This window comes from Macaca thibetana, chromosome 5 (assembly GCF_024542745.1).
Source record: "Macaca thibetana thibetana isolate TM-01 chromosome 5, ASM2454274v1, whole genome shotgun sequence".
NCBI classification, from domain to species: domain Eukaryota; kingdom Metazoa; phylum Chordata; class Mammalia; order Primates; family Cercopithecidae; genus Macaca; species Macaca thibetana.
In genome coordinates, this window is record NC_065582.1 from 130642455 (window position 1) to 130751981 (window position 109527).

Sequence of the window (109527 nt, forward strand, 5' to 3'; positions counted from 1 at the left end):
TTACCCATAGAAACACTTTATACTGTATTTTCTTTTTTTTTTTTTTTTTGAAACGGAGTCTCGCTCTGTCACCCAGGTTGGAGTGCAGTGGCGCAATCTCCACTCACTGCAAGCTCCGCCCCCCGGGTTCACGCCATTCTCCTGCATCAGCCTCCCGTGTAGCTGGGACTACAGGCGCCCGCCACCGCGCCCGGCTAATTTTTTGTATTTTTAGTAGAGACGGGGTTTCACCGTGTTAGCCAGGATGGTCTCGATCTCCTGACCTCGTGATCCGCCCGTGTCGGCCTCCCAAAGTGCTGGGATTACAGGCGTGAGCCACCGCGCCCGGCTATACTGTATTTTCAAACAAAAGAAAAATATAAGTCCCATAGTATATTGTAGTAATTAGCCAATGATAAAATAAAATTGTTTTAAACTAAGTTTTTTTGTTATAAATATATATATTTATGGAAGAAAGTATAAAAATATTTTTAAAATGTGTAAACCAACTCCCTACTCACACACACATATACAGCTATCTTCACTATAAAAGCTTCTGCTACCATTCTGTTACCTTTCCATCCAGTTTTGTTCATTACGTAGTAAAATAAAAATGATCGGGCCAAATTAAAAGCAGGGAAACAATCTCCTTAGAAGGAATGTTCTCTTGGAAGTGTGATGTGCTGCCTTTTCAAAACTCTTTCCAAAGCACTGCATGGGACAGGAAATTACTGAAGTACATGCAGCTCTGAGCTGTCCATTGGTGAGCTTCCTAGATATGATTTCAATGCTCGGGCCCTTTGTTCCTGGAGCAGGAGATTAGAGCACTCACTAAAACATCCTGAATTAGGCACAGGTTCCTCCCAGGCGTCCGGATGTGGGCATCTTCCTGATGATGGTTGACTTGGGCTCTCCTACGGGTCACTGGCAAATCAACACAGGGAGTTTGTACTGAATGGTAGATCCCACATCCACTGGGTTGATCCTTGGGAATAAATATGATATTCTAAAATTTCAGCCAAATCTTCTGGCAACTGAACAGAGCTCATTCTCCCACTTCAAAAGTATTTTTGTTCAAATGTCACCTCCTTAGAGAAGCCTCTGCACATGACCCTGTCTAAAGAAGCATTCTGGCCACTTTCTATTCCATTACTTCTTTTATTTTTTTAAATTAGTAATTGCAATCATGGGCACTTGCTTAATAATTATTGAATAAGTGTGACTACATGGGTGAATGAAAGTGGAACCAAGATGTGGTGATAGTGTGCCTTTTCATACCAGGGGAGAAATAACTCTGTGTGCTTACCGCTTCCTCGGCAGGTGAGGGACTCTGCTCAGTCCTTCTTGACAGTGCATGTGCCTCTGTATGTGTCCTACATCTATGTGACAGCCCCCAGGGGCTGGGCCTCCTTGGAGCACCACACCGAGATGGAGTTTTCTTTCTTCTATGACACTGTTCTCTGGAGAACAGGTATGCCCATTGACGCCTTAGCTATCCCTTTAGTTAGGACTTCACTCAAGCAAGATTAAAAGAAGAGTAGTGACTTTTAACAGTAGCTGCTTTTCTCATCCTGTTATCCCATAGACAAAGTGGGGCCACCTCAAGTCTGGAAAGTGAAGATCTGGGGTTCCTGAAAAGAATGATGTCCTTCTGTCCTGATGCTGGAAGGTCTCAGCCTAGATAGCTAAGGTCCCAGAGTAGAGGATAGCAAGTGACAGATGAGTCCTCTACTGCCCATGAGGGATTCAGAGGGGTGTGTGTTCTTTTGGAGTATAACCCAAATAATCTTCATTTTCTCCTAGTGAAAAATGGTGTGGTTCATGTTTTTTACAAAGCAAAAGGATCTTCAAATCAGATGCATGGAAATGGAAAAATGTGTCAAGAGCACTTGAAATATTTATGTCAAGTAGCCCAATTTATTCATTTGGCAAAGCATCAGCTCTTTAATTGCATCCTCCAAAGAAGGAATTTTAACCTTCTGAAGTCAAGGGCTGTGATGCTGAATGTTCAAAATGACCTTTCCCTCAGCCTCATCCCCCTTCCTGTCCTTTCTGGAAGGAGCCCCCAAGAACTAAGTGGGAGGCAGCCCTTCAGCTGGGAGCCCACACCTCACCCCCACCCAGTTTCCCCACCCATCTCCTCCTACTGCTTCCACATAGATGCTCCTTAAAACTCCCCAATTTTCTCCTCCACTATCTCCAGTGGTTCTTGGTTATTTTTGGTTTTCTTGTTTTGTTTTTTTTTCTCATTTTTAGTGTCCTGTACTTCACACACTACCCCAAACCTATTTCCCCAAACCCATTTCCCCTAAATTCTACTGCTCCCGTCCTCCAGGGGTGGTGTGCTTTTCCTCTCCAGGGGTGATGTGCTTTATCTGAGGCAAACATACTAAAAAAAAAAAAAATACAAGAGTTTTCTTTTGAGAAAGCTTCATCTCTACTAATTGAAAGTACAGTCATCATTCATATCTATTAGGGTTTGGTTCCAGGACCTCCCGCAGACACCAAGATCTGAGGACGCTCAAATCCCTCATATAAAATGGTGTAGTATTTACATATAACCTATACATATATTCCCTTATGCTCTAAATCATCTCTAGATTACTTATAACACCTAATACAATGTATATGCTATATAAATAGTTACACTATATTGTTTAGGTATAACAACTATATACTATATTGTTTTATATATGTATACTATATATATAAAACAACTATATACTATATTGTTTAGGAAATAATGACAAGAAAAACAAATCTGTATATGTTTAGTGCAGATGCATTTTTATTCTAATATTTTTAATTTGAGGTTGGGTGAATCCACAGATGCAGAATCCATGATGTAGAACAGATCAGATACAGAGGGCTGGCAGTGTAGTCCTTTCTTCTATGAAATGGCTTAGGCTCAAATCAGTTTTTGCTTTGTATTTCTCATGGGAAAATAACTTCAGGCAGCTTTCCCACTCTGGGTCAGATAATCTCTTGAGCTCTTGTTTTTGTTTTGTCTTGTTCAACTTCATGTTTCTCCTCCTTACGTTACCCTTTGGTTTTGGTCATTGTGAACTCACTGGGGACCATGACTGCAGTTTCCTTTATTAAAGCCACAGCTTTCTTGTGTCATGCTGGCTTTCTACAAGCTTGCCTTTAATTCTCCTTTGGTTTGAGTACTAAATGTAGCCAACAGGACTTTGTTTATACCTCTGTTAAGTCCAGAAAGGTATCTTGGTGAGGAAAAGAAAATATAGTAGGAAGCAGATGTGCTGTAACCATACCCTGGTATAAAGTTTGATAGCAAGAAGTTTTAAGATTCGTTTTTTTGCTGAACCCTGCATCTGGGCTAAGTGGAATTTACAGGTTTGAAGAGTCTATTTCGAGAACTGTGGAACCGTTACAAGAAAAAAAAAAAAGAACCAAGTGAAATGAACTGTCATACAATTTTAATTGGCATATGTTTCTATAGACATATAAATGTTATCTTGTTACATTCAAATAAATATGCAGCTCTACCTGGAGGTGTCCTTGGGATAACTTATACGTGGTTGCTGTCAGGGAGGAATTTTCCATGCCCTAACATTTTCTCTCTGCTTTCCTGCCCAGGAATCCAGACAGACAGTGTGCTCTCTGCAAGGCTTCAGATAATAAGAATCTACATTCGAGAGGATGGCCGTCTTGTCATTGAATTCAAGACCCATGCCAAATTCAGAGGTAATATCAATGCCATTTTTTTCCCAACTTTTTATTAAGAAACATTTCACACATACAGAAAGTCGAAAGAATAGAACAATAAAAAACAGTCAACAATGATTAACATTTTGCTATACATCCATGTGCACATACACGCATACATACCTTTTTTTGTCACACCATTCAGAAACACGTTGCAGACTTCGTGTCAAGTTACCCAAAATACTTCAGTTGACATCTCCTAAGAACAAGGACATTCTCTTATACAGTCACAACATCATGATCACTTCTAAGATACTTAGCATTGATTCAGTAATATCCAGTCTCTATTCATATTTCCTTTATTGTTCCACAAACATCTTTTCCACTTATTTTTATATTTGTTATTTTATAACTGCTTACATGAAAAGAAAGAAGTTCCAGTTATGATTCATATGTTACATTGTGACTGTTATATTGCTTTAGTTTCTTTCAATCTAAAATATTCCCCCTACTTTTATTTATTCGCGACACTATTTCAGTGCAGTTTTGAAGAGTGGAGGTATCTTGCTGATAGCATTTACCCTTTTAATGATGTTTATAATTATCCTCTTCTACCAAGGACTTGAATGGCCCTAAATGTGACTTTTATCTGATGCTGAAATTTCTATTTATAAACTACGAGACTTTTCTACCTCCAAGAAACATGTTGGTTAGAATTTAAAGCTATGTATATTGAGTGTTCATTGTCACATAAAGACCCCTATTACTGTGAATATACTCATTAGCACATTTCTACAAGGATTATTCCTATTGTTTATAAATAAATACATATGACTATGATGACCATCACAAGTAGAACAATGGGCTGGGGTGAGATGCCATGCTATCCCCACCAGTGTGGAATGTATTCTAAGGGGTAAAATGGGCTAACCTTAGTTGTTTGAGAGAAGAACATTAATTCAGTTCTCAGGCTTTTGTGGGGCTCTACCACAAGTACAATCAAACTCAAGCTCTACAACAAGTACGATAAGTGCATGTGTTTCCCCTTCAAATAGGACAGTTTGTGATGGAGCACCACACTCTCCCGGATGTGAAATCTTTCATATTGACTCCAGACCACCTAGGAGGAATTGAATTTGACTTGCAGCTGTTATGGAGTGCTCAGACTTTTGATTCTCCACATCAACTCTGGAGAGCCACAAGCTCTTATAACAGGTAAATACGGTGATGGAGTCCTCCATGGGTAGAGCTGAGTGGTTTTCCATTTCTTTCAGGAGCTTGAGAAATAGTGCTTTTATCTGAAGGCTATACTTTTATTTTAAAAGGGGAATTGATAGGAATAAACCTCAGCTGGGAGTAGTGGTGCTAGCTGGTAGCCCAGCTACTCAGGAGGATCGCTGGAGCTCAGGAGTGCGAAGTTGCGGTGAGCCATGATCGCACCTGCAAATAGCCACTGCACTCCAGCCTGGGCAACAGAAAGCGATCCTATCTCTTAAAAAAAAAAATTAATGAATTAATTAAAAGAAATGACACTCTAGCAAATAAAGAAAGAAACAAATCTTGCTCAGATCAACTTCTGATATATAAATAAGAAGTGCTCACACTTATTCCAAGAGTGAGACCAGAAGGGGCACACATCACTTCCACCCACATCCTATGGTGGGGAACTTAGTCACATGGAACACCTGCCTAGAAGGGAAGTCAGGAAATGTGTCTAACTAAAATCTTTATTGAATAAATAAATTTCATTTCAATTACAACAACCTGTAAAAAATATAGTATCTCTGATTAAGTCCATGTGTCCTTTACAAGATTTATTCCTCTCACACACCTAGTATAGAGGTAGAATAGGAATTTGACAAATAGTAAAATATCCCCCATTTAGAAAAGAGAAGAATGGAAAAAAAACAAAATTAAAACCACTATAAAAAGGATAAGTGGGCAACCAGGAATCTATCATAAATATATTATCCCCATTTTGTAGATAATGAGAGTAAGAGCCATATTTAGCATTAAAATCTTACTTCAAATTGTCTTGAGAATCATTTTCAAAAAAATTTTTTCTTAACTTAAAATTTTTGATCTTATATCAGATTTTTTGTTGTATAGTGATTCTTTTGAAATCGATGTATAATAACCTTCAAGGACTGTGCTTCATGTACTTTGTCCCAGTTTACAGACAGGGAAACTGTCTTGCTTTAAGTACTCTGCTGACATCTTCATTGCCACTTGAATGAAGCCCACTCTCCTTCTGCAGCATCCAAGGCCCAGCCTCCCCTCTAGTTTTATCTCAAACCCAGGCTTTTAGCCACATTAAATATCTCACCAATCCCTGAACCCACCAGCCCATCCATACCTCCATGCTTTTGCAATTCCCTTAGGCCTTCTTCCTCTTTTCCCCTTGTATAACTAACTCCTCTGAGACCGAGCCCAGCTCAAATACTGACCCCTTTGTGACAGGTTCCCTGACTTCCCATACAGTACTAGCAGCTCCCTCCTCCTGGTTCCTACTCTGTTGCAGCTTCTGCTATAACACATCTCATTATCTTATGATGGTCTATCTGCTGGTCCCAGATTTTCACTGGATTATGAGCTTCTCCAGAGTAGAAGGCACATATGATTCATCTTAAATCCCCAGAACCACAGGTTTTAGCATGTGGTAGGTTCTGAGCAAGCACCTTTTAGCAGCTTACCTTTGAGGTGAAGAGATAAAATGCATAGATAAATGACGAAATGAAGAACCCCACCAAGCACTCCATGCTAAGCACACTGTGCGAGATACAGGGTAATATGAAGACCATAGTTCAGGGAAGAGAGAGCCAAAGGCTGGGGAGTTGTATAAGGATTCCTGAAAGAGGTGAGACAACTTATGGTCCATGTTGTGATATGGGAAATGCTTAGATTCTAGTAAGGAGATGAAAAGAGCTGCAGGATTAAAGATATGTACCTAAGACTGTGTTTGGCATGTTTGAAGGGATAGTGAGGAAATGGACCTAAGTAGTATTTAGGAATGGGGAAAAGTAGGACCGAAGGCTTGGGAGGCTATGCTATTTGTCTTGCATTCGCTTGTTCAACAAGTATTTATGGAATGTTTACTGTGTGTCAGAGAAGGTTCTAGGTACCTTGAATATATTGGTAAACAAAATAAAGATCCCTAAGTATAGGACTTAAAGTAAGGAGACACAAAGCAGTACACACAATAAGCAAAGTATAACATATGTCAGAAGGTGATATGCACTATGGGAAAATGAAAGGTATGGAACAGGGTAAGGGGAAGCGGGAATGGAGAGACATTATAATTTTAATTAGAATGTTCCCAGTAGACCTTATTTGAGCAAAGACTTGAAGGAGGTGAGGGAGTTGGCTATGCAGAAACATGGAGAACAGGGTTCCTGGTAAAGTTCCTAAAATGGCAACATTTGGGCATGCTTGGAGAACAAGGATGCCCATATGGTTGGCATGAAGTGAGCAGGGAAGAGAGTAATAGGCAATAATGCTAAAGAAGTAAGAAGTCAGGGTAGGGTCACGGGGTGGGGCCCTGTAAACCAGGGTTCGGCCTCTGGCTTCTACTCTCTAGTGCAAGGAGAGCCACTACAGGGTTTGAGTAGAGCTAGACACGATCTGGCCAGGCATGGATTGTTCTGCCTATTTGAATATTTGTATTAATGAAGCATTACTATCCACATTATAGATGTCAGTTTCCATGTAATTTAAATATGGTATACAAAGTCTCATTTCCTGCTGATCCAAGATTTGATAGAAAACTGCAGACATACAGACTTTTAGATTAGGAAGGAGCTTAGAAAATAGGAGAGTAAACAGCAGAGAAAGAAAGAAGAGTAGAAGGAGCTTACTCCCTGAAAGTCTGCATGGTTTGTTAAAAGCATACAGCCATGGCAGAGGCAAGCTGAAGTTCTACTGGTTCCCAGTTTCCAGCCTGTGCCAGTCCACTACACTGACCCCAGAATGTGACATAAAAGTTTTATTATTGTTTTTAACCAAATCTTTGCTGTCACTTTACTAATAAATAGATAAGTATCCCAAAATGGTCAAAACAAGCACAGTATTTATGAGAACTGTTCACAGATCCCTCACAAACAGTTATAATGAAGATTCACAGCCCTGCTCTCTCCATTCAATGGATGACAGACTCCCAAGGCCCTTGAAGAAGGTTCCTGAAGCTTCTGAATGCTTGGCTGCCTTCCAGGCCACCTGACAGGGCTGGAGCTGCCACCCAGTGAGAAGTGTGGGAGAAGAAGTAGGAGAGAGGTCCAAAGGCTTCCTGCTCACAGAGTCATGAACTGGAGAATCCTGGGCCCCGCATAAACAGGGAAGTCCCCAAGTCCCCATGAGTGGTCTCTAATGAGAAGTGATCTTGTTCTTCGACTTTATAAAGGGATGAGGCTATAGAGTTTGAAAGGGGAACCTCCAAATTGAGTGCGAGTGAAACGGGTGCAGGGGCGTTCTGCAGGGTGCTGCTTCCATATGCTCTGGAGTGGTGTCCTGGAATCCTGAGGCATTTGCTTCCTCCTGTGTCACAGTAGCACCTGACACTGTCACGTCTTCAGAAATGAAAGCTTTTCCATTTGGGAATGCATTGAATAGGGTATCTGTCAACAAGAAACACTAAACAGAAATTGTCAAACAAGTCTCATGAAATCCAGAGGAAATGACCAATTCTGTTCTGTCATCACCTGAGCCTTCTACGTTTTCATATGTAGTGTGCCTTTCTTAGCTTTCCTCATGAGAAGGACCTGAATACTTGAAAGTAGCTCTATTTAACACCTCTGAAGGTTAGGATAATTGGAGACAAGTTCCCAAAAATGGTGTTTGCAGACTTGTAAGGTTCTTAGATGCTGGACACAAATACCACCTGAAAACTGTTTAGTGAAGGCCATATCTTTCTGGGTAAGCCAGCAACCTATCAGTTGTTCCCTATGATCACAGTCTGCTCTGCATGTTTCCAGGAAGGACTACTCGGGAGAGTACACCATCTACCTGATCCCTTGCACAGTGCAGCCCACACAGCCATGGGTTGACCCAAGAGAGAAGCCTTTGGCCTGCACTGCACATGCCCCGGAAAGGTAGGAAAATATAGTCAATCCTCGTTATGTGTTGATTCCTTATTTGTGAATTCTCCTACTCACTAAAATTTATTTGTAACCCCCAAATCAATATGGCGCTTTCATAGTCATTCATGGACATGCACAGCAGAGTGGCCAAACATTTGAGTCACTTAACACACACATCCCCAGCTGGTGATACTCTGCCTTCTTGTTGTGGCTCTCATGCTACAAACAAGCGTCCTGTGTACTGTCTATTTAGTGCCATGGTTTTTGCATTTTTGTGCCTTTTGTTGATGATTTCTACATTTAGAATGGCTCCCAAGTATAATGCTGAAGTACTTTCTAGTATTTCTAAGCATCAGAAGGTTGTAATGTGCCTTATGATAACCATGAGTTTGATATAAATGAATCAACAATATATATTAAATAAGGGGTCTTTACACAGAAACAGACATAAAACAAGGTTATATGTTAATTGGTTGATATAAATGTTGTGAACAGAGGCTCATAGGAACCTAACCCTATATTTCTTCTAGTAGCTATGGCTCAATATCCACTAATTCATTGTTTGTGGAGACTGTATAGAGCATAACAATCATGAATAATGATACTCAACCGTACATCAGCCCATATTCACCTCAGACCTGAGACTGTGTTGTGCTGTATATTCATTCATTCATTCATTCATATTTATTCAGTTCTCATGTGTTTTGCTCTGGTTGAGGTGTTGAAGTGATAGCACTACACCAGAGCAGAGGATTGAAAGTAATCTGTGCTCTCAGGCAGTTTATAGTCTAGAGTCACCTTTCTAGGAGCTGTGCAAAGTATAGAGAAAATATTGCTGAGATAAAATGCCCAAGACAGAATCTGACATTAACATTAAGAGAAGACTATATGTGGCTTTTAAATAAAAGACTGAGAATTGGCTATTGGATTTGGCAGTACTGAGGTCATTGGTGGACTCCGCCAAGAGCAGGTTTGGTGGACCAAAGGGGATACAAGCCTAATTGGGGTGAGCTTGAGAGAGAGGTGAGAAAGTAGAGACAGCAGGGATAAACAGTGCTTGCGGAGTTTCTATAGAGGATGCCAGAGCAAAGGGGCAATAACTCGAAACAGATGAGGAGTCAAATAAACAGCAGGTTTTATTTGCTTTATTTTGGGATACTTGTATGCTGGTGGGAATAATCCAGTTGAGGGGAAATGTGATGATGCAGGGGATAGAGGGAAAGCTTGCAGAGCCAGGTCCTTGAGTAGAGCAGGGGAGTAGATCCAGGGCATGAGGGAAGGGCTGGCCATAGCTGGAAGCACAGAGTTCATCCACTGAAGAGGCAGGCAGAGAATCAATGGAAGCAGGTGAGAGGAGAATTGGGAGACTGGGAGGGTAAGGATGACAACGTGGACATCTGATTGAAACTATTCTCCCTGTGAAATGAAAAGCCCTACATCTGCTGAAAGTGAAGAATGTCGAGGTTTGAGAAGAGAGGAGCAAAGAAACAGGGCCATCTCAGACAGTGGAAAAGAGTAAATATACTAGAGGGTTACAGCTAGCCGCAGATCAGGCAGTGTGGAACTGCCTTTAAATTGTCATATTATCGACATAAAACTGTACATATTTAAACTATACAATTCAATAAATTCTTACCTGTGTATACACTTGTATCACCACAGTCAACATAGTGACAAGATAGGGAACATATCCATTTCCAAAAAGATTCCTCGTGCGCCTTTGTAGTTCCTCCCTCGCATCATCCCTTCCCTTTCTGCAGATAACCACGATCTGTTTTCTGCCACTATAGATGAGTTTGCATTTTCTAGAGTTTTTTTATAAATGACATCATACAGTGTGGATTCTCTCTCTCTGGCTCATCTCACTCACCATGATTATTTTGACTCATCTGTGTTGGGTGTATCAGTAATTGTTCCTGTCATTGCTGGGTTGTACTTCCTGGTATGGATGTACTACAGTTTGTTTATCAGTGATCAACTGATGAACATTTCAGTTGTGTCCAGTTTGGGGCTATGATAAATAAAGCTTCTATGAACCTGTATGTATGAACTTTATATAAACATGTGCTTTCTGTTTTCTTATGTAAATACCTAAAAATGGAGTGACTGGATCATATGACAGATGTATGTTTAACTTTTAAGAAACTGCCGAATTGTCTTCCAGCGTGTTTGTGAACATGTAACTATGTATGTCCATTCCCACCATGAGAGTGCACATGCTCCCTTTCCCGTGCATTCTGCTAATGTGGTTGGGAGGTCCTGGTGTGGTTGAACAATTAAGGAGTAGGAGGAAAAGAAGAGAGGAGCTGGAAAGACATAAGGTGGTAGAGAGCAAGGTGTTGGAAATGAGATTTTTGGCGCTGGTGCATAATGGGACTATGAAGAGTAGGTAGCTGTAGCAGGGTAGTGAACAAGCTGTTTGGAGGTGAGGGAGTCAAGGAACTGGGAGTCTTGGGTAGTCGGTAGTTCATCTGAGTGGATGTTCAAGTCCCAAAGATTCATGGCAGTAACAATGCCAGGTAGCACCATAGTTAGCCAAATGAAGGAAGGAAGGTGACCAGAAAAATGGTAGTTGGCTGCAGTAAGAGAGAACAATGGGAAAATAATCTGATGGGATATGCTGGAGAATTTTAATTCATTTAAATTTTTAAAAATTATGCAATATTTCAGATACTCAGAAGACTATATATATATCATATAGCAGATCCACCACCCACCTTAAGAAACTCAAGGAACAGAACATTACAGTACTCCTTCAATACCCTCAATGCCCCTACCCAATCATACTCCCTCTCTCTTCCCTACTAGGGTCACCATTAACCTGATATTTGTATTTATTATTCATTGGTTTGGTTTATGTTTATACCTCATGTATACTTCTACATGGTTTTGCAAGTTTTTGAACTCTAGACAATAGTCCCCCCTTATCATTGGAGTATATATTCCAAGAGCCCCAGTGGGTGCCTGAAACCACACATAATAGCAAACACTGTATGTGCAATGTTTTTTCAGTCTGCTAACCAAGACAGCTACTAAGTGACTAACAGGTGGGTAGCATATACAATGTGGAGATGCTGAACAAAGGGACGATTCATGTTCCAGGCAGGATGGAGCAGAAAGGCACAAGATTCCATCATGCTAGTAAAAATGGTGCATAATTTAAAACTTATGAATTGTTTATTTCTGGAATTTTTTTGTTTAATGTTTTTGGACTATGGTAGGCCTTGGGTAACTGAAACTGAGGAAAGCAAACCCATGGATGAGAAGGGAACTACTGTATGTAAGTTTCATACTGCGTGAATTCTCTCTGCTACTCTTTTTTTTAACTCAGTGAATCATTTGTTGATTCATTTGTATTGATTCATGTAACTGTAGTTTGTTGCTCACTGCATTAAGGTGTTCATTGTAGGAAAATTCCACGATGTATTTAACCACTCCCTTTGACTTTCTATTATAAAGAAAATTCTTTTTTTTTTTTTTTTGAGACGGAGTCTCGCTCTGTCACCCAGGCTGGAGTGCAGTGGCCAGATCTCAGCTCACTGCAAGCTCTGCCTTTCGGGTTCACGCCATTCTCCTGCCTCAGCCTCCCGAGCAGCTGGGACTATAGGTGCCCGCCACCACGCCCGGCTAGTTTTTTGGATTTTTTAGTAGAGACGGGGTTTCACCAGGTTAGCCAGGATGGTCTTGTTCTCCTGACCTTGTTATCCGCCCGTCTCGGCCTCCCAGAGAAGAAATTCTTATATATATCTCTTGGTACACATGTGTAAGAAGAGTTTCTCCAGGGTAGGTTCTGGATTTTTTAAAGGGAGAGAGGAACAATGACTTGAAACTGGCTAAAGGGATCAAGGAGGACACCAATGCTGTCCTCAGGCCCTGTGTGGCATAAATGTGGGAGGTGGCAGAGGAAGAATGTTGTTGAGGATACTGAGGCTTCGGAGTTGGGGGTCCTTGCCTTACATCAGGGAGATTATTACTTGCAGATGCCCCAGTATTCCCAGGGTGACTTTCCCCCAGGCCTAACCTTGGATCCCCTATATGGCTCCATATGGATGCAATAGAATTACAACACACATACAAAATCAAGACTGATACAGGGAAATTGGACTTAATACAAAATAATTGTGTCTCATATTGTGACTATTTTGGGGAGGCCTGTCATATATTTTAACCTTATAAATAATAAAATAATCTCATGTTCATTATTTATTCCTATAATGTTTTCTCATGTGCCTGGCACTATGATGGATTCTAGTAATATCAGCATCAACAAGAAAAATCTGTTTCCCTGAGTCAGGAAAATGAGCATGTGATACAGCTCATGGTTATCTCAAAGCTGTTGAAACAGGGTTATGAGGGCTCCAAGTTCTTCCAACAGCCCAACCCTCTCAAATCTACCACTGGGGTACCTTCAACAGAAAGTAGGGAATGGGAAGATGGACTCTGTTGGAAGGGTAAAAAATCAAAATGTCACTCATTCACCACTCTTTGACATATATATGTGTCAGGAGCTTGGCTAGCACTGAGTAGGCAATGGTGAGATGGACCGTGGAACCTGCAGTGGGTAAAGCGGACTTCAATCAGTCAGTCAGTCAGTCACACATTTAAATAAAATTTCAGACCGTGCTAAACACTGTGAGAGAAAAGCACAAAGTGTAACAGGAAGAGATGACAAGGGACCAAACTATCCTTGGAGGTAAGAGAAAGAGGGAAAGCTTTCTAGAGAAAGCGGTGATTCAGTTGAAACCTAAGGAGGAGAGGAAAAAGGAGAGGTTGTTCTGGCAGTGTGTCTAGGAATGCCAAGGCCAGAAAGCTGTAGAATTCATTATCACTCATCTCAAATTGGTCCTTAGGACTTCCAAGAAAAGTGTAATACAATGGTTCCCTCATTCATACATTATCTCATTCCTCTCACCTATTTTTGTATGCTTTTTTTTTTTTTTAAAAAAAAAAAGATAATTATTATACTTTAAGTTCTGGGATATATGTGCAGAACATTCAGGTTTCTTACATAGGTATACATGTGCCATGGTGGTTTGCTGCACCCCTCAACCCGTCACCTATATTAGGTATTTCTCCTAATGCTACCCCTCCCCTAACACCCCACCTCCTGACAGGCCCCAGTGTGTGATGTCTCCCTCCCTGTGTCCATGTGTTCTCATTGTTCAACTCCCACTTATGAGAGAGAAGATGCGGTGTTTAGTTTTCTGTTCCTGTGTTAGTTTGCTGAGAATGATGGTTTCCAGCTTCATCCATGTCCCTGCAAAGGGCATGAACTCATCCGTTTTTATGGATGCATAGTATTCCATGGTGTATATGTGCCACAGTTTCTTTATCCAGTCTATCATTGATGGGCATTTGGGTTGCTTCCAAGTCTTTGCTGTTGTGATTAGTGCTGCAATAAACATACGTGTGCATGTGTCTTTCTAGTAGAATGATTTATAATCCTTTGAGTATATACCCCGTAATGGGATTGCTGGGTCAAATGGTATTTCTGGTTCTAGATTCTTGGGAATCACCACACTGTCTTCCACAATGGTTGAACTAATTTACACTCCCACCATCAGCGTAAAAGCATTCCTATTTCTCTACATCCTCTCCAGCATCTGTTATTTCCTGACTTTTTAATGATCACCATTCTAACTGGCGCAAAATGGTATAAATGTTTTCTTTTGAGAAGTGTCTGTTCATATCCTTTGCCCACTTTTTGATGGAGTTGTTTTTTTCTTGTAAATTTCTTTAAGTTCCTTGTAGATTCTGGATATTAGCCCTTTGTCAGATGGATAGATTGCAAACATTTTCTCCCATTCTACAGATTGCTTGTTCACTCTCATGATAGTTTATTTTGCTGTGCAGAAGGTCTTTAGTTTAGTTAGATCCCACTTGTCAATTTTGACTTTTGTTGTCATTACTTCTGGTGTTTTAGTCATGAAGTCCTTGCCCATGCCTGTGTCCTGAATGGTATTGGCTAGGTTTTCTTCTAGGGTTTTTATGGTTTTAGGTCTTACGTTTAAGTGTTTAATCCATCTTAAGTTAATTTTTGTATAAGGTGTAAGTAAGGAAGTAGTCCAGTTTCAGTTTTCTGCATATGGCTAGCCAGTTTTCCCAACACTATTTATTAAATAAAGAATCCATTGCTTGTTTTTGTCAAGTTTGTCAAAGATCAGATGGTTGTAGATGTGTGGTTTTATTTCTGAGGCCTTTGCTCTGTTCCATTGGTCTATATATCTGTTTTGGTACCAGTACTATGCTGTTTCAGTTACTGTAGCCTTGTAGTATAGTTTCAAGTCAGGTAGCGTGATGCCTCCAACTTTGTTCTTTTTGCATAGGATTTTCTTGACTATACGGGCTCTTTTATGGTTCCATATGAAATTTAAAGTAGTTTTTTTCTAATTCTGTGAAGAAAGTCAGTTGTAGCTTGATGGGAAGAGTATTGAATCTGTAAATTACTTTGGGCACTATGGCCATTTTCACAATATTGATTCTTCCTATCCATGAGCATGGAATATTTTTCCATTTGTTGGTGTTCCTTGAGCAGTGGTTTGTAGTTCTCCTTAAAGAGGTCCTTCACATCCCTTGTAAGTTGGATTCCTAGGTATTTTATTCTCTTTGTAGCAGTTGTGAATGGGAGTTCACTGATGATTTGGCTCTCTGTTTGTCTATTATTTGTGTCTAGGAATGCTTGTGACTTTTGCACACTGATTTTGTATCCTGAGACTTTGCAGAAGTTGCTTATCAGCTTAAGGAGATTTTGTGCTGAGATTGTGAGGTTTTCTAAATATACAATCATGTCATCTGCAAACAGAGACAATTTGATTTCCCCTCTTCCTATTTGAATACCCTTTATTTCTTTCCCTTGCCTGATTGCCCTGGCCAGAACTTCCAATACTCTGTTGAATAGGAGTGGTGAGAGGTGGCATCTTTGTCTTGTGCTGGTTTTCAAAGGGAATGCTTCCAGCTTTTGCCCATTCAGTATCATATTGGCTATGGGTTTGTCACAAGTAGCTCTTATTATTTTGACATATGTTTCACCAATACCTAGTTTATTGAGAGTTGTTAGCATGAAGGGCTGTTGTATTTTATCGTACGCCTTTTCTTCCTCTTGCCTATTTCATTTCTTCCCACAAACTTGATGCTTCTCCCCTGTTGTCACCTTCACCTGGTGACCTTTCTGTCCTGTTGGAGTGAAGAAACAGAGGAAATCAGAAGAGAACTTATGCAAGCGTCTATCATCATACTTATATCTGTGCATCAGACCTACCAGCATGTATCTGTGCATGTACTCCATGTGGCCGACAAAGTCTAAAATATTTACTATCTGGCTGTTTACAGAAAAACTTTGTTAGCCTCTCTGTTCTAGGCACTTACACCAAAATGTTAACAACATCCTTGAAACTTCTCTTATTCTGGCACTGTCATCTAGGATTTTAGGCCTCCCCTTTAAAATATATTAAAAATCCAAGTATTTTCACTGCCCACCTGACAAAAGCCCTGGTCAGAACCATTATCATCACTTGTCTAAATTAGTGAAATAGCCTCTTAACAAAGTCCCCTGCAGCCACCCTGCAGTCTCTTCTTAATACAGCAAACCCCACTCACTTTTTCAAAACACTCCACAGTTTAAATAAACCCTAAAGTCCTGACAGTACCGGTAAGGCTTTATGGGATCTGGTCCCAAGTTACCTCTCTGATCTTATCTCCCTCACTGTTCTCCAGCCACCCTGGCCAACTGGCCGTTCCTCTAATGTATTGTGCACACTCTTACCCCAGACCTTTTGTCTTTGCCATTTCCTCTTCCTGGAGGGCTTCCTCTCCACATAGCCACATGTCTTACTCCATTGCCTGCTTCAAGCCTTTGGGTGTTTTCCTCTCACTGAGGCCTTCCATGACTGAGTTTCTTCCTTTCTCTCTCTTTATGGTATATATTTAAGGTATAAAACATTGCGTTTTGATACACATAGTGAAATGATTACTACGGTCAAAAAACTTAACATACCCATCTCCTCACATAGTTACCTGCATGCACATGTGTGTGTGTGTGTAAGAGTATCTGAAATCTACTCTCTTAGGAAATGTCCAGTACATAATATTATTGCAACTTTGTACCTTTTGACTTACATTTCCCCATATCCCCATCCTTGTCACCCCTGGTAGCCACTGTTCTCTTTGTTTCTATGTATCTGGCTTTTGGAATTTTATGCTCCTGCCTGAATCCAGCTTTTTTGATTCCATATATAAGTGAAATTGTGCAGTATTTTTCTGTGTCTGGCTTATTTCACATAGTATAATGTTCTCTAGGTTCATCCATGTTGTCACAAATGGCAAGATGTCCTTATTTTTTTTAAGACTGACTATTTCACACCACAATAAAGAAAATACACCACATTTTCTTTATTGATTAATCCATTGATGTACACTGGTTGTTTCCAAATCTTAACTATTGTGAATAATATTACGATGAACATAGGAGTGCAGATATCTCTACAAGATGCTGATTTCCCCTTGTTTGGGTGTATACCAGGAATAACGATTGCTGGGTCATGTCCTAGTTCTATTTTTAATTTTTTGAGGATGCTCCATACTGTTTTACATAATGACTGCACCAATTTATACCCATGACCATATTATTTAGAATTTCCAGCTGAACCTCTTTCTAGCATTACCCTTTCTCTGCCTAATTTTTCTCCTTATCACCTGTTACCTTTTAGCATGCTATATTATTTTTTATTTTTTTTGCTTACTATCTTCCTTAGAATCCTGAGATCATATTTTTCTGTTTTGTCCACAGATGAATTCCTATTACTAGAACAATGTCTATTATATAATATATACTCAGTGAATATTTGCTGAATAAATCAGCCCTGAGGCACTAGAGATCATGGAGTAGAGAGCTGGTCAGGAGATTGAAAGAAGGCCAGTCTGGCTAGATCCCAGAAAGGGAGGGAAGGGGAAGAGTAGCAGGAGATGAGGCTGGAGAAATAGGTAGAGGCCAGAGCTTTATAGGTCATACTTCCCTCTAAGGAATGTGGGAAACCACTGAAGGATATTAAGCAAATTTGAGTTTTTGAAAATGACACTGGCTCATCCACCGAGGCATGTAGAATAGTCTAGAAGGAACTAATAGTGACTCCAGGGAGACCAGTTAAGGGGCTGGCACCTCTTTTGTTGCCTTTTGCTGAGATACTAACACTAGAAGGAAGAGCATACTGAGTTTGGGTTATCTGACAGCCATGTAGAGCTACCATTCGACAGCCAGCTATGTGTTTCTGGAGCTTAGAGGAGAAATCTGGATTAGATAGTTAAATTTGGCATTACTACCTTTGAGATGGCAAATGCACTCGATGACAAGGCTGAGATCATCTTGGGTGAAGTTATTGAGGGAGAACAATAAGGATCCCAGAACTGAGCCTTGGGGAGCCCTTACCTGACACAGAAGGAAAAGGCTCAGGAAGAAGGCTGGGGAGGTAGGCACACAGAGCAAGGCAAGAAAGTCCCAGAACTGAGCCTTGGGGAGCCCTTATCTGCCAGAAGGAGACACGGAAGGAAGGGGCTCAGGAAGAAGGCTGGGGAGGTAGGCACACAGAACAAGGCAAGAGAGTATCGCTTAGCAAGTCCCGAAAATGAGACATGGATAAATAAAATTTTGATCAGGTCGAAAGAGTCAAAACCTCAGAGCATGCAGCTCTGGGAAGAAATCTAGCTGCGCTCCAAAGCAGGGAGTACTTTAGAAGTCAAAGAGCAATTCTGGGAGCCCCCAGAGTGAAAGGGCCAAAAAAAGCAAAGGATACCAGAGTCTAAAGACTAATTAATTATTTTTTAAGATTAATTATTTCTGTTCAAAAGAAATAACAACCAAATAAAGTCCTTTTACCATACACATCCCTTTATTCTGTGAATATTTAGTGCCCACAACAAATCTCTGTGTACAATCCTGAGGAAGGTGGGGAAGGGAGGGTGACTCAAATGACATATGCAACGCTGACCCTGCTCTCAAAGAGCTCTTGTTTCTCCTTGTGTTTAGATTCCTGATACCCATTGCATTCCAGCAGACCAACCGCCCTGTGCCAGTTGTGTATTCACTTAACACTGAATTTCAGCTCTGCAATAATGAGAAGGTGTTCCTAATGGATCCCAATACATCTGATATGTCACTGGCAGAAATGGATTACAAAGGAGCCTTTTCAAAAGGTAAGTTGCTTCCTCCACCTGCAGAAGGAGGCTCTGCCTGGATATGAGAAGCTTTTGGTAAGTTGCTGGACGGGCATCTCTGCTCATAAGCTCTCAGTCAGCTCCCCAGTAAAGATCCCCCAGGGTTGGTTCCAGGACAGCCAGGATAGAATCAAGGAACAGGCCCATTTCATGCTGTTTCAAAATCAAATCACAACTTGGCACTATAATGATTGGCAGTGTGATGTCATGGAAAAGCAATGGTCTGAGTAGCAAGAAGACTGGAATTTCCGATCAGATTCTAGCACATCGTCTAACTCTGGGTCAGTTATTTTCTCAACTCTCCAACCCCATTGCCTCCCAGTCTCAAAGGAATGCCAAACATGTATGTTCTCCATCATGCTTTCTCTGCTGGAAATGGCTCACTTCATGGTCACTTCTCCATCCATTTGCCACAGGCTGGATTCTATCCTATCTTTCTCTTGTCAATGACACCAAATCGATGCATTCTAGCACTTTTTTCCTGTTGGGTTTCCTTTCCATCAGCTTCATCTGACACCATCTTGCCTCTCAGATGACTCCTTCTCACTGTCCTGTCCCTGGCCTCCATCCTCTGCCCCTTCCGTGTTAGTGTCCCCAGGTTCCGTGCTTGGCTCATTCTATTCTTACTCTGAGTGCTGCCTCTGGTCATCCCCATGGCTTGGGCCATCCCTTTACCCTGAACTTCTTATACTCCTACTGTTCTGCGGCCACTTGATTTGACCTCATCCTGGATCTCTCCGAGCTTCATTTCTATGTTTCCATATGCAGATATGAAACTACCGAAGCTCTCCAAGCAGCATGTCTTTCAGACATCTAGAGATGCCTGAGACTGCACTTGTCTCCTTCCAAGCATGGTCCTCCCACATCTGCTACCCTACTGACTGCATCACCATCCTCCTGTGTGCCCCAACCAAAAATCTCAGGGTTATCCTCAACTTCCCCTTCCTACATCCCACATCCCATCTATCATTAAGATGAGTGGAATCTGATTCCTAGACATTTCTTGAGTTCATCCTCTTGCCTCACAGCTATATTTTAGATGCCTATCTCTAACTAGAGGATTAAAATAGCCCCTACCAGGTCTCTGTGACTGAAATCTCTTTGTCCTTGACCCATTCGCCATGTTTCTAAGGCCCAAGTGTGTTATTATGTTTTTGCTTAAAACCCTTCAGTGTTTCTTGTTACTTATATATTTGAGTCCAGCCTCCTCAGCACGGTTTGTCTATCTCCCCAGGAGCCTCTCCTGCCAGAGCTTCTATACATCCTCCACTCTTGTCACACTGACTTACTTAGCACCACATAGTAAATGTTTGGGATAAGCATTTGGAATTAGCTGGATTTGTGCTAATTCCAAAATCCTCCTACCGCCAAATCATTGCTGTGAAATCTTGAATAAGTTACTAAAATGGGAATAATAATTGAAGCTATATTTTGGGCTCTTGGTAGGATTAAGTAAGTTAGTTGCATGTAAAGAGCTTGGTGCCATAACCAACACATAGGAAATAATGCCTACACCAGGACTTATACCCTTGAAGCATTCAGTAATTTGTACATGGACTTTTTTTTTTTTTTTTTTTTTTTGCCTAGAATGTTCTCTCCTGCTTCTCACTCCCACCCCAAATGCACTGTCTGACAAATGCCTACGTGTGTTTCAGGATACTGCTCAAATATCAACTGTCTTGAAATCCTTCCATACCATTCCCTAGGCAGATTTCTGTACTTGGTTTCATGCTCTCTTAATATGACATACCTTCCTCTATTATAAAATGTAACAGTATAGCATTTGGGTGATTAATAGGGTATTGTGGTGGTTTGGTTTGAGAGCATAGTACCTTGACTTGGAATCCCACCCTCACCATTTGCTTGCTTTGTGACTTTCAGCAAATCACTTAGCCCCACTCAGTGCCAAGTTTCTCATCTGCAAAATTGTGAGCACTACATGAGTTATTGCATGAGAGGACTTGGTATAGTACCTGGCAAATAGTATAAGTTTGATAAATGTGAGTTATTTCAATCAATTACTTTGTGTTTGTTTCCACCCTCTCAACTGCATCTCACACACCTTGGTATACCCTATGCATAACAGAATACTTTGTTTCCCTTAAATGCTTAATTAATGCTCATTGGAAAAAAAAAAAAAAAAGAAGCAACAAATGTTCCCTAGCAAGAAAACTCAGAGAGAAAAAGAAAAGAATAAAAAAGAAGCAATAAATGAATAAATGAGTATTTTAGGGGCACATGGAATCATGGAGCTCTTCATAGAAAGGTGCTTTTCACTCTAAGGGAGCATGTTTAACCATTTCAACCCTTGACATTTGTTTTTCTTTCATCTTAAAGTCTGACCTAATTAATGCCTTTCAATCTTTTCAGGTCAAATCCTTTATGGCCGAGTACTTTGGAATCCAGAACAAAACCTTAATTCTGCTTACAAACTCCAGCTGGAGAAAGTCTATCTTTGTACGGGCAAGGATGGCTATGTCCCTTTCTTTGATCCCACAGGGACAATCTACAATGAGGGGCCCCAGTATGGATGCATTCAGCCAAACAAACACCTAAAACACAGATTCCTACTGTTGGTATGCTAAGTATTCTCACTATTAGTGTGAAAAAGCAGACACTTGAGCAGATTTCCTCAGCTATGACTTCTCCCTAAAGTAGATAGAGCCCACTCTTGATAGTTTCCTCTCTATATATGTTTGTGTTGTTGTTTCTTTCAGATCAGCTAAATACTAGTATATATGTGGTGGTTATGGTGGGTAACAAGACAAGCTTCTATTGATGTTCTAGGAAGAGGAAACTCCAGGCCAGTGTTTCTCAGAGTATGGTTCAGAGACCTGGAGTGTCCCCATATTCTTTCAGGGAGTCTACAGAGTCAAAATTACTTTCAAAATAATATGATGATGCTTTTTTTTTTTCATACTTATTCCCTCACGAGTTTAGAGAGTTTAAAAAGTTTATCAATACAACTTCAGATTCCACATTGTAATGAATCTTTAAAAAATAACCACTCACCAAGTTTTGATTTAGTATCAAAAAAGAGGCAGGGTGTGGGTGGCTCATGCCTGTAATCTCAACACTTTGGGAGGCTGAGGTGGGAGAATCACTTAAGCTTAGGAGTTTAAGACAAGCCTGAGAAACATAAGGAGACCCCATATCTACAAAAAAAGATTTGAAAATTAACTGGGCTTGGTGGCATGCACTTGTAGTCACAGCTACTTGGGAGGCTGAGGTGAGAAATCACTTGAGCCTGGGAGGTCAAGGATGCAGTGAGCCAAGACTGCACCACTGCACTCCAGCCTGGGCAACAAAACGAGACCCTGTCTCAAAAAAAAAAAAGCCATAATTATTTGAAAAAGCTATTAACTGCATAGCTTTATGAGGCCAGATTTTCTTCATACACTTTAGACAAAACTGCATATCACAACTGATTGAATTCAGAAGCAGTTATGAGAATCCAGTTTTTTCCCTGAGATTACAAAAATGTGAAACATTGCCAGCTCTCTTTATTGGGGGAGGGAATGAATTTAGGTATTTTCACTAAAAAATATCTTACTTAACATGTAACGAGTTTCTTGTCAGTTTAAAATGAATTAATAAGTAAACACTTAGAATTTTTTCAGGTTTAATTTTTAACACAGTAAATGTTGATAGATGTAAGACACATAAAAACTCTCTGGGGTCCTTGATTTTTAAGTGTGTAAAGGGTCCTGAGACCAAATAACTTGAGAATTATTGGGCTAGAATAGCCCACTTTTTGCATTTGGAGATCACAAAAGCCACTGCATGTCCTTTTTGAAAAGGACAGTGGGTTCCCGGAGGTAGTGTATTAGTCTGTTCTCGCGCTGCTAACAACGACATGCCTGAAACTGGGTAATTTATAAAGGAAAGAGGTTTCATTGACTCACAGTTCAGCATGGCTGGGGAGGCCTCAGGAGACTTACAATCATAGCAGAAGGAGAAGCAAATATGTCCTTCTTCACATGGCGGCAGCAAGGAGAAGTGCGAGCAAAGGGGAAAAAGCCTCTTAAAAAACCATCAGATCTCATGAAAACTCACTCACTATCACAAGAACACCATGGAGGTAACTGCCCCCATGATTCAATTACTTGCCACCGGGTCCCTCCCATGACACATGCAGATTATAGGAACTATAATTCAAGATGAGATTTGGTGGGGACACAGCCAAAGCATATCAGGCAGCCACTGACTTAAGGAGAGGGCTTCGCAACACACACTCTCCCAACCCAACCTAAAGCCAGGAGTGATGAGTACTTTTCTCTTCCCAGTCACTGCCACCTACCAATATAGTGGAACCATCTTTCTAAATCTTGCTTTTCTTTTTTCTGAAATCCTAGGACCGCAATCAGCCAGAGGTAACTGATAAGTACTTCCATGATGTGCCTTTTGAGGCTCACTTTGCCTCTGAGTTGCCTGATTTCCATGTGGTCAGTAGCATGCCAGGTGTGGATGGATTTACTCTAAAAGTAGATGCACTCTATAAGGTGAGTTTGGTGAGAAGAACAGAAGCTTAAGATCAAGTCTACTTTAAAGTTTGAAAAAAAAAAAGGAGGAGAACTGCAACATCTCTGGATTCTTCATCATTCTGCCATTCTTGCTGGCAGATCTTTTCTTATTATTGTTAAGCTTATCACCCACCCAAAATTTTCACATGTATCCCCAGTAGACCAAAACAATGATACAATTATTTAATTTGCATATAGTCATTTGTCACTGTGCACATCATGGCTGCATGTGACACTCCAGTTTTTCCTAAGTTCTTTTATATTGCATCCCTTTTTGGTTCTATGCTAGACCAGCTGATTTTCACAGACATATGAAAAACATTTAACAAAATCATAATACAATACAGCAATTTAGAATGACAAGAATTACTACTATTTGATAAACAAAAATACTTTAAGTCTCAGCAATGAACATGAACTTTCAAGATCAAATTTCACTTTTTTTCTGTCTCCAAATATTAATCTATGACCCTTCAGAACTATTATCACACTTCAGAAGTTATTTCAAAACCATGAAGGGTTTAATGGAGAAAGATGAGGGGGAGATAAAATACTTGATGATATAGCCTGATCCAGAAAGTGTTTAGAAAATGTTTGTCACGTATCTGTGTACTATGCACACAGTATATGTTTAGTGAATATTTTGTTCAGTGACTCCATTTTCGCTGAAGTTCACCAATAAATAGTAAATTGACATAACATAATTGAAGGTCACTATAAATAAATGTAGTTTTTAATGCTATTATTTCACTGCTATCAATAAAGACAGACAAATATAAACCTTCACTTAGTGAAAGAGACCATGAAAGATAATTCCTTAGGCTATTCCGTGTACACATAGGGAAACAAAAAAAAAGAATGTGAATAGCTGACTCAAGATCATCTTAATTTGGAAATAAAATATAACCCATATTTGGTTCAGTTCTCTATGTATTAGTAAACACCAACCATTGCTAATGCTTTTCTGGAAATCAGTTATCTATCAAGGCATATAGTGGCAATTATCCTTCCATTTCCTTTCTTCAGAGGTGTTCTGTGGGCAAGAACGACATGTTCGGTTTGTCCCCCTGCAGGTGGAAGCAGGACACCAGTGGTATCTCCAGGTCATCTACATCATTGGCCCCGACACCATCTCAGGGCCCCGGGTCCAGCGCTCTCTCACAGCTCCACTCAGACGCAACCGAAGGGACCTGGTGGAGCCCAGTGGCCGGCTGACCCTTGATGATTCCCTCATTTATGACAATGAAGGAGACCAAGTCAAGAATGGCACCAATATGAAGTCCCTGAATCTGGAGATGCAAGAGCCAGCGGTAGCTGCGTCCCTATCACAGACTGGGGCGTCCATTGGCAGCGCTCTGGCTGCGATCATGCTTCTACTTCTGGTGTTTTTGGTGGCTTGTTTCATCAACAGGAAATGCCAGAAACAGAGGAAGAAGAAGCCCACAGAGGACATTTTGGAGGAATATCCTCTGAATACTAAGGTAGAAGTGCCCAAGAGGCACCCGGACCGGGTGGAGAAGAACGTGAATAGACAGTACTGCACTGTGCGGAACGTCAACATCCTGAGCGAGCCTGAGGCGGCTTACATGTTCAAAGGTGCTAAAGTAAAAAGACTGAATCTAGAGGTCAGAGTTCACAACAATTTACAAGATGGAACAGAAGTTTAATGGAGGAGACCTGTGTGTATTTTTTTCTAAAATCATTTTTATAAAATGGGGGGAAATACTGGTATTTTTATAATCTCACAGATAAAAAAGGGAAAACTATAGCTTTGAGTGGCAGACGGCACACATCACATGCATCAACTCACAACTGAGCTACCTCATTCAATGAAGAACCACTGAGACCCCAGAGTACTAGAGTGATTTCCATAGATCCCTGTGATAGTGTCAACAGCTGTACACAGCTCCTTAAGGCTGGTCTTAGAAAACAAATACTTTAGTATCAGGACAGGAGTCGAACAATTAGGTTAGCAGATTGAGAAGAGAGGACTGGGTAGTGTACCATGGCAGATCTCAGAGAGAAGAAGTAGGTACAGGGCCTTTGGTTCCCTCCCCCAGTCCCAGCTTTCTCCTACAGGGCTTTTCCTCAGCCCCCAGACAGCAGAGTATGAACTGCTGACACCCAGATTCCATTAAAAATTCTACTAATCAACACAACACATATATTTGCTCATGATTTCCACTTGACAGAGTATGCTCCTTGGCCTCTAATTGTACTTTGCTTTTCCAGAGCCCTTTTTATCTGGGGATTTCAATGTGCTTAAGTAGAATCCTCTGAAAACCATGGGAGCCTCCGTCTCCTCAGGCACAGAGAACTCCCTCCTACAAAGTGGGAGACTGAAACCCGAGTTAAGGAGGGGCCTGGCAAGTGTATCAGAGCACATTTGTGATGCCCTTCACCCCAGGGAGGTGTCTTTGTTCCCAATGGTTTATGTGGCACTGAGACATCCCTCCCTGACCAAGGATGCTGCAAAACAGATAAATGTACTATGGCCTTTTAATTCAACATTGCCATAAATGCTTTAAAGAAAACCCACCACACTTTCCTGCTACTCCAGGCTTTGCCCAGTCCCGTAATAGACAATCCATGTGCTTTGCTAGCTATGGGTTTTTATTGTGTTAGTGCTTCTGGAGAGTAAGTGATTCATTTGAATAAGGCAAATTAGGAGAAAGCCAAGGTTGGGGTGAAATCAGACTTAAGAGATACATGCTGGTTCTCCTTGCTGTGTGAGACACAGCAGACAGAGGCACTGTTCCTGGTGCAGTATTTCAGGGATTTCTCTTTGAGGGGTTCTTTTCTGGTAGCTCAGGCAATTATTTTTACCATATCAGCACATGACAAGGCCATGAATACATGGCTCTAAAATAATTTAGTGTTCAAGCCTCAGCTTAACTATTTTGTGTAGGCTACACACAGCTTGCTTTTGTTTCTCTTGTTTCTGCCTTATTGGCAGAAACATAAGCATGCATGCCATGTTGTTTTGAATTGGAGGCACAATTTCATTATTCAAGAGTAAAAGACATGTCCTCTTCTGATGCATGGCACACCACAGTCACCAAGCAAATAACGGAGCTTTCACATTGTGTAACATATGTATGAGAATGACTCAAGCTCTTTGAGAACATTCCAAACTCGTAACATTTCGCTACGAAAAGCTAGAAAGGATGAACTGTGAAAGGTTCTAGGCAGCTCTGTGGGACTCCAAGATCCTTGAAAGTAGGACCTTTGTGAGCCACGCCTTTCATTCTTCAGCAGTGCCTTGCGTGTAACAAGCACTCCAGAAATATTTGTTGAATGAATGAATGAATAGTGTCATGGGTGAATGATAGGGGAATAAATTTAGGAAGGGAAAGTGAGAGAGTATGGTGGCAATATCACAAGGGAGGAGAGAGGAAAACAATTATCTTCTCTACTTGGATTATGAGATAATCTTTTACTTGGAGCAAAGAGACACCGCTTTACAAAGGCATGACTCTGGCAGTGGTCCTAAGGAAGCATGAACAGAAAATTCATAATAATGTATCAGCAGGAGATGAGATTATGAACTGGCATCCAGAACAGGAGATTTAGAAGAAAATCTGATTTAGCATTCTGAAATGAGTGTCAGGTTTTCAGGAGAGAATGAATTGGGGTGAGCCCAGAGTCTGAAACTCCTGACTGGTGAGATGCTACTTAAGACCAGGTTGGGCAATTCAGGGCAGAACTCCTAAATCAGCCTCATGGACACCCACAATTGGTATCTCATGGCTGGAGAGCTGATCAGGCAGGGCACAGAATCTCCAGAACAACCTAGAGAGTGAAGGCTAATTTGTAGAGGGAATTTTCATTTGGTCCATTATTTGTAACTGTGTAACTGCTCCAAGTGCCAGAATGCTTACACATTAAAGCAGCAACTTTCCATTTGCCCAAATATTCTTCTTGCACACCCCTTCCATTACTGCTGAATAGGACATTGCATGGGAAGAGTGCAGAGGTGGCAGAAGGAAGCTAGAGTGGGAAGGACTAAAGACTGAGCCCCAGAGTGCTCCCAGCAACTGCCACGTACAAGGTTTGAAATGACAAGGGCAAGAGTGAGATACGAAACTGTGTGTGAAAGGAAAGCCCTTGTAGTATTTCTGCCCCCCTTTCTACATGTACATTATTGAATGCCAGTACTTCTCTAGTGGATGCACACTTGTTAAATAGTGTTAAGAGACGTGGAGATGAGCTATACCCCTTTGATGTAGAATTATTCATTTGGTTTGTTTCATACTTCATCATAGGAATCAAGTAATTTGCTGACTAATGTGGATTATATTTCAGTCAAAGCTCTGCTTTCAATTTCTCTGATTTGCTCACTAATGCCTTGTGTGTGTTTTACTAACCTTTTATATCTTGCCTTCAACGGAGAAGGAACAAACAACTCTCAGTGGTTGCTACTTGCTATTATATGCTGGCTGTGAAGGTTAAAAGAAAGAATGGTCTGCACCATTTTTTCTGCCTCGCTGCCCTTTTATTGTACCCCAGGCCTCCTAGAGGACTCCTGCAGATTCTATTGTTGGGTGGGAAATAGTGTTGGAATGTGTTTGCACAGTCTTATGATATTCAGTCTCAGTCTGCTATAGGTATTTGTTATTCTTGGATACTATACACCTGCTCAGACTGAGTAAACATTTGTGGTGCTGTCAACCTGATTTCTTGACTCTCAAATGATTTTTGTATTTCCAATATGAATTTGTGTGTTATGAATTTCTGATTTCTCCAATAGTATATGCCACTATATAAATTTGTATTAATAAATGACAGTCTGGTTGTTTTTTTGTTTGTTTTCCTATGTTCTTTTTAGATTATGTCTCTTATTAATATAGACATTGCCATTAAGATGGCAAAATTCATTCTAAAATTTGAAGCAGTCTTTTGGAGAAAACCCTTCTAATGAGGGTGAATCTGAGACACTCATTAACTGTGTTCAGAGTAAGATGCTGAATAAATTATATGTTCCCAGATTATCATAGGTCTTCTTTGGCAATCAGTTGAAATTCTGAGACAAAGAAGAATAATTAAAATTTCCATGTGCCATATAATAAGATGATGTTTGGATGTTTATATTTATTATCAAAACTTCTAAAGAGACGTGATATAGTATGAGGGTGGCTTATGTCCTTCTGTGCACATGCAAATATTTGAGCATACATCACCGACCCCGGAAAAGACCAAAGCTCCAAACGAGTTTACAGGCTCATGAAGGGAAAAATCAGAGTCAAAATGGAACTGTACCCAGTTGGTCTTTGCATTCTGCAAGCCTGTGCATTTGTGTGCCTTTCCCTTCTGATAAAACAAATAACTGCCAATAACAGTGACCAGCAGGGCTCTGTTGGCACATTTGCAAACTCAGCAAGAGTTGAGAAAGCATGTTTATAGAAAATCTGGGGAAGGGATGCCACAACCAATCCTGGAAGTTGCTGAGATGCTGCCAGGAGCTTAATGTAAACTTCCAGTCCTCACCATTTCCTGTGATTATCCATTGCCTTAAAGCAGCCTCTCTGCCCTGGAGTTCATTTCTCTAGAGTGCAGAGAAACTACTAGGAACCAATGTAAGAATTGTTAGGATTGTCTATAAAAATGCTTCTGAGACTGGAAATGTCATGGCCATAAAATTTAGGGATCTGGAGGAATAGTGGCAGAAAATGAGTTCCCATTTAGAATTTAAAATGTCTCATAGACTGCTTTTGAAGAAATGTACTGGGAGTGGTGGAAGGAGACTATATTTGGAATGTGTTATTAGGTTCAGCTACCTGAAATTGATGATTTGATAGGTTGAAAATAGTCCAATATCAATAGTTTTGTATGTCTCAACCTAATATTAAGATACCACAATCTGTAATAGAGATTCTGTCCCCAAATGAGCCACAGAGAACTCTTAACTAGAACCCTGTGCACTGAGAGTAGCTAATGCCCCGGAATTGTTATAGGGACTATATCAAATGATATATTGGGCATATCTGGCAATGCTCCAATCAAGAACAATGACTCCCTTATATTCTGTACCTCATTCAGTCTTCATAACAACCCCATAAGACATAGTTGTCCTGGATAATTTCCTTTGAAAGTTTCATATGAATGTCAGAATTTCAAATCTTTGAAGGCCTTCACAAACACAACTTGATGTTCATTTAGAATGGTCCCAAGCTCCTATATCCTAAATTTAATGCTTGTCATGAAAAGTTACATCACTTGATTGATACAACAAAATAGACCTATGCTGCAACCGTCTCTAAAAAAGCTAGCAGAATTTTATCCCTAGGCTCATCTTGGTTTAAGGCCAAGTTCCAAGAGTACTCAGCAAGTTATAAAAGTTATTAGAATGTCAGTCTCTGGAATAATTTTCATAAATTGTTAAAACACTAGCATCAAGATATCTCAGTTCAAGACTACTCAGCAAGTGATAGAAGTTATTCAAATTTCAGTCTCTGGAATAATTTTCATAAATTGTTAAAAACTAGTATCAAGCTATCTCCTTTAAACATCCCACTAAGGAATGCTTCAAAAATGAACCAGTGCTGGATACTAGCAACTCCCAAGAGTCCCTGTGCTGCTGATTCTGTTTGCTGCACGCTGAATCTGCCCTGCCCTGTGCACTGTGAAACCGACATTTTATCAACTGCTTCTTCAAGGCCCCATTGCCTCTCGGCTTCTGGTTGAGGTTGGCCAAGTGGAACGACTGATGAGAGACAAGATGATGTGTGTTTCGCCTCCTCCCTGCTTCCTTCTGCCTTGTAATTCTGGGGTGGCTGCATCCCTCCCTGGCCACAGGTCTCGTGGGTTCTGATGAAACCCCTTCCTTCCCTTGCCCATGCAAGGCTAGAGGTAGTCATAATTTCATCCTGTCCCTAGTCCTTGGAGACTATATCATCCCTGTGGATACCTAGCCAAACTCTGCCCATGCGTTTGTAAATAGCTCCTTTATTTGACTCTTTTTTCAGACCCTTTGAGTATGCTGTCTCTTTCTACCCAAACTCTTATACAGTCCTTAAATTCAGTGCCATTTGGTTCCACTTCTCTAGTGTAAATCACAATTAAATACCTGAACTGAAATCTTGTCTCAATTTCAAATTTGTTTGTTATTATAAAGAGTGATGTGCTGATAAATGCTTCACAACTGACCTTTGGGGTAAAGGGAGGCTCAATTTATAGTATTTCCTAGTTTTTGTGTTGTATATACTCCCACCATGGCTGAATGCAACCCACTAGAATGATTTCACTGAATGTGGAGTTGGGAAGAGATGCACAGAAGTACAACTTTATGCACTATTGTCACCACATGGATGCAATAAACATAACCTGGAAAGCATCAACAATAATAAGATGTAGTGAAATAATTAGGAAGTGGTTAATTTTGAGTACCTATTACCTTTGTTTTTAACATAATTTATTCAACTGTATTTATTTAACTTGTAATAATGTCTACATTTAATACTGGCTGTGAAATAACTGAAAATTCAGGAGTTGGCTTTCACATGCTGGTATAACCCAGCTCCAACACATCACTGTAACAGCAACTATGTATTTAACAGCCACAATCATGTAATCAGTTAGTTTTTCCTTCACATTTTACCATATGTTCGAAATATATCTCAATAACTTTGCTTTAAAATTTTTTATTTGGCTGTTAAATTGTTCTTTTGATCAGGGTGCTATAGGAAAATTTGCTTTTTACTAACCTGTAAAGTTCTGTGTATTCAGAATAATGCAAGTTTTATTAAAAGACCTTTCTGAATTCTTTTTCTGGATAACCATAAACCCGGATTCTGACAGCATCATCTAATATTTCCTTCCAAGAAAACTCATCCTTTGGGGGAAAAAATAGTTTTATCATATGCCATGACATGTTTCTAGTATAAATGGTGGTAATAGGGCTGTTGATACAACTAGAAAAATGATAAAAATGATAAAAGTGCATTTGTTAAAGTTACCATCCTGAAATCAAAGAAGTTAAATCCTGAATGATTTAAACAATTAAAGCCTACATGTAAAACATCATCTGTTACTCATTTTCTTCTGCCCTATTACTTCCTAGTTGCCTAGAATACAACTCGTAGAACTTACTGAGTCCCTCTGAGCCTGTCTCTCTATCTGCAAAATAGAGGCAATCATAAGTAATTTACAGCTGGTTGGTAAGCATGACATAGGTCACGTATGTAAAGTGCATTACGCAATGTCTGGCACAAATAACAATAAATATTTTCCACTCATTTCATGCTAATCTCAGAATTTTTCAAGGTAACATGGGATTTGTTTATTGTGGTGAAGTCTGAATGGGAGTCAGGAATTACTATGCAGAACAGAATGCACAACACCGTCCTATCTTCTCTCTTGCGGAAAGCTCATTACTTTGGATTTGTAAATCTGAGAGGGCTCCCAGGGCACTGGCCTTTTAAGCATGACCATCTCTGCCTTCTCCATTGTAGCTCCTCTTAAATCAGTGGTTCTCAAACTTTAAGGTGCATCAGAATCACTTGATGGAGTAGGGTTTCAGGGAATTTGCATTTCTAATGAGTTTCCAGGTCCCAGGACTCAGCTTTAAGGACCAAGACTGTAATGTCATCAACTCACACTCAGGCAGCTCCAGCCATGCTTATCCTCTGAGTCTAGCAACTCCTGTGTCAGTTAAAGGGCCAGCATATATAATACTGCTGAAAGACTAGGAAAAAAACAAGTATTCAGCTGGGCATGGTAGCTCACGCCTGTACTCCTAGCACGTTAGGAGGCCAAGGTGGGAGGATCACCTGAGGTCAGGAGTTCAAGACCAGCCTGGCCAACATGGTGAAACCCCGTGTCTTCTAAAAATACAAAAAATTAGCAGGGCTTGGTGGCGAGCGCCTGTAATCCCAGCTACTCAGGAGGCTGATGCAGGAGAAGCACTTGAACCCAGGAGGTGGAGGATGCAGTGAGCTGAGATGGCATCACTGCACTCCAGCCTGGGTGACAGAGCAAGACTCTATCTCAAAAAAAAAAAAAAAAAAGAACTATTCATGCAGTTTAAGTTTCTATTAATATGCAAACACCTAAATGGCAATTTGTTAGTCCTAATCCTATCTCCAAATTAATACTTTCACTAAAAGTTTTTTCCAGAATGAATAGAAATAGGGGCCGAGAGCAGTGGCTCACACCCATAATCCCAGCACTTTGGGAGGCCAAGGCAGGCAGATCACTTGAGGTCAGGAGTTTGAGACCAGACTGGTCAACATGGTGAAATCCTGTCTCTATTAAAAATTTAAAAATTAGCTGGACGTGGTGGGGGGGGGGGTGCTGTAGTCTCACCTGCTTGGGAGGGTGAGGTGGGAGAATCACTTGAACCCAGGAGGCAGAGGTTGCAGTGAGATTGTGCCACTGCACTCCAGCCTGGGTGACAGAGTGAGACACTGTCAAAAAAAAAAAAAAAAGAGAGAGAAAGAAAAAGAAGAAAGAAGAAAGAAGGAAAGAAAGAAAGTGAAAGAAAGAAAAGAAAGAAAGAGAAAGAAAGAAAGAAAGAAAGAAAGAAAGAAAGAAAAAAAAGAAAGAAAAGAAAGAAAAGAAAGAAAGAAAGAAAGAAAAGAAAGAAAGAAAGAAAGAAAGAAAGAAAGAAAAGAAAGAAAGAAAGAAAAGAAAGGTGGCTCAAGCCGGTAATCCCAGCACTTTGGGAGGCCGAGACGGGCGGATCACGAGGTCAGGAGATTGAGACCATCCTGGCTAACACCGTGAAACCCCGTCTCTACTAAAAAAATACAAAAAACTAGCCGGGCGAGGTGGCGGGCGCCTGTAGTCCCAGCTACTCCGGAGGCTGAGGCAGGAGAATGGCCTAAACCCGGGAGGCGGAGCTTGCAGTGAGCTGAGATCCGGCCACTGCACTCCAGCCCGGGCTACAGAGCAAGACTCCGTCTCAAAAAAAAAAAAAAAAAAAAAAAAAAAAAAAGAAAGAAAGAAAGAAAGAAAGAAAGAAAGAAAGAAAGAAAGAAAAAGAAAAGAAAGAAAAAAGAAACAGGGCAATTTATACTATGATTGAGAACTATAGAACACAGCAACTTAAATATGGAGAACTTCAATTTTTCTACCCTTGAAGATAAAAGGGGTAGTGGAAGGTAAGAATTCTTTCAAACGATAATGTGTGCAATCAAGTCAAATTGTGTTGCCTCCTTCCCTGTCTCAGTCTTCTTACCGTCCTTCTCCCCCTAAAGCCTGCTATGTTTTAAGTTCTTTCCCCATAGCTTAACACAATATATAAAATAACAAGGTATCATGCATTTTATTTATTTATTTATTTTTTTTTTTTTTTGAGACAGAGTTTCACTCTTTTTGCCCAGGCTGGAGTGCAATGGCGCAATCTCGGCTCACCGCAACCTCTGCCTCCCAGGTTCAAGCGATTCTCCTGCCTCAGCCTCTCGAGTAGCTGGGATTACAGGCATGTGCCACCACCCGGGCTAATTTTTGTATTTTTAGTAGAGACGGGGTTTCTCCATGTTGGTCAGGCTGGTCTTGAACTCCCGACCTCAGGTGATCCACCTGCCTCGGCCTCCCAAAGTGCTGGGATTACAAGCGTGAGCCACCGCGCCCGGCCTGGTATCATGCATTTTAAATACGCTTTCCTTTTTAGAACAGTTTTTAGGTTCCTTCTTTTGATCTGATATTAGCAATTTGTGTCCTTTAGGTTCCAAGCAAAACTGAGTAGAAAGTACAGAGATTTCCCAAATGTCCCCTGCCCCCACACATGCATAGCCTCCTCTGTTATCAACACCATCCACCAGAGTAGTGTATTTACAACTGGTGAACCTACATTGACATATCATTATCACTGAAGTTCATAGCTTACATTATGGTTCACTCTTGGTGTACATTCTACGGATTTTGACAAATGTATAATGACATGTATCCACCATTATATCATACAGAGTATTTTCACTCTAAAAATCCTCTGTGCTCCACCTGTTCACCCTACCTCCCCTCAACCCCTAGAAACGATTGATTTTTTTTACTGTCTCCATAGTGTTGCCTTTTCTGGAATGTCATATAGTGGGAATCATAGTATGTAGCATTTTCAAATGGGCTTCTTTCTATTAGTAATATGCATTTAAGTTTCTTCCATGTGTTTTTATAGCTTGATAGCTAATTTCTTTTCAGCGCTGAATAAAATTCTGTTGTATAGATGTATCACAGTTTATTTATCCATCCACCTACGAATTACATCTTGGTTGCTTCCGAGTTTTGATACTTATGAGTAAAGCTACTATAAACATCCATGTGCAGGTGTTTGTAGCGGTAAGTTTTCAACTCCTTTGGGTAAATACATAAGGAACCCAGTGATGACTGAGTGTAAGCAATACTTTTTACTTACGTGGTCTTGGATAAATCACTTCACTTTTCTAAGCTTCAGTTTCCTTGTCTGCAAATTGTGATAAAAATAGCACCTCCTAGAGTTCCCTTGAAGATAAAAGAGGTAAGGTATTCAAGCACTTACTTCAATACCTGATACCCAATACACGGTAACTTTTTATTATCTTCTACATCCTTCCGCACACAACTGCTCATAATTCCCTCATACGAGTAGGGCTTTAATCTTTTAGCCTCGATGATTTGTGCTCTTCCAAATGCCTAGAATGCCCTTCCAGGTTACCGTCTCCCTGAGCCTTTGGTTGGAATCCTCATACTAGAGGGTCAACACGTTTAGAAGAGGAATTACTGAAATAGTTGAGTTCCAAGCAGTAGCTCTGGCATTTACTGTCTGTGTAAATTTGCTGAAGTTATCCAACGTTTCTGTATCTCAATTTCCTCATCTATAAAATGGCGATAATAGTATCTACCTCATAGAGTTGTTGTCGGAGCCACTTTAATGGCAAAAACCGCGATTACTTTTGCACCAACCTAATAAATCCGCTCATATTCTTAAAGACGTTGAAACAGTGCCTGGTACAAAGTAAATGCCTGATCAATGTTATTGATTGTTATTAATGTTAGGTGACCGCCACCTATGCCACGCAGTGAGTTCCTTAGGTGTGGGGACAGTCTAATCTCCAAATCCACACTGCCTAGAACAAAATAAGCATTGCAGTACATTTGAGAAAGTAAAGGTGTAGTGGCAACCGAGGGCGAAATGAGGGAGTAGGGAGAAAAGGGTGGTGAAGCTTAGAGACCCGTGAGGGAGCAGAGCTGGGGCGCCTGTGTACAGGGACGGAGCCCGGCGGCAGCAGGGCGCGGCTTCCCTTTCCCGGGGCCTGGGGCCGCAATCAGGTGGAGTCGAGAGGCCGGAGGAGGGGCAGGAGGAAGGGGTGCGGTCGCGATCCAGGCCCGGAGCCAGCGAGGAGCATCAGCGCCCGGGGCGAACACCTTCGCTCGCAGTTCACCCGCACACCAGTTTCCAGCCGCCGCGCTTCGGGGTAAGTTTCGCCCCCCGGCACGTTCCAGCCAGCTTCGTCCACCGCCGCCGGCTGCCGGGTGGCTTGGGGAGGTCGCGGCGCCTCGCCCAGTTCCCCCGAGAGTGCTGCTCGACCCCGGGCAGGGCTGGCGGCTGGCGCCCGCGCCCGGCCCCAACCCAGCTGCGTGGGTACGGAGCTGGAGGGATCTCAGTCCCGCATTTCAGAGTCCAGGAGACTGGGGCCCAAGGGAGGAAAAGTGCGGTGCCATGGGACGTTCACCCAGGTCTTGGTGGGGCCCAAGCAGATACTTAGCTGTCCTCGCTCCCTGAAAGCTTCGCTTATTGCAGCTAGCAGCGTAGGGGATCCACTTAGCCATCTCGGCCTCCCCAGTCCTAAAGGTCTAGGGGACAGAAAAACGCTGGGAGTCGGAAGGTTCCTCGGGTCCCCGGCATCGCAGACGGGGCTGGCTCAGAGGTCTGCTCTGTGGACTTGGAATCGCACCCACCCTGTGAGCATCTTCTCCCCTTGACATAAGCAATTTATTTTATTTTACTTATTGTTTTAGGAGGTAGAAAAAAAGTGGATTTGCATATTGAGGGTTGGAAGTTCAAGAATTTTGCTTTTTCCTGAAAAGACTCACCGTTTTCTTTGCAACAGAATCCTATTCACTAGACATGAATCATTCCCTTGGCATTTAAGTCCCCAGGTGGGAGGTTTGGATACTTGATTGCAGATGACCATATACAGGAAACTATGCAGGTGCTGGGAGGTTCTGGGTCGCTGGAGGCCCATCCGGCTACTGATAAGAAATTGCATAGCCAGGGCCGAATTCTTTCCAAGGATTTGTGTTCAGCACTGACAGCAAGACTCTGCCCTGTGGGAAAGATACATTTGCTATGTTCATCAACATCATTTTTTAAAATGTAACTAATTAAAACTTTATTGCATGAGGATATCACCTTTGGTTTTCACGAAGACAGAAAACTTCAGACTGACCAGAAAGGGAATTTTTCAATGTAAAGAAAACCAGAATCTTGTTCCCAGAACTATGTGGTTGTGTAGAGAAACCTGTTTAGAAATAACCGTAGAGAAGGAAGTAAAAGGAAATGATGTAATCCCTTTCAGGAAAGGATATGTTGAAATTCTGTTTAAGTCATTTGGCTTTCGCTGTGGAGTAATTCTTTACATCTTAAAAGTTAAATGATAGATTAGTAATAATTCTTAATAATTTTCCAATTCTGCTGGATCAACGCATATTGAGGGTCAGGTTTGGTCAGGTGTGGGCAGGCAGTGGGATAAGGCAGAAGCATAGGGGTTAGGTTCATACCTTTAGCGTCTAGCTGCCTCCATGCAGTAGGGGTCCACTCACTAGCTGTGTGACTGTGGGACGTTACCATACCTCTCTGGCCCCAGCTTCTTCATATGCAGAACGAAGATGTAATACCTAACTCACTGGATGATTGTGTGCCTTGTATTAAATCATTCATTTAATCAATACTTTTTTTTTTTTTTTAAATATCTACTGTGCCCCAGTGCACACAGATAAGAAGAGTCTCCAGCCTTGTGAAACTGACCTCGTTCAATGCTGGCAACACCCCCTTCTTCACTTTTTAAAGATAAGGAAATTGAGGCCCAAAGAAATTGTGTTTAGCTTTAAGAGGCAAAATGAGAACTAATAATACCTTGTTTTCACTGTATAGGATGGTTTCACTTCTGAGTTTTAGACTTCATAATAGTTTATCTGACTGTAACCCCTCATAAGTCAAAGAGCATCTATTTAGAGAGATACCGTGTTTGACTCTAACTAGAAAGTCAACTGCCCTAGGCTACAGGGAGCCTGAAAAAACCAGGGCAACATATTTCCAGAGACTAATAGTGTAATTTCCCACTGAACTTTGCTCTAGGGGTGTCAGGGAATTTTTAGAATATTTTGTTCCCAGGAAGGGTGGGAGCAACTTGCATTTCTAAATCAACCCTGGAGATATGCCAGCTTGTTTGAATAATATCTATTTCAGAAAAATGTGTCTGGCTTCCCAATCAAAGAACTGTCCCTTTCACCTCTGCACCCCACCAAGGACTGGACCACCTCCTCAAAGAGCAGACGTGTCTTTATAAGACTGTAGGCTTGGAGTCTTGTAAAATGTACATAGAGGTTTCACAATCAAGCACATGGAATCCAATTAAAGGCAGCTAAACTTTGTGTTGATTTGGTGAGGAGGAGCAAAATCCTATGTTTTTGTTGTTATTGATCCCCGTAGTGGTAGCCTGTCAGTAATCAGCATAGTTCTGCTGGACTTTAAATAAGTCAAACATTGGCTTTTCAGGAAGTATATTTGTAAGCATCTTAAGTACAAAGATTTTCTTCTGTCTCTTGTCTTGAAGTCCAGGTCTAGCACAATCCCTTGCATATGGTAGATGCTCAGGAAATGTTTGTTTAGCAAATGGGATACCCAAAGTCAGATATATCCTCTTCCTGAGCAGGTTTTCTGTGAATGTTGACATCTGCTTTCTGGATTCAAGATTGAGGGTTGGACTGAGATTATTGTGTTCTAAATCACATATTGATACCATTTACTAATTTTTTTTCTTTTAATAAATTAGTGTGATCTCAGCTCAAGGCAAAGGTGGGATATCATGGCATCTATCTGGGTAAGTAAAAATTAAGCCTTCACAACACAGTAACATGTATGAGTCAAACCAAAACACAGAAAGTCAAGATAGCAAGAAAAATTTTATGAAAGTTGTTAAGTTTATCTGGTAAAATCAACATTCCAGAAAAGCCAGAGGATGTCAAAAATAATAAAATATTTTAAAAAATGCATTGTAAAGTTACATAGTTAAAATAATTTATGATGACACCAAAGCAGAAAGGTCAAAATCAGATAATAAATTTGGTATATAATTTGGGAATTTATTATATGAAAAAGATGACATATCGGAGAAGAAGAGATGGGTTATTCAATAAATGTTAGGAAAAATTCTAGCTGTTTGGGTAAAAAGTAAATCTGTATTCCTTTTTCTGCCTTACAATAAAATAAATTCCATGTGGATAAAATACAGAAATGAAGAAAATGAAATATGAATGGGCTGGGTGTAGTGGCTTACACCTGTAATGCTAGCACTTTGGGAGGCCTAAGTGGGTGGATCACCTAAAGCCAGGAGTTCGAGACCAGCCTGGCCAACATGGTGAAACCCTGTCTCTACTAGAAATACCAAAATAGCCCAGTATGATGGCACACGCCTGTAATCCCAGCTACTCAGGAGGCTGAGGCAGGAGAATCGCCTGAACCTGGAAGGTGAAGGTTGCAGTGAGCTGAGATCACGCCACTGCACTCCAGCCTGGGAAACAGAGTGAGAATCCATCTCAAAAAAAAAAAAAAAAAAAAGAAAAGAAAAAGAAATATGAATGGATTGAAGAATAATCTTGGAGTGGGGAAGGCGCTTAGAACTGTGACACAAAACCAAAGGCCTAAAATAAAAATATTGATCTATTTTAACTACATACAAGTTTATAATTATGACAGCCAACAATCCCATTGGTAGAGGCAGAAGACAGCTCACAGGGAAAAAATATTTGCAGCACATTAGGCAAAAGATTTATTTCCTTAACATGCAAATAACTTGAATAAATCAGTTTAAAAAATGAACTTGACAGAAAAAATCGTAAGGGACATAAACAGGACATAAAAAGAATTATAAGTGTCCAATAACATCAGAACGTGCTACAAGATCAGACACGGTGGCTCACACCTATAATCCCAGCATTTTGAGAGGCCAAAGTGGGAGGATCATTTGAGCCCAGAAGTTCAAGACCAGCATGGGTAATATGGCAAGACCCAGTCTCTTAAAAAAAAAAAAAAAACCCTAAAAATCAGCTGAACGTGGTGGGGCATACTCATGGTCCTAGATACTCAGGAGGCTCAGGTGGGAGGATCGTTTAAGCCAAAGAGGTGGAGGCTGCAGTGAGCCATGTTCATGCCACTGTACTCCAGCTTGGGTGACAGAGTGAGACCCTATCTATTTTTTTTTTAATCCTGCATCTCACTCAGAATTGAAGAAACAAAAATATCGTGATGAGAAACCCTTTTCTACCTAAGAGATTGGTGAAGGCTAAAAAAAAAAAAGTAATGTAGAGGATGTGGGCAAGGAGATATTTTTATTATCTGTTCATAGGAGAGTAAATTTAGTACACTTTTGGATGGTATTTTGACAATATCTATCAGTCCTTAAATGCACACGTCCTTTAAACCCAGTAATTCCACTTGTGGGTATGTATCTTTAGATAAACTTGCATAAGGTTGAAAAAATAGGGGCCCAACTACATTTGTTTGTATTAATGAAAACATGTGGACAGCATAAATGTCCATCCATGGGGTAGGAATAAGTAAATTACTCATTTATAACTTATAGGCATTTTTATGTGATCATTAAAACAAATGGGCAAAAAGTGGATCAGCTGTATGTGAACTGACATTTTAAAAGTCCCAAGATATAATAATTTAAAAAATTGCCAGGTGCGGTGGCTCACACCTGTAATCCCAGCACTTTGGGAGGCCAAGGCGGGCGGATCATGAGGTCAGGAGATCGAGACCATCCTGGCCTTAGTAGAGACGGGTGAAACCCCGTCTCTACTAAAAATATATATTAAAAAAACATTAGCCGGGCGCAGTGGCGGGCGCCTGTAATCCCAGGTACTCGGGAAGCTGAGGCAGGAGAATGGCGTGAACCCGGGAGGCGGAGCTTGCAGTGAGCGGAGATAGCGCCACTGCAGTCCGGCCTGGGTGAAAGAGCGAGACTTCTGTCTAAAAAAATAAAAAAAAAAAAAATCAACTTAGCGAATAATATGTACAGAGGGATTCTGTTTAAACGAAAAAACAAAGAAAATAAACAACATACAGAAAGACTATTACATGAAAACTTTGTGGAAAGGTAGAATTGTGAGAGCACTTTTACTTTTCAATATATCACCTTCTGTACTGTTTGAATTTTTTTTAATCATGAGCATACATTATATTTTATAAGTAAGGGGCAGGGCAAGTTTAAAGAAAAGCCTGTGCAGATGTGACCATCCCTTGGCCTGGGCAGTATGGATGGAAGGTGTGCTGTTGGAAGGCTTTGTTTGGCCCAAATTACTCCCTTCCCACTGGCTAGGCTAATCTCTCATCTTTCATCTGAAATCCCTGCTGCTTTTATGAACATCTCATAGAGTCAGATGAAAAAAGCATCTCTCCAAAATGCTGGTGTTAAAAAAAGTCTCCCTCTGGCCCTTGCCCATGAGTAAATTGACATGAAATTAGTTGAGCAGGCTCTCCCGCTGACACCTTCAAAGGCGTGGCATGTTTCTGAAGGGCTAGGAGAGACCCAGGTGAGTGTGATCAACGGTGTATTCATTTCCTCTTGCAGCTGTGACAAATTACCATAAATTTAGCAATGTAAAACAACACCCATTTATTATCTCACAGTTCTGTATGTTAGAAGCCTGAAATGGGTCTCACAGCACTAAAATGAAGGTGTTGTTGGGACTGCGTGCCTTTCTGGAGGACTTTGGGAAGAATCCTCTTCCAAGCCCGTTTAGGTTGTTGGTAGAATTTAGTTCCTTGTAGTTGCAGAATTGAGCCCTTAGTCCTTGCTGGCTGCCAGCAGAAGCTGTCTTTGGCTCCTGCAGGCCTCTGCCTGTCATTGTACGTGGCCCCTACATCTCAGAACCAGCAATAATGCATCAGATCTTTCTTATGCTTGGAATCTCTTCTGCCTTTCTCTTCTCCCTCCAGCTGAATATATTTCTCTGCTTTTAAGGGCGCGTGTGATTAAATTGGGCCCACCTGGATAACGTGGGCTAATCCCTGTGTTTTAAGGTATGGAACCTTAATTACGTTTGCAAAGTCCCTTTCATCATGGAACACAATACATTGACAATTTCCATGGATTATGGTGTATACATTTTAGGAGGCTGTTGTTCTGCCTACCACAAGGGCTAGGAGTATGGCTACATCAGGGATGGTAGCATTTGGCATCAGATAGCAGGAAAGAGGTGGGGAGGGGTCACAAAGGGGAGGCTAACCTGAGCCTGGAGAGCAAACCCTCACATGGAGAAAGAGTCCCTAGCCAGAGAAGGGCTCCTGCTGTCCCTGGGTTTTTGTTTTGTTTTGTTTTCCTATTTACCTCCTCTCCCTCTATTAAAGAACTAATATCTGTGAGTGAGATCTCAGAGAGCAAAAATTAAGAACAACTCAGAACCGCTATGGAAAACAAGATAGCAATTCTCCAAAAAATTAAAACTAGAACTACCACATGCTCCAGCAATCCCATTTCTGGATATATATCCAAAGGAAATGAAAGCAGGATCTTAAAGAAAGATATCTGTATACCCATGTTCACTGCAGTACTTTTTACAATAGCCAAGAGGTGGAAACAGCCCAGTTTCCATGGACAAGAATGAATAAACAAAATGCGGTACATACACACAATGGAATATTATTCAGTCTTTTAAAAACACATGTTGTGTGACAGGAAGAAACCCCTGTCACATGCTACTGTATGGGCGAGCCTTGAGCCCATTATGTTAAGTGAAATAAGTCAGTCCCAAAGAGACAAAATGCTGTATGATTCCATTGATACGAGGTATCCAAAGCAGTCAAATTCATAGGAACAGAAGGCAGACTGGTCGTTAGGAATGAATAAGGAAAGAGAAAAAGAGGAGTTGTTTAATGTGTAGAGTTTCAGTTCTGAAAGATGAAAAAGTTCTGAAGATGTTTCAAAACAATGTGAATATTCTAACCACTACTGAACCGTACACTTAGAAATGGTTACTATGGTAAAAACCCTCAGATTTCCAATTGTAAATATTCTTATCACAAAGTTTGATGTGTTCTTTTTTTCTCTCTGCCACACGAAAGCACATACACACTCAAACGTAAATAAGCAATCAAGTCCTTGCATTTCTACAAAACTGTATACGTGGTTATGTGTATGATTAGTTTATTACAGTGCTATGATCAAGGGAGAAGTCATTAGTTGCAATTTCAATGCATTACCATTGAAGATGAAAGAATGGCTGGTTTCTTAGGTCTTTTATATTCTATCCAAGGGTGTTGCAACACTACCATTGTTTCAGATGAATCAACAGTCTGTGTTGCATTAGTATTTCCTTTGCTTGCAAATTTTGAATATCTCTGTTCAGACATATGTTCTACCACTTCACCCTTGATGAAAGGGTCTGATATCTTATTGGTCTGTACTCCTTGGACTCAGGGTCCCTTGTCATATGTTGCCTGTAGGTCCATAGCAAGCACTCAGGAAGCCCACCAATTAGAATGTCTTAGAACATGACATTTTATTAAGCTACCACAGCAGTATTTTTTCTGTGTACTTTCTGTAATACAATGCTGGCTTTCTTATGTAAATACTCTGAGCTCTTTCCTCCTTGATCAATTCCTAACTTACATTTACAGAATAATAATAAATGTAATTCCTATTTGTTTGAACTCTCAAATTAGAATTTTTATTATGGTACTAGAATTTTTCTTTCTCTCTCTTTCTTTTCTTTTCTTTTCTTTTCTTTTTTTTTTTTTTTTTTTTTTGACAGAGCTTCACTTTGTCATTCAGGCTGGAGTGCAGTGGTGCAATCACAGCTTGCTGTAGCCTCGACCTCCTGGGCACAAGCGATCCTACTGCCTCAGTCTCCTGAGTAGCTGGGACCACAGGCATGCCCCAGCATGCCCAGCTAATTTTTAAATTTTTTTGTAGAGATGGGGACTCACTGTGTTGCGCAGGCTGGTCTTGAACTCCGGAGCTCAACTGATCCACCCGCATTGGCTTTCAAAAGTGCTGGGATTACTGGTGTGAGCCACCGCACCCAGTGGTGCTAGAATTTTTTAAAATTAACTCGCAATCATTGTAATCACCATGAATTGTTATTAACATCCTAACTTGGTATCCATTCTCCTTTCACCACTCCAAACTCCAGTTTACAAAATGAGGAAAGGGAATATAGAGGCACTCTGCAACCAAGGGATAAGAGAAGTTTTATGAAAACATATTACCTAAATACAATGCCTACTAACTTTGTTTTGAAGTTCATCCAAAACAGTTAAACAATTAAAGCAGCAAGTACCTAGTTCGACAGGCTCTGCTGGGAGCAGAATGAAGACAGTCTAACCACAGTCTTAACTCTCCCTTTCAGAACTCCCTAATCATTTAAAAGGTAGGCTCTTGAGCAAATTGCTTAGTCCTTCTCTACTTCAGTTTCCTCATCTACAAAACAGGTATGGTAATAGTGCCTATCTCATCTAGGGTTTGTAAGCATTAAGCCAGTTCATGTAAAATGTATTAGCAGTGCCTGGCATGGAGTGAGCACTCAATAAATGTTAGTTTTAATCAGCATGATTTCAATATATTAATTTTATTCTAAAATGTATTTCTTGCCAAATAATATTGCGCAACTGTTTTTGTAGAGGGGCTTCTGCCTATTTCCTGGGCATGATTTTATTACACATGAGTAGCCCCCTCTCCCCATTGGAATGGTTCTTTCAGCCATCTAAAAGAGATGGCATATCCTCAATCAAATTCCTTCTGGCCACTCTTATTTTCAACATTTTATAATATTTTAAACACATATATATTTCTAAAGACATAAAAATCCTCCCTTTCCACTCCTAGTGGGCATACTGGAATACATTTCTGACACTGACTACCCAGCGTTAGCATCAGATTCCACAGCATTAAGGGCTCAGTCCTCCGCAAAACTGCCCTCACTTCAGATATCAGTTCAAGTCTCAGGAATCACCTGCACTGTGGCCAACTGGCTATAAATTTGGGGGTTTCCATGACCCTCTGAAATTAAAGAATTCCCTAGAATGATTCACAGAACTCACTGAAAGTGTGATCCTTATGAATGCAAGTTTATTATGAGGGGTACACATGGGCAAGTTCTGGAAGGGTCCTGGACCCAGAGACTCCATGCCCTCTCCCTGTGGCGTCAGGGCACCTCACCCTCCCTTTGTGTCAGTGTGTTCAATAACCAGGAAGCTCCTCTGAGCCTCAGTGTCCAGAATTGTAATTGGAGTTCCATTATGTAGGCACAATTGATTGATTAAATTGTTTGCTACATGATTAAACTCAATCTCCAGCCCCTCTTTCATCCTCAGAGGTCCGGCTGACCAGAGTTGCAACCCTGTGATCACAGGGCTAATCTTTCTGGAGACCAGCCATCATTCTAAGGCTATCTAAGAGTATGCCATGAGTCACCCCAATTGCATCACAAAGTCACTGCTATCACTCAGGAAATTCCAAGGGTTTTTGAAGCTCTGTGCCAAGAACCAGTACAAAGACCAGATACATTCCTAATTGTACTACACATATATAACTCACATTAAGGCACACAGTTTCCAATATATATTATTTTATTTTTGACTAACGTTACATTAAAAATAAGGTTATATTAGTTCCAATGGCACTGGCTATTTATGTTGATCAGAAGCTCTGATTGTTAGATATATTTTTCATATATGGGAAAAATGGGAAAATGAATTAATGTTTGGTAATAAATATAGATTGGCAAGACAGAATCATTCAAAACATAGCATCCATGTAGAAGATATTGAAAAAGGAATCCATGGTGGTAGAAATGTGGGGGGAAGGCTACCAGGACGGACCCTTGCAGATGGGAAAAGCTACTCCATGATCATGTGTTCATGGTGAGAGTTAGAAGGCACAGCCTCCCTTCCCTACCGAACTCTTCCACTCTGGAGGGAGCAAGACTGGTGCAGTTTGACACATGAGGACACACTCGTCTCATTTCCACTGTTAACCCAGAGGAATGGCAGTAGTGGTAGGGCTGTTAGGAAAGGTGCAATGTGCTAACATGAGAGAGAATTTTGGGAAGATAATGCCTTTCAAATTCTGTCCCATGGAAGATACCAGCTCTGGACATTTGGATGCTGCTATTACTGGGTTCAAAGAGTTTGTGAGTGTCCTGTCCAGTTTCATACTTCTTGCTTTGACACAGACATCCCATTAGACCTTTCTTTCCTGGTATAGTTGCTCTTCTTTGCTATGCAGATTTAAAACATGTGTGAGGAGAAACCTGTGTTCATGCATGTGATTGTGCTGAACTCCTCCTCTGGTCTCCCTCCCATCTACCACATCTGGGAATGGAATATCAAGATGGTGACTATTTTCACTGAAAGAAACTTTTCACATCCCAAGCAGAACAGGTATCTTCCCTGGTTAGGTGCTGTTCAAGTCTGCTGTGTGTTTTAAACCATGTTCCCTGAAACTGCTTTAGGTAAATATTGGCATTTAGACAGGTACACAAATGGTCTATTGCAGAAAGTTGATTTAAAACAGGTTAGACCTGGATTTCAAATCAAAACATTTAAGCTTTGTTTAATGTTTCCAAAGCCTGGAAAATTTCTCATCTGAGTGAGAGCAGAGAGGCTTCCTAGGAATGAGTGGAATGAACACTAAAAAGCTGTTCTTGGCCAGGCGCGGTGGCTCAAGCCTGTAATCCCAGCACTTTGGGAGGCCGAGACGGGTGGATCACGAGGTCAGGAGATCGAGACCATCCTGGCTAACATGGTGAAACCCTGTCTCTACTAAAAATACAAAAAATTAGCCGGGCGCGGTGGCGGGCGCCTGTAGTCCCAGCTGCTCGGGAGGCTGAGGCAGGAGAATGGCGTGAACCTGGGAGGCGGAGCTTGCAGTGAGTGGAGATCGCACCACTGCACTCCAGCCTGGGCCACAGAGTGAGACTCCGTCTCAAATAAATAAATAAATAAATAAATAAATAAATAAAATAAAAATAAATTAAAATAAAATTCTGTTCTTTGCCATTCTCTGACGTTAGCCCAACTGTGAAGGAGGGAGGGTCCCTCTTTTATATTTAATCATGATAAAGTGATAGTATGCAAAGCTAATGTTTAGCCATTGGAAGAGCCTGGTAAATCAGAGGTAAAGAGGAAAAAAAGTTTTAGATCAGACAGCAAGGAATAAAGTACCATTTGTTCTCTTCAAAGTCTATTTTTTTGGTGGATGTAAAGCAGTTAGATAAAAAAGAAGTATATAGAGTGCTGAGCAATAAAATGAATACACAGGTCTCACATGAATTATAAGAGAAAAAATCAAAACAGGAGAAAATTCTCATCTATCCCTTCATTATCAGATCTTTGCTTCTTTCATTTGTAACTCTTTGTGTTTGATTCAGCACCTCATGTAGGTTCTGGAGGCATGTTTCAATAGGAGTAGGACAGCCCCATGTGAACAGGGTTTAAGAAAGGTGAAGACTGCATTTGTAGAATTTTTAACATATGGCATGGAGCTCTGAAAAGTCTGACAGTGGCATTTGAGAATTATTGAAAGAAACAGGATGCAGAACAAGAAAGCATTTTTTATTCATTTATTCACTCAACTAATTTTTACCACATATCTTTTATGTGCCAGATATTGGCTCTGGCAACACAGTAGAGAAAGAGAAATAAAAAAGCAGGGAGCCTACATTTTATTAGGGAAGACAGACAATAAATGAGAAATAAATGTACAGTATAAAAAGACAGTTTTAAGTGCTCCGGGGAAAAGCAAAGGTGGATAATAAGTATGATGGGGCATGTGATTTTCTGCTCAGATATATGAGTAGAAGTCAACGTGGCATGAGACGGTGAGCTGAGAGAATATCTTGGGAAAGAGCAGCCAGGCAGAGGGAATGACAAGTGTAAGCTCTGAGGCAGATGGGCAAGACACATTTGAATGCAATAGGAAGATTCCCGCGAAGCAATAATAGGGGTACAAGATTACAAGGGGATTGGGGGAGGTATTACAGTCCTCTTTTATGATACTTTAATATCCTCCAAAGGCCACAGAGAGTCCCAAAAAGTCTTCACATGGACTATTCAAGGAGTTTCCATTCTCTAGGTTTAGTTTACATTAGGAAGCATTCTTAAATCTGCAGCAACTTCTTGTTAGGATTATCGCTTTTTAAAAAAACTCGTAAATAACCCATAAAATAATGCATTTGCGATGATGTCCGGTAGACATCATTGATCTTAACCATTTATGTAAGAAATATTCTGCCCGGAATATTACAAACGGGAGACATCCCTGATCTCAGTCCCTCACAGGTTTCTCATCCTCATAGGAGTGAGGTGGATAGAATAAGCGTCCCCAAATCCTGCAAAGCCAGTGCTGTGGTCTAAATGTCTGTGTTGCCCCGCCTCCCCCACCAACCTGCCCCTTATTCATAGGTTGAAATCCTGACCTTCAGGATGATTGTGTTGGGAGATGGGATCTTTGGGAGGTGATTAGTTTAGGTGGGGATTATTGCCCTTTTGAAAGAGGTCTGAGGGAACTTGGTCACATCTTCTACCATGTGAGAACACAGCCAGAAGGTGCTGTATATGAACCATAAAGTGGAACTTCACTAGACACCAAATCTGCTGGCACCTTGATCTTGGATTTTTAGCCTCCAGAATGGTGAGAAATGAATTTTTGTTATTTATAAGACACCCAGTTTATGGTATTTTGTTATATCAGCCTGGAATGCTAAGGCAGACAGCCAAGGGCCATTTAAGAAGAGGTGGATTCTGTATTTCAGTAAGACAAATTCCCTATATTTCTTCATATACCCAGGAAGATATAAATTCTCTATGTATTCCTGTTAGATTGCAGGACCCTTAGACAGAGGCATCTCCTGCAGAAGTTAGACTTGCACAGGGCTGAGTATGTGGCCAGAGTAGCCACATTGGTCTTCAACTCTTTTGTGACCCTTGGCCAAGAGGAGAATTTGCTCAAGAACTCTTAACTAGGTTAAGCACTTTACTTTGATTGTAGAACAAAGAGATAATCCACAAATACTGGTGCTAGATGACTCAAAAGAAGATGAATATAAATTTTTTATAATCTGCTTTAAACAAATACATGAAAATTATTCTGAGAAAGATGTTTTTGTTGATAAAGTCTCTGGGGAGGCCCCGTGTTTCCAGCTCAATCCATATAGTTGGGTTTGCTACCTTTGTCGGAGAAACCCTGAGCTCTTGGAGAGACAGGGAGAAAGACATAACAGAATCACCAGACACAGTCATGCATTTCATGTCTCTGGTGTACTAGAAAACACTCAACTTCTGAAGTATCTCCCAAATCTCCCAGGATACAATGGGAACTTTGATTTCTAGACTATTGGTATGTGAAGGAAGCAACTCATCAGGCAGCCAACTATCTAGTGTAGAGCTTGGAGAAAGTCCACACTGTGAGATGTCATTGTCTTGCTTTCATATTCTTACTTAGCAAACTCATTCACAGTTACGTATTAAGCCCCTATCTGGGGACTGAGCACTGGGCTTCCAGCTGGATAAATAGGAGTGAGTGAAACAAATGTCTCTGCCTTCTGGAACTTTGTTTTAGAGGAGGTGGAGAGACAGATATAAACAACAAGAGGTATTACTCAATGCTGAATGCCCTAACAATAGAGAGGTGGCTGAGATGCAGAATAACAGTAGAAGACCTACTCAGATCAAGTGCCAAAGAAGGCCTGTTAGAGAAGATGCTCTTTAAAGAGAGGACTGAAGTTCAAAACCATTCCAGGTAGAGAGAATAACACAAAACAAGGCATTAAGGTGGGAAAGAGTTCATTGTATACCAGCTTGACTTTCAAAGAACTGAAGTGTGGTGGGAACTCCACCTCTCATCTGGAGAGAGTGGCTCCAGATAAGAGCCATGAAGGGGGTTGGGCCAAACCACACGGGGCCCTATGGACCAGTGTAAGGAGTTTGGACTCTATTCAATGTGAAACAGGGGAGTGACAATATCTGACTTAGATCTTTATTTTTGTCATTGTTGTTGTTGAGATGGAGTCTTACTCTGTTGCCCAGACCAGAGTGCAGAGGCACAATCTCAGCTCACTACAACTTCCACCTCCTGGGTTCCAGCGATTCTCCTGCCCCAGCCTCCCGAGTAGCTGGGATTACAGGCTCCTGCCACCATGCCTGGCTAAATTTTTGTATTTTTAGTAGAGGCAGAGTTTCATCATATTGGCCAGGCTGGTCTCGAACTCCTGACCTCAGGTGATCCATCCGCATTGACCTCCCAAAGTGCAGAGATTACAGGTGTGAGCCACCGCACCTGGCCTAACTTAGATCTTTAACAGATCCCTTGGCTGCTATGTGGGAAATGGCTGGAGATGGGCAGTAAGAAGTGGAGAGGGACATGACTCAGATGTTCAAGTACAGGAGAGCGATGATTGTGACTTGGACAAGAGCAGGAGCAAAGAAGGTGGGAAGGAGTGCACATGAGATTATCTTCTTAAAATAGTCTCAGCAGGCCTTGCTGATGGATGGAATTCAGAGGGAAAGGCAGGTGGAGGAATCAAAGGGGACTCCCTTTCTGGTGGCTGATGGTTGGTCCTTTTCCAGGGAGGGGGAAGATTGAGGAAACTCAGCAAATTGGGGATGAACACAGAAACTGGAGCCAGATTTCCTAGGTTCAAATCCTAGCTGTGCCACAAACTAGCTATGTGACCTTGGCAAGTGACTTAACCTCTCTGGACCCTCTTTTCTCTTCTATAAAATCAGGGTATTAATTTTACCTACCTCATAGGGTGGTTTTGAGGATTAAATGATCAGATATATGTGAAATATGAGTAAATACTATGTAAGTGTCAGATGGGGGAAGAAACAGCTTGGGAGGAAACACTGAGTTGCTATATGAGATATCAAGACAAATACATGGAGGAGACATTGAATATGCAAGAGCAGTGCTCAAAACGGAAGTCTGGGCTAGAGCTATAATGTGGGATTTGTGTGTATACAGAAGAGGGAGTGGAAGAAATAACGCATAGCAGGATTAGCGGGAAAGAAAAGAGAGAGCCACTTTCTACTTTAGAAGTGCCTACTTTATAGAGGTCAGACAAAGGTGAGTGCATCCTGGAGAGGTGGGAAGAAACCTAGGAGGTGAGACACAGGAGCCAATGGAAGGCAGGCTAGCTGTGAGTGACACACGCTCCAAGGGGTCAAGTCTTCTTATTATAACTCAAGTGTCATGGAAAATACAACATCAATGGCTCTTTTGTCCCTGTCTTCCCTGATTCCTGAATCACATTCATCTTTCTACTCCATCCCACACCCTCCTCTGTTCTCACATTCCAGTCCTCTTGCTCTGGCACTGCCCTGATAATGAAATCACTGTATTTAAAAAAGAAAAGCTGAACTATTCACAATAGCAAAAAAATGGAATCAACCTAAGGTTTATCAACAGAGGATTGAATTAAGAAAATGTGGTGGTATACACACACATACACACACACACACACACACACACTATAGAATACTACTCATCCATAAAAAATATGAAATCATGTCTTTTGCAGGAACATGAATGGAACTGGAGGCCATCATCCTCAGTGAAATGACTCAGAAACAGAAAATCAAATACCACATGTTCTAACTTATAAGTGGGAGCTAAACAATGGGTACACATCGATATTGAGAGTAGAATAATAGAGATTGAAGACTTCAAAAGGTGGGAAGGTGGGAGGGGCTAAGAGTTGAAAATTACCTGTTGAACACAGTGTTCACTTGTCAGGTGACGGATACACTAAAAAAAGCCAAGACTTCACCACTATGCACCATCTGCACGTAAGAAATCTGTACTTGTACCCCCTAAATATGTTTTAAAAATTTTAAAAAGAAAAGCTGAAAAGCACGAATATTTTTTCTTTAAGTGAGTGCAAGAACAAATATAAGCATTTCTTCAGACCTTTGGACACATTACGAGCAAAGCCCTGATGTCAGCCTGGCATCTCTCAGGCATCCCAGTGGCTGCCAGTCTTGCTGCTGTGGACGTTCAGCACCGCCTACTTCTCCTGACTGCCCTGTGGGCTGCAGCGTGTGCCCGCAGTAGTGGTGGGAGCCTTCTGTTTGTGCATCATCTTCCACAGGCACAGCGATCATTGCCAGCCAGTGGGACTTCTCCCAGGTGAGGATCCTTTTAGGCGAGGCCCCTAGGATTTGCCCTGTAGGAACTGGTTGGTTACCAGTATTTGTCTCTGGCCTTTACCTGCTATATTAGTTTCCTAGGGCTGCAGTAATAAAGTACCACAAGCTGCTGGCTTCGAACGACATAAATGTATTATCTCACAGTTCTGGAGGCTAGAAGTCTAAAATCAAGGTGTGGGCAGGGCCATCCTCCCTCTGAAACCTGTAGGGCAGCCCTTCTTAGCTTCTTCCTGGTTTCTAGTGGTTAACTGGTATAGAGGAGTAACAGTAACCCCCATAGGTTCTTAGTTGGAAAGGACCTTTGTTACAAAAGACAGATTGGACAAGAGAAAACCAAACAGAAGTTTATTAACATGTGTATTTTGAGTATACATGGAGACACCCAGAGAATGAGTGGTTTTCACAGAGGTGGCTTTGAATTTCAGCTTATATAGCATCTTCAACAAAGAACAGCAAATTTTTAGTAACAAGACGGCAGAAAGGTATCGGGAGAACCCACTCCCGATGTTTAACGTGGGTTCTTTTCTGTTTCCTAAGTGTCTCGGCTGGGTTGAGAAATAAAGGGAAATAGCACAAGAGAGAGAAATTTAAAGCTGGGTGTCCGGGGGAGACATCACATGTCGGCAGGATCCCTGATGTTCCCCGAGACGTAAAACCAGCAAGTTTTTACTAGCAATTTTCAAAAGGGGAGGGAGTGCATGAATAGGGTGTGGGTCACAGAGATCACATACTTCACAAGGTAATAAAATACCACAAAGCAAGTGGAGGCAGGGCGAGATCACAGGACCACTGGATGAGGCGAAATTAAAATTACTAATGAAGTTTTGGCACGCATTGTCATTGATAACATCTTATCAGGAAACAGGGTTTGAGAGCAGACAACCTGTCTGACCAAAATTTATTAGGTGGCAATTTTCCTCGTCCTGATAAGCCTGAGAGTGCTACAGGAGACGGGGCTTATTTCGTCCCTTTGGCTTCGACCATAAAAGATGGCACATGCTTCTAAAGGGGCCATTTATAGGCCTACCCTCAGGGCGCATTCTCTTTCTCAGGGATGTTTCTTGCTGAGAAAAAGAATCCAGCGATATTTCTCCTATTTGCTTATGAAAGAGGAGAAATATAGCTCTGTTCCGTCCGGCTCACCGGCGGCCAGTTCAAAGTTACCTCTCTTGTTCCCTGAACATCGCTGTTATCCTGTTCTTTTTTAAGACGCACAGATTTCATATTGTTCAAACACACATGCTCTACAAACAATTTGTGCAGTTGACACAATCATCACAGGGTCATGAGGTGACAATCATCCTCCTCAGTTTACGAAGAAGATGACGGGATTAAGAGATTAAAGACAGGCATAGGAAATCACAAGGGTCTTGATTGGGGAAGTGGTAAGTGTCCATGAAATCTTCACAATTTATGTTCAGAGATTGCAGTAAATACAGGCATAAGACATTATAAAAGTATTCATTTGGGGAACTAATAAATGTCCACGAAATTTTCACAATGTATGTTCTTCCGCCACGGCTTCAGCCAGTCCCTCCATTCGGGGTCCCTGACTTCCCACAACAGAAAGGGACCTTTCAATCTCTATGGGCAGCAACTTGCAGGTGGGTGGTGAAGAAAGGCAAATAACTTACAGATAAAGGTTAGTGAATGCAGCTTGCTCGTATAAATTCTTCTAATACCATTGTCAGGCTGATAAGGGTCTTAAACTGTCTTCAGTCTTTAACCTTTGTAACTGTAGTCAGGAGGGCAGAATACCTTTTGTCTTCATAAATCTTTGTCCTGCTTTTAGGCAAATGGAGGAAAGAGATCTCTTGAGTATCTGTTTCTTCTTGTCTTCAACAATCCTTCATATTTTGAAGAGGCGCATTCTGGTCTCACATACCGGCAGCTTGCAGCTGCGTAACTCCAGTCTCTGCCTTCACCATCACATCACATTCTTTCTGTATGTCTCTGCCTTTACGTGGCTGTCATATAAGGACACCAGTGGTATTGGATTGGGGGCCTGCCAATGTGACCTCATCTTAATTAATTACATCTGCAACAACCTGGTCCCCAAGTAAGGCCACATTCTGTGGTACTGTGGGTTGGGGCTTTAATGTATTTTTGGGGGGACACAGAATTCAACCCGTAACACCTGCCCACTTGACTGCGTTTTATTTCAGGGCCTTTTTCTTACAGTAAACTTTCTTTGGTTTGGAAACGTGCTTTTTACTTGAAAAATTGAACTGGAAGTCTTACAGTTTCCAAGTTTGATTGCTTCATTTTTTCGTAATCTACTCCATTTTTCCTTGTATCATAAAAGCTTCATGACCCAACACAGCATCTTGACATTGAGCAGAGAGCCGTCCTTTCTCCCTGGCTCTTTGAGAGCTCCTTGTCCTGGAGTTTTATCTGAGGCTTTGATTTGAAGCCTCAATTTTTGGATGTGGCCTTTATAGGGCTTTCTGAAGTGATGAGTGATCTGGTTTCACTGCATCTTCAAAATGTCCCTGCAGCAACTGCTATTCTTGCTCTGTAGCATTTGGCTTTAAATATGTTTCATATCAACAGGGTTGGCACCTTCTGTTTTTCTCTTCCACTCATCCTTTTGAATGTAAATGTTTAATTTCTTGCAAACTCAGTACACTTTGCATGAAGAAATAGGTGCAACTGGCTTTTGTGAGTCAAAAGCAGACTGGCCTCTCCCAAGGGTAATAGCAAACAGTTCCCCAGGCCCAGCTGGGCCATGCAGTGGCTTCAAGACATCATGTGCTAAGGCTGACCTCCAAAGGATGATTTTTAGAAGATAAAGGGAGATTATATTGTCTTTAAAAAGATGGTTTAAATGAGATGCAGGCTAGTCTAGTTTAGGAGCAAAGACTGTTGGGACAGACCACTTACTGGCTGTGGGAACTTAAACAAGTTACTTAAGCATCAGTTTCATCATCTGTGAAAAGGATTTATTCTATCTACCTTATAAGTTTATTACAAGCATTGAATAAGCTAATGCAGGAAACCGGCTTAGCACAGTACTTGGCACATAGTGATTAGCAGCAATTGTTCTTAGTATAAAGAGCTCCTGTTACTTTCCCCCTTTATCTAGACATTCTTTGCTTTAATTTGTTTTCCAGCTGGCTTCGGCAGCATTTTTCTTTTTGAGGCATCTGAAGGTCAAGTTTCAGAAAAGGAAAGCAACTAAATGTGTTTAAATATGTGGATGGAAATCTGATCAAAGGCAATCTTTTTTTTAAATAGACTTTGCCAAGTATTCAGGTGATGTTCTACACTAGTATTGACTATGTTAGGACACTAGGGTTACTGGAAATAAACTCAGCCAAGTATTGATTAGTAATATAAATGGCAAGGAATTAAACTTGCAATGAAGCAGGCAATGCAAACAGCCTTGTTTGGCTGTAAAAATGCCGACATTCCTGAAACGATGAGCTCATCATTAAATTCTTCATCTTCCACACCCATAAGAGAATTCATGGCTTGTTTGCTCATTTTTGCTTTGGTTTTCTAGGCAGCTAAGAAGGAAATAAAGCAGTGGTTCTTAAACTTTATTGTGCACCAGAATCACCGGGAACGTTTGTTAAGTCGCAGATTCTGCATCCTAGCCCTGCAGTTGTTGGTTCAGGAACGCTGGGGTTGGGCCTGAGAATTTGCATTTCTGTCACATTCCCGGGTGATGCTGATGCTGCTGCTTCAGGAACCACACTTTGAGAACCACTAAGATGAAGTCCCCCGAGGCACTGTGATATGGTATAGAGCAGGGGGCATTTTAGTCATAAGGTGATGGGTTTGAGTCCTGGGGCTGTCCTTGTTAGCAGAACTCTTTTAAGCAAATAATCACTGTGAGACTGGGTTTCTTCCATTTTCAATTAGAAATAATAAAATTCACCTCACGAAGGCCCTTGTAAGAGTTAAAATGTTTGTAAAGCACTTTGTTCATGTATTAGTTTTAAAAGATTTCATTAATCTTTTATTGTGAGATTCTTTTGTAAGTCATGTAATATTTCGGAGTGATTTGGGCAACCAAGTCTATCAAATGAATAATGCCATTCATTTAAATAATGGAAGCAGTTTTAAATGTTTCACTAAAATTCCACTTCAGAATTGCCATGCCCTTTTTCAAGCTGGGGTGTGTGTATGTGTACTTTCTTCCTCCCTTGTAATTAAACAAGTTGTTCTCCCCCATTTAATTCTTACTAATTGGGAATTTCCTCCTTCTCTAATTCTGTGCATCGGCATTTTAGCATATTTTGATGTGTAGGTGGTAGAGGACAGTGAAAAGTTCAAAGCTGGAGTGCAAATGCTGAGTTTTCATGATTCATGAACAACTGGGATCTGACCACAAGTTTGTCTTTTTATATTTAGAATCAGCCATGTCAATATCTGCATGGCACAGAATCATCTGGGAGCTTCTTAAACATGTAGAATTTAGCACCCCATCTCTAAAAAATATGATTCAGTATATAGAAGGTGGGTCCTGGTTATATACACTTAAAGTATCACCCCAGATGGTACAGAGACTACATTTCATGAAACCCCAGGAATGGTCTGGAATAGTCTAGTTTGTTTTTAAATTCTAACCTCTGCCTGCAATTAGCTGTGTAGACTTGATCAAATTCTCTGGTCTTCTTAAATCTGTTTATGTGCAATTGCTCACTCTCATTTATTGAAGCTGTTATGCAGATTATAATTAACATGTATAAAGTGCCTAGCATGTAAAGTGTGCTGGGCCTGAAGCACTCAAACACTCTAACGTTGGGGTAGTTCTTTTACAATGCCAGATGCTGGAAGGTGAACAGATAAGATCAACACAAAAGTTCCTAGGTGGATAGAAGTGAAATGAAGCCAGTTGGCTCTGTGAATCCATAAAATATTTATCAAGCCTTGGAGAAAGAGAATTCATCAAAGATTATATTAAAGTGACTAATTTTTCTTTCTTTCTTTCTTTCTTTCTTTCTTTCTTTCTTTCTTTCTTTCTTTCTTTCTTTTCTTTTCTTTCTTTCAGACAGAGCCTCACTCTGTCACCTAGACTACAGTGCAGTGACACAATTACAGCTCACTATAGCCTTGACCTTCTGGGCTCAAGTGGTCCTCTCACCTCAGCCTCCTGAGTAGCTGGGACCACACTTGCACACCACCACACCTGGTAATTTTTTAATATTTTGTAGAGACTGGGTCTTACTGTTTTGCCCAGGCTGGCCCTGAACTCTTGGGCTCAAGTGATCCTGTCCTTGGCCCCCAAGAGTCCTGGGAGTACAGGAGTGAGCCACCATGCCCAGACTAAAGTGACTGGTTTCTTACAGGTATCTTCATGTGAGGAACACTCACCACTAGTTTCTAACTTGTAATTATTTTCTAGGTTCTAAAGTTCTTATTTTGGATGCTGTAAGATTAAACAGAGTTTGCGTGTATTGAAATAAATTATTCAATCTAATCTTAGGAATCAGCAGACTATCATTTTTTACTGTGCCAGAACACTAATTTTCTATTCACTTTAATGTGACAGATAATGTCCTTTCATGAAAACATTAAACACTTCAACGAAGTGTTTAATGAAGCCGTATTAATACAAGACAACAGAGCCAATACTATTCAGTAACAAGATAGAAAAATGCTGTTTAAAAAGGAAATATTATTACTGTAAAGACAGATTTTTATTCAAGAAGTTAAGAACTGCCATATAAATCTTCATTTACTTTTATTTTTCTCAACATCTTTGTGGCTGTCCTTCTTTAGTCTCGTAAGCAATTTTAAAATATTTTTTCTGTATTGTGGTCTTTCCCAGCTTACTGACATGCTTCTAATTTACATGCTTAAAATTAGTAGCGTGGCATTTTTTACTTCCATGCAATTCCTCAAGATCTATGATGCCAGTAGAGCTTTTAGAAGGTCTTCTAATTGCACATTCATTAAACAAAGCTCAAGAACAGACAGTCCTAAGGGGGTTTTCATTTATGGATCATTTAGTCTGGAGTTCCCCAAGGACAATGGTCAACATTAATTAAAACATCTTGAAGTTTGTAAACCACAGTTACTTCTGTGTGAGATGCCATGATGAGCTTTGAATTATCACTTGAAAAACAAGAAGATTTAGGAAATTTCAGCTTTCTTGTTGCTCTTCTACAAATGCTACTTTGAAACAAATTTTCTTCAGTGTCACCAAGATTAACACAACTTACTGCTGTACAGAACCCATGTTTTATATTTGTAATTTGTTACACAGGAGAAAAAGAGGACTCCTGAGATATGGGGTAGATATCATATTCCCTATGTCTGGGGGGTAGACAGTCACTGGAACTGGAACTGCCAGATGGGTTCTTCCTGCTCACTGCACAGACACAATCGGTCCACTGAGACCATGGTATTGCAGTAAAGAAAGAGTGTAATTGATGCAGGCTGGCCACACCATGTGGGAGACAGAGTTATTACTCAAATCAATCTCCCTGAAGGCTCAGAAGTTAGGGGTTTTTCAAGGATAAAATGGTGGGCAGGGGCCTAGGGAAGGGGGCATGTTGATTGGTTGGGGATGCAATCATAGGGGTATAGAAAGCAGTCCTTGTAGGCTGAGTCTGCTTCTAAGTGGGGGCCACCAGAGGAGTTGCTGGTCTGAGTGGGACTGTCTAGTAGTCAGAAATGCAAAAGCCTAAAGAGACATCTCAAAAGGCCGAGTGTAGGTTCTGTAATAGTGATGTTATCTGCAGGAGTAATTGGGGAGGCTGCAAATATTGTGACCTCCAGAATAATGGCTGGTAATTATGTAACTATGCCTACATCTTAGTAAAATTCAGGCCCCTCTCATCTACCTAACTTGGTAGACTTTCATTAATTTTACAAGGGTAGTTTAGCTTTGGGGGAAGAGCTAGTATCATTTAAACTATAAATTCCTCCTGAAGTTAGTTTGGCCCACACCCAGGAATGAGCAAAGACACCCAGCCTGTGAGGCTAAAAGCAAGATGGAGTCAACCATGTCAGATTTCTCTTACTGTCATGATTTTGCAAAGGCAGTTTCAGAGCCACTCCTGAAGTGGTAGGAAGGTGTGCAAATTATGGGTTTGTCATATTCCTCTCATATGCATGAAGGAATATGCATATGTAATACAAGAAAGATGTCATTTTGAACCAATGTGACTTTCAAATATTTCCTTCTAGGTTGGACACCGAGGAACAATAAGAGATTATCCAGACTTCAGCCCATCAGTGGATGCTGAAGCTATTCGGAAAGCAATCAGAGGAATTGGTGAGTGATATTTTACGATTCCTTTTTTAATGTTGAAGCAAATCAGGCAGGTTACAATCTAAAAGTTCAGTTTGCTCAGCTTGGCTTACTCAATTTGATAAATTGTCAGGAATTTTCTAAAATTGTGAAATAATGAGGAAATATATAGAGAACTCAGCTTTATTAAATCCTAACATTTATCATATTTACTTAATATTAAAAAACTACCACTGATATTGGTGGTCTAGGGGAGATCCCCAGATGCCGGTGGGATCTCGACCCTGGCTGGTATCCAGACTCCTGACACCATCTAGAGAAGAAATTCAAGGTTGGGTCAAACGATAGTGAGAGTACACAGATTTGTTGCAAAGTGAAAAGTACACACTCAGGAAAGGGGAATGTGAGTGTACTCAAGAGAGAGTGATGCACAAGGGGGTTTGGGGTTGTTGCCTTTATGGGTTTATTTAACCAAGGGGTGGAATAGTCATGAAGATTCCGGGAAAAAGATGATTTCTTGGTACTGTGGTGCCACCCCTTTTTACACCAAATATCAGTGTTTCCAGAACTGCCATGGCACTGGTGGGTGTGTGATTGAGTATGTTAATTAGCATATAATGAGATCCTAGGAGAATCCTAGGTCAAATCCAGCGCCACGTTGGGTCCAGCGGGTCTTAGCCAGCTTGATCCAGACTATGGGTTTTCAGGGTCATATCAGCCCCTAGTTTCTGCAGCTATTTCATCAGTTTCCTTTTGCTGGTCATGTGAAACTGCTGCCTGGAATTTTCTGTTCTCCTGTGGCCACCCCGTATTAGTCCTGTCTAACCACCACCACCACCACTGCTACCAACAACAATAATAATTATCATAATAAATCATTACAAATATGGCCCCCTTGGTTGGGCATGGTGGCTCATGCCTGTAATCCCAACACTTTGGGAGGGCGAGGCAGGAGGATCACTAGAGCCCAGGAGTTCAACACCAGCCTGGCAATATAGGGAGGGCCCTTCTCTACAAAAACCTCAAAAAATTAGCTGGGCGAGGGGCTTGGGCTTGTGATCCCAGCTACTTGGGAGGCTGAGGTAGGGGGATACTTTGAGCCGGGGAGGTTGAGGCTGCCCTGAGCTGTGATTGTGCCACTGATCTCCAGCCTGGATGACGGAGTGAGTCTATTTCAAAAACAAAATAAAAAAACAAAAAAACCCCAATACAATCCCATCAGTTCTTCCTGGATTTCATTCTTGCCCCTTTCACTAGAGATAAACACTATCCCAAATTAGAGTTCATTCCCATGAAACTTTTAATACCATCACTATATATACATGTACATATTGTTTTGTATGGTCTCAAACAGCATAAAATGAAATCATACTGTATACATTCTTCTGCAATATGTTTTTATCCCTTAACATTATATTTTTGAGATTTATCCATGTTGATATGGTTAGCTCTAGTGCATTAATTTTAACTGCATGGTATCTATTGCATCACTATATCAGAAGATGGGAATATTGATGGGACATTTAAATTGCCTGCAATTCTTTTATATTGCAATATAAAAATGCTGCAGTGAATATTCCTCTTATGTCTCATTGTGCATATTTGCTAGCATTTCTCTAGAATATGACAAGAACTGGAATTTCCACATTGACGGGGATACTTCTCTTCAAATTAACTGGAAATTTTGCCATACTATTCTCTGAAATGAATGTAGAAATTAGCATTCCTTTCAGCAATGTACAAGACTTCCTTTTGCTCCATGTTCTCACCAATACTTGCTACAGTAAGACTATTCCATTTTTCTAATTAAGTGGGTCTAAATGGTATCTTATTCTGCATGTGTGTTTGTTTCCTCTCTCTACCCTGATGACTGATGCAGTTAAGCATCCTCACTTGTGCATCTGCTTCCACTTTCATACATCAATAAAATATAAAATATATTTTATCTATTTTTTTAAGTTGGTTTGTCTTCTTTAGATTGGCAAGAATTTTTTATAATTCCTCAATACAAACTTTTTAAAAAATATTACAAACCATGAAAATATTTCTTATAAGTTTATGGTTTTCTTTTAACATTGGTGACATGGTTTGGTCCTGTGTCCCCACCCAAATCTCATCTTGTAGCTCCCATAATTCCCATGTATTGTGGGAGGGACCTGGTGGGAGATGATTGAATCATGAGGACAGGTCTTTCCCGTACTGTTCACATGATAGTGAATAAGTGTCACAAGATCTGATGGCTTTATAAGGTGGAGTTTCTCTGCACAAGCTCTCTCCTTGCCTGCTTCCATCCGCATAAGATGTGACTTGCTCCTCCTTCCCTTCCACCATGATTGTGAGGCTTCCCCAGCCACATGGAACTGTGAGTTCTCCATTAAACCTCTTTCCTGCATAAATTGCCCAGTCTAGGGTATGTCTTTATCAGCAACGTGAAAAGTTGCGTGAATTACTGTAACAATTGGTTACAGTAATTTTTATTGCATAGAAGTTTTAAATTTTAGTGAAATCAGGTTTACCAATATTTTTGTCTAGGATTTATTCTTGTTGAATCTTTTCTATAATGAAGTCATAAAAATATTCTCCTACTTTTTTTTCAAAGTTTTGAAATTTTGTTTTTCATATTATGATCTTTAATCTACATGAAATTAATGTTCATGGATGGTATTTAAAGGTGTCTCATTTTGTTCTGTTTCATGTGGACATTTAATTGTCCCAGAACAATGTATTGAAGAGCTCATCCTTTTCACACTGATTTGTATGTAATGTCACCTCTGTTTTATGTTTCCCTATTTTTCTCTTCTCTGTTATGCTTCATTTATCTATTTGCCTCTCCCACTGTCACGATTATTAGGGTTTTATAATGACACTAAATATCTACTGGGCAATGTTTTTCTTCACTCTTTGCCCTCCTCTATGAATTTTAAAAGTGGCTTGTCAAATTTCATAAATATACTATATTAGAACTTTATATATCAATATAATATTATGTTATTTCTGCCTGTATAAGGGTTTTTTTTTTCCATTTTTCAATGTAAGTTATTTCTTCATTTATCTCTTGATTGCCTTTTTTTTTTTTTTTTAAAGGGAGAAGGGCTTGCTCTGTCACCTAGGCTCAAGTGCAGTGATATGATCATAGCCCACTACAGCCTCAAACTCCTGGGCTCAAGGGATCCTATGGCCTCAGCCTCTGGTGTTGCTAGGACTACAGGTGCTCATCACAATGTGTGCCTAATTTTTAAATTTGTTGTAGTGACAGGGTCTTGCTATGTTGCCCAGGCCAGTCTTGGACTCCTGAGTTCAAGCAATCCTTCTGCCTTGTCCTCCCGAAGTCCTGGGATTATAGATGTGAGCCACTGCACCCAGCCTGATTGCCCTATTTATATCTAGTGTTGAGTAGACTGTTTCATGAGGTTAATAGTCTTTAAATTCTGTCGCCTCTTTTTAAACGTTATGTTTCTTCATGAATTTGCACTTTGGCTTACAGGCCTTCTTTAAGAAGGAGGTTATTGTTTATGAGCACCACTTCTGATACGTTCTGAGTTCAGAATCAGGTATCATAATGGCGTTTGCATTAGGGCTAGGTCAGACCCAGTCTCTAGACTGGAGGCATCTTGGCTTAGTTTTTGATCTTGAGCATGTTTAAAAATAAGAGATGAGAAACTACCAGGCATACAAACTACAAATAACTGCAGGTAGTTTGGTATATTTGTAGTCCAGTTGCATAGGTTATAGAGATGCAGAGAGCGGGTAGAAAATGAGAACAAGACATAAGGCAGGAGAGATCATAATGAGCTGATATACGAGCTAAGGGGCTTAAACTTCATCCTGAAGATTACAAAGAGCCATTTGAATTTTAGCCAAGGGGATAACATGATCAGATTGTATTTTTAAACATTTACTTAGGCAGTAGTGTACAGGAATAATTATATGGGGGTCACATTAGGAGGCAATTTAGGTTATCCAGGTAAAATATGATAAGGACACAGTGGCAGAGGGCATGCAGAGGAGACGACAAATGTAAGAGATACAGATAATTGCTATAATATAGAGAATAAGATAAAGAAAGGAATCTGAGCTGATTCCCAGGATTTTTGCCTGGCTGACTATATCCATAGTTGTGGATGAGGGAACATAGAAAGACAGACAAGTCAGAGAGGAAATACAATAAAGTCCACCCAGAACACGCTGAGTTTCAGATACTTGTGCAGTTGAGGTGGCTGGTAGTGTACTGATACGGATGCTGGGTATGGTACACACGTGACGGGTCCACATTGGTACTCAGACCCACAGAGCACAAACACACTTTAATCTGATTCAGTATTTACTTAACTATGTATAAGAATACAAAACCAAAGACACAGAAAGGCAGCATCTTTCACTGGGAGGCCCAGCAGCTAACCAAGTACACAGAAGCTTTTGCGTCATCATTGATGTAAGTTATGTACCACTGCCTTGGAAGTGAGTAGATGAGGTCTGTGAGGGTCACCTTGACACAAAGAAGTTGAGCATTGAGTTCCGGATGCTCTTTTATACCTCTCTAGTCATGCATGCTCTAGGCCTGCAAGCCAATTCACAGCTCCCCAAACCAGATATCATCGTGGGCTGGGAAATTAATAAGACACAACTTTCCACGTTTATCTTACTACTGTAGTCACCAAGATAAGAGTGACCTTGAGGTCATTCTCAGGCAGGCCGGCATCAGCTCTGGCCTGATGTTACCTTTCACTTACAAACAATTCATTTTGTATATGGGTTTGAAATTCATGAGAGAGGCCAGGCGCGGTGGCTTACCCCTGAAATCCCAGCACTTTGGGAGGCTGAGGCGGGTGGATCATCTGAGGTCAGGAGTTCAAGACCAGCCTGATCAACGTGGTGAAACCCCATCTCTACTGAATAAAAAAAAAATTAGCTAGGCATGATTGCACATGCCTGTAATCCCAGCTACTTGGGAGGCTGAGGCAGGAGAATCGCTTGAACCCGGGAGGTGATGGTTGCAGTGAGCCGAGATGGTGCCATTGCATTGCAGCCTGGGCAATGAGAGAGAGAGGGTGGTGGGGAGAGAGAGAGAGAGATAGAGAAAGGGAGGAAGGGAAGAAGGGAGGAAGGAAGGCAGGAAAGAGGGGGGAGGGAGGGAAGGAGGGAGGGAGGAAGGAGGAAGGAAAGAAGGAAGAAAGGGAGGGAGGGAGGGAGGGAGGGAGGGAGGGAGGGAGGTGGAAGAAATGCATGAGAGAGATGTGGACCAGAGATAGAAATATATGTTTTGTGGTCAGAGATTTGGGTTCAACTTCTTGCTGGACCACTCAGAAGTTGTGTGACTTTGGCAAGGAAGGTAAGTTCATGTCTTCATCTTTAGTACAGCGGGCCCCTGTGAATATTAACTATGGCAATGAATAAAAGGGCGTTTCATGCAGGGCAGATTCTCATTAAGGGTTAGTTCCTGTTTTCCAGGGAAGAAATATTTTGATATCAACTATGGGAGAGAAATAAAAGGCAATAAGACAGTAACCAAACCTCATAAAGGTAAAAACGTCAAATTCAAAAGTAGTACATTCTTTTGTCTGATGTACAGAAAGGAGTATTTAGACAATGATTGTTTCCTTCCCCCAAAACTATCCAAATAAAGATAACTTTCTTTTCCAAAACTCAGGCAAACAAACAAAATAAATAAATAACGATCCCAACCAGGTAAGAAGCTGGGAATTAAAATGCCTTACTCTCTGCATTTGTCTCAGGCTATTGATCATTTTGCTTTAGGTCAAGACAGATATTGAGCATCAATATTGAGTAAAATCACTTTTGTTTCCTTTAGGCACCGATGAGAAAATGCTCATCAGCATTCTGACTGAGAGGTCAAATGCACAGCGGCAACTGATTGTTAAGGAATATCAGGCAGCATATGGAAAGGTAAGGTCATGTTCACATGACAGGCAGTAAAGAGATCGTTAATGTGCCATGGTCGCTCCCACATAGTTATGCCTACAGTTTTCAGTTTCAGGCTGAGTGTAACAGAAGATGCCCTGTGCACCCAGTCAGGAGCCTGGAATCTGAGTTGCGGTTTTGCCTTGAACTGGCTGACTGACTTTGGGCATGTTACTTGGTCTTTCTGGGCCTCAGTTTCTTCACTTGTAGGATATGGTTTGCCTTAGCCCAGTGGTTTCTAAACCAGAAGTGATTTTGCTCCCCAGGGGACATTTGGGATGAATGGAGACGTTCTGATGATCACAAACAGGATGGTGGGGGGTACTTCTAGCGTGTAGTAGGCATAGGTCAGGGATGCTACAAGCATCCGAGAATGCTCAAGGCAGCCCTCCACAACAAAGAATTACCAGGCCAACTATCTGACTAATTCTGTCTTAGATAACCTTTTATTTCTCTTTCAATTTTAAAATACTTATGTAGTTATAGGTTTGATTTATTCAGCAAATGAAAATTTAGTAATTAGCAGAAACTAACTGTATAAGAACAAGTAACTTTGGGAGGCCCAGGCAGGTGGATCACCTGAGATCAGGAGTTTGAGACCAGCCTGACCAACATGGTAAAACCCCATTTCTACTAGAAATGCAGAAATTAGCCTGGTGTGATGGCACATGCCTGTAATCCCAGCTACTCGGGAGGCTGAGGGCTGAGGCAGGAGAATCGCTTGAACCCGGGAGACGGAGGCTTCAGCGAGCCGAGATTGATCCAGCCCGGCAACAGAGCAAGACTCTGTCTCAAAAAAAAAAAAAAAGCAAAAAGTAAGACTTAGTCTTTGCTATACAGTTTCTTTGTCCAACGCCTATTTTCAAGTACTAATCTGTGTTAGGAGATATCCTAGACATTGGATATAGACTGGTATAGAAAGCAGATCCTGCCTTCTTTCATGGAGCTAACATTCTATTAGAATATAATAAACAAGTAACTAAAAATAATTCAGATATGATAAGTGATATGAAAGAATTAAAATGGTTTATATGATAGGCAGTGACTGGTGAGTGGCTCCTGCAGATAAGGTGATGAAAGAATGTCAGTGAGGGGTTGTTACCTTACTCCCCACTAAGCCTAAACAATACTAGGGGTTCTGCTCTGCTTGATCAGGAGACAGTATTGAAGGTACAGCAAATACAAAAGCCCTGATGCAAAAAGAAGCAGGGAATATGTGAGAAATAAAGAATTCCAATATGGCAGGAACGTAGAAAGTGAAGGGGCAGAAGAAAGAGATGAGGCTGGAGAGAGGTTGAGAACATGCTAAGGGTCTTGGTAGAGTTTAGATTTTATTCTAAGGGCTACAGGGAACCACTGGAGGTTTGTAAGCAGAGGAATAATATAATGCAGTTTTTATTTTTAAAGGATTATTTTGGCTGCTGTAGATAATGAATCGTGGAGGGAAAAGGTACAAATGGAGACTGTTGAGAGGGTCTGGTGACCATCCACAGGCAGCTCAGGAATTACCTCCTGGAAGTGTTCTCCAGGCCCCCAGGCTCCATTAAGACACCCTTCTCTGAGCTCCCTTTATCAGATACTTAACATATAATATTGAATTTTTATCATTGAATATTTCTGTGTTTCCCATGAGGGCGGAATGTCTTAGGATAAGGACTTCGTCTAACTTACCTTTAAAGGCCTAGCACAGAGCAGGTGCCCAGAAAACATTTGTTGAATTGAATGAATTGCCTGGCTTCTGGGCAAGACAAGACTTTCACATAAAGAGAAGGTGAGTGATCTATTGGCCTTTCAGTATTTCCAAAATATGGAAGAAAGATGGAGGTGGAGGGGAACAACCATTTCTCACAGTGGAATAGGATGAGATCTGTGAAGTAAGATTCGGCTGCCGTGGCTTGGATTGAGGACAGATGGTAGCGAAATTTACCATTTAGAGAGGAAAAAAACACTGTGGCAATTAAAGCAGAGCTGGGAACACTGAACGCCATCCCATTTGTTTCAGCAGGAACGTGCTGCTGCTGCACCCCCCAGGAGTGTGGTAGTGTCGGTCTGTGCCCACGGCGCTGCAGCAGGCTCAGAGGCTACCAGCCTCTATTTCAGAGCTGAAAATTATCAGGAGCAGGAACAAACATTATTCAGTATTATGCCATTGAATATTGAAAGTAGAAACCCTGTTACCCCCCTTTAGGCAGGCGAGATGGACCGTACTTACGTGTGAAAACAGTACTCAAAACAATATCAATAGGTAATGTCTGTAAGAGGCTAAGTTCTAGCGTTCCATAGCCCTGTAGGATGACTCAGTTAACAATAATGTAGTTTCAAATAGCTACAAGGAGGATACTGAATATTCCTAAAACAAAAAAATGTTAAATGTTTGAGATGATGGGTATGCAATTACCCTGATCTGATTACCATACATTATATGTATTGAAACATCACTATGTACTTTATGAATAAGTACAATTATTATTTGTCAAAAAAAAATAAGTCTAACATATTGCCATACTTAGGGTTTTTTTTTTCTTTACTTGTTGCCAGAAAATTGCTTCGGATGCCACCTAGTTCCACGTTCTCACCAGAGACACATGGCCAGCCACTGTCCTCCCTTCCCCTTCCTCTTGGAGCTCTTTGGGAGTTACTGAGAGGCAGGACACCCAGGAATAGAGCACCTCCCAGTGATGCTGCATGTGAATTTATAAGGGTTCCTCTTCCTCTTCCCTCACCCCAACCTAAGCATTGAAAGCACGGGGGACCTAGGAAATGCATTTGAATACAGTTCCTAACTGTGGCACTCATGAAGTCCTCCCATTTGGCTCTCCTTCAAAAAACCTCTACAAAACAGAACAATTTGGGAGTAATTAGAAAATGCAGATTAATAGTCATAGAAATATTTTCAACACTTCTGTTTATTCCCTGTGGATGGACGTGTTTTGCCTGATTTTGATACATATGTTCATCTTTCACTAGGTGACTTTAGAGGAAGAGAGAGGAAAAGTATTTCACATTTTTCTCCTTGGTTTTTTGATTTTAGGAGCTGAAAGATGACTTGAAGGGTGATCTCTCTGGCCATTTTGAGCATCTCATGGTGGCCCTAGTGACTCCACCAGCAGTCTTTGATGCAAAGCAGCTAAAGAAGTCCATGAAGGTATGAGCCCCCCAACAAGCCATTTCTGCCCAGGGTTTGACCGAGTCATCAAAAATAGTGACTTTCTGGCAGTGCACACTTGTGATGGGTGGACTTGGATGCCATTTTGGTCTGTACTCTCCCAGTGGTAGAATGACTCTGAAATAGGGAACAGTTGTAGAACCTTAAGCCCAAATGTTCCTGGGCTGGAAGAATTTTGTCATATCCTTTGTTTGACATGAAGAGTCAAGTTCTCTAGTTTGTCATCATTGAAAGTAAATGGCACTGTCATAAACCCCAACACTGAAGCTAAAAACCTAGCATTATCCTTGAGCCCTTGTTTTCTCTTACCCTTCCACACTCCCAAATCTATCAGCAAGTTCATTAGTTTTACTTCAAAATCCACTGTAAATGTGTGCACTTCTCTCGAAATCCATTGCTACTGTTCTAGCCTGACCACCATCATCTCTTGACTGGTCCGTATCAATAGGCTTCTAACTAGTCCCTTTGCCTCCATTTTTGCCCACCTCAAATTCATTCTACACAGAATAGCCAAAATTATTTTTATTAATTTATTTAAAAAATCAGATTATGTTATTTACCTGCATACATTTCCAATGGCTTTGAACACTTAAAATCCAAGCTGCTTATCATGACCTTCATTACCCAATAGTGCAGGTCCTGTCTAACTCGGTGACTTTTTAAAATTCTATTTATATCAGTGAGGGTTCCCTCAGAGAAGCTGAACCAATAGGCAGGACATAGACGTTAAAAGATTTATTGTAAGGCCAGGTGCTATGACTCATGCCTGTAATCCCAATACTTTGGGAAGCCAAGGTAGGTAGATTGCTTGAGCTCAAGAGTTTGAGATCAGCCTGGGCAACTTGGAGAAACCCTGTCTCTACAAAAAATAAAAAAAAAATTAGCTGTGCATAGTAGTGCATTCCTGTAGTCCCAGCTACTTGGGAGGCTGTGGTGGGAGGATCACCTGAGCCCAGAAGGTCGAGGCTGCAGTGAGCTAAGATTGTGCCACTGCACTTCAGTCTGGGTGACAGTGAGACCCTGTCTCAAAACAACAACAACAAAAATTTACTGGAAAGAATTGGAGGCCATGGTGGGAGGATTGTTGGAGCTTAGGAGTTCAAAACCAGCCTCAGACTGAGCAACATAGTGAGAACTTGTCTCTACAAAAAATTTTTAAAAATTAGCCAGGCGTGGTGGCTCATGCCTGTAGTCCCAGCTATTTGGGAGGCTGAGGTGGGAGAATTACTTAAGCCCAGGTCTTAAGTGTCCTTTGTAGGGACATGGATGCAGCTGGAAACCATCATTCTCAGCAAACTATTGCAAGAACAGAAAACCAAACACCGCATGTTCTCAGTCATACGTGGGAATTGAACAATGAGATCACTTGGACACAGGAAGGGGATCATCACACATCAGGGCCTGTTGTGGGGAGGGGGGAGGGTTAGGGATAGCATTAGGAGATATACCTAATGTAAATGACAAGTTAATGGGTGCAGCGCACCAACATGGCACATGTATATATATGTAACAAACCTGCACGTTGTGCACATGTACCCTAGAACTTAAAGTATAATAAAAAAAAAAGAAGAAGAAGAAAAAAAAAATTAGCCAGGCATGGTGGCTCATGCCTGTAGTCCCAGCTGTTTGGGAGGCTGAGGTGGGAGAGTCACTTAAGCCCAGCAAGTCTAGGCTGCAATGAGCCACGACTCTGCCACTGCACTCCAGCCTGGGACCCTGTCTCAAAAAAAAAAAAAAAAAAAAAAAAAAGAAGAAGAAGAATTGGTTACATGATTATGGGATTGGTTAGGCAAGTTCAAAATCTGTAGGGCAGGCTGTCAGGAAAGGCAGGCTGGAACTCTTGGGCACAAGCTGAAGCTGTCCACAGAAAGAATCTTCTAAACAGGAGCCTCACCTCTGGTCTTAAGCCCTTTCAACTGATTGGATCAGGTCTGCCGAGAAAGGTAATCTCCCTTACTTAAAGTGAATCAATAATAAACTGCTACAAAATACCTTCACGGCAACACATAGATTAGTGTTTGATTGAATAAGTGGCATTATAGCCTGGCCAAACTGGCGCATAAAACTGACCATCATACCCCCTCCTGCTCACCCATTAATGCTGTAGCTACACTGACCTTTTCTCTGCTCCTTGAACATCATAAGCTTATTCTTGTTTTGAGACATTTATACATGATGTTTCTTCCATCTGGAATGCTTTTCCTCCAGACATTTTCCATTAATTCACTCAAATATATTTTCTTACCTGCACTTATTACTGCCTAAAAGTATCTTGTCTATTTATTTGTTTTTGAGACAAGGTCTCGCTTCATTGCTCAGGCTCTAGTACAGTGGTGCAATTATGGCTCACTGCAGCCTCAACCTCCCGGGTAAGCAATCCTCCAACTTCAGCCTCCTGAGCAGCTGGGACTACAGGCACACACTGCCACACCTGGCTGATTAAAAAAAATTTTTTGTAGAGACAGAGTCTTGCTATGTTGCTCAGGCTGGTCTCAAACTCCTGAGCTTAAGCAATCCTCCCGCCTCAGCCTCTCAAAGTACTGGGATTACAGGTGTAAGCCACTGCACCTAGCCTTGTCTGTTTTTAAAATCCATTTGTTTATTACCTTTTTTCATCTAACTAAAAGGCAAACCTCCACCATGGCAAGGAACCTCATTGGTCTTGGCCTATATCTTCTGTTCCTAGAGCAACTTCTGAAATGAAGTGGGTGCTCAACATATTAATTAATAGGAAGGAGGAAAATGAAGGGAGCCTAGATCTGAGGCATAAGCCATATTCTGCCTTGTCATCAGGCAATGGAGTTATCTTCTTTTCCATGGAGGACATATGGGCATCTGAGAAGCAGATGGCAAGATGGAATTTGATGTACAAGAGATTTATTGTGAGAAACGCCTGTGAAGGATAAAGAGGAGAAGAGCAGGGTAGGTGGGGTGAACCTTCAGACTGCAGTGCAGACCTGACACCTGTGAGAGAGAAGAGAGGAAGTAGGCTGAGATTAGGAAGAGCCTCAGTGCATGGTGAAGCTCCAAGAAAGCCTTGGCAGGCTGTTGGGGAGCCCCTGAGCAAAGACTGCCCTTTGGAGGAGTTCTGTGTTGGGTGCAAGTCCAGTACCCCTGCTGTTTACAGTCATTGACTGACAGCCACCTGGAGAGGGCATGACCTCAGTGTGAACTCTGGTAGATCTAAAGGTGTGGCAGTTGGAGGCTGTTAGCCAACTGCATTCTTTGCAGCTGATTCTCTTGAAGTGAAGTCTGAGCGTTGTTTTTCTATGGCTACCCAGTGGGGAGGGTTTAGCAGGTGTAATTGTAAGGATTAGATTCACCAATAAGTATTAGAACAGTTTCTCTTTTACATAAAAGAAATCCAGAGTAAGTAGCCCTGAGCAGGCTGTGATGGCACCACCATTATCAGAGATTCAAGCTCCTACGATCTTGAGGGTCTGCCTTCTTTAACCCATGGTTTTCACTTCTTGGTTAAAGATGGCAGCTCATGACTCAGTCATTATGTCTTCATTCCAGTCAACTCAAAAGAGTAAAGGACAAAGAAGGGTTCACTCCCTCACTCTAAGGATACTCCCTGAGCATGCATATGGTACTTCTGCCTATATCTCATCGGTCAGAGTTTAGTTATGTGGACATATTTCACTGTAAAGGAAGCTGAGAAACATAGCCTTTATTTGGGTAGCTATGTACCAAGTTACAAGCTGGGGGTTCTATTACTAAGCAAGAAAGACAAAAGAGGTACTGTGGGAAACTAGGAATCTCTGCTACAGAGAGACAGAATTCAGTCTCTGTTCATATGCTGCACTGGCCTTATTCGATCAAGTCTTAGTGTACATGACTTTTCTTGGAGTCACAGTGTGATTCAGTGACCTTGATATAAACAAGGCTGACGGGTAATTAGTCCCCATGCCAGCCGGGCCCATGATGCACATTACTGAGGATTTGAAAAGCTCCCTGTATGAAGAGGATGATACGTGCTGATAGACCCAGTACAGTGATGCAAGGATGAACTCATTCAAAAGTATTGTAGAGCCTTTTCTAAACATAGTGGCATGTTTGAATGTTGCTAGGGTTAATCCTGTTAGACTCTCACTTCTGATCTTGAATGACACAGGCTTTTTCTTTTGTACTATATATTTCTAGAATTATTCAATTGATTTTTACACTAGAGTGAAAAATTTGATGTCACTTTATTCCAGATGATTTATGTTAATACTAAAATATATGGAAAAATAGAAAACTACTTTAGAGCAATAGAGAACCTTGTATTGATTTACTCAAAATTGTCATTTCATCTATATAAAACAAGATATTAAGACCAAAAGGCATGAGATTAAGTTATTTAAGTGTTCTAAAAATTAGATTTCCTTTTCCTTTTTAGGGTGCTGGAACAAATGAAGATGCCTTGACTGAAATCTTAACTACCAGGACAAGCAGGCAAATGAAGGAGATCTCTCAAGCCTATTATACAAGTATCTTATTTTCTGCTTACCTTCACCACTGTTCACACATATTCAAGCCAATGTTGCTTTTCCCAGAATCCTCCCAATCTCTTCATGAGGCATTTTGAGAAGACAAGACTTATAGAAAGGAGAATACATTCTAAAATCAGCTGAAGACTATGGGTTTCCAGGAAAAATTGGAATATGATCTGAGCTAGATACTGCTACATAACAATAGCATTAATGCTTTACGTTCATAATATTATAGCTGCAGTGGATTTTGCTCTCAGCAATCTCTCATTAATTGAATTAACCATTTTCATCAATGGAAGAGACTCAGATCATATTTTATTATGAGGTGTTAAAAATCACTCAGATTAGATCCACGATTTTTGGTGTGGGAAATTAGATTAATTTAGAGGATGTGTTGAGCATGAGGATTCAATAGAATTAGTTAAAAGACCTAATAGTCTGCTGGCTGTGTAAAGTTAGAAAGTCTCTGCAATGCAATTCTGACTCTAACTACCCAGGGTTAGTGTGACTTCACAGGTTAAGGTCACAGTCCCCACAAGACTACCTTCACCTCAGACACCAGCCCACAAGCTCAGGTGTTTTCAGACTACACATGCTTTTAACCGACTGGCTACAAATTCAGGGTTCTCACTACTCTCTCAGGTTCAATAGCACACCAGAATGACACAGAACTCAAGAAAGTGCTATATTGACAAATGCGGTATTATCATAAAGGAAACAAATCAGGGCCAATCAAATGCAGAGACTGCATAGGGAGATATTGGGAAGGGTCCAGTGGAAGCTTCCACTCTACTGACACATTGATATATCATTACCAACCTGCAAGCTCAGTTGATTATTAGTAGCCTTAGTTTTTATTGGTGTTTCATTATATAAGCATGATTGGTTGAACCATTGTTCATGTGATTGAACTCAATCTCCAGTCCCCCCTACACTCCCCAAACGTCAGGCTGATATTGTGGCTCAAAGCCTCAACCTTTTAATCATATGGTTGATCTTTCTAATGTGACCAGCCTTTATTCTAAGTCATCTTGTTAGCATAACTGAGCTGCAGTCCAAGAGACCAACCATGAGTAATAAAGACACACCTATGACTTGGGAAATCCAAAGGATTTAGAGTTTACCTCCCAGGAATCAGGAATAAGACCAGCCCAATTCTTTACTATTCAGCAGCCCCATAGAACCTTCTCCAAGTACTTTAAGGAAGCCACAGTTTCTCTGTTTGTGTCTCACGGAGGTCAGTTGTGTCATAGGAGCTTTTGCAATGGGAGAGGTCCAAAGAAGGAGTACATATTGGTCCTCAGGTGGGTGTTAAAGAGGTTGCTTTGGGAAATTCTTGTTAGAAGGTAAATACTTCAATGACAGGTAACTATTTTGTTATTGATGTGCTAATTGGGTTCTAATCAGAAAAACAGAAACAGCACTAGATATTTTGACAGATAAAATGTGATATAAAGAATTGCTGGCCAGGCGCGGTGGCTCAAGCCTGTAATTCTAGCACTTCGGGAGGCCAAGGCAGGCGGATCACGAGGTCAGGAGATCGAGACCATCCTGGCTAACACGTTGAAACCCCGCCTCTACTAAAAATACAAAAAGAAATTAGCCGGGCATGGTGGCAGGCGCCTATCGTCCCAGCTACTCCGGAGGCTGAGGCAGGCGAATGGTGTGAACCCTGGAAGCGGAGGTTGCAGTAAGCCGAGATTGCACCACTGCACTCCAGCCTGGGCGACAGAGCAAGACTCTGTCTCAAAAATAAAAAAACAATTAAAAAAAAGAATCGCTTAAAGGGTCTGGCGCGGTGGCTCATACCTGTAATCCCAGCACTTTAAGAGGCTGATCACAAGGCCGGCGGATCACAAGGTCAGGAGTTTGAGACCAGTCTGGCCAATATGGTGAAATCCTCTCTCTACTAAAACATACAAAAAAAATTAAATGGGCGTGGTGGCACGCACCTGTAGTCCCAGCTACTCAGGGGGCTGAGGCAGGAGAATTGCTTGAACCCAGGAGACAGTGGTTACAGTGAGCCGAGATCGCACCACTGCACTACAGCCTTGGCAACAGAGTGAGATTCCGTCTCAAAAGAATTGCTTAAGCTGAGCACAGTGGCTCACGCCTATAATCCTAGCATTTTGGGAGACTGAGGTGGGCAGATCGCATGAGCCAAGGAGTTTAAGACCAGCCCAGGCAACATGACAAAACCCCGTCTCTACAAAAAATACCAAAAATTAGCCGGGTGTGGTGGTGCACGCCTACAGTCCCAGCTCCTCAGGAGGCTGAAGTGGGAGGATCACTTGAGTCTAAGAGATTGAGGCCCCAGTAAGCCTTGATCATGCCACTGCACTCCAGCCTGGGTGACAGACTGAGACACTGTCTTGGAAAAAAAAAAAAAAAGAATTGCTAAACACCTTTCAGAGAACTAAAAAAGGAAAAGGGGAACAAAGGGATTCATGCAGAGTATAACCCCCCAGACCTGAGACAACAGAGGAAAGAGGTTGAGTTTGTCAGAAACTGGAAGTTAGAAGAGGGATATACCTGGCTGATGTTGGTACCTTAGGGGCTCAGAGCAGAGGCTTAAGGAGCAGGAGTTCAGACCTCTGAAAAGAGGGAAAGTGACTTGTTCTAGGAACTAGAGCCATTGCTGCTGTCAAGGTGAACGACCTTCACTGGGTTGACACTGATATGAATAGCCATCAAATATCTTGCACTTCTTTCCACTTCCTGCCTTCCAGTCCCCCTCTACTCCCTACTACTGGTGGAACCTAAAAGGGAGTGGGAACAGAAAGAAGTAGACAAGAGAACTGCTTCATCATTAATGCACAAAGGGTATGTTGTAGGTGTTTAAAATATTTCAGTTCAACAAGGTTTACGTATTTTACAAAACCCATCATCAGAGCAATGCACTGTATCCCAAGTTGGCTTGGTATTTTCTGGTGTTTCTTAGAAGAGTCGCTGCTCCCCTAGTGGACCTGCCCTGTGACAGACCCCTGGAGCCCAGCATTTAGGTACAAACACTTCCAGGATGTAAGCTTTATGAGGATGAAGATTTTTGTCTATGTTGTTCACTACTGTATCCTCAGTTCTAAGAACAGTGGGGGAGATAAGTGCAAATATTTATTAAATGAGTGTCCTCAAAATTGAGGTTAAGGTCTTAAGAGCCAAGTGAAACTTTTAGCATTCAGGATAGTGTTGTGAAGATATGACAAATGATAATAGCACAAAGTTACCAGAGCCTCAATTTCTATGTGAGTAATGCTCTCTGAGGCTACAAGGGATACAACTGCATCAAGGTTACCTTGGTTACTAGAGATTAATGATACACAAGAAGATCAAGAAGGAAATTGTCTCAATCATGCATAGCCAAGCTTTACAGAGATTCAAGTCACAGCACTACCTGAGGGACCCAGCTATGTTGTCAGTCTCTCAGCCGCAGGCATCCATTGCTTCCCGTGCTGATGTTTTCCATGACAGTAACAATTCCTCTTCCTTTTTGCTTCTCATGTTCTTGACACCAGCAAGTAACATCCCCTCCCTTACCACATGGTGTTTGTCTACCCAAGGCTTATAAATATTTGTGCATAGTTTTTGGTTATTCTTGGCTACTGTTTTCTTCATTATTTCTAGGAGTCTTTCAGTTCTTTATTATTCTGTTGTCTTTGTCTCCTTTTCTGTGTCACTCCTTCCCTAAGACAGAAGATACAATGGGTTCAGGAAGTCACGATCAAGTTGGCCCTCATAAAGGGACCAGACGTCTTGTATAGCGTATCTGGTACAGTGGCACAATAGGGTCTAAATAAATAGAGATCTAAATTCTTAACTTTTTTCAGTATTCTAAAGTCAATGGTGTGTGAGGGAACACTGAAACAGGTATCAGGAACTCAAAGTTCTAGTCCAGACACCTGTATTGTTAAAATACTCTATTTAATTTTATACTCTACTGTGCCTCAAAATGCATAAAGTAGTTGTCAGCTTAGATTGAAATAATATTTTAGTCTAATTTCCCACAAAATATTTCATGAAAAGGGAGAGGCTGTGTGAAATGACTTATAGAGTCTCATCTAAATAATGCCAAAATTATAAAATACTTCCCCAAGTTCTAACAAATGGCAGCTTCATTCTTTTACTTGATATTTTCAAATTTAAAGTTTTTATCTAGCCAGAATGAAGGATAGATGTAACAATATCACAACTATTAGGTTTAATGATGCCTACTAAATATTATTATTTAGAAAAATAACACACATTTTTGGTGGATTTTGCTTATATGAATTGCTTTGAAAAATTAGATTTCATAAAAAGGAGACTTACTAAAATCATGCTGAAGAAGTTTCCATCTCAATGCAGTTCTTGCTATTGGATAATCTCATATCACTTTCTATAATTGTCTTTCATTGGTTTAAACAGATGAGAATTCTCATGGCTATTATGGATAATTTATAGAGTTCCTGAGAATGATAAAGACAGAGTTCAAATAGCCACATGGTATCACCTACAACCAGGTGTATAGTGGCTCCAAGAGAATCACCACTCCATGGATGGGGCAGACAGAGATTTAAGACTGATGGGCACCACACATCACAGGCCATGCAAAAGGGGCTACATCTAGTCAGTACTGAAATACATGAACACACAATTGGCATTTGTAAAGGGAGATGGCATGTTTTGAGGTAGCTTTCTTACTTTTGGGAGATACTAAAAAATATAGTTTAGTTATATTCCTTGCGATTAGGGTTAGATTCAATAAAACAGAAAAATTACAGTGGCTTACAAAAAGTAGAAGTTTATTTTAATCATATGTAGAAGTCTAGACATTGGCAATTCTAGGACTAGTATGACAGCTACTAAAAGCTTTTAGGAACTCAGGCTTCTTCTTGATTACTTTTATGCCATCCCTAGGAAGTGGTCATTATCTTCACAGTCCAAGATGGCTGCCCAAGATGCAGATATCAGTTCACATGTAAGGCAGTCAAATGGAGGAAGGACTAAGATGAACATGGTCCCATCCCTTTAAGGAGATTTCCCAGCAAAGTCATATTTGTCTGCCTTCATTTCATTGTGAAGAACTAAGTTATAGGACTGCACTAGCTAAGAGGAAAGCTGGGAATATAGTTTTTAAGCTGTGTGCATTGTATCTTGCTTAAGGTTAGGGTTCTCTTAGTATGGAAGATGGTCAGAATGGAAATTGAAAGGCAAACTAGTAGCTCATCCACCCCAGCTTTTCCACTATGCATCCCTTAGTGCCATTGTCAGATGAAATAAACCATGATTTGCTCCAGAATGACAACTCTTTCTATTCTTTTGCATTTACCACAACACAGTGCAGTAAGAGTTACAAGAAGAATGTACCATCTCACAACAGAAGAGCATGAAGAAATTAAAGGGCAAGATTTGTCTTATCACATACCCATTCTTTGCTAGTGTTGGCATTTAAACTTTTCTGTTTTATAATCGTATTTTTCAGTTTGTCAAGGCTTCATTTCATTCTGATTTGGTTTCAGTATACAAGAAGAGTCTTGGAGATGACATTAGTTCGGAAACATCTGGTGACTTCCGGAAAGCTCTGTTGACTTTGGCAGATGTAAGGTTTTATTTTTTATTTTTTAACTCCCCAGTAATCTGCATGCTCAATAATAATTTTTAGGGAGTTTAAAAATAACCAAACTGAGACAATTAGTTCACAATTTTCCTTATGAGATGGTTTGTTCATTTTACATTTTCATTGCCACCAAGCAATGTAATGTTTAACCAAGATCATAAAAGCATACATAATGATGTAACAACAAAGAAAACTTATTTGAGTCAGTAAGTGGAGGTGTTTTGGTCAGGTTTCACAATTTTGACATTAGAAGACATTCTGATACATCATCTGACATACAATATTTATTTCCATTATAAGTGTCTCCATTTTAAAGAACAGGTTTATTTTCTTCTGGACTCCAAAGAATAAATATTTCTTTTGTTAGCTTCTAAATTAAATAGGAAGCATGATACAGAAGAATTGTCTTTAGAGATGGGAATTAAACTAACAAATGAGTATCAGTCTCAGGATTAAAAAAAGAAAGTGATTGCTGCAACTTCAGCCTTGCCACCTTGGAAAAGCTGCCTAACTATTAATCACTATGTGACCTAATGAGGCCACACCTTGCTTTCTCTTTGTAGAAGGCTCATGACTTTTATCATAAAGATGGTAAAGTCAAAGAGGAGATATATTCATAGCTATGTGTAAGAGAGAAAGTGATTTAAACCATATCTCACCAATTTTCTTTCAGCTGATTTACATAGCACCTAAAGTGTGAGAAAATCCCAACAATGGTCTCAGCCTCATGGTTGAAACAGCACCTGTCAAAGTGAGACATTATGCCATTAGGAAGCGATTTATCTAAATTATGGTTTCAATTACTTTAAATGTGAAAACCTTATGAAGGTTGAACCCACAACACCAAATTTATGAAGCATTGCTGCAGACATATGCTCTCAGAGGTATATATTCATAAGTGCACATCTGTTTGTGTATGGACATGAACACACCCACCCACAGGAGGCAGTATAGAGCAGGGCTCTAGCACAGGGTTCTAGAATCAAACAGGGCTGGAATCTCATGCTGCCTACTAGCTTTGTATATTTGGACAAGTTCTTTAAGTCTTAAAGCATTCATTTTCATATCTGTAAAACTAAAATACTAATAATGCCAAGTACTCATAGGGTGTTATGAAGATTAACAGAAACAGAGAGCATGTGAAGTACTTAGTGATCAACACAGGGTGGTGGCGGTTTGTTAGTACTATATTAAGACCAATGATAATCAGCATTTATATCATTGGAGCAGAGTGTACAGTGAAAGAGAACCAGAAGAAAGCAAACAGCAGCAGAGTATCAGCAGCACAGAAAAGAAACCAGGCAGAAATCAGACAGTCATGCAAGGACCTAATGTTTGAAAATACGAACAAATTCATTTTAAACAATTGTAGCTAAATGTTTCATCCGCCTGTAATTTGCCAAATAATTCAGGTAATCCCATGTTTTGTTTCTGTCTCCTGTCTTTCTATAATGTGCTTAAGTATTTGTACATGAACACACACACACCGCACACACACACGCACACAAACATCACTTAAACCATAGAACCTTTAATGTTACAGTTGGTTTGGGGACTTTTGAGGACTTTTTTTTTTTTTCTTTTTTGAGACAGAGCCTCACTCTGTCATCCAGACTGGAGTGCAGTGGCATGATCTCGGCTCACTGCAACCTCTGCCTCCCAGGTTCAAGCAAATCTCCTGCCTCAGCTTCCCTGGTAGCTGGGATTACAGGCGCATGCCACCACACCTGGCTAATTTTTGTATTTTAGTAGAGACAGGGTTTCACCATGTTGGCCAGGATGTCTCAAACTCCTGACCTCAATCAATCCACCCGCTTCAGCCTCCCAAAGTGCTGGGATTACAGGCATGAGCCACTGCGCCTGGCCTTTGAGGTTTTTTTTTTTTTTTTTTAAATAAACTTTACTTTTTAGAGCAGCTTCAGATTTATGGAGAAATTGAGCAGAAAGTACAGAGAGCTCTGATATGCCCCTCTTCTACTCTCTCCTTTCCGTTATTATTATTATTATTATTATTATTATTATTTTGAGACAGGATCTCGCTCTGTTGCCCAGGCTGGAGAACCATGCTGTGATCTCAGCTCACTGTAGTCTTGACCTGCTGGACCCAAGCAGTCCTCCCACTTCAGCCTCCTGAGTAGCTGGGACCACAGGTGCACAGCACCACCTTGGCTAATTGTTTTGTTTTGTTTTGTTTTGTTTAGAGAGAGAGAGAGAGAGAAGGTCTCACTCTTGCATTAGTATGTGTATTTGTTACAGTTGATGAATGAATATTGATACATTATTATTAACTGAAGTTTGTAGTTTACATTAGGGTTCACTCTTTCTGTCATACAGTTCTATGGATTTTAATAAATGTATAATGTCATATGTCTACCATTACAGTATGATAGAGTAGTTTCACTGTCCTAAAAATCCTCTGTGCTCTGGCGGTTCATACCTTCCTCCCCACCAACTACTGATCTTACTGTCTCTATAGTTTTGCCCTCCCTAGAATGTCCTATAGTTGGAATCATACAGTATGTAGCCATTTCAGGCTGGCTTCTTTCACTTGGCTATATGCCTTTAAGGATCCTCTATGTCTTTTCATGGCTTGATAGTTCATTTCTTTTTAGGACTGAGTAATATTCCATGTATAGAATATTTATTTCACCTGCTGAAAGGCATCTTGGTTGCTTCCAAGTTTTGGCAGTTGTAAATAAAACTTCTGTAAACATTCATGTGGAGGTTTTTGTGTGGACATGTTTTCAATTCTTTTGGTTAAGTACCGAGGGGTGCAATTGCTTGATCATATAGTAAGAGATATTTAGCTTTATAAAAAAAAAAAAACTGCAGAACTGTCTTCCAAGGTGTCTGCACCATTTTGCTTTCATATCAGCAGTGAATGAGAGTTCCTGTTGCTCCACATTCTCACCAGTATTTGGTGTTGTCAGTGTTTTGGATTTGAGCCCTTCTAACAGGTTGTGTAGTGGCATCTGATTGTTTTGATTTGTAATTCTCTAATGACATACAATGTCGAGAGTCTTTTCATGTGCCACCTCTGTGTCGTCTTTGGTGAGATGCCTATTGAGATCTTTCAACCATTTTTAAATTGGGTTGTTATTTTCATATTGAGTTTTAAGAGTTCTTTATGTATTTTGGATACAAGTTCTTTATCGGATATATGTTACAAATATGTTCTCCCAGTTTGTACCTTGTCTTTTCTTCCACATAAGACCTCTGTGTTGGGTTGGGCACAGTGGCCCACACTTGTATTCCCAGAGATTTGGGAGGCTGAGGTGGGGGGACAGCTTGAGGCCAGGAGTTTGAGACCAACCTGGGCAACATAGCGAGATTCCCATCTCTAAAAAAAATTTTAAAATTAGCTGTGTGTGGTGGTGTGCACCTGTAGTCACATTAGCTACCCAGGAGGCTGAAGCGGGAAGATAGCTTGAGCCTTGGAGTTCAAGGTTACAGTGAGCTACATTTGCAGCACTACACTCTAGCCTGGCTGACAGAGAGTGAGGTCCTGTCTCTAAATATATATATATATATGAATATATGTATATATTCATATATATGAATGTATGTATATATGAATATATGAATGTATGTATATATGAATATATGTATATATGAATATATATGAATGTATGTATATATGAATACATATTAATGTATGTATATATGAATGTATGTATATATGAATATATGAATGTATGTATATATGAATATATGTATATATGAATATATATGAATGTATGTATATATGAATACATATTAATGTATGTATATATGAATGTATGTATATATGAATAGATGTATATATGAATATATGTATGAATGTATGTATAAGATTCATATATATATATGAATTTTCAGAGGAGGGAACTGAGGCCCATGAAATTGTGTGATTTGCTAAAAATTTCACGACTAGTCAATGGCAGAAACAGAACTGGAGCCCAGAGTACCTGATTTTTCTGTGCAACCTGTCCTGCCTTGAAAAAAAACCACTAAGATCCCTTGCTGGTTGAGTTACCGTGTGTTAGAATCTTCTGTCTTTAAAGGATGGCCTTTGTTTTCGTCATCCCTGTTTAGGGCAGAAGAGATGAAAGTCTGAAAGTGGATGAGCATCTGGCCAAAAAAGATGCCCAGGTCAGTAACAAAGCGGGAAAACATTTCCTTTACCTATTCTCCTATGTGGCTGCCTTTGCATTTATGTGAAAAAAGGAGAAAAATAGACCAACGGGGGGGCTTTTTTTTTTTTTTTTTTTTGCCTGTTTGAAAGAGAAGCCTGAGGCTTGAGGATACCAACCCTAACTTTTTGCCTGCCCCAGTGGTAGTTATCATTCTCCTTAGCTCCTGCCAGCCCAATTATTGATTTCTAGTCTGCTGAAAGTGAGAGACTTTGATAATAGATGATTGCACTGACCTCGAAAATACAGCTCCCATTCTTCTCATGTCACCTCTCAAAAAAAGAAAATAATTGTGTCTCTAATAACATTCTCTTGCGAATAGATTCTCTATAAAGCCGGTGAGAACAGATGGGGCACGGATGAAGACAAATTCACTGAGATCCTGTGTTTAAGGAGCTTTCCTCAACTAAAACTAAGTACGAACTCACATTACAATCCTTCGTGTTGTGTGTTGTTTTTACAAATGTTTTTGCATTTAGTATACAAAGATCTAGAAAAATGAAGTTTAAAATTGCAGTCTGTTCCAGTTTATTTATTCACACTTCAGGAAACAAAATGGGGAAGCTGTATTGTAACTCAAGGAAGTACTGACACTACACTTTTGTTTTTCCGTAGAGGCTGAGTAGATTACCTAGTGAGTACCAGGTAATAGATGGGGGAGGGAGGTGGCCGGAAGAAGAAACGAGGCCACCTCTAGGGTGAGAGTAGAAAGGCTTGTTCCTGTGGCATGGAGAAGCCCAACTGCTTCCACTCCACCTAACAGTTCTCTCTAGTTAGCCACTTCCAGAAAAGCCAGACACTGCAGGTGAGTCTCTGTTGACACATCAATACTGATTAACCTTCAGCTATTTCTGATATGAAGGTAAATGGTAGAATGGATCGACTCTTATCATCAGACCAGCTATTACATGGAATTGTGGGCACCCACCCTCTCGCTCATGGCATCTCCTAGAGCTGTTCTGGAAGCAACAGCACCTAGAACACTAAACCTCCATTTACGGTGAACATCTTCTGACTGTGGCTTCCAGGTGCTAGTTTACAGAACAGCCACACAGCAAGACCAAGCTTATGCTGAGTTGACGAAACGATGAGTAAACATAAGGATATTACTGTGACTTTGAAATTCTGGAATTGTTCTTTCTTAACTTTTGGCATTAAAATCACATTTGTTTTATAAAATAATGACAACAGTAAGTGATAGTTGCTTTATTCATGTCTTTGTTTGAGAAACAAAAACCAGATAACCCTAGGTCTCTCTCCAAAATTTCCTTTTTAAAAAATTTATTGGGGGAAAATGTACTTGGCTTACCAAATATGCCTGTATACTTGGTGACATATGTACAGGTTTTGCTTGGGGCAAATACTGATCAAGAAATTCGGATGCCTTCTGGGAGGTGTGAAGTAGGCCATGCCGCTTTAGGAAATGATTTATTTAGTGCAAGGAAGTCTTCAGAGTTGAGATTTCTTTACCAGAGAAAACATATTTGACTAGTGATTATAGTATCGTTTCCCAGGTGCTGCTATAAATAAAATTTAAAATAGCCCACCTTACTAGATAAAGTATTTATTATTTAACTATTTAGGTTATTTGAAATGCTTACTGCTTGAGAGAAGGGGAAAGAGAGAGATCATTGAAGAAAATTGTCTAGGGATGTTTGGGGTTTATCGTAGATGATTTCCTTAAAAAGGAACAAAAGAAAAACAAAAACTTTTGTACCCAGATTTTCATGGTTTAAAGAGAGAGGTTTTTAGCTTGCTACTTGATCTTGTGCGTATCAAATAAAAAACTAGAATATATTCAAATGTGCTCAACTGGGTTGCTTTAAATAATTTTGTGGTGCTTCCTTTTAGCATTTGATGAATACAGAAATATCAGCCAAAAGGACATTGTGGACAGCATAAAAGGAGAATTATCTGGGCATTTTGAAGACTTACTGTTGGCCATAGGTAAGTCTTCGAGTGCTAGTAAACTAAGTTACTCTGCACTTGTTTTCACTCAGTGACAAGGCCTGTTCCTTTTGGGCAAGAATCCTGGCTGATCCATCTTTTTATGCTCCCTACAGCCCCCATCATGGTCCAGGATACACACAATCCACTCAGCAAATATTGTTAAATGAATGCATGAAGAAGTTATTTTTTTAAGTCTTTTTTCTTTTTCTTTTTTGAAACAGGATCTCACTCTGTCACCCAGGCTGGAGTGCAGTGGTGTGATCTCAGCTCACTGCAGCCTCAACCTCCCAGGCTCAAGCAGTCCTCCCACCTCAGCCTCCCAAGTAGCTGAGACTATAGGCATGCACCACCTGGCCCAGCTATTTTTGTATTTTTTGTAGAGATGGGGTTTCACCATGTTGCCCAGGCTGGTCGTGAACTCCTAAGCTCAAGCAATCCACCCACCTCAGCCTCCCAAAGTGTTGGGATTACAGGTGTGAGCTACCACATCCAGCCATCTTTTTAAATCTTACTTTGCTTTTTAAGTTTGTATTTGTCTTATGACCGTGTTTAGCTTGTAGACTTCTTGAGAGCTGAAATATTTTTTTTCTACTGTCATTTTTATTGAGCTTTGTTGAAAACTGAGACATAGGCAAGGCACCGTGGCGTGCACCTGTGGTCTTATCTACTTGGGAGGCTGAGGTAGAAGGATTGTTGGAGCCCAGGAGTTCAAGGCCAGCTTGGGCAACATAGCAAGACCTTGTCTCTTTATAGAAAACCACACACACTTACACACACACACACACACACACGCAACTAAGACCTAAGCCAGTTTGGTAATCTACCATATTTGGTTATTTATGAAAGATATCAGTGGCTTTTCTTTTCTTTCTTTTTTTTTTTTTTTTTTTTTTTTTTTTTGAGATGGAGTCTCTGGCACCCAGGCTACAGTGCAGTGCCACAATCTCAGCTCACTGTTGACTCTGAATTGCTAAAAGATAGGCCGAGGAGGCTAAGAAAGGGAAAACCTTCTTCTTCAATTAAAAAAGTAGAATTGAGATCAGTCTTCATAATTAGTTCTCAGACTGTTCCAGTGGTAATGATACAACTGATTAATTTTTTTTTTCCATTTTATATTGTTAATCTTTCTTTCTTTTTTGGTGTGTGACGAAGTCTCGCTTTGTCGCCCAAGCTGGAGTGCCGTGGCGCAATCTCAGGTCACTGCAATCTCCACCTTCTGGGTTCAAGTGGTTCTTGTGCCTCTAGCCTCCCAAGTAGCTGGGATTACAGGCACATGCCACCACACCTGGCTGATGTTTGTATATTTAGTAGAGACAGGGTTTCACCTTGTTGACCAGGCTGGTCTCAAACTCCTGATCTCAAGTGATCCACCCACCTCAGCCTCCCAAAGTGCTGGGATTACAGGCTTGAGCCACCACCCCTGGCCTATATTGTTAATCTTTATATTAATTCTGCCTGCTGTTTTTCATTTGGTGTTCTTGCTAAGCTGTAATGTTTGAAAAACTTTATTGAGACGTACAAACTCTCATTCATTGAGCCAAGGAGCATTGTTGGAAATATATCATTGAATTATGTATTACATTTGGGCTATAATACACATTATTTTATGATGTTAAAAAAGACCTTATAATTCAACTGAAGTTCAAAATATGTCACACTTTCATTTTCTGTTTCAGTCTACCATTGGAATAAACCAGTCTTTAAAATTTTTAATTGAGATATAACTTACATACCATAAAATTCATCCATTCAAAGTGTGCAATTCAATGCTTTTTAATATAGTCACAAGGTTTTGCAACCATCAGCACAATCTAAGTTTAGGACATTTTAATCAGCCTCATAAGAAACCCTGTAACTATTGACAGTCACTCTCCAATCCTCCCCACCCCCTGGCTCCTGTAATCATTAATCTACTTTCTGTCTCTATAGATTTGCCTACTCTGCATATTTCATACACAAGGAATCCAATACAATGGTCAACACATAGTTTTTGACATGAAAAACCATCTGAGCTGTGTCATCTTAGAATCGTGTAATAGGAGCATACTAGCTGCCAAATAAAAACAAATCCAGCCTTAAGTAAGGAGAGGCTTTATTCAGAAAAACTATTTCAATAGAGAGAACATGTTGATTTCAGAAACATGCAAGACTCGGCTGGGTGTCTCTAAAAGACAGGGGGAAAAAAATGCGCAAAAGTTTCCAAATCCAACAGAAAAGTCTTAGCAGCAACTTTTAATGTTGGGCAAGCACGAGGGTGTGATCGTTGGGGATTGACAGGAAACACGTCTGGCGGTGGACAGCTGGACTCTCAAGATAAGCTGCAACAGAGGCATGTTCTGCATTTTAGGGCTTGCTCGGGACTGGGGACAAGCCAGAGTTCAGGAACCTGTGGGAGGAGAGAGGCCTGACGCAAGTGTGGTCAAGACAATGAATAGGGTAGGGAATGGGCAATTATGAATACTTGGTCATGGTAATTAACTCTAACGGACTCCCAAGCTTCCCTGCCTATGGTGCTGGGTGGTGAAGCCTCCTTCCCACTAAAACATACTGCCACCTTCCAAAACTTTCAGATACAAAGAACAAATCTAGTAGGTAAGAACATAAAGCAGAAGGCAAGCTAAAGGGAAGAAAGGATCGTGAAGGGATTGTACGAATCTAGTTGGCAGGGAGGTGACTGAAAAGCTTAATAGGATGAAAGTGGGCATCATTATTTTGTATCAGGCTATTATGGCTTACTTGAATGTGAGTTTACTAGTTTAAATGGTTGGTTTCTTGTCAGAGAACTTCATGTAACAGTTTTATTCTAAATGCCGTGTTTGGGTTTCTAATACATTTCTCCTTCTATTTCCCTTAAATCACTTACAAAAGCCAAAAGTCTTTTAGCTTTCCTTAGGAGAGTCTATAAGCCACGATGTGAAAGTCAGTTATTCTTGTTCTGAGCTCCAAAATTCATTATAAAATCCATTCACTTTTGGTTGGATTCCTACCTAGAGATCAGATGTAAGATTAGGAAAATAATTGTGTTGCTGTAAATAGGTTTTGTTCCCTACAGACTTTTCTATTCCTATTTTCGTTTTGTTTAAAAGATCATTTAGTCTTGCATTTTTGTCAGTTTCCTTTTTCTTGTTTTATTTCTGCTTTTCTTGTTATTTCAAAATAAAGAATTGGAAGATTGTATTTTTTTTTTTTTTTTTTTTTTTTTTTAGGCAACTGAATTTAGATGACAGGTACTTGTTCTAATGGAGTCACTCTAACCAGCCTGTAAATTCTACTCCAGTTATTTAAAAGAAAATTCTTTCCATGGGAAAAATTGCTTTTAAATGGAACTCCAGTGCCCCTTCGTGCCTAATGAGTTATTTGGAGCAACAACGCTGCAGTTGTCAGGCCCGAGTTGTTCATCAGTAGCCCGAGATGTTAGTAGCTGAGCAGTGTCGCACCCTAGGGAGTTATCAGTGAAAGCGTAGGTGTTCGATGTGTCTGGGATCCAGAGATGAGTCAGTCGCTGTGGGAGTTTCTTTGGCAGGTAATTTTATTTTCCCCATGGCTGGAGATAATTACTGTGCTAAAGTTCTGTGCAAATATGACGTTAAAAGGCTTTGAAAATCAGGGTAAGCAGCCTTTCTTTCATTCCAAGTAAAAGCCAGTTGTGGGGAGGGGGTAGAATGGTATGACAGTCCAAAGAATCTTTTTAAAAAACGTGTTACTTACTATAGATTAACCCAATTTCTATTCCGTGGAGCTGAACATTACTTTGCTTTTTATGACAGTGCATTGTGTGAGGAACACGCCGGCCTTTTTAGCAGAAAGACTGCATCGAGCTTTGAAGGTTGGTCTGGAAAGTTCGTGTGCATTCTTAGCGTCCCTTAATTCCCTTGGGGAAGTATGCAAATAGTAGAACAAATATTTAAAAATTAGTTATTTTAATGTAATTTGAACATTTTAAGATAAATTATATTACAGCAAATCAAGGTATAATACAGTACACTCTTTACACAGACACTTGATTTTCTCTTCAAAATAAACAGACCTGGATTTATGAAATAATTTTTTTTCTAAGTAGGTATAGCTTGATTTGTATTTAGCTAAAACAGTCTCATTTTCTCCAATATGACAAGTTTCAGTAAATGCTAATATTCCACTTGTATGAAAGATGAAAATTTATGTATAATTTTAGATTTTAAAAGTTCATCCTCTATTTTAAATAGAAAATGAGAAGACAGGCCGGGTGTGGTGGCTCACGCCTGTAATCCCAGCACTTTGGGAGGCCCAGGCGGGTGGATCACAAGGTCAGGAGTTCAAGACCAACCTAGCCAACATAGTGAAACCCCGTCTGTACTTAAAATACAAAAATTAGCTGGGCGTGGTGGCAGATACCTGTAATCCCAGCTACTTGGGAGGCTGAGGCAGAGAATTGCTTGAACCCAGGAGGCGGAGGTTGCAGTGAGCTGAGATTGTGCCACTGCACTCCAGCCTGGGTGACAGAGTAAGACTCTGTCTCAAAAAAAAAAAAGAAAAAGAAAAAAAAGAAAATGAGAAGGTAAAAATATGACTTAATGTTGATAGAATGTCATATTTCTTTTCCACTTAGATTAGTTTTCTACAGTAGCTAATTTGTCTACTAATTTGTCTCATAGGTTAATAGTATTCTAATCCATATAGAGATAGATACAGAAAAGTATTGACCACATTATTTTCGCCGCTTCACAGTAAGTGCAGGCAGTAAAACTTGTTTTAGAATGCCAAACCTCAAACTTGAGACCCAGTAGATCCCGTGGCCTCTCAAGCTGCCTTACTTAAAATAAACCCAGCTGAGTGGGCGGCCTTTAATGATGCCGTAACCCTGTGTTTGCTTGTCTGTCTTTACTGCCAGATGATGAGCTCCATGAGTACAGGCTCTTGTTTATCCTCAGACCCTAGGCCAGGGCCTTGTGCACAGAAGATGCTTACCTCGATCTCTTTACTGGCCATTTTCTGCAGTCCCGCATGTACCTTCAAAGTTATATCCCAAGTGAACACATCCTTTCCCTCAAGTCACCCAGCCCCAGATCTGCTCCCCTTCCCCTGTTCAGTCATCCCAGAGAATGGCCCCAACAGGAATTTGCCCAACTCTCTGAAGTCATACCATTACTCCCCAGCCTTGTTGACTATGCCTCAGCCACCCCAGGCTTCTTTCCATTCCTCAACTGTGGCAAGTCTATTCTCACATCACAGTCTTTGCATCCATTCCTTCTCTGGAATGCTCCTCCTCTAGATCTTTCCCTAGCTGACTCCTTCTCATCTTTCAGGTCTCAGCTGTCCTCCTGAGAGAGGTCTCCCCTAACTATACCAGGCCGGTTGGTTCCCTTTCAGTCACTCTCCACGCCATTTCCAGCTTTATTTTCTTCATATTTCTGATCACTATTTACTTAAGCAATAGTTAATTTGCTTTACTGTCTGTCTCCATCTACTAGAACATAAGGTCCACGCAGACAGAGATATAATCTGTTCTGTTCACCACCATATGCACAGCACATGGAATAATGCCTGGCTATAGTCGATGCTCATAAGCATTTGCTGGACATAGATGAATGGAATATCATTTAGTATGTTGGCCATCATTAGGTCAAAATCCACCTAACTGCTCAGCTAGAAATTTTACGCTATCTCTCTTTTTCATTATCCTGTAGTGACACCTCATTATATTTTGTCAATCCATTTACATAAGCAACTCTCAAATCTTCCCATTTTCTCCATCCCTACTGCCTTTATTCTAGGGATGGCCACAGTCATCTCTTTCCTTAATTACTCAGTCTCCTCAAGATGAGTCTCAAAGCCTCAGTCTTACTCCCTTATCTTCACTCTACTCCTACCTTGCAATCTGTTTCTCATGCTGCAGTCAAAGTGATTTTCTGAAACCACGAATTTGATCTGATCTCAACATTCTGATGTTTAAAATATTACAGTAGCTCTCCACACTTAGGATAAAGTCAGAATTTCATTTCATGGTTAACAAGGTCTGGCCTTTCCAGACACTTTTCTTGTTATCCCTATTTGTTACTTATGTATCCTTGAACGTGGCATTCTTTCTTGCCCTAAACCTTCACACCTGCTATTTCCTCTACAGGACCTTTCTATCCTCCCTGCATGAACCTACTCCTTCCCCTTGTTGACTGTTTAGTCCTTGCTTAAATGTCACTTTCTCAGACTTATCCTAATCCCTAATGTTTCTTAGGCCCCCCTGAAGTATGCTCCCATGGTACCCAATATTTTCAACATGTCAGACTGTTGTGCAATGGCTTACTTTCTTGCCTGTATTCTTTACAAAACTGGAAGCTTAACATGGGTATCTTATCTCTGTTTTGCAGCATTTAGCATGATGCTGGCACAGAGTAGGTGCTCAACAAATATTTCTTGAATAATGAATGATAAGTTTGATAATAATGAATAAGAATCACTGTAGTTGAATATTTTGCACACCATTATCTGATTCTTATAAATATAAATCTCCATGTTGCTTTGTGACCAATGACATTTGTATTGTGAACACCTGCATTTCTTAACAGGGTGCTGGAACTGATGAGTTTACTCTGAACCGAATAATGGTGTCCAGATCAGAAATTGACCTTTTGGACATTCGAATAGAGTTCAAGAAGCATTATGGCTATTCCCTGTATTCAGCAATTAAAGTAAGTCTACTTTTAAAAATAGCAAAACATATTTTGCCCTTCTCTACCCATCTCCTTACTCTTATATTCCTTAAAATATAAAGATATATGACTTAGATTTCTCTCTCCTTGTCAATGCATACATGTGTTGTCTGAGCTTAAAACAGTAGCTGCAGTGTCCCTTATTTTCAGCTCTAAAATCCCAGGCATATAATAGACACTCAATATTTTTTTTGGTGTACTAGCCACTAATTTTTCTTCTTCTGTGAATTACATATGCAAATTGTTTACCTGTTTTTATATTGTACCGTATGTATTTATTTCAGTCTTTATGACAATGTAAGTAAAGAAAAACATGTATTTTAAATTTCCTCTCTGTTTTACATGAGACAGCATGGTTCTGCAGCTTAGAGTGCTTCTCATTTCAGTATATAGGAAACTTTCTCGTTTTATTTAATAGCTGTATATCATTCCATTGTTTGTGTATTTGTACTCACCATAGCAAACAGGCTTCCAGTTTATTGCTATTACAAACAATGTTGTATAATGCATACACCACTTCCTCAGGTACGAATGTATCTTTATGAATTCTCAGAAGTAGGATTGCTTAGACAGATGTAAATGCATTTAAAATTTTGACAAATATTACCAATCGAATTCCATTTTGCAATTCCATGAGGAATGTATGAGTCTTTCTTTCTCCATAGCCTTGGCACAGAGGGTATTTTCAAACTTTTGGGTTTTTAAAACATTTTTTAGAGATGGGGTCTTGCTCTGTTGCCCAGGCTGAAGTGCAGTGACTGTTCACAGGTGTGATCATAATACATTGTAGCCTAGAACTTCCGGGCTCAAGCAATCCTCCTGCCTTAGCCTCCAAGTAGCTGGGACTATAGATAAACTTTTGGGTTTTCATAGTCTGATAGGTGAGGAATTGTATCTCAGTGTAGTTGTAATATACATTTTTCTTAGTATAAGTGAGACTGAGTGTATTTTCATGTTTTAAATAACATTTGTATTTCTCTTTCTGTGATCTGTCTTTTTACATTCTTTGTCCACATTCTTTTGGGTTTTTGTTCTTTTTGGTCAGTTTCTAAGACCTTTTACACATAAGGTAGACTAACCTTTTGTCTGGTCATATTTCCCAGTCCGTTCTTTGTCCTTTGACTTGGCCGAATGTATTTTTTTCCAAGCAGAGGGTGCACATCTTGTTTAATTAAATTTATCAATTTTTACAGTTTTTTTAATTTTTTTAAAAATCTAGTCCCTTCTGTTTCTTTCATTCTGGATAAGCATCTTCCTAAAATGGGCTCCTTCCTTTCTGTTTTAAAGCATGAAAACCATTTTCATTGTTTTCAGATCTCAGTTGATATATTATACATAGAAACTTCAAATAAGTTACAAATTATTTGAATTAATAAGGCAGTAAGGCTGACAAATTGTACAAGAGGCTTCTGTACCTTAAGCTCATGGTTCAAAAGTCATAGTCCCAACAGGAAGATGGCAACTAGTTAGTGGTGAACTAAGGAGCTAGCCCCGCACCTGCTCAGCAGCCTTCCATTGATTTACTTTTCTACCTCCGTGCTCCAGACCACCTATGAAAGTCTCTAGTAAATGAGTGATAGAGAGTGTTAGTCCAAGCTGGTTCCCTGGAACAAAGTGTAAGCTGAGATTGGTGAGTGGAGCAATCCACAGTCCTCGCCTCCAAGGCCACACTGACCAGGGGAAAAGATAGGCTTAGGGCTGTCTTCACAGAGGACTTGCAGACTATGCAGACCTCTCCATCTCTTTGCTGCTCCATCTACCCTTGAATGTCTCGGGGAAATCAGCACTAGAGAGTGTTGGACCCAGGTAGACTCTCCAAGGTCTAAGCTGAGAGTTGGGTCCTAGAAGGCGATCCAGGATGAAGAGGGAAGCAGCAGCCAAGCAGAGAGTGTTTGCTCTGAGCACTGAGGGTCCAAAACTGGGAATGGAGTCTATGCTGATTAGATACCCTAAGCTGTGGATCATTATGCACCATGGACATCCTGGGTAGCTCCCAGCAGCACCCTCTCTCAAGCCCCTACAAGGCTGGAGCCCTACTTCTGTGAGGGAGCTTACACCCAGCGATGGCCCCTGGGGACACCTGGCTTAGACCACATTCCAGTGTCACTGCCAGCAGCTGGAGTCTTTGGTCCAACCTTCACTATGGCCCTACCCGCAATAGCCACCCTTGACCAGGCATAAATATTAACCTGGGTCTTTCTGCAGCTATCTTGGGAAGGTTCCTGCCTCTGACTTTACAAATGGCTTATGAATGAATGAATGAATGAATGAACATCAATCAGTTAACTAGATTCATTCACTAAAATCTTTCTCTTTTTAATCAGAGTTTTTGTTTTTGCACTAAACTTTTACAGAAAGAGATGCTGAGATGCATGAATAAGTTGAAATCAGGAACTTACTCAAAAAGGCAGTTCTCAGACTGTGCCTGGGGCTTAGCACAAATTGCATCAACTGCTCACACTCAATTCTATTTGAATCAGTCCTGACACATCACAATAGTTTCAATCATCAGAGAAAGATTCAATAACGTTAACCATATTGTAGCTACTAAGGCAGAAAAATAGACTCACACATTTTCTAAAGATTGTCAGTAACAAGGTTGAGACATAAAGAGGGCTTTCAGTTCACCCTCAGCAAAGCAGAAAATTAAATTAACCAGTGGCTCTCCATTCCCCAATGGTCTGGGTAATTGAGGCTTATTGTATTAGAAAACATTTAAGCTATTTGTAGTTGATAGAAAAGAAAAATCCATCACTGAAAACTTCAGTTTGCAATTTGAAATAATATAAGATTTCTTTATTTCTACTACCTAACATATATTATTAAGTAATCTCATTATAGTTTTGCTATTGATGAACAGGATCTTTTTAGATGGTTGTTTTTGAAATTCAGGGGGTAGAGTTCCATTTTGCATATTATCTCAGCCTATAATCCTGCCTGTCTTCTTCCTTCTACCCATTGTTTAGACATTTCTTTGTCCATTGACACCTTTCTCAGGGGGTGACTGGTGGAAAGGAGAAGACAAGGAAGAACAGAGGTGAAAACCAGTGTGTACCTCTTATTACTTATTAAGAAGATGTTATGGAAAATTTAGATGAAATTATGTTTTCTGGTAGTTTTCCTTGGTGGACAGATTCTGTGTTTACTTAATAAATAGCACAATTCCAAGTTTTTTATGGGAAAATATAGTAGCCACTCACAATCAACTCATAATCTATGTGGAGACCTGAGGTAGCTATAAAGAAACAATTGGAAGATAATAATTGAAACAACATACAATTAGATACTAGACTGTTGAGTACAGAGCTAGTAATATCGGAATTGAGAAGAAAAGACGTTTAGGGTTAGAGAAATGGGTCTTGAGCCTGCCTTTCAGGTCAACAAGCATGTGTTGAGTGTCTCCTATGGGCCAGGTACTCTGCTGGAGCATTTACCTTTAAGACCCCAGGTCAATAGGGTCTTAAAGGTAAATGCTCTAGAAACAGGTGTGGGAAGAGGCAAGAGGGAAAGAAGTAATAAGGCACTTGTTTGATTAGAGGGTCCACCTTGGGGAATATTGAGAAATAAAATCCAAGTAGCAAGATGAGTTCAGCTGAAAGAGAGCTTTGAAATCAGCAAATTCATTCATTCAATTAAAAATATTTATCAAATGCATATTATGTGCTAGGCTCAGGGTTATAATTATAAGCAAAGGGATGGGGTGGGGGAAGACATTTTCTGTCCTTATGGAATTACAACTATGTTTAATGTAAAGGAAAGCGACATTGTGCTAAAAGATCCTATAATAGGAGGACTTTTACAGGAAAGGCTTCTATGAGAAAGTCATGATTCAGATCTGGAAAATAAGTAGATATTAATAAGGCAAAAGTTATGGAGGTAAGGGAGCCAATAGAACATTCTAATAAAAGAAATGACAAATAGAAAGGCCTCATGGTGGAGGAAGCATAATGAAAAATGAGGATGTAGGGGCCAGATCATGCACGATCTTTTTGGCAATGTTTAAGGAATTTTGGCTTCAGTTTAAGAGTAAGGGGAAGCCATTGAAGAGTTCTGGGCATGAGCTCTTGAAGAGTTAGTATCAAGATCATGAAAAGATCCCTGTGAGATCTTCTTATTCTGGAGAATAAGAAGGGCTCAAAGGATATTTAGGAGCTAAAACCTAAGGGACTTGGTATAATATCTTGGTGTGAGGAAAGGAAGGTAGCAAAGATGACACTCAAGTTCCTAACTTGGAAAACAGATAGTGGGGCCATTCCTTGCAAGAGGATCAGGTTTTAGGGTTTTTTTTTACTTTTCTTTTTGGGGAGTTGGGGGAAGTTTATGAGTTTGGCTTTACATGTGTTGAGTTTGAGATGTCTTTGAGCCATGTAAGATATGTGGAGAGGTCAAGTAAGTCATTAGTGCTATGAAATATACTTTGAGCTACTTGGATGTGTTGTCTTGACTAACTGATAGAAGGCCTAATTGTTTAAAATTCTGATCAGAGATGTCTAGAAGGAGCTCTTTTTTTTTTTTTTTTTGAGACTGAGTCTGGCTCTGTCGCCCAGGCTGTAGTGCAGTGGCCGGATCTCAGCTCACTGCAAGCTCCGCCTCCCGGGTTTACGCCATTCTCCTGCCTCAGCCTCCCGAGTAGCTGGGACCACAGGCGCCCGCCACTTCGCCCGGCTAGTTTTTTTTTTTGTATTTTTTAGTAGAGATGGGGTTTCACCGTGTTAGCCAGGATGGTCTCGATCTCCTGACCTCGTGATCCGCCCGTCTCGGCCTCCCAAAGTGCTGGGATTACAGGCTTGAGCCACCGCGCCCGGCTAGAAGGAGCTCTTTTAATACAAAGCTGGAGCATTGTTGACTTGTCAGCTCTGCTATTGCAGAGCAAGACAGGAAAACCAACAGCATAAGGACTGAAATCTATACAAAAATGAAGAATATTGAGTCATATATTTTGTGAAACAGACAAATGAACAAGAAATAAAGAAAGCAGAACAATATATATAAATGCCTATTCTGTCTTACTATGAAAGTAATGCTTAACTTCTTCACTAAATGAGCCTTCTCTGAGACTTCCTTTATATTACCACTTACTCTAATATTTACCCCAGTGACAGCCGTTTCAAATATGAAACTTAAGTGATAAAAAGTGCTCACTGGGCCGGGCGCGGTGGCTCAAGCCTGTAATCCCAGCACTTTGGGAGGCCGAGACGGGCGGATCACAAGGTCAGGAGATCGAGACCATCCTGGCTAACACGGCGAAACCCCGTCTCTACTAAAAACACAAAAAATTAGCCGGGCGAGGTGGCGGCGCCTGTGGTCCCAGCTACTCGGGAGGCTGAGGCAGGAGAATGGCGGGAACCCGGGAGGCGGAGCTTGCAGTGAGCTGAGATCTGGCCACTGCACTCCAGCCTGGGCGACAGAGCGAGACTCCGTCTCAAAAAAAAAAAAAAAAACAAAAAAACAAAAAAACAAAAAAAAAAAGTGCTCACTGGTTGGGTTGCCTCAAATAAAATAAAAATAATGTGAGCATCTTACACAATACAGGTTGAAAGCCAAGTTTTACCTCCTATGAAGTCTTTTGCGTTACAAACTTGCTATCTTTGCCCTTTAAGCCTCAACCTCACACGGTATCTTTTCTGAACAACAATCTATTTTTGGTTGGCCTTGGGAAAAGGAACTGACAAACATATTCTTTAAAAATGTGGTTCATTTCACTTTCCTAAGTCAGGCAGTGTAGCAGGTTATTAAGGAGCCAGGATACAGGGATTCAAATCCTGCTTTTGTCACTTATTCTCAATAAGATTTGGGGCAAGTTTCCTAACCTGTTTTTCTCATTTTACTTATCTATTACATGGGGGATATGTATAGTACCTATTGCAGAGAGCTTTTAAAAGGGTTAAAGTAGCTAATACACATTAAGCCTTTTGAATAGCAAGTGTTTGATAAATATTATTAAAACTATAATCTTTTGAATTTTTTTAGAAATTGATGTTATGTAAGTGATGCAATCTTATTTTATTAAACCCAAATTGACATGTAACTACAATATATCAAGAAGAATCTAAATGTTATTTACTGTGAAGAAGATCCTGGTCAGAACATAATTGCACTCAGGTATGAATAACTGATGGAATTGCAGGTACATTTTACTAAATGGTATAGCTCATGAGTCTCACACCCAGGTGAATTCCCTAGTGCTATAGGATTTGATTCATTTATGGTCTCCCACTATTTATACTGTGTTTGTTCTTCATTTATTTTGTTCTTTGCAGTCGGATACTTCTGGAGACTATGAAATCACACTCTTAAAAATCTGTGGTGGAGATGACTGAACCAAGAAGATAATCTCCAAAGGTCCACGATGGGCTTTCCCAACAGCTCCACCTTACTTCTTTCTCATACTATTTAAGAGAACAAGCAAATGTAAACAGTAACCTGTGTTCCTAACAGGAATTCTCATTGTTCTATAACAACAACAAAAACGATTATTATTTTAGATCATCTCATTTATAATGTAGCGGGTCATAAATGAAATTTAAAATGGTATTAAGGATCTGCAAATACTATCCAACTTATATTTCTGCTTACAAAGTAAGAATCTTTTTATAGTTCTAATCCATTAAATATAAAGCAAGATAATAAAAATTGTTGCTTTTGTTAAAAGTAATTTGTTTGTTTGCTTTCAGAGCTTGCCAACATTGTTTGATGCCTGGTGCCAACAACTAATATTTTAAAACATGTTTCTATATAGAAGCTGTTACTGCTTCAGTTTATCACCTTGTTAATCACACTTTTCTTTAAGAAAAGAGTAAGATGAAGATGTATGTGACCTGGCCTACCCTTTCTAGTTGTGATCAAGCTACAGGAGTGGCAATGCATGAGAAGTTATTTCAGCTTTCAGAAAACATCTGCTGAAAGATTAATCTAACCACTTCCTGTCTGAATGGCAAGCATGAATTATGGTTGCTTCATGCTAAATACTACTTTCCCAGAATGGGCATTTAGAATCAAGCCTCTAAGGTTTCCTTTTCTCTTGAGTTGGCAAAACTATGCATTTAAAGAATCCCTCATGCTATCTTTGAGTGGGACCTAATATGAAATACCTTGAATGATATGAAATAGAAGAGGTAAAAAAAATTCCATTTAGAGTTATTTTCCTGGACCAGAATAGAAACGATCATACTGGCCATGTGCAGTGGCTCATGCCTGTAATCTCAGCACTTTGGGAGGCTGAGGCAGGCGGATTGCTTGAGCCCAGAAGTTCGAGACCAGCCTGGGCAACCTATTGAGACCCTGTCTCTGACAAAAATACAAAAATTAGCCTGGCATGGTGGCACACACCTGTAGTCCAAGCTACTTGGGAGGCTGAGGTGGGAGGATTGCTTGAGTCAGGGAGCCCATTTGGCAAGTTAGTTCTGTAATCAATATTATAAATGTCAGTCATAACTAAGATGATGACAGGAGATAATGAAAAAAAAAACTACTTAAATATTTGGGAGACAAAATTGAGTAAACATGGTATTCAAAGTAAGCAAGTGTCAGTCAAGTATGCCTTCATGATTTTGGTGTAAGTGATGTAGTGAGTAAGTATATCACGAAGCATTAAATCAGTGTTAATACTCATTGAGTGCTTACTATGTATGAGGTACTATGTTAAACAGTGTAGTATATTTTAATTTGTTAATCCTCAAGGGACCTTCCATGTAGATACTAACTCAGATATAGAAATGGAAGCTTAGAGAAATTAGTAACATATCACTGTAAGAGCCAGGTAGTCCAACTCCAGTGTCCAGGCTCTTAACTACTATTTTGCCTTAGAATTTATCCCATCCCAGGGCCACTGTTATCTTCGATGCCTAGTGCTTAGATTAGAACTGTGCTCAGCACATAAAAGGCATTTAATACAGTGAATCTTTATTTTAGATCTCATTTATCCTCAGAGTTGTTACACCACTTATGTATTAAGTACTTTCTGAAACAGAGCATGGTTACGTGTGTCAATATTTCCCCTGTTCTGCAGATGAGGAAAATGAGACTCAGGTTAAGTATCTAGCCCAGGGTTACACAGGGGGAAAGCCAAGGCTTAAGATCCAGGTCATCTGGACTTTAAAACTTATCTGTGGCTGGGCAAAGTGGCTCACACATCAAATCCCAGCATGTTGGGAGGCTGAGGCAGGAGGATCACTTGAGCCCAGGAGTTTGACACCAGTCCAGGAAACAAAAGGAGACCCGCCTCTACAAACAATTTAAAAATTAGCTGGGCATGGTGGTGTGCACCTATAGTCTTAGCTACTCAAGAGGCTGAAGTGGGAAGATCACTTGAGCCCAGGAGTTTGAGGTTGCAGTGAGCCACGATCGCACCAGCGTACTCCAGCCTGGGTGACAGAGCAAGACCCTGTCTCAAAAACAAAACAAAAACAAAAAACCTTATCTGTGCATGAGAGAGGATGAAGAAGGTGAGAACTTGAAGAGACTAGTGATCACGTGAGATAATTCTGCAGACAAAAAAAAAAGCCACACTGAGATAACCCTCTAACCCTTCTACGAACATCCGTTTTGCCTTTTATGCATCGGACTTCAGGCAATTACCTTTCTAAGCCACATACTCCTCTTTAAAATGAGAACAATAGTACCTACCTTATAAGATTGTTTTGATAAGTAACACTTAAAAGGTGTTCCACATAGTGCATAGCACATAGTAAACCCTCAATAAATGTTAGCCTGTATCATACAATTATCATAGAGTAGTATTCAATGGCCACATTTTTTATTGCCTTCAATTTCCACAAGGTGGCATGTCAAGTTCAAAGTGGATCCCATGGCTTCTCATCCCAATGGCAAAATCTACTTAACTTGCTTCAGCTTATAAAATGACCAAATCTAAACTGTTGGAAACGTCTTCTATAGAAGGTTTGTCGTAGTTCAGGCATCTTACTGTCACTGTAAACTCCTTCTTAAGGAAACATGTAGAATATTTAATTGAATCATCTGGTTTCTCTGGATTCCTGGGACCATCTTCATTTACATGAATGTGCGTTAGCTCTGACATGGATCACCTGCAGAATTGAGTGCATCCATGTCATCTCATTAAGCACTAAGTTTAGTCCCTGAAGATCGAAAGAAGAGAAAAATAGCCAGCTGCAGAGAGTCCCGGGCTCTGTGGTTGGTGAGCTGCCAAAACAGCAGGTTTGTACACTTCACTCTAGAGTAATAGAATGTTTGGTCTATAAGTCAGGAGCTGCAAAAACGGCAAATGAAGATGTTGAATAGGAGATTCTCTAGCCTATTTGTAAAAATGTATTGAGGAAATTTTTTAAATAGCGTACAGTAGTTCAGACCTTTCTTCCATGTACCTTCCCCTTTTTCCATTTCCCCAATTTAATGCCCAATTAAATTTAATTGTAATTTAAAATTATGGATAACCCACAATTTTACTTTGTCTTTAAAACATTAATTTTGGGGTCATATCAAACTGGGTTCAAATCCTGGCTTCACCACTTACGACAGCAGCGTAGATAACAGTGTTTGACAAATAACCTCCATACAATTCAATTCTTTAGCTGACAATAACAGCACCTACCTTAAATATGTGCAAGGATTAAATGAAATAAAGCATGTGAAAAATTTAACTCAATAAAAATTAGTTACTAATAACTGCATTGGCATGGTGAGTTGCCAGTGAAGAGCAGATAGTAAGTGTTCAATAAGCATTTAGAGAATAAATAAATGATACTTGTTTTAGTACTACTCAGTGACAATAACTCTAAAGCTCTGGACGCTTCAGAGAAACGTCAGCTGAAATCAGTGTTATTAATATGTTGTCAATGTGTCCTCCAACGATAAGAGTCAACTGTGTTCACCTCAGTGATGAGGTTGCAGGATCTGAAGAAAGTTTTCTAGGCTTATTTCCTGCCCATCAGTTGACTGTAGTATGATATGTGAGGGAGCGAGTCACTTACTCTTTCTGTACCTTAGTTTCCTCACTTGTAAAGCCAGGATGGCCATGCATGTATCATTCAGAGTAGAGTGAGGTTTCCATAAGCCAGGTTAGGTGATGCACTTACCACAGTGCCTGCACCCTTTAAGTGCTCAATAAACAGTAGCCATTATTCTCTGGCTCAGTTTGGAAGACTTACAATTGCTTATACAGTGCTGTAATCACTTGGGGGATTTTGAGATGTTGTAAAGCTACCTCTTCTAGTTTGCAATTAGCAAAGAAAGACACAGCAAACTTCTTGGCAATTTCCTGCCGGTGAAACCTTGTGTTTTATGAGCCATGGAAAGTACCCCCAAAATTTTTTGAACCCCACCCCCAGCAAACTGACAGACTCAGATCTTTCCCACCCACTCTGTTTGTCTCTCGTGGGACTGTGAGAGTCAAGCAAGTACAGGTTGCTGTGTGCTGAAGCCTTTTTACTGGTGCTATATTTCTTTCAGTTTCATCAAATTCAGCTTTGTGCCAGTTTTACCCACCAGGGACAGCCCTCCTCTGAAACCAAAGTTTGCCTATTTCTGTAGAGTTTACAAAGTCAGCAGTGAGAGAGAGGAGAAATTCAAATGAGGAGGACAGTTACAGAGTAGGAGGAAACATTGAATGGCTGCTGCAGTAAACTGTTAAAAAAGAAATCCCAAACCCGGAATACCAAAGCAGCCCATTCAGCTGAAAGGTTTTATGACACAACCGCGCATAAGAAAAAACTAGCTATTAAAACGTACATATGCCCTCTTTGGTCACAAACTTTGTGGAACTGGGTGTGGCAATAAAGAGTGATCCAGGCCACGCATGGTGGCTCACCCCCGTAATCCCAACACTCTGGGAGACCAAGGCAGGCAGATCACCTGAGTTCAGGAGTTCAAGACCAGCCTGGTCAACATGAAACCCTGTCTCCACTAAAAATACAAAAAAAGTAGCCAGGCATGGTGATGGATGCCTGTAATCCCAGCTACTCGGGAGGCTGAGGCAGGAGAATCGCTTGAACCCGGGAAACAGAGGTCGCAGTGAGCTGAGATCGTACCACTCCAGCCTGGGTAACAAGAATGAAACTCTGTCTCAAAAAAAAGTCGTCCAAAGTGACTTGCAGAGCACCAGACTTGCTGTGAAAAAACAGATGTGATTTGCCAGTTGCTATAATATCAACCACCAGACAAAAGGAAGTTTTGAAAAAGAATATTGAGATAAAATGAGCTCCTACAAAAAAGAGCATGCCACAGTGGGGTAGAAAGTAGAGAAGAACAAAGGTCCCAAGCGTAGGAAGTTGGTGAGAATTAGCCCAAACTCACACCTCCTTTTAGAGAACCGCAGCAATCCACAGCATAACTGGCTTACATTGGTTCCCCTGGCCACAGACCTCAGAAGAGTTTAGAGATTTCCAAAGTTGCACTTAAGCTTTTTGTTTTGTTTTGTGTCACAGAGCAAAGTCCACAAAGAAAATTCCAGATCATGTCTGCAAATTCTATTTAAACCAGTGTTAAATAGAATTTGGTATCTGATATTTTCATGAAAAATATTTTTCTTGCTTTTTATCAGTCAAACCAAACCCCTTCCGACCTTTATTCTTCCAACATTTATTACATGGTAACTGTAGTCCAGGAACTATGCCAGGTGCTGGAGTTATAAAAATGAAGAAAGCTGCACATTACCTGACTTCAAGGAGTTGATGATCTGGGGAGTAAGCAAAGGAGAGGAAAGACAGATACTTGGCTAATTAGCAAGGACAGCACAGTGGTGGTAGTGGTGGGTGGGGTTGAGGAATAGGCAAATGTGGCTTCCACACAAAATTCTCATGCTCTTTGCAACTTGCAGAGTTAAAGGATAAGATATTTGAAGAAGCTGCCAATTATTAGGTGTTCAGTTAAAGACTGTTAAGGTTGTATTGCATAGTAGTTAAAAGTCTGGAGTCAGCCTAGCTGGACAAATTCTAGCTCTTACAGCTCTAAAGTCTCTAGCTGTATGATCATGGGAAAATTACTTAAGCCCTTTATGCCTCAGATTCCTTTATCTGTGAAATTTGAATGATAGTAGTAATTAGACCAACCACCTGGGATTACAAAGATTAAATGGATCGATGCATGTAAGTACTGAGAATGACCCAGTACATTGTAAGCACTATGTAGATGCTAGCTACTTAAGATTAACTATAGTAAAATATGATATGTACTATAATGATGCTATTAAAAATGCTGTGGACTACTAAGTATCAGAAATACTGATACAGATAGAAATAGATACAGATACACACAAAAGATGCTTATGATATTTTGCTAAATGGAAGAAAAGTTGCTTGATGAAACAGTAAGAAAAAGAAAACCAGTGTGAGACAACATAGCAAACGTAAGGAGGCATGTCTGTTCATTTCTGCTTGCCAGCATAATTTCACAAAGTTTAACTCTGACGACGTGCAGCTCTCCGGAAAGATGCTTTGAAGGCAAAGCAAGATAGAGCACATGGCCCCACAGTGTCTCTTGCCTGAGGCACTAAGTTCCTTAAAAGATAAATGACCCTATTCCCTGCCTTTTCTTACACGTAAGGTAACATCTGATGGGGTTAGTGATGACGCCTCTGTAATCTGTAACCAGCTGTACTCTTACACCCAAACTTCGGTGTGATTCTCCTTTAATGTAACTTCTGCACACGTTTGATGTGATTTTACACGTACTAAACCTCCACAACCCATATATAAACTGAGCTAAAACACTATTTCAGAGCAGTCTGACAGAACCTCTTTGAAGGACTGTTCTCAGGCTCTAGGCCTCAGACTATAGTCCTCAGTAAGACTTCTAAATACAACTACCTTTAATTCTTTACAAGCTTGATTTTTTTTTTCTTTAGTTGACACCAGAAAGTCTGAGAAAATATACATGGCCACAGTAACTGTTTATCTCTGGGTAGTAGCATTACAGCTGACTCATTTTTCTCTTTTTGTCAAAGTTGTGTTTTCTAAGTAAATTTAAATTTATTGGCTCAATAATTTAAGAATAACTTTACATGACATATAAGAAAGTTTGGGGCTGGGCGCGGTGGCTCAAGCCTGTAATCCCAGCACTTTGGGAGGCCGAGACGGGCGGATCACGAGGTCAGGAGATCGAGACCATCCTGGCTAACACCGTGAAACCCCGTCTCTACTAAAAATACAAAAAACTAGCCGGGCGAGGTGGCAGGCGCCTGTAGTCCCAGCTACTCCGGAGGCTGAGGCAGGAGAATGGCGTAAACCCGGGAGGCGGAGCTTGCAGTGAGCTGAGATCCGGCCACTGCACTCCAGCCCGGGCTACAGAGCAAGACTCCGTCTCAAAAAAAAAAAAAAAAAAAAAGAAAGTTTGGCTATTAAAAGGCACCTAGAGCTCAAATGGAGGATTAATTAAGTATGCAGGGCAGGATTCACCAGGAATGTCACCTCTGAGCTAGGTATTAAAGGAATTGATTGGTAGGGCTTTGAAGAGATAAAGATTAGTAGAGATGAGAACAAGCTCCCAGTATCTGACAATATTGGAAAATAATGTATCAAATAGTACATGAGTTAAGTGGGCTGTTAATCCTTTTTTCTTTCTTTCTTTCTTCTTTTTTTTTTTTTTAAATAGTGACAAGATCTCACTGTGTTGCCCAGACTGGTCTCGAACTCCTTAGCCTCCTCAAGTGCTAGGATTACAGGTGTGAGCCACCACCCGGCCGAGGGGGCCGCTAATCCTCACTGAAGAGGCCATCACTGGACACTGAATATCAGAGTCCATCCTTATTTTTTGCTGTGTTCCTCTTGTTTCTGAGGTACCTAGTGGAAAGTCTGGCTTCTCTGTTTCTCTCTCTCTCATTTCGGAAATCTTATTACGGGATCCTGTCTGTTGAAGGTAACTAGAGATCAGTTTAAGTCTTCTCTGTGCTGGAGCTTACAGAATAGATGCTGATTCTATTGCCTGCTTTCCCAGATACTGACAGGTAATAAGAGGGCCAAGTAGACCCCTCTATCATGGATTAGAGCCATGTAAGAAGTATACCCTCAGAGCTGACTCTTTCCTAGGAAGTGAGAGGTATGGGTAGACATGCATCTTTTCCAATTCTTCCTGTGCCTCACTTCAGTCTTCAGGACTCCAAGAAGGTAGGAGCAGCAAGCACAGGGCCCTTGAGCATTATTTCAGATCCTTTGTGTAACCAGCCCACACCTGAGCCTTTTGTCACTGGAAAGCTCCATTGGGCAGCAATGACTGGAGAATGTCTCCAATTTATTCAAACATGTTTCTAGAGAGAAGACGGTGGTGGGGAGAAAAGCACTTCCTTCCTCTCTCTACTTCCTGTCTCTTCCTAACCTCCTCTGCTTTAATTTCTGGCTAACCTCTGCAATGTTGACATGAAAAAGAAAAGTCTTTGCACTGTTTAGTCTACTTTGAATTTTTTCAATATGGGGACCTTCCCAGGCCACCAGGCAACAAACTGTCCGTTCTTGATTTTCTCCTCTCTCTCTTCTGGGTATTGAGTATGTAGTTTGACTGGACCAGGTGCTGCCAAAAACTTCTTGGGAAGCCCAAGGCTTCCCAGAATCTAGAATCCACCCAGAGAAAGTCCCTGTGAGGAAACTTCACAGATTTTTCTCTGGTTACATCTCTTGGAACACTGCACTTGCCCGGCTTTTCCTGCACTGCTTTTCTTGGCTTCCTCAGTGTGATGGTCCTGTCTTCTTTCTTCAGGAAAAACAGGCTCCCTGGCCTTCCCTTTCCCAGATATGAAGGAAAGATGCCAGAACCATACAATGTTGGTTTCAGTACCACCAACTTGCTGTGTAACTTTGGGCAAATTACTTAGCCTTGCTGATCCATCATTTCCTTTTGTTTCTAAGATAGGAGTAATAATTTATTCAATTCATAGTGCCAGGAAGACCCAGGCGCCTGGAAGGAGGGAATGCTTAGATCTGCCATGGAAGACAAGGAATTAGATGAGGAAACACAAGTAAAGGACTTAACACAGTATCTGAAATATGTAGTCATTGGCTATTATTGACACCTTCCCCCAATTTCCCAGTCTCTTTTGCTGTATGAAGTATATGCGTAAGATCTTTTTTATTTTGAAAGACTTAATCATTATGGGAAAATTGACGAAGGCCTGCAAGTTCTGTATAATCATGTGGAACTTTCACAACTTAACCAACTACACCACATTCTTGACCTCTCTTGCAGGCAGGGAGAATTCAGCTCCCTTTGGACTTTGGCTTTATGACCTCACATGCTCTTCTCAGCCAACTGACCAAAAGAGCCAGTAGGCATTGACTTTGCATTCTTTCAGAGGTCCTCTTGTTTCAATAATAATGGGCACCATTTCTTAACACTCACTATAAGCAATTCATATACTTTATCTCATTTTGACTTTATAACAACACCATGAGGCAGGTAACCTTATCCCAATTTACTTGTCTGGAAGGAGGCTCAGAAAAGTTAAGACCACTCTAGACATAGTTCTGGAGCCACAAAACGATCTGAGATTTCTATACAGTAGGTCCAAAATCTATAAGCTTGACTCTCTCAGTATGGGACTGTGATACAGCAGTAGCAACAGTTGCAAAGCTCTTTACTTTAGAGGCCCATTTCTTGGGTGCTGGAGTTGGGAAGTAGGTCTGAACACTTGGATTCTCATAAATTCTCTGGCTTCACACCCTGAGCAACTTCACCACACATCACTGGCATCTAACGGCCAGTGATACTGAAGTCTAAATAAGTCTCTCAGAAGCTTACATATCAATAATATAAAGTCATTTAGCACAGGACAGAAGCCACCTTGATAGAGCAAAGCCAATATCTTTCAGTCTGACAAGACTGGTCAGGAGGCTCTCAGACCAGAAGGTAACTTCTTCTTCTTGCTGAGCATTGTACTATACAAAGTTCAAAACTATAGACTGTGCCACAGCAGGGCACAGGTGCAAGAGCAGAGTTGGAGCCCTGAATAAACAGTTCACCATTGCTTACAGAATTTCCCTGGTTCTGTGTTTCCCCCTTTAGTTTTTGGTGAGAAGGATGTGACCTTTTCTTCTTTTTCTGCAGCAGTAGCAGTACGGAAACCACTCAGCAATGAGGATTTGGCAGTTTCTAAGGGTCTTGTCGTTGGTGGGTACAGTTTGAGTTGAAGTAATTGCAGACATGCAGACAAACACACAGAGATAGAGGTTCAGCAGGGCTTGGGCCTAAGCCCTGGGGAAAGCTACAGTTTCTTCAGTGGGAGAGGAGTAGAAGCCAATAGAGCAAATGGAAGGAAGAGCAGGAAGATGATGCCGCACTCCGGAGGAGCAGCAGCAGAGTTGCTCTCTGTACCTGCAAGCCAATGGAGAAGTTTATCATAAGGCAGTAATAAACTAATAACACACCACTGACGAGTGACATCAATAGTGGCAACTGTTGAAGGCCTACTGTGTGCTCAGTATCATGCTACATGCTTTAGAGAAGCCCTTAGGGCACAGTGGAGTTAGAAGTATGTTATTGATTAGGAATGACTGTACATAGGATAAAAAAAAATAAAAGAAAAGAAATAGGTCATTTATCCTAACTCTTACAGCAACTAGCTTTGAGAAAGTGAGCAGCTTATTCAATCTCTCTGAGTGTTAATTTCATCTGAAAAATTGGAGTAATAATATCCATATTACTCATTCAGCCTATCAATGTGAACTGAAGCCCTACTGCACTAATCTAAAAGCTACATATACATGTAAAAATTTACTGCCTGTTCGGCTGGTTGCAGTGGCTCTTGCCTATAATCGAAGCACTTTGGGAGGCCGAGGTGGGTGGATCACTTGAGGTCAGGAGTTTAAGAGCAGCCTAACCAACATGGTGAAACCTAGTCTTTACTGAAAATACAAAAATTAGCCGGGCATGGTGGCACACACTAGTAATCCCAGCTACTCGGGAGGCTAAGGCAGGAGAATTGCTTGAACCTGGGAGGCAGAGGTTGCAGTGAGCCTAGATAATGCCACTGCACTCTAGCCTGGGTGACAGAGTGAGACTCCATCTCAAAAAAAAGAAAAAAAAAATTCAGTGCCTGTTTTCATGGAACTTACAGTCTATAATAAAGATAAGAATGATCAATTATATTAAATACCTGGGATTTGGCATTTATTTCATTTAATCTTCACAGTAATCCTATGTTTAGTGTGCTCTTTTCACGTCAACATTATCTGCTGTTGTTAAATGTTAAATGAAAATAAGCCAAGGCAGATCTGAGAAACTATTGAGTACTAGGTTCGTCTTAATTGCAAAAGTTAAGTGGCCATAGCTGATGGTTATGTATAATTAGTTAGTTTGAGAATGTGGGGTATATATTTCATATTCAAAAGCGAACTCATGCTTCTGTCAGTCAATATTTATGGTCCACCATTATTCCTAGCATCTAGTCCAACGCCTGGTACGTATTAGGTCATCAATATATAATTGTTAAATTGAGTACTTATTATATGCCAGACATCACTTATTCTGCAAATTGCATTTTACCTGATCTTTGTTCTTAGAAATTATGTAAGGGCCTCTGGAAGAAACAGTAAGATTCTGGCCTACTAAGCTTTAGTGTGCTGTGTCAATAGAAATGGAGTCAGGGAACAGTTGGTCAAAACCAGTCTTAGATGAAGAGTTTTTTCCCTTCTCTGACATAACCCCTCTATTTCTACTCTGAACTCATCTTTTATTACCCAGGACATTGCTAATAAGGATGGGTAGTCCTAGGGTTCTGCCCTTGCATTTCTGCTATACTAGAAAATACTTGGATTTTTGAGTCTTTAAATCACAGTTCCAGAACTTACTAACTGGGTAATTTTTGTGAAGTTGCTTACTCTTAATTTCTCAGTTTCTTCTTCTATAAAATTGAGATCATGCCAACTTCCATGGTCAAGAAGATTAAATTAAAATTATCCAACAATACCTAAGACAATGAATAAAAGGATAGGAAGCTAGAAACAGGGGTAGTTACATTTACCGTAAAGCTAGTTGGATAGGAAATGTAGAAGGTTCTTGGTGCTCCACAGATGTCCCTGACACTCAGCATTTCCTATGTGCTGACTCTCCTTACTGCAAGTGCTGGTGACCCGCTGCAGCCTTTATCTGTCTGTGGGAGCTGCCTTGGCCCACACTTGGGTCAGAAAAGAAGTGTCAGGGAGTAACACCCCTGGGGCGGCCCTCAACCAGTGACAGAGGGAGGCCATGGATAAATGCCACGGGCTCTTGCCTCCCAAGTGAGACAATTCTGAGGCGTGATCTATGCTGCCCCTGAGACCCCCCAGGAATTCTGAGCCCCAGCTGCCCGCAGTGACAACTGACTCACAACACACCCTGTACTGGCTTTCTTTCCTTTTCTGTCTCACTTCTGCACTCACTTCCCAGTGCTTCCTGGGATCCCTGGATCCTTTTCTCAGCATCTGTTTCTGGAGGGACACATCTCGAAATAGGAAGGACTATTTTCAGTAGTCACTATAAAGTAGGAGGTGTAACTGTGTGTAACTTCGTGGGGTTATAGGGTGGAGGAGTTGAAAGAAGAAAACAGAGGCTTTTAGGGTAGAAATCCTCTAGAATAGTGATTCTCTGCGTTGGTGTGCTAGGGAGTCACCAAGCGCTTTGG

General features: G+C 40.7%; 2 protein-coding genes across 3 annotated transcripts in view; both read left to right on the forward strand.

Annotated features, from left to right (window-relative positions):
- The window catches only part of LOC126954443 (extracellular matrix organizing protein FRAS1-like), a 29478-nt gene extending 1229 nt beyond the window's left edge, over positions 1 to 28249 (forward strand). Inside the window, exons 2-9 of the mRNA XM_050789960.1 lie at positions 1261 to 1450; positions 3580 to 3687; positions 4704 to 4863; positions 8616 to 8732; positions 18739 to 18905; positions 21297 to 21502; positions 23282 to 23428; positions 24523 to 28249. Coding sequence (XP_050645917.1) covers positions 1261 to 1450; positions 3580 to 3687; positions 4704 to 4863; positions 8616 to 8732; positions 18739 to 18905; positions 21297 to 21502; positions 23282 to 23428; positions 24523 to 25116 — 1689 coding nt within the window. The 3' untranslated portion in view covers positions 25117 to 28249. The remainder of the gene's footprint in view (positions 1 to 1260; positions 1451 to 3579; positions 3688 to 4703; positions 4864 to 8615; positions 8733 to 18738; positions 18906 to 21296; positions 21503 to 23281; positions 23429 to 24522) is intronic.
- A 7500-nt stretch (positions 28250 to 35749) lies between these two features.
- On the forward strand, positions 35750 to 97623 carry ANXA3 (annexin A3). Of its 2 annotated transcripts, XR_007725570.1 has the most exons (14): positions 35750 to 35838; positions 38414 to 38466; positions 58941 to 59028; positions 64814 to 64908; positions 67955 to 68068; positions 72474 to 72564; positions 78063 to 78142; positions 82235 to 82291; positions 82655 to 82748; positions 84184 to 84279; positions 88050 to 88108; positions 90825 to 90947; positions 96939 to 97070; positions 97229 to 97403. XR_007725570.1 is itself a non-coding variant. In XM_050789773.1 (13 exons), exons 2-13 carry the CDS (start codon positions 38452 to 38454, stop codon positions 97286 to 97288), a joined length of 972 nt encoding a protein of 323 aa, XP_050645730.1. In that variant the 5' UTR covers positions 35750 to 35838; positions 38414 to 38451; the 3' UTR covers positions 97289 to 97623. The 2 variants fall into 2 exon arrangements, 1 of the variants encoding a protein (XP_050645730.1); XM_050789773.1 differs by lacking the exon at positions 96939 to 97070 and having other exon boundaries at positions 97229 to 97623.
- Positions 97624 to 109527: the final 11904 nt, after the last annotated feature.

Excerpts from the sequence above, each read along its gene's own strand:
- ANXA3 (XM_050789773.1), top strand. Across the intron at positions 64,909-67,954 it reads ATCAGGCAGCATATGGAAAG|GAGCTGAAAGATGACTTGAA; the intron begins GTAAGGTCATGT and ends TTTTGATTTTAG. Across the intron at positions 78,143-82,234 it reads CTCTGTTGACTTTGGCAGAT|GGCAGAAGAGATGAAAGTCT; the intron begins GTAAGGTTTTAT and ends ATCCCTGTTTAG.